The sequence below is a fragment of the Eubalaena glacialis genome, chromosome 8 (genome assembly GCF_028564815.1).
Source record: "Eubalaena glacialis isolate mEubGla1 chromosome 8, mEubGla1.1.hap2.+ XY, whole genome shotgun sequence".
Taxonomy (NCBI): Eukaryota; Metazoa; Chordata; class Mammalia; order Artiodactyla; family Balaenidae; genus Eubalaena; species Eubalaena glacialis.
In genome coordinates this window covers 105,245,000-105,378,450 of record NC_083723.1, presented here as the reverse complement: position 1 = coordinate 105,378,450, position 133,451 = coordinate 105,245,000, and the positions used below count along the sequence as shown (strand labels likewise).

Sequence of the window (133,451 nt, the reverse complement as noted above, 5' to 3'; positions counted from 1 at the left end):
GGTCGCTGGCACCCAGACTCAGACACCCCCTCCACGACGTGCCTGCAGACAGGGATCCTCAGGCTACTCTGTTCCTTTCTAATTCTCAGCCTTCGCACCTGCCTGCCCCAGGTCCCCTCCCTGATCACCTTCCGGGCCTCTCAGGGTCAGCTCCTTGGTCGCTTGTCCCACCTCTTCACTCACCGCTATCTTGACTACCCGTCTGCCGTTCTGAACGCTTTTCGGTTCCACAAGTGGGCCTCCTCGCTGGCCTCAACCTTCACACATCCTGTTCCCTCTTCAGGAGCATTCTTCGCTTGGGAACTCCTGCTCGTCTTCAAATGTTGTTTCAGCATCACCTCCTTTGGAAAGCTTACCTTGACTTCCCTTCCTAGGTCGGGTTCCCGGCCTCTGAGGCTCGTCCTCGCTGGTTTTCACTTAGGATTTTAATGTCTGATTCCCACTGGAATCAGCTTACTCAGGGACCACTCCTGTCTTTTCGTCTTCTATTTTCTATAGTAATTTTTAATTAAAATATTTTTAAACGAAGGAAATTTACGTCAGTTGATTAAATTTTTGGTAGAAACTAAAATACATAAGTTCTAAAAAACACTATTTGCCCTTTAAAGTTTAGAGCCTGTATTTTTAAACAAATACAGCCGTATTAGTTAGTTGATGAATCAGAACTTTGACCTTCCCCTCCCCTCTCCATCTCTGCAGGAATACCTAGGTTGGTCTTTACCCCTGATCTTTATCATGACTCTTTATGTGTTGTCTGTTTTTCTTCTCTCCTGCATCTCTCCCTCTCCCCCACTCTTGTATAGCCCTAATATAAAAGGGAATATAATTATATGTATTTTATTATTTGTATCTGCTGAATCTTTCACTATTTTATATTTTTAAAATTTAAAGTGTGGATGCAGAAAATGAGGATAGGGAGATTGTTTTGTATTTCTTTCTTTAAATGTGAAACTGCTATTTACTTGAAAATGGTTGCCCCCAAAATACGAACCTTTTTCATTGGAGGTCAGTTGTGCTTAATAGAAAGTATTCTATGTTGGACTAGAAAATATATCTGGAGCAATAGTCAAGAGGATGCTTCTTTTATTGCTAGATGCACCACACACAGCCTAAGGGAGCGTGAGACTAGGATTCTGCACTCTGCCTCCCCACGATCCCGTGTCCTCCGGTGAGGCCTCCCACCCTTAGGGTCTCTGAACTTTGTCAAGAACCATTCGGGGGCTGTGTGTAGAAGAAGGGGCACTGCCCTTGAGCTTGCATCCAACTCTGCTGCATTCAAGCTCAGCGACCTTAGGCAGGTCCTGTGACTGTCATTCCCTGTGGTAAAAGGGAGGTGATGTTATCGAGATCGCAACATTGGCGTGATGCTCCAAGGATAGGGGCTCTGCAGGGGCTCCACTCGGCTTGGGTCCTGCCTTCCCCAGACCAGGGGAACCTGAACCAAGAACCACTCTGGGCCATAGACATGGCATAAGGAGAAAGGGGTGAGGACAGAGAGCATCACTCAGGCTCTTCCAAAATTGAAGGGTCCCCTCGCTTCTGGATGCTGTCTTATGGTGAAGTGCAAGCAAAGGGGAAGTGAGACTACACTGGTGACCCCCATGTGATCACTCCCAGTCCCCCGCAGTGGGACCGGGGTACACGGGGAACGAGGAGACTTGGCCTCCACAGCCCCAGGAGCCTCAGCAGAGATGTGTATCCAGGCCTCTTATTCCCAGTGGTGAGACAGCCCCTGCCCCGACTTCCCCTGGCCGGGGCATCAGACTGAGGGTGTGGTGAGAGGCCTGATTCCTGTAGAAGCCACCGTGAGTGTGTATCTGTGTATGGGGATGGGAGAGCCACATCACCAAAGGGAACCGAAAGAAGCTCAGGGTGAGTGGTGGGGAGAGAAGGTGGAGATCCAGCAGGCAGCTGGACAAGACCCCCTCCCAACTCTGGACCTGCCCCCCTCAACACAGGCCTGGGCAGATGACAGCTGGCTTTGCCCCCAGTACCTCCCATCCAGGAGACCCATCCCCTCAGTCTGGGCTGTCGGGCTTCCCCAGGCTGGCCTGGTCCTCAGATGTCCTCCCGTTTCTGGGAACTTGCTGGCTAGACACTGGGCTCTGGACTCCAACAGGGCTGAGTCACACCCTGGCTCTACCACTCGGGAACTGTGTGACTTTGAGCAAACCTCGGACTCTCTTGGAAGCCCCATTTCCTGCCTGTAAGGTGAGAATGATAACATCACGGTCACAGATGGACCGTGAGGCCTAAATTTAACAAATGCTCGGTGAGCACCTCCTACGTACCAGGAGAAAGCGGCGAACCAAAGTCTACTTTGTCTAAACACCCTGCCTTCCTGGAGCTCCCATTCTATGGAGTGAGCTAGACAATAAATGCTTCAGTAACAAAATTGGGGGGGGCGGGGCGCTTCGTGGGTTGTTGCACAGTCAGAGCAGAGGCGCCACATGATCTGACTTAGGGTTTTACACGGCCACTCTGGCTCCTGCCTGTAAAGCACATAATACCACGTCTGACACGCGAAAGTGGTAGCTTCACTGCTACCGATGCCCAGGACGCCACAGCTGGGGCTTCCTTCCCCTTTCTTACTAAATGCTGCCTCCTCAGAGCATTCTGAGGTGTGAGCTGGAAGTCCCCCACTTGGCCAGCACTGTCACGCAGACGCCTCTAGACCTCTTATCCCACCCCACCCCCTTCCAAATCTGCACTCTATCTCTTCAAATGGCCTGAGTCCCAGGAAGCTACACAGCCACCCTTGTCCATCCCAGGTCCTGGCTCTGTGTTCCTTTAACCTTGTTGAGAACAAATGCTACTTCCCTTTTCCTTCGTGGTCAGCCCCTCTCTTCTCCCTAATCCTCTGCAATCTGGCTCCCACCGCCTTTCCCACGGATTCTGCTCTGGACCTTGGACCCAGAGCTCCAGCCATCCCTGAGACCCTCAGGTACGCCTCAGAAACTCCAGTCTCTGCATGTCTTCTTTACTTAAACTCTCAGATCCTGAGGTTTCACTATTGCCTGGGTTTCTCACCATCCACTGTAAATAAATGCCCTGGGATTTCGCTCCTAGCTCAGCTCCGTGTCTTAGCATCCTCCCGCACCCCGCGCTGCCTCGCCCCTGCCCTGCCTCTCAGTGCAGTCGTCATTGGTCCTTCTGCTGATTCTTCCCCCACTTGTATCTTCCACCCCGACACCAGGATGCCTCTTGCCCAGATCCTCATCTCCCCACTCTGCCCCCGCAACTACCCTTGGTCTGATTCAGACACTCCTAAAATCTGCTTAGCTCAGTGTTTTGCTCAAACCACTTCCCTCCCCAGTACTGGGCTTTATCAAGGAAGGGGCTGGGCCCAGAGCCTCCACCCTTCCCGCCTGTCTGGAGGACTCACTTGAGAGCATGCAGCACTTGGACAAGGAGGAAAAGGAAGAGGAGGAAGTCCAACCTGGAAATTGCAGTCTTCCAAGGCTCCTGCAGTGGGAATGGCTGAGCCCCTGCTTTGTGGGGACAGAGGCCACCCCAGTCCCGCAAGAACCAGCTGTGGACTTCAGTGTCCTCTCTTGTCCCAAACAGACTTGGTTGAAGCCCAGAGTCCATAGGTGTCCCCACCGGGGAGAGGGATCCCATCCAGATGCACGAGGACCACCCGTCATTGATGTGGGATGCAGGGGGCCCCGTGGCTTATCAGCCAGATTCATCTCAAGCCCCTGCAACTTAGAACGAGGGCTCGGGATCCCCCCTGGGGCAGGACTGTTGTGCCTCTAAGGTGGGAAAGGAGGAGGGACTCACTTGTGTCCAGGATGGCAGGGTCAGCCCAAGGGCATGGGGCGGGGGGGCTCTTCTCAGCTCACATCTGGACCTCAGGATGGTGGAAAGATGACAGAACCACCCTGGATGGGAGGGGACTCTGGGGATGGCTCTGGGAGTCCAGAGGAGGCACTCTCTGGCCTGGAGTGAGGTGTGAGGTTATGGGAGGGGGCAGGGGGCATGATATTCGTCCCACGTGGCCTCTCAACACTTCACCATGGGAGGGGGATGTCCCAGCTGCCCCTCTCTGGCCTCCTAAGGGGTGGGCTGGCTGGGGGTTGTGGCCTGAGGACGTCATGCATGTGGTAGAGGCAGGGGAAGGAGCTCTTGGGGGCCAGGAGCCAACAGGGCTGTGGGAACAGGTGTTTGCTTCTTGCCAGCCAGGTACCCCTGGGCCAGGGCTACCACCCTGTAGGAGTCAGGCCTGGGGGCCCCAGATGGGGCCCCCCCCAGGCTGCTCTGCTGCTTCTGTGGCCTCTGATGCTGGGGGCAGAAAGTCAAGAAAGCAGAGAGCCCTGAGGGCTGAAGGACCCTGGGGGGCTCCTAGAGCAGGACCCACTCTGCTCTCTTGGGTCCTCCTAGAGAAGGAAGGTGTCAGGACTTGCTAGAGGGGAGTCTGGAGGGAGTTCTGACCAGGCCAGTGTCCTGGAATCTCAGTGTTTCACAGTTTTCCAAGCCAGGAGCCAGCTGGAGCTCTGATGCCCACCGAGGCCCCCTGTGCCGGGCCGACTGGGGCCATAAGGGTGCTGGTGGGCATGCAGGACCCAGGAGTCTCCACCGATCTGTGCCAGTCTGAGGACCAGTCTCCCAGATTTCTTTCAGCCTATTCTCCTCCCTTTCTCCTGGAGCAGCACTTCCAAAGCTGCAGGGAGGCTGACATGACCTGACAGCTTGTCCAGGGGCCATCACCGGGGGTGGAGGTTGGGGTGAGATGGGAAGAAGAAAGGGACACCTGCTCAGGTAGGAAAGAACTCATGGGGGCTTCCTCGTCACCCCCTGACTCACTTCAAAAGCTTTGCTTTGCAGTAGCACATCACGGGAGTGCCTGAGAGGACTGGGCAAGAGGGCAGTGAGCCCAGGGATCCTGGGTCCACCTGGAACTCGGCCGTCTAGAGAGCAAGTGTGCTCAATCCTGCGTCCTCCTGCGGTTTGGGGGCCACGGGGATCAGGAAAGAGAGTAGGCCATGGGCCTCTTGCAGAGGGACAGCCCATCCCAAGCTACGGAGAAGAACCAGGAGAAGCACCGCCAGGCTGGTGAAGGCCCTGTTGGAACGGGGCGTGGTGTTCTGGAGAGGCAGGCCACCTGCTGGGCTGGCTGGAGGAGCAAATACAGCCAGGTAATACTGATGAGCCCCTGAGACATGCAGGATACCGCTGAGCACTTTTCATACATTATTGCATTTAACTGTCACAACCAGCCACTGTGACGTGGGCATCATTCGCACATATCCCCATTTACAAAGAAGCGAGTTGAGTTACTTCCTAACCTTGCAAACTTGAGTGAGTTACTCATCTTACTTCTTTGTATTCTTAGCATTATCTCTGGTGCTCCTTGGCTTGAAGAAGCATCACCCTGATCTCTGCCTTCATCTTCACACGTTGCTCTCCTTGTGTGCACATTTCTGTGTCCAAATTCTCTTTTTTCATAAGGACGTCAGTCATACTGGATTAGGGCCCACCCTGATGACCTCATCTTAACTAATTACATCTGCAAAGACCCTATTTCTAAATAAGGTCACATTCAGAGGTACTGGGGGTTAGTACTTTAACACATGAATCTGGGGGGGGGGGACACAATTCAACCCATGACAGAATTTAACATGTAACCTACTCTCCACCAAACACTGGAGTCACATTTAATTCTCCCATCAACTGTACAAGGTAGGGATATGTATTATCTTCATTTTATAGATGAAGACACTGAAGTTCAGAAAGGTTGGGCAATTTACTCAAAGGCACACAGCAATTAGTAAAATGAGGCACTGGGGTTTGAACTTGACCACGAGTGATATTTGATCACTTTAGAGTCAGACAGACCTGGGTTCAGGTCCCAGCTGTGTGACCTTGGGTAAGGCATTCGGCCTCTCTGAGTCGCAGTGTCCTTGTTTACACAAGGGGTTAATACTATACTGTCAGCAGCGAAGAACTGCTGTTCAGCAGTGGGGGTGTGAGGTCTAGCCCAGTGCCTGGCACACAGTAGAAGAAGTGATGTTAATTTAAACATAGCAGTAGCCACTCCCCAGAGCACATCCTGTGTTCTGGTGGTTCTGGGTGGCAGCCTCACTATGGCCAGCTGTCCTCACTGAGTCCCTGGGGCAGGCAGAGCCAGGGAAGCATGCAGATCCCACACTCTGCCAGCCCAGAGCTCCCTGGGGCTATCCCCCCGCCTCTAGCTGCCCACCTGACATGCTCTCCACTGGGAGAGGAGAGGGAGCTGGCTGCTAGGGGCCTTCCTCATGCTCAGGCCCCGGGATGTTGTCTGTATAGAAAATGCGGCCCGTGTACGAGCCAGGGAATGATCGTGGCCCCTGAGAGAAGCTGCCCGCTCCCCAGCTGTCTCTCCCTCAGGAACAGGCCCAGGAGAAAGCATAGGGTCAGAGAACAGAGCTGGGTGGGTGGATGTGGGACTGCGGGGAGGGGTTGACCACAAAGGGGCAGCATGAAGCGATGGCAGGTGTTCTGCATCTTGATTTAATTGTGGTGATAGTCACACAACTCTCTGCATTTGCCAAAAGTCAGAGCTGTACACTAAAAAGAGTGAATTTCATTGTATGTGAATTAAAAATAAATAAAATTTTTAAACAATAAATGCTGGAGAGGGTGTGGAGAAAAGGGAACCCTCTTGCACTGTTGGTGGGAACGTAAATTGATACAACCACTATGGAGAACAGTATGGAGGTTCCTTAAAAAACTAAAAATAGAACTACCATATGACCCAGCAATCCCAATACTGGGCATACACCCTGAGAAAACCATAATTCAAAAAGAGTCATGTACCACAATGTTCATGGCAGCTCTATTTACAATAGCCAGGACATGGAAGCAACCTAAGTGTCCATCGACAGATGAATGGATAAAGAAGATGTGGCACATATATACAATGGAATATTACTCAGCCATAAAAACAAACGAAATTGAGTTATTTGTAGCAAGGTGGATGGACCTAGAGTAGAGACTGTCATACAGAGTGAAGTAAGTCAGAAAGAGAAAAACAAATACCATATGCTAGCACATATGTATGGAACCTAAAAAAAAAAAAGGTTCTGAAGAACCTAGGGGCAGGACAGGAATAAAGACGCAGACGTAGAGAATGGACTTGTGGACACGGGGAGGGGGAAGGGTAAGCTGGGACAAAGTGAGATAGTCACGTGGACATATATACATTACCAAATGTAAAATAGATAGCTAGTGGGAAGCAGCTGCATAGCACAAGGAGATCAGCTCGGTGCTTTGTGACCACCTAGAGGGGTGGGATGGGGAGGGTGGGAGGGAGACGCTAGAGGGAGAAGATATGGGGATATATGTATATGTATAGCTGATTCACTTTGTTATAAAGCAGAAACTAACACACCCTTGTAAAGCAATTATACTCCAATAAAGATGTTTAAAAAAATAAATTAGATAAATAAATAAATAAATAAAAATTTTAAAAGCCTTTCAGAAGATCCAAATTCTAAATGTCAAGACGTTTTAAGAATAACTTAACAAATTTATTTAAGTTGTGGTTTCCTTTTTTTTTTTTTTAAATTTTTTTTCAATTTATTAATTAATTAATTTATTTTTGGCTGTGTTGGGTCTTCGTTTCTGTGCGAGGGCTTTCTCTAGTTGCGGCAAGCGGGGGCCACTCTTCATCACGGTGCGCGGGCCTCTCACTATCGCGGCCTCTCTTGTTGCGGAGCACAGGCTCCAGACGCGCAGGCTCAGTAGTTGTGGCTCACGGGCCCAGTTGCTCCGTGGCATGTGGGATCCTCCCAGACCAGGGCTCGAACCCGCGTCCCCCGCATTGGCAGGCAGACCCTCAACCACTGCGCCACCAGGGAAGCCCTGTGGTTTCCTTTTAATGCAAGCAAAAGACCGATATAATATAAATATGCCTTAAAGAACACTTTAAGTAAGTTTTAAATTAAAATTCTAAATAATTTAAAAAAGAAAAGCAAAAGAACAGGTCATCACAGAGAGGCAGGGGTGGCACCTGACCCCTACCCTCTCCGTTTCTCCCGCCCTCCAGCCTGGATCTTCTGGGCTCTTCCCCTGGTTGTCCTGCTATACCTCTGCTGACTTCCTCCCGCTCGCAGGAGGCTGAGTATTGTCTCTGGGGTTTGATGACTTCTATCAGGCTCCCTGACTGCCCCAGGGACACAGAAAAAGGAGTTACCCTCAGTGTGGGTGGCTCCAGGTAAGAGGCGTGTGAGGCAAGGTTGTGGCAGGACGCAGGTGGAGCTGAACGGAGGCAAGTTTAGAACATTTGCAGAGATGTGAACAGGATTACGAAAGCCACTGTGAAACTTCCAGGCAGCCAAGGCCTAGCATCAGCAGGGAACTGTCACCACCCACAGAGTGGCTGTCCTCCAGGACCTGCGACTGTGCGAGATTGGGGGCTCTATCTCTTCCACTCTCCCACCCTCCTATTTCTTGCCAGTGCCTCCCCTTAGCCAAATCCACCCAGAATCCAGAGGCCAAGGGAGCCTGTGTCATGCAGGTCCAGGTCAGCCGCTTTGGGGCATGAAGTAGGGCAGAAAAAAACAGAGGGTGGTGGGGACAGGGGGCAAGAGGAGAGAAACCAGAGCCACTTGGAAGGGAGGACTCTCATAGGGAAATTGGGAGCATACCCTGGGCCCATGGTTACCTCAGGCTTCTACCCAGGGACAGCCAGGCATCCCAGCTATTCCAGGGTGGGAGTTCCTAAATGAATGAATGAATGAATGATAAATTTGAAAATGGATGAGTGACAGAAGGAATGGGAATGGGCCTGTTCCTATTGGCACTAAGAAGAAGGTGGATCATTTTTCCCAGGATCCCCACCCTTGCAGGCCTTTGAGGACTATTTCCAGAGTACCCACTTTGGGGCCCTACACAGGACCCTGAGCAAGAGAAGCAGAGGCCATGGGCTGGGCAGGACGGGGGCAAGGTGGGCCATCAGGTACTGGGGAGCCTGCAGGTCCTGCAGGATGAAAGGCTTTGCTCCTCCTCCCTCACACTGGAAACCTACGCTGGGGCTGCCTCCCATCCTGCCCCACCCTGCTCCCCAGGCCCCGCCTTCTCCAGCTGGGCCACTCAGGGACACAGGCTGGGTTCACAGGACTCAGTCAGGCGTTGGTGCTGCAGGGGAGGGGAGGCACAGCAGGGTGGAAACCAAGGGACCTGTCACCCTGATTAGTACAGTGTGCACATCTGCAGAGCAGCAGTCAGGATCCCCAGAGCGGGCCTCTTGGCGGGAGGAGCAGAGCCTGGCCTCGGACCCGTGCATGCTCTCAGCGTACCCTGGGAGGTAAGGCAGGTGGTAGCTGATGGGGAAAAGGAGGGTAGCCACCATTCCCACTGAGACCTGCCCCGACAACTTGTTGGTCCCTGGGGACCGAGGGGAATTGTGGACCAGCCCCGAGGTCTACACCGAGAGGTATTCCAGGTGCAGGATGCAGAAGCAGGGGCAATTACCAGGGGAGCCTGACCACAGGGCCACCAATAAGCCACGCCCAGACCTTAGGACACACGTTTTCCTGGATCTGGACATCCGTCCTGACTCATAAAATCTGAGGTGACCCTGAGGACTGTGCAGCCCCACAAAGCTCCATCAAAGCTGCAGCCTCTCCATCACTGGGGCTGCCACCCTGTGGCCATCTCAGTGCCTCAGTCCTCCCTCCTGTGCGCCATCGTCCAAGGCCATCCTTCTTCAGGCAACTTTCCTGCCCACACGCTCTGCCCAGGACCTTTCCTGGGGACAACTTACCCGGATGGGACAGGAAGACAGTATAGTAAACTGTCCAGAGGTAAGCCCTAGAGTAACCACTAAGAAAATAGAAAAAAAATACAGTAAAAAAAAAAAACTCATTAAAGGAATAATAAAAATGTTATACTAGAAAATATTCACTTAATGCAAAATAAAGCAGTCTAGGCAAAATAGAGGAACAAAAAGGAAATGATAAATTTAGAAAGCAAGTAAAATGGCAAATGCAAATACAACTATATTAGTAATGTGAATGGATTAAAACAAGATCCAACAAAATACTGTCTATAAGAGACATACTTTAGATTTTTTTAAAAATATTTATTTATTTATTTTTATTCAGTGGCTGCATCATGTCTTAGTTGCAGTGCGTGGGCTTCTCTCTAGTTGTGCAGTGCGGGCTTAGTTGCCCCGCGGCATGTGGGATCTCAGTTCCCTGACCAGGGATCAAACTGGCGTCCCCTGCATTGCAAGACGGATGCTTAACCACTGGACCACCAGGGAAGTCCCAGAGACATACTTTAGATTTACAGATACAAAAAGATTTAAACTAAAAGAGTAGAAAAAAGTTTTATCATGCAAACAGCAACCATAAGAAAACTGGAGGCTATACTGTCATCAGACAAAATAGATTTTAAAACAAAAAAAGTAACTCAAGATAAAGAGGGACATTTTATAATGATAAAAGTGTAATGCATCAGAAAGGTGACAATTGTAAACATAAGTGCACCTAACAACAGATCCATACCTCACTCGGTATACAAATGTTAACTCAAAATGGATCAAAGATCTTATATGTAAGAGCTAACACTGTAAAACTCTTATAAGAAAACACAGGGATAAATTTTTCTAACCATAGACTAGGCAATGATTCCTTAAATATGTTACCGAAAGTACAAGCAACAACAACAACGAAAAAAAACCAGATAAATTGGACTTTATCAAAACTAAAAACTTTTGTGCTGCAAAAAAAACACCACAAAAAATGAAAAGAACCCACAGTATGGGAAAAAATATTGACTAGCCATATACCTGATAAGTGACTTGAATCTAGAATATATAAAGAACTCTTACAACAAAATAATAAAAAGACAAATAACTCAATTTTTTAAATGGGCAAAGGACTTGAATAGACATTTCTCCAGAGAAGACACATAAATGACTAATAAGCTTGTGTAAAGATTTTCAACATCATGAGTCATTAGGGAAATGCAAATCAAACCACAATGAAATACCACTAGGATGGCTGTAATAAAAAAAATCAGATAATAATAAGTGTTATCAAGGAAGTAGAGAAATTGGAACCCTCATATGTTGCTGGTGGGAATGTGAAATGGTACAGCCACTTTGGAAAACAATTTGGCAGTTCTTCAAAAGGTTAAAGGTAGAATTACCATATGATGCAGCAATTCCACTCCCAGTAATATATCCAAGAGAAATTACAGCATATGTCCTCACAAAAACTTGCACATGAATCTTCACAGCAGCATTATTCATAATAGCCAAAAAGTGGAAGCAACCCAAATTCTATCAACTGATGAATGGATAAAGTATGGTACATACATACAGTGGAATATTACTTGGCAATAACAAGGAATGAAGTATGGATACATGGTAAAACATGGATAAACGTTGAAAACATTATGCCAAGTGAAAAGCCAGACACAAAGGATTACTTATATGAAATGTCCAGAATAGGCAAATCCATAGAGAAAAAATGTGGATTAGTGGTTGCCTAGGGCTGGGGTATGGATGGTGGTGGGAAATAGGGGGTGAATGCTGAAGGGTACGGGGTTTATTTTTGGATGATAAAATGTTTTAAAATTGATTGCAGTGATGATTGCACAACTCTATGAATATACTAAACTATTAAATTGTACTCTTTAAACAGGTGAATTTATGGTATGTGAATTGTATCTCAATAAAGCTGTTACCCAAAAAAAAAGCCAAACATATAGGAATTTGAGGTCACTACTCTGTGCCAGGACATCTGGTGCCTCATTATGGCCCCAGCTGTGGTTTTGACCCACTGGCCTCTACTCCCTTGCTATCTGACCCCCTCTCTTCATATTACCTGGAAGGAACAGCTGCCACTTCCCTTCCCTCAGCCCCTGTCTAAGATCTTGCTTGTCTCTAAACTGTGGAGTGGGGCTATGGTGCTGAGTGAGATCAGGTCCTTGACCAGAGGCCCCGTGGCAAGTCTTGGCCCAAACTCCTGCAAGACTGTCTCTTCTGTCTCAGAAGGGCCTCATTCACAACATAGCCAATGTGGATCTCTTACGAAACTTTCCCAGCCAATGGAAGGGAGTATTCTGTCTTGAGAAGCTGCACTTTTCACTAATTTGCACAAAGTTGCCTTACAGTCTGAATATGCGCTGTTCTGTACAGTAGCTACTAGTTACATAGGGCTATTTCTATTAAAGTGAATTAGAATTAAATAAAAAGTAAAAATTCAGGGGAGTTCCCTGGCAGTCCAGTGGTTAAGACTCCACGCTTTCACTGCCGAGGGCGCGGGCTCAATCCCTGGTCGGGGAGCTAAGATCCTGCAAGCCGCGTGGCACGGCCAAAAAATAAAAATAAATAAAAATTCAGATCCTCAAGTGCACTAGCCATATTACAGGGGCTCAGTAGCCTCATGGGGCCGTCGTATTGGACAGTGCAGATATAGACATTTCCATCATCCCAGACAGTTCTATTGGACTGTGCTGCTCAGAACCGCTGGAAGAGGCTTTGTGGGATCTTGAGAGCAGGACCATGAGGGATGGGAAGAAGCGAAATGGGTGGGAAGAGGAAACTGCAGGCAGGAAGCCACACGTCTCCTCCCCTCTTTGCCCCACCCTCTTAGCTTCTCCAAGCCCTAATGGGATCCCCAGGGAGCGGTCTTTGAGAAAAAAGACAGTCAGAAAAGAGATTGGGGAAGCCCCAGGTTCTCCAGTGCGCCCAAGGCTGATTGGCAAGCTTCCCTCCAGGCTGGAGAGCCTTGTGGCTTGGAGGTCCCTGTGTGGCGCCTGGAAATATTTTGCCAATACCCCCCTCCAGGTCCTGGCTCTGCTATGAGGTTCAGATACGCACTCTGATTGCCCTGGTCTTTCTTTGCCAAAAACAAAAACAGAAAAATGCACACACACTCCTAAGATCCCAGCAGGTTCCATCTGACGAGGAAGTACTGAGTTCCGACTGTGATATTAACCTGTGAGTGGTGATGGTCTAGTGTGTGAGCTGACACTGGTACTTGAGTAGGCATGCTGCAGCTTGGCACAGTCCCTGGAACACAGTGAGGTGGACCCCTGAAGGCATTTTAAGAGGCAAAGGAAGTCCTTCCTGGAAGGGGGCTGGCGGCCTAGTTATTCTGAATTGCGGGGAGAGGTGGCCGGCTGTGGGATACAGCTGTGGAATTAGAATTTCAGATCTGTGATAAACAGCACATCCCCCACCCCCACCCCCACCCCCCGTCGCAGCTGCTCAGCCGGTCAGCCAGGGTAACCTTCTCCTGGGGTGAACATGATGTTGTGAGCAGGGAGAGAGGGTCCTAGGGGAGTAGGGAGGTGGAGACAGGAGCCACTGAGGGAGGTGACTTGGGGGCAAGTTGGTGACTCACAGGGGCAGATGGGGATGGGGGTTGGGATGCTGCACATCCTGTTCCCAAATACCACGTCCAAACGACATCATGTGGTGCACACATGCTTGCACGCGGTTGTGTGGGCCACGTGAAGGGTGTGGAAGAACAGACCTTGTTACCATTGGTTACACCGGATGGGAGTGATGGGCAAGGAAGGGCTGGAGCAGGTGTAGTGATGGGCTTTGCCTTTATTCCTTTGTGGTAGCTTATTTCATTTGTTACAACTGGTGTGACTTGAAAGGTCAAAATTTAAGTACAAAATTTAATCATTTACTAATCCCTTCTCTCCCTCCCTCTTTACAGCAAACTTTTGCTTCCAGCCACCAAAGCCAGAGGGAAAACCATGCTGCTGCTATTGACAGTACAACCTGAAGGAGGTAAGGAACAGAAAGTAACTTATGTTGGGATCTTCTGTGTACCAGGTGCTGCACATGCGTCAAGCACACATCACATGTTTGTTGCCTCATTAGACTCTCCCAGCCTACGGTAGCGGTTATTACTTCCTTTTCCAGATGAACAATTTTGGCTTAGGGAGGTAGAGTATCTTAGTAGAATATGTGGTAAGGTTAGCATATCAGCTAAGGCCCAGGAGAAAAGAGAATTCCCCTCAAAAGGGTTTAGCTAAAGAGAACTTAAAGGAGGGACCATTTACAGATCTGCAGGCACGGTATAAGAGAATCACCAGGGAATTAACAATAGCAGGGAGCCATTGCCACTCCCTGGGCTGAGCGGATAAGGGGAAGGAATAGTGGTACCATGGGAGCTGTGGTGAGCAGGAGGAGACCAAGAAGAAATACCCCAACCGCTCTCCTCTCCTGCCCTTCAGGCCCTGCCTGTGCCTCTCATTGGCTGACCCAACAGGAAGCCAGAGGGCACGAAAGCCAGAGTGATGCAGTCTGTAGGGGGTGGAGAGGGAGAATGAATGCAAGAGGTAGAAAGGGAGATCAACCAGCACAGACAGTCAGTGGTGGAGCAGGATTTGAACTCAGGACTCACTGACTCTAAACCCTGGAGCCCTTCTGCTGCCCTACATAGCCACACACGCTACTGTGCCCACACACCCGGCTGGGTCCCAAACACCACTCCATACATGGGGACATCCTGTCAAATAAGGACTCAAGCCTGGGCCTGAGATATTCCTTCTTTCTCTAGCCAGAATGTTCCTGTTCTAAAGAAAGTACTGGATTTTGGTGAGGATGGTGGCATCTGGTTCCACTAGCCCAGCAGAGAAATGTGAGCCCTTTATTCCAAGCCTGACGTTTGAGTGCACCTGCGGTCATGTGCTCATGCCCCTCCCTCTGCCAGGATCCACATTCCCCTTCCCTTGGCCTGGCCCGGGCGTTCTGGCCATCGCTATTCCTGATTCATTCATCCCTATATTCGTGTATCTGGCTCAATACCTGGCACCAAAGAGGCTCACACTGATCAGTCACGGTGGAAACTCAACTGCTCTCCAAATAACACCCTTTCCTCAGGGCTCTGGGATTTTATTTCACAGAGTGAGTTTTCCAGACGCTTCTGTACCTTCTGCTGCAGATAAAGAATGTTAATATTGCCTTTTCAGGTTGGGTCTCAGCAGGAGATGATGATGATGTCAATAAAAATAATAATATGTTTTGGGTGTTTAAAATGTGCCAGGCACTGTAAAAAGATTTTTATATTCATCGTCTCATTCGTCAGACATCGCTTATGCAAATTCTCTCAGCTGCACCTTATTCCAGTTCTCCACAGGCTGCAAGTGGCTCTGCACAGGTGCATCCCAGTGGCGTCTTGCCTCAGGCCCTGGCTATAAATCTCTCCTGTTTGGCTTTGGAATTTCCCTGTTGCACCCTCGGTAGCCCACTTGAGCACTCATTCACACCTAACTGAGAGCAGCTAATGCCCTCCGGTGCTACCCTAGACCAGTGGGGCACTGATGTCAATGGATAAGTGCTTGCACTTTCTGGCTGAGCTGCTTTCATACAGATGGTCCTGTGGGACTGGACACACAGATGCCCATAGCAGCGACCAGCTCCTCCGTAAGGCAGTCTTGTATCGGCTTTTCATCCTTCCCTGTTTTGCTCTCCCTACCCCTCATTCCTGCTGCCTGGGATCATATTCCAAAATAAACTTGCATGTAAGCCTTTGTCTCAGGCTCTGCTTTCAGGGAACCCAGGCTAAGACAATCCTTATAACAATCAGGACGGAGGTACTATTATTATCCCCACTTCACAGGGGAGGAACCTGAGGCTTAGAAAAGTTTAGTAACCTGCCAAAATCATACAGGGGGTAAGGGTAGGGCCACTGAAATGTTTAGGAAGGAAGGAGAGGGTGTGAAACGCTCCTCTCAGGAGAGGGAGATTGGATTTACCAGGGAATTGTAATAGAATTTCTGGCAGTCTTGTGTGTCTGTTGAGGTTTGTGGCCATGAATTTGAAGCAAATCCAGTCACCCAAGGGCCGGGATGTTCTCCAGCAATACTCAGGTGCTCCGACGGAGGCACTGTGGGAGGGCAAGGGTGAGGGGTTGGGCAGAGCAGTAAGCAGCTGGGAGCCAGGGTGACCAGGGGTGTCGGGGGCTTGGGCTCCTGGTGATGATAAGGAGTGTGGGCCGGGGGACCCCAAGGACCTGGCATTGAATCCAGGCTCTGTGGTTTACTCCCAGCATGACTCTGAGCAGCTCATCTGACTTCTCAGATTCCTCATCTCTAAAATGGGAATAAAGGCATCCTCACCCGCATGGTTGGGGGGACAGTTAGAGATCCCATAAGAGAAGTAATAAGAGCTAATGCCTACGTGCCCAGCCCCGTGCTGAGTGCTCTTTCCAGCCGTTAATTTACTAACCCTCACAAACACTCTGAGAAGTGGGTGCTGTTAGAGCCACAGGTCACAGAGAAGAAAAATTAGCCACTGTAAGTTAAATGACTTGCCTGAGGTCACACAGCAGAAAGCATCAGACTCAGGATTTGACCTGGTAGCCCTCACCAGAGTCTGCTCTTAGCCTCTCCTCCACCCAGCCTCCCAGGAGACCTGCCTTCTAACAGGCACCATTTTCCTTAACCCTGGTGGGAACAGAGCTGCCACTTCCTAGTTCCTTTTCCAGCCGGCTGGCCCTGGCTTTCCTCTGCTCCTGTGAGCCTAGCTCCAGGCCAGCTGAGGCCAGTTCTCAGCATTGGCTCACGTTCTCCTTGTCCTCTGCCGCCAACTGCTCAGGGCCTATTAGGGGCCCACACTCCTGAGGAGAGACACTGCTCTCCCTTAAGGTACTTGGAGAGTGGGCTCGAGGGACCTTTAGCCCTGACGTGGGCTGAGGGGTGGGAGCGGGGAGCAGGTTGGCTCTGATTTGCTGGCCTTTATGGGGAGGGAGACTGCTTTGGCGGGCTTACACGGCTCCACCCTCCATGTCCCTTTGCCTGTGAGCTTGGGGCCCATCCCCACCTCCCCTGCTTCCAGCTGCACTGAGGAGTTTCCCAGCCTTGTGGCCCACGTGACCAGCTTCTCTCACTTCCCCCCTTTGGCCCCCTCCGCCTGCTGCGCCCAAGGCCCAGCCCTGCCCCTGGCCCGGACCCACCCCCCTACACACACACACAGGCCAAGCCTGAGCCCAAGAGCTGGAAAATGGGCTGGAGAAGAAAGGCCTTGGCATTTGGGGCCAAGCCTGGGGCTGCTGGGGTGGATAGGAATGGTGAGTAGAGTCCAGGAAAGAAATGTAGAGGTGGAGAGAGGAGACCGAGAGCCCTTGACTTTGGAGACCTGGAGCAGCACCTCTTGTTTTTATTTATTTACTGAGCACTTAGTCTGTGCCGACCACTACCCAACCCTAAATTCTTTATCTATCTAGTCTCTCTTAATCCTCACTGTAAGTTTATAAAGTAGATATTATGATCCCCAGTTTACAAACAGGGAAACTGAGGCAACTAGAAGTTAGAGGCCTAAGGGCAAGTGGAATTGGCCGAGCAGGGATTTGAACCCAGCTCAGTTTGCTTCTCCTGTACACAGGTGAGGAAGGGAACCACAGGGTGACGAAGTTACCCAAGGGGCTGGGAGACCAGCTGTCCCAGAGCCCAAGAGTGATGAGTCTGTGGGGTTTTAGAGCCTGCTCCTGGATCACATGCAGGAGAAGTCGCCCCCATCCCCTCCCAGCTTCCTGCTCTCCCAGGGGCTCCCCTGCACCTCTGAGCCAGGTCTGGGGTCAGGATGGGGCCGGGCCCCGGGGTCGGGTCGAGGTGCCCGTCAGGAAGGCAGGCGCCAGGGGGCGGGCTGACAGACACCAGAAGCCCTCCCTGAACAAAGGCTGGGTGGGAGGCGGCCTGGCGTTTCCACACCCCGCCTCTCCCAGCGCCTGCTGAGCCGCGACCGCAGTCAGCAAGGCGGGGCGAGCATGGCTAGGGCCGCGGCCGCTCTGCTGCCCCTCGTCCTGCAGCTCACGGGCCTGGCACTGGCCCCGGGGACCGGCAGAGGTGGGTCGGGGCGCCGAGGGCTTGGGGGCAGACAGGCAGGACCTCACCTCTTGCTCAGCCCAGTCTGAGGGAACGGCTGGGGCCGGGGGCCGCCTCCCTGGGCCCTGCCTCGGGGTGCGTGCGCCTCCCAGGCCAGCCTGAGTCCTCCCCGTCGGTGGAGGAGCCAGCATGGTCGGGGCAGCACGGAGACTGTGGCATGGGGTCCCGGAGCAGGACGGGGCTTCCTGCTCTGGCCTCGGGAGGAATTCCTGCAGGCAGCGGTGGGGGAGAGTCTGCCCTGGAATCTGGGAGTCTGAAGTTAATTATTTGTCTTGAGAAAGGGGAAAAAAAAGAAGGCCCGCCATGGGAGCTGACTTTGAGTCTCTGTGTCTGGCTTTCATCCAGAAGGACAGGCAGGAACAGGGAGGTCAGGGTCGGGACTGTGCAGGGGAGGAAGGGAGGGGAGCCGAGGACAGGTCCACGGGGAGCAATCAGGCTTTGTGCAACAATCAGGAGCTCTTTCTGCAGGTCTCTCCAGGCAAAGGACCGGCCCGATCTTCCCTGAGGGTCCCAGAGGACCCTCAGCTTCTCCCCAACCCCTTTCTTGTGCCTGATTAAGCAGGCCTGGAGGGAGTGGCCTGAAAGGAGGAATCATGGGGGTGGGGTGGGGTGTCGAGCTGGGGTGGAGGGTTTAAGATACTGGGACCCCATACTTGGCCGCCCTTCATGGGGCTGGGAAGGAAGCGAGGTACAGGGGCCTTACCAAGACAGAGAGCCATTCCAAGTGACGACACCCTGCCCAAGGTAGGGGTGTGGGCGGGGGGCGGGCGGGTAGCAGGGTGGGCTGAAAAGATGAATGGCACTTGGGAAAGCTCACATTTGGACTTGCTGCTGGGAACCTTCAGATGTGTGATTTAGAAAGGTTGTGAAAGGAGAAGAGGAGCACGTGGAGGCAGGGAGTCTTCAGCCTCCTGAGTGGCGACAGAGGGTAGAGGAGAGGGGCTGGGGGGGATGGGTTGGGGGATGACTGGCTGAGACCAGAGACTGATGGACTTTGGGAGGGGTACAAAAGAGAGAAGCTGAGCCCCAGATTTCTGGGTAGGTGGGGATGGCATTAACCAAGCCGAGGAACTCAGGACAAAACAGGTTTGGACGAAAGAAGACAATTTAGGTCTTGGACGAGAATCTTCAACCCCCTTTGGTGGAGGCAGTGGCGGGCGGGGGAGTGAGCAATATTGTTCCCCCGCTTCACGGGACTAGTGTCCACGAGAAACCCTTTTAGCCACCCCCAGGCCCAGCCTCACTAATGAGCTGCCTCGGTGGAAAGACCCTTCCCTCTCCCTGCACCTCTTCCTCTGCTCACTCACTTCCTGCTCCAGACCCTCTGCTGCCCCGCCCACCTCTGCTGGGAGGAGGGATGATGTTGGTGGGAAGGACACCTGGAGTCAGACAATGACCCCACCGCCTTTGTTTCCCTGATGGCAGGAGAGGGATCAGAGTCAGGTGAAAGTGGCCATCCCCAACCCCAGGCCTGAACTCAGAGGTGGCCCCTCCTAGGACCCAGTGTCCTCTAGAACCTGGGACAACCTGTCTTCATTCTCATGGTGCCTTGAAATCTAATTGGGGGCCCTACCAGCACCCTCCCCAAACCCTTCAAGAAATGCAGCCAAGTCCCGCTCTCTGGAGCCCACTCCGCCCTGTGTGGAGTTCCCAGGCCCCTCTGCCACAGGTCTGGAAAACAGTGGCAAGGCTTGGGAGTGGCGGCAGAGGGAAGAGTTGCCCCTCCCTGTGCACGCAAGTGGTGCCCTTTCTGAAGGTGAAGACAAGCAGAAGGAGGCTGGGGTTTGCCCGCAGACCCCAGGTACCTGAAAGCAGCCCCGCCTTTCACTCCTCTGTCTCCCTCTCCTGCACTTCAGCCTGTGCTGGCTTGTGGGCCCTCCCAGCATGACGTATCAGCTCCCCAGGGTGCCCCTGGCCAAGTCCGTGGCCTGAGTGAGGCTGGATGACCCTGGCACGGCCCTCATGGCTGGGGACCCCTGCAGAGTCAGGGCAGGCTACAGGGAGGCCCTGATCTAGATCCTGCCCCCAGGATCCCAGTGAGGCGGGGTCCCTGGGGCTTATACCTGCCTGAGGCTCTTACTACTTGGGAAAGCTGGTCTAGGTCACTTTCGTGCACCCAGGGCTCTCTCCTCCTCCTCCCATGCTTTCACTCCAGCCCCCTCACAGACCATCTCTCCTTCCCTCGATGGCGGGTGGCAGGTGGACAAGGGTGGGGCACAGGATAGACATCATTGGGAAGACAAACCCAGGAAGCCTTGCTAGCCCCTCACCGACAGGCCCTCCCTGGATTCTTGTGCTTTCAGGTGGGGCCGTCCCCAGGGAGCCTCTGGGGCTTGCTGACATCCACGACTACCAGCTGCAGGCGCAGGCCCACTCCTCAGCCCCTGCTGGGGCCCCCCAGGAGCGGTGGCGCCCCCTGGAGGAGCGACTGGGAAGGCTGGAGGCTGAGGTCACGGAGCTCAGAGAACAGGTACCACTGGAGGCAGTGGGTGTGCGTGGTGCAGGGCAGGCCTCATGTAGTGGGAGGGAAGGAGAGAAGGGGGGCCCGTGGGACCCTGAAATAGAGTTTTGTTTTAAATGCACATAGAAAGATTCTTATCTGAACGGTTCTATTTCTTTTTTTAATAAATTTATTTTATTTATTTATTTATTTTGGGCTGCGTTGGGTCTTCGTTGCTGCGCGCGGGCTTTCTCTAGTTGCGGCCAGTGGGAGCTACTCTTCGTTGCGGTGCGAGGGCTTCTCATTGCGGTGGCTTCTCTTGTTGTGGAGCACGGGCTCTAGGCGCGCGGGCTTCAGTAGTTGTGGCACACGGCCTCAGTAGTTGTGGCTCACGGGCTCTAGAGCACAGGCTCAGTAGTTGTGGCGCACGGGCTTAGTTGCTCCGCGGCATGTGGGATCTTCCCAGACCAGGGCTCGAACCCGTGTGCCCTGCATTGGCAGGCGGATTCTTAACCACTGTGCCACCAGGGAAGCCCTGAACAGTTCTTAACATCGGTTCTTTCATACCAGGGAAGAACCTCCGGGTATTTGTTTTGTCAGATTTTCATATTCTTTCATGTACTCGGCAAACATTATGGAGCATGATCAGGAAAGATTTCGGATAGATAAAGGTCTTTAACTGTTGGGCCACAGGGACTGAGTCCCCTTTTGTCTAAAGGAGAGGACTGGGGGCCCGTGTTCCCCTGGGAGCCTATCCAGACCCCAGGCTCTGAGAACTGGGACTGTTTGAGCTGGATGCTGCCTGGAGGGGGACCCACTTTTCTCTGGAACTGTCACGTTTCCTTCTCATCCTGCCTTGGCTTTCACACCCCACAAATCTGTGGGAGTTGGTGGGGGAAGCTGAGCCAGTGCCTCTTACCCCCACCTCTCTCCCCAGAACAAAGACCTGCAGGGGAGGGTGAGGCAGCTGGAGTCCTGTGAATGCCACCCGGCTTCGCCCCAGTGCTGGGGGCTGGGTCGGGCCTGGCCCGAGGGGGCTCGCTGGGAGCCTGATACCTGCACAGCCTGTGTCTGCCAGGACGGGGCTGCACACTGTGTCCCCCAGCCTGGGCTGCCCCATTGCCATGGTGAGTGCCATCCGCCTGCCCGCTGGCACCACCTCAGGGCCCGGAAATGGCCCTGAGCGCCTGAGCGACAGCACCATCTCCTCCTCAGGCTGCAGCCACAACGGTCAGGCCTATGGCAATGGGGAGACCTTCGCCACAGACGCCTGTACCACCTGCCGCTGCCTGGTGAGCTCCTGTGACCCACCCTGGATACCCCATACCTGTTCCCCTCACCTGTCTGCCTCACCTCAGCTACCTGTCGCTGCAGCCTGGTGTGCTGAATGTTTAGAAGTGGGGTCTCCCTGCCCATCCCCCCAAACCTTGCCACTGGCCGCCTTCAGCTGATTCCTAAGAGTTCTGCTTTCTGGAGCTCAATCCCCACACACACAGTGGGGTTCTTGTCTTCCTATACCTGCCCCCTCGCCTGTGGACCCTCAGTGTCCCCAGTCATCCATCTGTCCCTGGCATCTACCTGCCTCTGCTCCCTCACCTGGCTCCACACCCACCTATTTCTTTCCTCACCCTTCCACTGAGGAAGCCCTTGGTTCCCTTCCTAGGATCTCTCCACGCTGGGGAATTTGCTGGCACCTGGAAGAGATGGTTTCCAAGGGTCGAGAGTGGCAGGAGATGATGGGGGAGGGGGAAGGATGTCTCTTTTCTGCCCTTGGGCCAAGGGTAGCCCACGTAGTCTGAGCCAACTCAGCCTCTTGCACCTCTGGTGGGTCCCAGCCTGGGTAGAGGTTTCGGTTCTGGAGGCCCTATCCTCCAGGGTTCTGATGCCTGCTTTCCACAGGAAGGTGCCATAACCTGCACCCAGAAGCCATGCCCAAGAGGACCCTGCCCGGAGCCGGGAGCGTGCTGCCCGCACTGCGAGCCCGGTCAGCCTTCTGCTAGCCCCAGCCCCACCTCCTGCACTCGTTCTGGGGCCCCAGAGCCTGGCCTGCCACCTGCCACGTGTCCAGAGGGCGTCTGCCCACTCGCTCTGGCAGTGGCTAGGGGTGTTCAGAAGCGAAGCCCAAGTCAGCAAATGCTGCCTCTGAGCTGGGACTGAACCAAAGGCTCTACATCAGCAGTCCCCAAACTTTTTGACACCAGGGACCAGTTTCATGGAAGACGATTTTTCCATGGACCGGGGTGGTGGTGGGGGAAGGTTTCAGGATGATTCAAGCACATTACATTTATTGTACATTTTATTTCTATTATTATTACATCGTAATATATAATGAAATAATTATACAACTCACTGTAATGCAGAATCACTGGGAGCCCTGAGCTTGTTTTCCTGCAACTAGATGGTCCCATCTGGGGGTGATGGGAGACAGTGACACCAAAAGTGCGTTGCTTATGTCCAGTCTATTCCATAAGATGCAGCTTAATTGTCACTTGCCACCCACCAATAGGGTTTTGATATGAGTCTGCAAGCAATTGATTTATTATGGTCTCTGTGCAGTCAAACCTCTCTGCTAATGATAACCTGTATTTGCAGCCGCTCCCCAGTGCTAGCATCACCACTTCAGCTCCACCTCAGATCATCAGGCGTTAGATTCTCATAAGCAGCACGCAACCTAGATCCCTCGCACATGCAGTTCACCGTAGGGTTCGCACTCCTATGAGAATCTAATACCACCGCTGATCTGACAGGAGGCGGAGCTCAGGAGGTAATGCGAGCCATGGGGGGCAGCTGTAAATACAGAGGAAGCTTTGCTCGCTCGATTGCTGCTCACCTCCTGCTGTGCGGCCCGGTTCCTAATAGGCCACGAACAGTTACCTGTCCGTGGCCCGGGGGTTAGGGGGACCCCTGCTCTACCTGATCTTTTTCCTTTCCTCGGGCAGCTTCTAATCTAGTGAGAAGATAAATGTATATAGCTAGTATAATACAAGATTTCAGAGCCAATGAACTGATTAAGAGGAGGTGGAGAAAGGTCATAAGTGGTCAGTCGCCAGAAGAGAGGGCAGGAGGGCAGGGGAAGCCCACCCAGACTAGGTGATCAGGGAGGGCTCTCCATACAACAGGTCATCTGGGATGGATCTTTGAGGGAAAGTGGGGTTTCACCAGAAGGAAAGGGTGTACTTGAAGGCCCTCTAGGCACACGGAGTGGGGAAAGGTGTGTTGCAGGAAATCAGACTGGGAAGGCCAGTGGGAACAAACTGCTGTAAGCCTTACAGTTTGGACTTTCTTCTGTGGACAATGGGGAGCCACTGAAGGCTGAGAAGCCAGAGTGTGGCATGTTCAAAGAGGCGTTTTTGGAATTTTCATGTGGTATGGGCTAGATGCATAGAGACCAGTTAGGGGGCTATTACAGTAGTTGCCTAGGCATGGAGCCAGGGATGGCAGTGGGCTGCAGAAGGAGGGGTGTTTCCAAAGAATGTAGTTGGATCCCATGGAATAGTGGACTCTGAGCTTGGGAAACTAGTGGTGCCAGTGACCTGAAGACAGCTGGAAAGGAGTGGAGGCAGTGGCTGTTACTGGTTCATAGTCAGGAAGGTAAGGTTGCCGGGTTTAGCAAATAAACATATAGGATACCTGGGGCTTCCCTGGTGGTCCGGTGCTTAGGACTCCATGCTTTCACTGCTGAGGGCCCGGGTTCAATCCCTGGTCGGGGAACTGAGATCCTGCGGCACTGCCAAAAAAAAAAAAAAAAAAATAGGATGCCCTGTTAAATTTGAATTTTGTATAAATAACATATTTTTAAATACAAGTATGTCCTGTGCAATATTTGGGACATACTTATACTAAAATATTATGTGTTGTTCATCTGAAATTCACATTTAACTGGGCATCCTATATTTTCTCTGGCAACCTTACCCCAGGAAGAATGGCAGCTGCTAGTTTGAAAGGTGGGACAGAGGCTTAGGGACTGGTGAGGTCTGGAAATGTAGCCTGAGAGTTTTGGCCAGAGATGAGGAGTAAAGTCTTGGGAGTTGTTGGATCTCCCAACAAAGAAAAGGGACACACACACACATCGCTTGTAGGACACGTGGTGCCTCAGGGCCACTGCTAGCACATATAATGTCTTTGGTGAAATTTTTAAAAAGGCACACTTTCCTCAATGCTTCCATGTGTTGTAAAATAATGGAAATCTAGTGATTATTCGAGGCAGACACTATACTGCCATCTGCTGGAAAGTTGCAGTAAGTATACAAATCTCTGAGAATCGCCTGAATGGTGCCCCTTTGATGTGGCGCCCTTGGCCGTGCTTTCGCCCCAGTTCTCTGGGTCTCTTACTTGGGGACCTGGCCCTGGTTTTGCAGGCTGTACTGGAGGCCACAGGAGTGGGGAAACGTGGCAACTGGAGCCCTGTGTCATCTGTACCTGTCAGGTAAGGGAATCAGAGCCTTGTCCCATCCACCACCCACATCCCCACCGCCCGGCTTAACCCCAGGCCTGGCAGCGCCAAGCCCAATCTGGGGTCCTGGCAGGGCTGCTGCTGCCACCCCGGCATTGAGGCCTGGAGCCTGCTAGGCCTGCTAGGCCAGCAGAGTGAATCGGCTTGGGCAGTAGAGGAGGAAGGAGGGCTCAGTGTCTACCCTGCAGGCAGGGACGGTGCAGTGCCAGGGGCCCTCATGCTCAGAGCTCAACTGCCTGGAGAGCTACACCCCACCTGGGGAGTGCTGCCCCATCTGCCGGCCAGGTGACCTCCCCCCCACCCTGCCCCGCCGTCCCCTCGGCCCCAGAGGGTTCCGTACCTACTTGGGGTCATGCCTTCCCTCGGGTAATGTCCACCCACCCTGCTCTCTGCTGACCAGTCCGTCATCCTGGCAACACTCCCCAGGCTGTGAGTATGAGGGGCAGCTTTATGAGGAGGGGGCCAACTTCCTGTCCAGCTCCAACCCTCGTCTCCAATGCTCCTGCCTGGTGAGTCCCCCGCACCTTTGCCCAGACCCTGATCTTGCTGGGACACCCCCACCTACCCTGGGTCACACCTGCCACTCTTTCAGCCCCTCACATACTTTCCGAGGCCTGGTGCCAGAGAGATTCTCCCTCCATCCCCACTCTGTGGCCCATCCTGCTGTCTCTGGGAGCCAGACCCAGGGGCAGTACAGCTATGGGTGCATTACAGAGGAGCCTGGTTCGCTGTGTGCCCTTGAAGTGCCCGCCCATCCCCTGCCCTGAACCAGCCCTGAGGCCCGGGCACTGCTGCCCAACCTGCCAAGGTGAGAGCCCTGCCCCTTCCCTGGTAGAGCTCTAGGGAGGGCTGTTATGCCACTTCTTCAACCCAAAGCCCACTCTGCTGGCCTCTGACCTGCGGGTTCCATCAGTGGGGGGAGCCATGCCTGGCCATCCCTGCTCTGGGGCTGGAAGGCCTGGGCTCAGATTCTGCCCTTGTCAGTGGTTATGTACCTCTGAGGGAGTTACTCTGTGCTTCAGTTCCCCATTTGTAAGATGTGTGTAATGATATGTACGTCAATAAACGTTGACTATTACCTGCTTTGTGCAGAGAAGACACAGGGTGGGCCCTCGAGGCAGACCACTAGAGGGTGACACTAAGTCCATGCCAGTACTCTTGCAAAGGCAGGATTAGATTACGCACAGATACTATGGAAACTCAGAGGAAGGAGACCTAACCCAGCCTGGGCACAGAAAGGAAAGCATCCTGGAGGTGGCGAGTCTGCAGCGAACCTCCAGGTTAAAGAGCAGTTAGCAAGGTGAAGGGCGGAACATGGTGGAGGGCATTCCAGGAAAAGAGGGCAGCTTGGGACTGACACTCAGTGTGAGGTGGGTGTGTGTTAGTCGGGAAGGTGCAGGCAGGCAGGAATGGCCAAAGCTTGCACTGAGACATGGGGAGGGGCCAGAGACAGGCGGGTGTGGCCATGCTGGCCCTGGAAGGCCTGGAAGGGCAGGCTAAGGAACTTGGGCCTTACCCTGCCTGGGGCGCTGGAAGGCTGAGGCGAGGGGTCCAGGCAGAGGCAGGATCTGGTCTGGTTTAGGCTCAGAGGAGAGCCCTCAGAGGGCATGTGAAGGAGGGGGTTCTGGCTGAAGCTCCCACCAGGCCTCCTCTCTGCCCATCGCCCCCCAGCCCAAGGCTGCACAGAAGGTGGTTCTCACTGGGAGCATGGCCAAGAGTGGACCACACCTGGGGACCCCTGCCGGATCTGCCAGTGCCTGGTGAGTCTCAGTGCTGCTCCTGGGCTGCCCCCACCCCTCCCCGACCCCAGGCCCACCAGATTCGTTCCTTCATTCCACTGAACACATCCCAAAAGGCACTGTGAGGGGACAGAGATGGAGGAGACCTAACCCTGAACACCATGAGGGTGGGGAAGGGGTCGCGCCCTCAGTATGTCCAGTTCTGAGCACAGTAGGTGAGCAGGATGTCTGTGAACCAAACTCGAGGAGCTTCAGGTTACAGGAGTGAGGCTGGGCGGGATATGACAGGCAGCCCAAGGTCCAGGGAGAGAGAAACACAACTGGCCTGAGGCATCTAGAACTCTGCTGTCTGATCAGGAGCCACTACATGTGGACACTGAGCCCTTGAAATGTGGTTGTCCGGTTTGAGATGGGCTCTAAATGTAGAATATACATTGGATTTCAAAGACTTAGTACGAAAGAAAGGAATATAAAATATCTCATTAACACTTCATGTTGATTACATGTTGAAATAACTTTTTGGATATTTTGGTTTGAGTGGAACATAATATTAAAATTTAGGTCCATCTGTTTCTTTTTACTTTTTGAAATTTGACAACTAGAGAATTTAAAATGACATATGTGGTTTGTGTTATATTTCTATTGGGCAGAACAGATCTAGAATATCTTCATGGGGGGGGTGTTTACTTAGGTCTTAACCGGTGAGTAGGATTTGAGCAGGGAGAAATGGTGCTATAGACTGAATGTTTGTGTACCGCCCCAAATTCATATGTTGAAATTCTAACCCCCAAAGTGATGGTATTAGGAGGTGGGGCCTTTGGGAGGTGATTAGGTCATGAGGGTGGAGCCCTCATGGATGGGATTAGTGCCTGTATAAAAAAGACCCCAGAGAGCTCTCTCGTCCCTTCCACCATGTGGAGACACAAGCAATTAGACAGCCATCTATGAACCAGGAAGGAGACTCTCACCAGACACTGAAACTCCTAGCACCTTGATTTTGGACTCCCCAGCCTCCAAAACTGTGAGAACTAAATTTTTGTTGTTTATAAGCCACCCAGACTATGGGATTTTTTATTACAGTGGCCTGAATGGGCTAAGACACCAGGCATAAGGGAAGAGTCAGGGCAAAGCCTGGGGGAGGAAGGGGGTCACACGGAGGCCTAATGTCCAGGCAGGGTACACGCCAAGGAGGGCTGTGGTTCATGGGGGCTGAAGCCAGAGTCACAAAGCTTCCCGACAGCTTGCCAAGGACTAAGGACTCCATTGTGAAGGCCGTGGAGCACCCAACCCCTTGGCAACCATGTGCTTCCCCTCCCTGTTCACACTGACAACCCACCACCCCACCCCGACCTGTGAGGAGAGTCACTGGCAGCCCAGACACATATGGGGCTAAGGTAGTGAGCCCAGGTATAGGTGTGAACTCCAGGGATGGGGTCTGTCTGGGAAAGACCATGGGGAGTAGCAGCAGCTACTATCTGTTAACTGTCAGCTTCCAGAGGTGGATGCCATACCACACACTTATCTTATCCCCATAACAAGGCTATGAGGGCAGGTCTATTATTGTCTCTCTTTTTTTTTTTAGATGAGTAAACTGAGGCACAGAGAACTTAAGTGGCATGCTAGGTTATACATCTATATTAGTTTCTTGGGATGCTGTAACAAAGTACCACAAAAGGAGTGGCTTAAACAACAGAAATCGATTATCTCATGGTTCTGGAGGCAGAAGTCCAAGACTGAGGTGTCGGCAGGGTCGGTTCCCTCTGAGGGCTGTCAGGGAGAATCTGTTCCAGGCCCCTCTCCAGCTCTGGCAGTTGGCTGGCGATCCTTGGCATCCCATGGCTTCAGTCTTCATCTTCACATGCTTCTCTCCCTGTGTGAGTGTGTGTCTGTGTCCAAATTTCCCCTTCATATAAGGATGCCAGTCAATGGATCAAGGAGCCACCCCACTCCAGTCTGACCTCATCTCAACTTAAGTGATTACATCTGCTACGACTCTATTTCCAAATAAGGTCACAATCTGAGGGGGTTAGGACTGCAACATAAGAGTCTGAAGGGGGACACAATTTACTCATAGCAATATCTAATAAGTGGATAGCTGGGATTCGAATGCTGCTTCTGTCACTTGGATGAGCTCTGACGGCCCATCCCTCTGCCTACTCTGCCCCCTACCAGGAGGGCCACATCCGGTGCCACCAGCGAGAATGTGCCAGCCTGTGCCCATACCCTGCCCGGCCCCTCCCGGGCACCTGCTGCCCTGTGTGCGATGGTGAGTCAGCGGGTGGATCCTGGAGGGGCTCGGAAAGCTGATGGACGGCCCAGCTCGAGCCTCCCATGAAAGCCAGGACACTGAATGGCATGGGGCCCTGAGGAGGGTCTAAGGCACCCTCTTCCCAACAGGCTGTTTCCTAAATGGGCGAGAGTACCGCAGCGGGGAGCCCGTGGGCTCTGGGGACCCCTGCTCCCACTGCCGTTGTGCCGTGAGTGTGTCTGCCCCGCAGGGAGGGCCTGGCTTCTGGGCCTGCCTCTCACATGCTGAGCAGGTCCTTTTGGCAGAACGGGAGTGTCCACTGTGAGCCTCTGCCCTGCCCACCGACGCCCTGCAGACACCCAGGCACGATCCCTGGGAAGTGCTGCCCAGTCTGTGACAGTGAGTGGGGGGGCTCGAGTCACCAGGGGGAGGGGTGGGCACTGCCCCGAGAGAGGCTCTGGGTCTCGGAGTGGGGTGGTTGCTTCCAGTGGACTAACAGGAAGCCCCCTTGAGCTGAAGTACAGGGGAAGTCCTTTCTAAAGCTGAGATCTGTCACCACGGGTGAGGGATGAGTTCTCACCTCGCCTCATGGCACCCTGGGCACATGGGGGCTGGGGGAGGCTGGCAGGGCCTCCTGGAGGACAGGGGTGGCTGTCCTTGTCAGGGTGGGGGGTGGATGCCTCGGGTGCTCTGAGGCTTCCCCATCAGCCTCCAGCCCTGTGCCCCAGTCCCTCTGTCATCCTAGCCAGGCTGTGAGTACCAGGGACACCAGTATCAGAGCCGGGAGACCTTCAGACTCCAAGAGAGTGGCCGCTGTGTCCGCTGTTCCTGCCAGGTAGGCGGTGCCGCTGTCTCACGCCCCGGATCTGTCTTGTCCCTTGAGGGCCACTCACCCAGCCTCCCTCCTAGGCCGGCGAGGTGTCCTGTGAGGAGCAGGAGTGCCCGGGTGCCCCCTGCACCCTGTCTGACTCTGGCCCCCAGCTCTGCCCAGGTGTGTGTGTTGGGGGGCAACCACGAAAGGGTGCTGCTTCCAGCAGCTAGAGATGGAGGAGTGTTCCTTCACCGTAAGGGGGGCATTCCTAAGTCCACCAGCCATTCCAGAGTGTGTTCAGAGGCTGCTGTGGGGACGGCAAAGCCAGCGTCTTGGGAAGGGTCCTATGGTCTGGGAAGGACAGGGATGGGTGGAGGTGTCCAGGTTGCCATGGTGACAGCCCTCCCGCCCCTCATTGTAGCCTGCGTGCTTGGTGGAGAGGAGTTTGCTGAGGGGGTCCAGTGGGAGCCTGATGGTCAGCCCTGCACAACCTGTTCCTGTCAAGCTGGGGTGCCCGTGTGCAGGGCTTTGCTCTGCTCCCCAGCCCCCTGCCAGCACCCCACCCAGCCCTCTGGTGAGTGCCCCGCCCCGATCTAGCTTTCTTCCCCTGCCTTGCCCAGCCCACCCTGATCGGCTGGGCTGTGATCACCCTGCTCTACCCAGGTGCCTGCTGCCCCAGCTGTGAGAGCTGCACCTACCACGGCCAAGTGTACGCCAACGGGCAGAACTTCACAGATGCAGACAGCCCTTGCCACACCTGCCACTGCGAGGTACCTCCCCAGGCTTGCTGCTGCCCTGCTGAGCCCCTCCTGGGGCCCACCCCCATTGCCCTCTCACCTGCTCCCAGGATGGGACCGTGACATGCTCCTTGGTCAACTGCCCTCCCACAACCTGTGCCAGGCCCCAGAGTGGACCCAGCCAGTGCTGCCCCAGGTGCCCAGGTATGTGCTTACTGTACCTGTCTGGCTTGGTGAACCCTTGACCCTGCCACTCCATGGCCCTATGGGCCCAACGGATACCTTAGAAAGCAATGGCCTTCCGAATTGTTTTCAGTCTGACACAGCTTGGGACTCTCTGGAACCCACAGGGTACGGGTGGGAGAGATGAGTAGACATTCGTTTGTCCCTTCATGTTACGACACCACCCTTCCCTCCTTTCCTACACTTCCTCTTCCAATACCCCCACCACGCACATCTATTCGTATACCTGTATAAGCCTGGTTCATGCAACAAATGTTCAGGTTTCCTACGCAAGAGACTGGGAGCTGGGATGCTGTGTGCCCTGATCCCCGCCCACACGGAGAGTGTGCAGGGCGCGTATCACAAACACAGGCATGCACACGCATGAGCCCTTCGGCTCTTCACCCTCAGAGGCACACACAGCTGCCTGCAGGTAAAGGAACTAAACACACACACACGCACACACACGCACAAGTGTGTGCTCAGAGAGATATCCTTGTCCGCATACACAGCCCCTCCTCCTCCTCCTCTCCCTCCATGGGGACAGCTTCCAAGTGGCACTTGTGCAGTGGCTCTGGACTCAAGGGTAGAGGGACTGTCAGCCTGCTCCTTGCACTGTCAGTCTTTGTCCCCACTCCTGCCCACCCGCCCCACTGCCCAGACTGCATCCTGGAGAAACAAGTGTTTATGGATGGCGAGAGCTTCTCCCACCCCCGAGACCCCTGCCAGGAATGCCAGTGCCGGGAAGGCCATGCCCACTGCCAACCTCGGGCCTGCCCCAGGGCCTCCTGTGCCCACCCGCTGCCTGGTCCCTGTTGCCAGAACAACTGCAATGGTGAGGCGGACGGGATGGGGGGTGGTCCCTCGGGATGGCTTGGCCCCATCTATAGGCCTTTAGGGCTGGGAGGGCAGCATGCCCTGGGGGAAGGAGGGCCTCTCCCAGGCCCATAGCTGCCCCCTCCCCCAGGCTGTGCCTTTGGTGGGAAAGAGTACCCCAATGGAGCAGACTTCCCCCACCCCTCCGACCCCTGCCGCCTGTGTCGCTGTCTGGTGAGTCTGCCACCCGGATGGGAAGGAAGAGTGGGTGGGGCGGGGTCTCCTCCACCTTCTACCACTGACTTGGCCGGGCCTCGTGCATCTGCAGAGCGGCCACGTGCAGTGCCCGGCCCGCCGCTGCCCGCCCTTGCCCTGTCCAGAGCCGCTCCTGTTGCCAGGAGAGTGCTGCCCGCAGTGCCCGGGTAGGAGCCGCACCCCTCGCCGCTTCTCCGGAGGGACACCCTCGGCAGCCTCCCCCCCCACCCCCCCCCCCCCCCCCCCCCCCGCCTCGCTGACGCTGGCTCTCTGGCTGCAGCCACCCACTCTGGCTGCCCTCGGCCCGGGGGCGGGGTCCCCGTCCGCCACCAGGAGCACTTCTCCCAGCCCGACGACCCCTGCCGCCGCTGCCTCTGCCTCAACGGCTCCGTGTCCTGCCAGCGGCTGCCCTGCCCACCGGCGCCCTGCGCCCACCCGCGCCAGGGGTCCTGCTGCCCCTCCTGTGACGGTAACGCCCCGGCTGCACCCGCCCGCACTCCTTCCAACTCCACCCCGGAGCCTCACCTTCTCGATCCCTCTCTTACTCTGCGTCCCTCTTTATCTCCAGGCGGGGCGCCACCCCTTCTCCCCCTTCCTCCTGGCCCGCCCCTCCGGGGGCGGGGTTCTCACTAAGAAAGTGGGGGAACGGTGCGCACCCAGCCCGCAGGGCCCGGGAGGTAGTGCGCCTGGTGCGCCGCCTCCATGGCCCCCCAGCCCCTCGCCTGCCCCCCAGGCTGCCTGTACCAGGGGAAGGAGTTCGCCAGCGGCGAGCGCTTCCCTTCGCCCACTGCCCGGTGCCACGTCTGCCTCTGCTGGGAGGGCAGCGTCAGCTGCGAGCCCAGGGCCTGTGCCCCGGCACAGTGCCCCTTCCCTGCCAGGGGTGACTGCTGCCCTACCTGTGATGGTGAGGGGACGGGAACTGTACGGGTGGGGGGACAGGAGGGCGGGGTCAAAGTCATCTTTACTGCCCTAGAGTGGGTCAAAAATATTTATTACCGTAAGACAAAAGCCCTGGACCAAATTCTGTGTGGGTTTTCCCTATAGATTGGACAGGGAGCTTTTATCTTTTTTCTTTTTTGTAATATTTATTTATTTATTTATTTATTTATTTATTGGCTGCGTTGGGTCTTAGTTGCAGCACATGGGATCTTTCGTTGCGGTGCATTGTGGCGCACCGGCTCAGTAGTTGCAGGCGCGAGGGCTTAGTTGCCCCGCGGCATGTGGGATCTTAGTTCCCCGACCAGGGATCCAACTGGCGTCCCCTGCATTGCAAGATGGATTCTTAACCACTGGACCACAGGGAAGGCCCTTGACAGGGAGCTTCCTTACAGGCTGAAGGGGAGAAAGTTTGCCCTTTGGCCAATCCAACTGCCACCCCCCAGACCGCTTTACCCACCGGCCAACACTGAGCCCTTCCCTCCCCACCAGGTCTCTGAGGCCTTGGGCTCAGGCCAGGCCCAAGCTCAGAGCTGGATGACTGGTCTCCTCTCCCTGATTTCTGCCCCTCCCCCCGCCCTCCCTGTCCTCTCTCCAAGGCTGTGAGTACCTACGGGAGTCCTACCTGAGCAGCCAGGAGTTTCCGGATCCCCGGGAGCCCTGCAATCTGTGTACCTGTCTCGGAGGCTTCGTGACCTGCAGCCGCCGGCCCTGTGAGCCTCTGGGCTGCAGCCACCCGCTCACCCCGTCTGGGCACTGCTGCCCGACCTGCCAGGGTAGACCTGCCCTCCCACTGCCCCTCTCGACTCCCCGGCCTCCCTTCGGCTCCGAGTCCCCTGGTCTGGTCACTGTCACCCCTCCCCCGAGACAGCCACGCAGCAAGCCCACAGCCTGGGTTTTCCGGGGTTCCTCACCCCATACTCGCGCCCTCCTCTCTGTCCCTGCTGTCACCTCACGCTGACTGTGAGGGGCACCACATAACCACCCCTGTGCTGCCAGACCTTCCTGCTATTCAGCTGTCTCCCTGCCTTCCTAAAATATCACGTCACCAGACTCAAAGCCATTCAGTGGCTCCACTGCCCTTGAGTCACCCAACCACATTTGGGCAACTTCCTTCCCCCGTGGCTTCTAAAGAAGCCACCCTCCCAAGCCCAGCCCACCTCTCACCTTCATTTCCAGTGTGCCCATCCCTCTCATCTTCCTCCCACAAGGGCCCGTGGTCTGTGGTCCCACCCTCAGTCCTCCCCCGCGCTTCATGCATGCAAGTCTCACCACCGTGGTCTGGCTGACGTCTTTCCTCCCGCCCCTCACCTTCCCAGCCACTCACCTCTCTTTCTGACTCTTAGCTAAGCTTTGGTAGAGGACCCCAGGCCCGGCTGTGTGTGTGTGTGTGTGTGTGTGTGTGTGTGTGTGTGTGTGTGTGTGTGTGTCTGTGTTGGTGTCTGTGCGTGTGGCAGCAGAGGGATCCACTGATTGCGGCTCTGCCTTGTATTCCCCCGTCTGCCAGGATGCCTCTATCATGGGGTCACCGCTGCCCCCGGAGAGACCCTTCCCGACCCGCTCGACCCCACCTGCTCCACCTGCACCTGCCAGGTGAGGCGGCCCTTTGGGGGCTTGGAGCCCTTCATCCCTTGATCCTCCTCTCTGGCCAGAAAGAGGTCGTCTCCTCCTCCCAGGGTACACGCTGCCTGTGACATCCATCAGGACAGGATTGGGCTCAGGCCTCCTGGGCTGAGGGAGGGGGTCTGGGCCTGGCAGGTCAGTAGGGGCACACCCCCATGAGGCCACGTGTGGCCTGGTTTGAGGGTATGATGAAATGGGAAGTGGCAGCGTGACCTCTCTCCCCCAGGAAGGCTCCATGCGCTGCCAGAAGAAGCCGTGTGCTCCAGCTCTGTGCCCCCATCCCTCCCCAGGGCCTTGCTTCTGCCCTGTTTGCCACAGTGAGCACACATGCCCCGGCCCCTCGCCCCGCTCCTCCCCCTCCCGCTCTGCCAGACCTGACGTTGGACTTGTAGCACAGCCCCCGCCCAGGAAACATGTCACCCACAGGCTGCCTCTCTCAGGGCCGGGAGCACCAGGACGGGGAGGAGTTTGAGGGGCCCACAGGCAGCTGTGAGCGATGTCGCTGTCAGGTGTGGTAGGGAGGTGGCAGAGGGGGCAGGGGCGGGGTCAGCTGGCCTGGGGAGCAAGTCACTGACCGTGCATCTCCTGCAGGCTGGCCAGGTCAGCTGTGAGCGGCTGCAGTGCCCACCTCTGCCCTGCCCACTCCAGGTCACAAAGCCGGGGAGCTGCTGCCCTCGCTGCAGAGGTATGCCTGGCCAGTGGGGCTGCTCCCTTGTTTCTGTCCCTGGGTCCCGTGTCCCTCCATCGGCCCCACCTCCCTCCCCTCAGCTCTCCTCCAGCCTTCCCACCTCCCTGTCCACCCATCTGTCCCTCCCACACCTCAGCCCTTGAGCTCTCACCACATTCACCTTCAGCTTTTCCTACCTATCCCTGCCCCTGGCCTATCCAGACCGTCTCCCCTTCTAGGTGCTTATTAGAATCTCCTCGAAGCTGCCCCATTCCTAACCACACCCCATTCATAGTGATAATAATGATAATTAACATTTATTGAGCATATACCATGTGCCGGACCCTGAGCTAAGCGCTTTACACATACCTCATTTGATGCACACAACGATCTCATCAAGTAGGTATTATTATTAACTTTTCCCATTTTACAGATGAGAAAACTGAGGTAACATAACTTACCTGTGGTCACTTAGCCAGTAGATGGCAGAGTCAAGATTTGCATCTAGGCTGTCTGGTTCTAGAGTAGGGGCCTTTTTTAGCCTGTGTGGGCCCTTGCCCCATACACTGCCCAGCATGGTATAGGAACTGTCAGCGTCTCCTTGCCCTGAGATGAAATCCCCATTTAACAGATGGGGAGACTGAGACTTGTAGCGATTGAGTTACCTTGGGCACATGGTTACTGATGGAGCCTCTTATTCATCCCACGTGCATTTATTACACACTTGCTGCAGGCCAGGTACTGTTGCTGGCGCTGGGCTATAACAGACAGTGCCTGCTGCCTGGCACTGAGTCTAGCAAGCAAGCAGACAAGGAATGGGATTAGAATCCAGGTGTTCTGACCCCGACCCAGTGTCTTTCCCCTCCATCACAGGCAGGAGTTCTGTCCCAGGCCACCTGTCCACTATATCCCTGCAGAAACCCCTCCTGGCACCCACATACCCTACTGAGCACCCAGGGTGAGGGGGGTGGTTCAGGGGCAGACATGCAGAACCCAGACTCAGAGCTCATCCCTGCCCACCTCGGACACAGGCTGCCTGGTTCATGGGGAGGAGCACCCTGAAGGCAGTAGCTGGGAGCCCCCCGACAGCCCCTGTTCCTCCTGCATGTGTCATGAGGGTGTCATCACCTGTGCCAGCATCCAGTGTGTCACCTCCTGTGCCCAGCCTCACCTGGGGCCCCGTGACTGCTGCCCTCGATGCTCTGGTACTGGGAGCCTGGGGTGGGGGGGCGTGGGCAGGGAGGCAGTGCCCGGTCAGCATCTCCCTGCCATTGCCCTGGGCTGGGCGGCAGAGATGCGTCGTTCCAGGAGAAGTGGCCCCCATTCTTATGCACACCCCACTCTCTGAGGCTGGGGGGCCTGGCATTGCTGCCAGCCTGAAAGCTCCCTGATTCTGTTCTGCTCTTAACCCCCCACCCCACCCCTGCCAAGACTGTGAGCATGAGGGTCAGAAGTATGAGCCCGGGGAGAGCTTCCAGCCTGGCGCAGACCCCTGTGAAGTGTGCACCTGTGAGGTAGGGGAGGGCAACGCTGAGGGGCAGCCTGGACCCTGCGGGGAGCAGGCATTGTGGGGTCTGAGTCAGGATTGTGTCCCTGTGGCCAGGGAGTGAGGCAGGGGCTTGGGGTGAAGAGCCAGCAGGGCCAGCAAGTCTGGGGGGGCAGGCAGTGGGCAGGCCCTCCTGGCTGGAGAGTAGGGTGGTGTGGATAGAAGGTTGCGAGGAGATGCCTGGGAATTTGTTGGGGGCCATATTGGGGAAATTCTATTTGAAAGGTAAAGGTGAGCCAGTGAAAGGGTTTTGAGCAGGCAAATGACATCATAGATCAGGAGATTAGGCAGTGGGATTGGGGAGGGGGATGGCATGGGAGGGGGATGGCATGGGAGTGCAGAAGGGTCAAAAGCCACATGAAGGTTCAGGCCCAAGTGGCTACAGGGAGCGGGCACTGTCATCTCTGGGGGTTGGGGCATGGGGTGAGGAGCAAGTCTGAGGAGATGCTGAGTCTCTGCACACTGTAGTCTGACCTGCCCAAGGCAGATGGAGGAGCCTGGAGTCCAGAGGAGAGAGGGTGGCTCTCGGCTTCCATGGCCTGGGACCCACCCCCTACTCGCTCGCTCGTTCAGCTGCAGCCTGAGGGAACTCTCAGCCTTCGCTGTTACCGGTGGCAGTGTCCCAGCCTGGTGGGCTGTCCCGCCAGCCAGCTCCTGCCCCCTGGGCCCCAGCACTGCTGCCCCACCTGTGCCCGTGAGTCCCCGGACTGGGGGGTAAAGAGGGCAGGGCTGCCACCCCCCGAGTGACACTGGAAGGGCCAGCCAGCTCTCCTCCACAATCCCAGCCCTAGCCCTTTCCTGAGTCCAGTGGGTTGTTCTGGAAACCTGTACCCTGGAGGGTGAGACCTGTAATACCCTAAGGGGAAACGGGAAGCTAGCAGGACCCCTTGACTCTGAAGCCTGGTGCATCTTGTCCAGCAGGTGATGCTGCAGGGTTGCAGTTGTGCTGGCTGCTGGCTCCTTGAGGGCAGGGATATTAGGACCAGAGGGGCAGTGAGTCGCCCAGCTACAGAGGTGGGGAGAAGTGTTCTTGTCAACACTCGCTCGGATGTGCTGCTGCAGGGAAAGAGGAAAGGCACGATATTTACTAAGCACCTACTGCATGCCACGCACTGTACTTGGTGCTTTTAATAAACAGCATCACATTAAATTCTCAGTTACCCAGTGAGGAGGTGTTATTACTCCTTTTTTTAACAGATGAAGAAGTTGAGGTTCAGAGAAGTTGATTAATTTGCCCAAAATGGCACAGGCACTGAGTGCTGGAGCCAGGATTGGAACCTGGGGTACCTGGCTCATTGTGCTTCCTTTCAGATGATAAGTGGGAGGGGGAGAAGGGCGGGCAGCCCAGTGGTCCTTAGTTACCTCAGGCTGAGGAAGCCACGCTTTGTCCGTTTTCAGGCCCTCCATGCTAGCAGCCTAGCAAAGTTCCTTTTGAAAAGTCCAAACTTTTCTTTGCTGGAACAAAAGGAAAAGGGATCTGTCATTCCTGGAATCAAGGTGTTAGGGCCATAAGTATGCCCTGGCCCCAAAAAGCCCGGGGATGCAGTAAGGGGATAAGGGGTCAGTTAGGCTTTGTCCCCCACCCCCATCCCGGCAGCATCTCCCATACTGCGTTCTTGTCTTCACAGAGCCGCTGAGTCCCTGCACGGAGCACCTGCGGGGGTCTAAGCTGGCCCCACCAGACCCCTGCTACACCTGCCAGTGCCAGGTGAGCCCTCCTGCCTTGGGGACTCCTCAAGCCCCCTCTTCCTCCTCCTCTGTGGGCTGTGGCTGTGACTCCTCTCCTGCAGCAGCTCTGGGCTTCCTACTCACCCCTGACATTTGCCCACTTGTCCTGAATGTCACATTCTGCCTAGGCCCTGCTCCCTCCCTCCTGTTCTCTACCTGTAGTGTTCCTGTGCCCTTCCACAGGACCTGACTTGGCTCTGCATTCACCGGGCCTGTCCTGAGCCCAGCTGTCCCCTGTTGGAGCGCCATACCCCCCCTGGGAGCTGCTGCCCCGTGTGCCAGGGTTCATGCCCAATTTTGTTCTGCATCCTCAGAGCCGGAGCCAGGAAGGAGACAGGAGGGGTGGCATCCATGGGCCAAGTGGGCAACCTGGGGTGTGCACTCAGAATGCAGGCTTTGTTCTTTTGTAGAAAGGGAGGGCTGTTCGTTGGGGTGGAGGAGGGACCCATGAGGTAGAGGGAGGCAGGGAATGAAGCCTGGATTCTCAAGGCCTGGCCTGAGGCTTGGCTCAAGGACCCGAGGCCCACTAGCAGGGCATCGCACGGCTGAGCTGGCAGTCGGCCCAGAGGAAAGTTCCAGCTTCTGGCTCTTGCGGCTTCCGGGACACTCTGGACATCCCGAGCACTGGTGCCGGGTCTGCCATCTAGTAGGCCCCATGGTGCTGGTTGAAGAAATCAACACCATCAGGGTGCTAATTGGATGGGGTGGGCACCACCCTGCCCTGGCCTTCAGGGTGAGCTCATGCAGGCGGAATGACAGTGCTCTCCCATCCCCATTTCTTCCTCCTCAGAATGTGTGGTGGAAGCTGAGGGCCGGAGAGTGGCAGATGGAGAGAGCTGGCGGGATCCCAGCGACGCCTGTGTCACTTGCACCTGCCGTGTGAGCTGGGGGTGGGAGGGTGAGGGTGGAGGACCTGAGAGATGGATAAAGGGAGGAGCCTCCGGTCACTGGACCAGAGAATATGGGGTCTTCGAGGTAATCAGAAAAAGGCGCCCCCTCTGGGCATCCCTGTGTGAGGGCAAGTAGCTGAAGGTGCATTTCATCCCCTACTTGAACATGAAGTGGCTGTTCTTGTGGGGCAGGGGCAGAGAGAGAGGGGGCTCCCGCCCCAGTCCCTGATCCAGAAGGTCTCCAAGAGTGTGAGGCCAGGGACTCCAGACCCTGCCGGAAGTCCCTAGAGCAATGGCATCTGTCCTCAGCGGGGCCGCGTGGAGTGCCGCCTGGAAGAGTGCCAGGCCCTCTCCTGCCCCCACGGCTGGGCGAAGGTGCGGGAGGCTGGCAGGTGCTGTGAGAGATGCCAAGGTGCGGGCCAGGGAGATGGGGGGGTCGGGGAGGCGGGAGCGAGACCCAGTGTGAGGGATGGGCAGCGGACCCTCGCCCCTTACTGTCCCCTCAGCCCCCGCCCAGTCGTGCGCGCACCAGGGCCGGCAGGTGGCCTCCGGGGAGCGCTGGGCCGTGGACGCCTGCACCAGCTGCTCCTGCGTAGCCGGCGCCGTGAGCTGCCAGAGCCAGCGCTGCCCGCCGCTCTCCTGCGGGCCCGTGAGTGCTGCTGTCTGAGGCGGTGGGATGGGTGGCCACTTGGCACCGTCCCCCTGGGTGCACCGGGGAAGGAGGAGGCTGGGCTTGCCCGGGTCATGCAGTTCCCGAAGCAGCCACGAGGTGGCGCTCTGACCCCGCCAGCAGTAAGCCCAGGAGCCCTGGAGCGTCCCGGGCGATCCTCCGTCTCCCGGGAGGCTCTGCGTGGGGCATGGCAGGGAGCGCAGCGTGTCTGACCGTGTCTGGGGCGGAGGCCAGGACGAGGCCCTCGCCCTGAGTCCCGGCAGCTGCTGCCCCCGCTGCCTGACCCGGCCCGCTTCCTGCATGGCCTTCGGAGACCCTCATTACCGCACCTTCGACGGCCGCCTGCTGCACTTCCAGGGCAGCTGCAGCTACGTGCTGGCCAAGGACTGCCGTGGAGGGGACTTTAGGTGCGCAACTCCCTCTGCCTTCTCCCTGCCCCCTTACACCCGTCCCTGCTGACCACTGCATCTGGGCCTCCCACGCCGCAGCGTGCACGTGACCAACGATGACCGGGGCCGGAGCGGCGTGTCCTGGACTCACGAGGTGGCCGTGCTGCTGGGAGACGTGGCCGTGCGGCTGCTGCAGGGCGGGGCGGTCACGGTGAGTAGAGCCAAGGACCCGGGGAAGGTCGGTCCCGCGCTTTCCTCTCCGCTGTCCCGACGTCGCTCCTCCTCCCGCCTCCCTTCTCCTCCAGGTGGACGGGCGCCCCGTCGCCTTGCCCTTCTTGCAGGAGCCTCTGCTGTATGTGGAGCTGCGGGGACGCACGGTGATGCTACACGCCCAGCCGGGGCTCCAGGTGCGGCCGGGGCGAGTGGGGTGCAGGGGAGCCTCGGGCCTGTTCAGGTGTCTGTACCTGTAGAGGGAGTGGGGATACCAGCTACCTCCCAGGCCAAATGAGGCCACAGAGGTGAGAGAGTTCTGCTGGATTCTGAAGGGAGAAGAGGAATCAGGGTTAGAGACCTCCACGTGTGATGAAAGGAGCTCTGAGCCTGGTTTGCCATCTTGACTCACCCACCCACACACTGGGGCTCTTAGGCCATTACCTTAAGCCAATCCTCTCTGGGCCTCAGCTTTCCCATCAGTCAATTGGGGGAAGGGTTGGGAGGGTGGGCAATGTCAACTGCCGTCTCCTGGGTGGTTTCAGAGATTTCTTCCAATTCCCATGTCAAAGAGTAGTTCACTCCCTGGCCTCCAGCAACAAGCACATTTGTAAATTCATAAAATGAGGCTTGTCTACTCTTATGATACAGACTCTAATTATGCTTTGTCCTCGGTAAGGCCTGAATGCCCATGAGAGAGTGACTCTCTGGAAGTGGGTTGCATTTCCTGGGGGCGCCGAGTTCATGGAGGATGAGGGGAGAAGGTGCCCTTTTGAGGGAGCTGTGGGTGGCTCTTCATGTCTTCTGTGTTTGCCCAGGGCTGACAGGGCAGGTGCCTACTTGGCCTTGGCCAGGGCAGCCTCCCTTCCAGGAGGCACCTCCACCCGTCCATTCTCCTCCCCTACAGCAGGGGGCGTGCTGACGCCGCCAGGATGGGCACTGGGCTTCCTGGGCCCCCTGCCTTTCCCCACTCTCCAGTCCCAGCCTCTCTGCACAGGTGCTGTGGGATGGGCAGTCCCAGGTGGAGGTGAGAGTGCCTGGCTCCTACCGGGACCAGATTTGTGGGCTCTGTGGCAACTTCAATGGCTTTGCCCAGGATGATCTGCAGGGCCCTGAGGGGCTGCTCCTGTCCACTGAGGCTGCGTTTGGGAATAGCTGGCAGGTAAGTGGCACAGGAGCTGGGGGGCAGGGGGGAGGCACAGTTGAGCATGAATCTCAGAGCAGCGCTCTGGTATGGAAAGGGAAGTTTGCACACAAGGTCGACTTTGGGGCTTTCAAGGAGGTTTGGGGCCTTCTTGCCTGCTATGGTGCTGGGAGAGGCAGGATGGCCTGTTGAAAGCGGTCTCATCATCTGAATCCCCAAGCCCTGCTTTGCCGCTCATGGACTGTGTCACCTTGGACAAGTCACTTACCTGCTCTGGGCCTTGGTTTGTCCATCTGTAAAATGGGGACAAAGGAAAAGTACTTCCTTTGCTGTTCTTATAGGGAGGTTTATGAGGCTAAGACAAAATATTTGGTGGAAAGTGCTTTGAAGAACATAGCACACAAAGGTCGGCTGCCAGTGGACGCTGCCATATAGAGCCGCTTTCCCCACCTAGGTCCCAGAGGGGCCAGGACCTGGTCGGCCCTGTTCCAAGGGCCGTGAGGTGGATCCATGCCGGGCAGCAGGGTACCGTGCCAGGCGTGAGGCCAACGCCCAGTGCGGGGTGCTGAAGTCCTCCCCGTTCAGTCGCTGCCATGCTGTGGTGCCACCGGAGCCCTTCTTTGCCGCCTGCGTGTATGACCTCTGTGCTTGTGGTCCTGGCTCCTTGGCTGACACCTGCCTCTGTGACGCCCTGGAAGCCTATGCCAGCCACTGTCGCCAAGCAGGGGTGACTCCTGCATGGCGGGGCCCCACGCTCTGCGGTGAGGGGGCAATGCCCAGTGCGAGTTGGGGGAGGGGTGACACGGAGGGCTCAGGTCTGGACAGCGTAGGTACAGGGAGGGTCACAGGGGGTGGGCCTGGTGACTGGGAAGTGACTCTACCTTCCACTCCACCTGCAGTGGTGGGCTGCCTCCTGGACCGTGGCTTCGTGTTTGATGAGTGTGGCCCACCCTGTCCCCGCACCTGCTTCAACCAGCATGTCCCCCTGGGGGAGCTGGCGGCCCACTGCGTAAGGCCCTGTGTTCCCGGCTGCCGGTGCCCCGCAGGCCTGGTGGAGCACGAGGCCCACTGTATCTCACCCGAGGCCTGCCCCCCCGTCCTACTCACTGGGGACCAGCCACCCAGCACTCTGCCCAACCCCAGCCGGGAGCCCCAGGGGCCACCCTGAGCCAGGACGACACCGACCAGGATTCATCAGGGTAGAAGTCTCCCCTCGGAGAGAAGCTCCCACACTGCCCGGGCATCGGAAGCCCGGGTCTGGGCCCTGCAAAGACCCCAGCCGTGTGGAGTCAGAAGCAGTAAACTCGGGGACTGCCCTAAGGTTTCTCTGTGTGTATGTGTGCTGCCTCTGGGTGCTGCGATGGTGGTGTGGGCTCTTTGGAACATGGGGTCCAGAGGTCAGTGTCCCCAGAGTCAGGGTGCTAGCAGCTGTGGGGTGGACCTTGCCCACTCTCTGCGCCTGCATCTTTGGGCTGCCCCTACCTGCCACACCCTGGTGCTGCCTGGGAAACCCTGCGATGGGCAGGAGGACCCAGGTGTCCTGGTTCCAGCCCTGTGTTTACATGTAGCAGGCACGGCCTGTGGCCCCCGTGTGTGGCCCTCTTTGGGGCCCTCTGTGGATCCATGTGGAATCCTGCAGGGGCTGAGGAGCACTGGGAAGGGGCTCAGTGCCCACATGGCATCCCCCTTTCCTTGGGGATATTGAGTGCTCAGGCACCTCCTGGGCCACCCTAAGAGCTGGTGACACAGGGACCCCGTGCCTGGGTGGGGAACAAGAGAGACAATGTGTCTGTGATGACATACAGACAAACGTGATGAAATACACACACACAGCCCCCTCAGAAACCCAGATAAACACGTGCATGTATCCTGCGTGTGTTCGCAGCTACACCCACCCCTGATGGACATGTGGGCAGGGGACACACATGTGACTTTCGAAGACATCCTTATAGGGGAAAGAACATGGGTTTTGAAATAGGAAAAAAAAAAATCTCTTTCTTTGACAAGAAAAGTCTCTTTTCAAAGAGAACTGTATTTTGAGTTCTCTCTGCCACCTACCGGCTATGTGACCTTGGTTTTTTTAGGGACCTTAGCTAAAGATTGGGGTTGGGGGGACCCTAGTATTCCAACAGGGAGTGAAGGGAGGGCGTTGGGCTGAACCAAGACCCCCCCCCCTGCCTGCTTGCTCAGCCTGCTCCTGCTGGGGCCCCTTTCATGGAGCGGTTCCAAAGCGGCAGGCAGGCCAGGCTGCTCATGACGGCAGGGGATGCGAAGATTACAGCCCGTCACATATGCCTCTTCCCTCCCCTTGTCATTACTTCTACAAACTGTGTCCTCATCTGCTGTATCTCGTGTGTTGTGGAGAATAAACAGAGTGACCCATGGACAGCTTGGAGCAAGCACTAGGGAAGCGCGTTACCGCTCACACTCGGGACCACATTTTCCCAGAGCCTGTTTCTCGTGCTGTCTGTCCCCAGATGAGGGAGACAGTGCCATGTGTTAGGTAGGACAACTTACTCTCTGGGGCCCGGTTTTCTTTTCTGTGAAATGGGGATGAAAACGATACCACCTACTTCATAGAGTTGCTTCAAGGAAGGACTACATGTACATAGCATTTTGTGTCCTGCCATACAGTTACTTGTTGGGAGCTGCTGCCTGTATTGGGCATATATCACATACCATATAATGCAGTTGCAAGCTTCATACATACAGTTGACATTTGAACAACACAGGTTTGAACTGCACGGGCCCACTTATACTCAGATTTTTTTCAATGGTAAATACTACAGCACCATACCATCCCAGGTAGGTTGAATCCTCAGATATGGAGGGCAGACTATAAGTTGTATGTGGATTTTTGACTGCAAGGAGGGTTGGGCCCCTAACCCCCGTGTTGTTTAAGGGCTAACTGTATGTATAAAATAGATGCTCATTTGGGACTGCAAACACACGCACACACGTCGTTCTCTGTCAGGGCCACAGTCCTCACCCCACACTGCCACCCACGTGGCCGAGAAACCTGCATGAGGGTCAGGTTTCTATGAGACTTGGCTAAGGCCCAGGCCCTGGCTTAGATGTCAGGGCCCTGCGTTACTGCGCTCAGCAGCCTTTGTCTCCTCCTTGCTCCGTCCCCAGCTCCTGATCCTCCTCCTCTCTCCAGGAGCAGCTGGGGGAGAGGAGGGGGGTGGACATCCTCCCTGGCCCCCTGCCCCATGGAGCAGGCAGCCACACCTGGGGGCCTAGGGCTCCCTTGTAGCCCCAGGCAGGCCTTGGTCCTGTACCAGCACCTCTTCCGGTGCCCTGCAGGCCTGGGCCAGCTCTGGGCTGCCCTGCAGCAGGTGAGGGTGACAGGGCAGCGTCTACGAGGGGGCAGGCTCTCCGTGGGGTCTGACTCCACCTTGCCTCCCCAGGTGGGAGATGGCCGGACCTGTCCCTCAGGCCTCGAACTGCCCACCGTGCTGCTGCAGATGGAGCGGAGCCGGCGGGCCCAGGAGCAGGTAGGCGGCCGTCGGCCAGGGAGGGTGGCAGAGGGCAGGGTGCGTGCCTGCTCACATCCTGGCACCCCACCTTCCTGCAGCTCCTGTGGGATTTGGAGCTGCTGACCGGGGCGGGGCTGGGCCTCTCCTGGCCCCCCTGGGCCCAGTTCTGCGGTCTGAGGGACCAGGCCCGGTGTGCGTGGAGCCAGTGCAGCAAGCCCCGTGGTAGGACGGATGGGGGCTCTGAGCGGCTGACGAGTGGGGTGAGCTGGGGTGTGGCTGAGGGTGGGGGGGTGTCAGTGAAACACTGGGGCACTTGTAGTGGTTGAGAAGTGGAAGGAATGTGGGCTCTGGAGACAGATGGATCTGGGTTCAAATCTCTGCTCTGACGCTCCCTGTGGACCGTAAGCCTGGTTCCTCAGCTACAAAATGGGGAAGATAATAGCTCTTTTTCAGAGGGCTGCTGGGAGGATTGTGAACTCATCTGTGTAAAGGGTTTAGCACCATGCCTGGCATACAGGACCATTCTGGCTTGCTACCGTTCCACAGTGAACTGTCTTGGTCAAATCAACAGCGTGGTGACACCTAGAAGCCTTCAGACATGGCTGCAGCAAGGGAGGAAAGCAGGCCTGGCGGGGCCCAGAGGGCAGAGGCACTGATGCCCAGGGTGCCCCAGAGATGAGACCCTGAGCAGCCCCAGCCCCAGGCCCCTCCCTCCGGGGCTGGTGGCTGGTCCCACCCTTCTAGGAAGGAGGGTGCTGTGGTGACTGGGAACTGGGATGTGCTTCCCAGTCCCGGCTCAGCCACCAACTGCCTGAGGCCCTTTGGGCAGGTTAGTAGCTTGTAGCAGGAGGGGGTGTTAGTCATGACCACTAAGGAAGTGTCCAGCCAACACTTTTAGCCAAGACTGCAGTCTCATCTGAAGGCTTGAGTGGGCAGGAGGGATCCATTTCCAAGCTCCTTCACTTGGAGGGGAAGGGGGGGGTGGTCACAAGGGCACAAATGCCAGGAGGAGGGATCACTGGGGGCTGTTTTAGAGGCTGCCTGCCACATAGGGAGATGATGCCCTGTAGACTAGGGTACCCCCCCCATCCTTCCAGAATTCCGGGCTGTGCCCATCGCCCCAGGCTGAGGACTCCCAGAGCGAGGACCGTCAGCTCCTGGAGGGGTGAGTCTCCCAGGGAATTCTGTCCACTCCATGTTGCCACACAAAGTGACCAAACACTGGACCCTTTGCTCCGTCTCCCTCCACAGCCCTGCCCAGCGACCCCTCCTCGTGCCCCCAGATCCTCCTGGGGTTCTTACTCAGTTGTACCCATATGGTTGCCCCACAGCCTCTGGACAGGGTAACCTTGAGTTCCAGCTCCTGGAATCCAGTGGTGGGTGCAGGCGTGGGGAAGGCCTCCGTGGACTGAGTTTCGGTCTTGGGGTGGGAAGGCTCCGCAGCCTGCTGTGGGTGAGGAGTCTGGCAGACAGGCTGCCCCCAGCCAATCGGAGCCCAGATGCAAGAGGTGCACCTGAGGCAGCCTTTGCATTCCTGCAGGGGGCTGGCAGAGGACCCATCGTCAGCCCTGGATCTGAGTGAAGCCAGGTTTGATGCAGACCCAAGGTGGGAGAGCCCTGGCATGCCTGCAGAAGGGCCCACATCTGGTACGTTGACAGCAGGGGTTTGCAGCCAGGAGAACAGGAGCCCCTGGGCTGGAGTGGCCAGCCTAGGTTGGGAGGAGCGGTGAAGCCCTCACCCCAAGTCCCAGGATTCCAGTCCATCCTCACCTGTTCTTTGCCTCATACCTTTTTGTGGGCTGCCAGGGGTACCCAGGGACAGCAAGTAGTTTTTCTTTTATATCCCAATTCCACCTGATTGGTGCCAGCTGTCTCAGGCACTGTGTCCAGGAGGATTCTGAAGCTAAGCTGGGGCTCAGAGGAGAAAGTGCTGGGAATGACTGTCTGTCCTCCCTGTCCTCCAGCGAGGAGGGAATGGAATGGCAGCTCCAAGCTGCCTAGCTGCCACCCTCATGCCAGGCCCTGGGGAGATACAGGGCACAAAAGAGACTTGGCCAGTCAGTTGTCCTCATCTCTGAGGAGATCACAGCCTAGTGAGAGGGTGTGACAATAAACAGGCAATTAGAATTCAGTGGGATGGATGCTGTGAGCCCTGGGCCTGTTAATTTAAATGAAACAGGCTGTCAAATGATTTGTTAAATAATAAGCCTAGCAAAGTCATAAGCTTTTAATTGTGACATCATGCATGGGAGAGAGGAGGAAAGTGCCGATGATTATTTTCTGATTGACAGAAAAATTTTTACAAGTATATTATCTCTTGGGAATACATTGATGGGAGACATCTATTACAACATTATAACCAGTGAAATAAATGATCTAGTAAGTCAACAGATCAGAATTACAGAGGGACAGGGTTGGAGATTATTTTCACAATTCATGGCAATAATTTCTGAAGGCTTGGGAGTCTTATCAGACCTCTTTGTTCAGAATTCTTCAAAAGACAGATTTGTTTTCACAGAGAACATTCCCATTTGGTTACTGTTATGAATATTCACACATCCATATTGCATAAAGATGGCACTTCTTGTGAGAGTTCTCAATTTAAGACCTTACGAGATCAGGTTCTTCTAAGTAGTTTTATGGATGCAAAACGATGCTTCTTCCTCCACAGCTGCAAAGGAGCAGCGACATTTCATCTCTTTTTTTAGATTCCTTTCGTTAATTATGAAGACTTGCAGTTTTTAGGCTAGCCTCTGGCCTAAAATTCCACTTCTTGAATTTCATTTGGTTTTGCTGTCAGAAACCAAGAAAGAGCTAAAGAGGATTATCCTTAATAATAGGAAAGTCAGGTGCATATCGTGGGGCTGGACAGGCACACAAGGACAAAGTGCGGGTGTCCTTATGAGGGACTGAGGAGCCTGGAAAACAGTCCCTTCCTGCTCCTGGGCCTCCCCTGGCGGTTTTGAGGAAGAGGGTGTGCAGGTTCCTCGGAGGTGGTCCTTGGCTGGGAGGATGAGAAAGATGGGGTCGGCTGCTGGCAGGCAAGCCTGAGAAGCAGGCACATAGCAGGCTGTGTAAATAAAGGTGGAATGATGAACTGCGACGGCCTTGAAGTTCCAACACCAGCCCTCAGGGTACCCCACCACCACATCCCCTCACGTGCTGGGGACTCCCTAGGCTTCTTGGTTCCAGTTCTGTGGGATGCGTGTGAGGGCCTGGGACATGAGCAGAGGGCTCTCAACATCTGTCTCTCTCCCTCAGGTTGCTCACAAGAGCTGAACCTCACCACCAGCAGTAGCTTTGGAGAACCAGGAAGCTCAGAGTTCAAGGTGAAAGGGTCGAAGCGTCCTGGGCAAGACCCCTCTCAGATTGGGGATAGCAGAGGTGGGGTCTGCCTGGGAGGAGACTGCAGGGGTGAGAAGCCTGCAGCCAGGTGGAAGAAGGGGCCATCACTGAAGCACCTTTTACACTACATAACATGGGTTTTACGAATTTAGGAATCGGGCAAGGGCCCTAATGGAAGTGAGGCCCACTGGGGTAGCCACTGGGGTCTCCAGGCTCCCCTGGGGGAAGTGGCCCTGGCACGAGGATTCCCTCACAAACCTGGGAAAGCTGCTCTTCCTTCCTAGGAGCTGGCCCAGAGGGAAGACGGGGAGCTAGCAGGGCCCATGCCCCAGAGGCCCCATCAACCACCATCCAGAAGCCTCCAGGAGAAGAAGCTGGCTCAGGGAGCCCCAGGGCCCTCAGGCCTCCCCTCCCAGGGCCTGCCAGAACCCCAGGATCCCCTGGAGGGGCTGGGCTGGAGCCTGGGCCAGGAGAGAGCAGAACTAAAGAAACTGCTAAGAACTGAGATTCCTCAGAGTCAGAGAGAGGAGGCCCCTCAGGATCAGAGAGGGCAGGCCCTCCAGGGGGAGGACAAGGAAGTTCCTCAGAGTAAGAGAGAGAAGACAAACGAGGGTCAGAGTGGGGAGCCCCCTCAGGCTCTGAGGGAAGAGGTCTCGGAAGGTCAAAGGTGGGAGACCTTTGAAGGTCAAAGACCTTTGAAGGTCTCGGAAGGTCAAAGGTGTGAGAATAAAGAGGCTCCTCGAGGTCAAAGCGGAAGTCGCCTTAAGTGCCGGAGAAAGGAGGCCCTCCTGGAGCAGAGTGAGGATTCTCCTCAGGGCTCGGAAGTGAAGATGCTTCAGTCTTCGGAGCGCAGAGGCCGTGTCTCACAAGCCTGGGAGGTGGCTCGGGGAGAGGCACCTATGCCGTCCCGGGAGGAAGGCGGCTCCCTGGGAATTCCGGGGGGCTTCTGCAGGTCCCTGGGAGAACAGACGCCGCAGCCTGGGGGAAGGGAGAGCCCGGACCCGCGGGGAAGGACCACCCAGCTGAGGCAGGTTAAGACCGGTGGCCCGAGAGGAGAGAGCGCAGCGGCCGTGAGAGAGCAGGGGCCCGCCCGGGAAGGGGCGCCGGCTCCCCTTACGCCCCCGGGGCCTCCGGCCCGGCCGCCGCTCCCACGCCCAGGAGCGGTGTTGCTAGCGGCCCTACGCACTGGTGGTTCCGGGCAGCGGGAGTGCCCCGGAGCTCTCCCAGGGCACCCGGGCCTGCTGAGCGATCCGCACTCGCTTCAGGGCCCGGGAGGAAGCCCTGGCCCCGCGGAGCAGCAGCTGGGCGGCTCCATGGGGCTCCCGGGAGCCCTCGGGGGGCGGAGGGGAGGTGCCGAGGCCCCCAGAGCCTCGAAGACCGCGTGGCCCCGGTCCCCGAGCAGGGACAGGCGGTCGGCGGGCGTGAGCGCGGCGCAGCAGGAGACGGCTCTGCAACGGCTGCTGGAGCTGCACAGTGAGGCCAGACGTCGGCGGCAGCAGGACCGCGAGCAGCAGCGGCTCCGGGTGCGCGGCCGGGCCGGGAGGGCGGGGCACCGGGGGGCGGCCGATCGGCTGCTGACAGACGCCTCCTGCAGGTCTTGGAACGCCTCCGCATCGCCAGGAACCGTCACTGCCGCGTGCACCCCTTGGGACCCCCACCGAGCCCGGCTCAGCTCCCACCACAGGCAAGACCCCTAGGAGAAGGCGGTGGGGCCGCCAAAACCCTGCCTGGGCGGGGGGCGGGGCGCGACCTGGATCCCTTTGACTTGCGCGCACCGCGCACTTGCGATGACCCCTGCGGAGCGGGAGGGGCCGGCCTGCCCGGGTGCTGCCCTCTGCTGGCCGCATCGAGCCCCGGGGCTGGGAGGCGCGGCGCTCAGCACTCGGCCCCGCCCCAGGAGGACGCGGCCGGGCAGCGGCGCGCCCTGCGGGAGCAGCTGAAGCAGATGCAAAGGGAGAGAACCGGGCGGCTGCGAGCCCTCGGGGCCAGGTGAGGGGGCGGGCGGGGAGGCTTGTGGGGTGGTGGCGGTCCCTTTTCCCTGGCATCTGGGATGAAAGGCCACTCTTCCCACAGGAACACCCAGAACTTCCAGCAGCTACTGTGGCCCCCCTGGCTCTGAGGAGCCTGCGCCTGGAGAGCATCGCTCACTCTTCCCAGCCCCCTCTGGTCACTGCTGAATCCTCAAAGGGACGATTAAAGAGACGGGGATTTAAGGAAAAAGCAAGAGGGCAACCTGTAGGTCAGAGGTAGTTTCAGAAAGGCCCAGAACGCAGCCTCAGGGCCTGGGAGAGCCAGATACAGACACGCATGGCACTTTCGGCCCACCAGGTGTGTTATTTCTTCTTCCCTCCCCTAAGCCCACTGCCTGGCCGACGGTCAGAGGGCCAGGTCCTGGGGGTCAAGCAGTGCGAAGGCCCCATTCTTGCGGAAGAAAGATTCAATGCGGCACATCTTGCAGGAGACCAGTTCTTGCTTCACTGGGGGGCCTGGGAAAAGATGTCAGAGGCCAGGAATGGATTCCTGGGAAAGGAACTCGCAGAGCCCGGGAGCCCTGCCTGCATAACCCTAGGAATCTGCCTGTGTTGTATCCACTTTGTAAGCGTGAAAAAATAAAAAGAAGTGCTTCTGAGGAGTGGGGGCTATGGGGAAACAGGGAGCTGGCTGGCTGCCCGGATCAGCAGTGATGGCCAAATGCCAGTCAGCTGGGTGCCAGCATTTCCCCCAGCCTCAGAATCCTCCATGGAGGCGGGTGGTGGGACTCCCAGCCGTGCTTGTTACAGACAGAGCTAGACTTCTCTGGGGCAGACAGGGCTTCTTTCTATCTCCTGCTCCCCTTTTGGGGTTCACCTCCTGCTTTCATTTGGAAATTGCTCCCTTTCCTCCCCACTTAGGGCCCTGGGGAAAGTAGGGGGATTTTTTTTAGGCAAAATTTCAACTGTGTTTATCACCAACCATCCACCTTTTCTGTGCAGGAGCTGGAGAAAACATATGACTGAGTAGTCTCACTTGAAATTCATGACCACAGACAGCAAAGGGACATGTCTCATCACCCAGCAAACCCACAACACTCCCTGGCATATTCTTTTCCCCACACCTTGACTCTTCATCTCAAACTGCACCATTGCCTTCACTCCTCTCCTGCCCAGCTGATGACCATGACTCAATCCAGATGGACAGCCTTCTGGCCAATACCATCTCCCTACCTCTCGCTGTGTCCTCTGCCTTCTCCAGTTTGATCCAGCCTCTGGAGCTCCCTGGGTAAGCCCACCCAGTCTCGGGGCTTTAAAGAGCACCTATATTCTGATGACCCCCAAAACTGCATCTTCAGCTCTGACTTCCCTCCATAGGGCGACTCCCATACACAGCCGACTCGCCGACACCTCCAGCGCAAAACACCCAACACTGACCTGTCTTCACACCCCCCCAGGCCTGCCCCCCCCCCCGCAGTCTCCCCTGCTGTAGCTGCTTCAGCCGAACACCTGGGGATCGCCATTGCATTCTCTTTCCTTGTCTCATTCAAACCATCAATAAGTTCTCTTTATTCTTCCTCCAAAACATATCCGGAATCTATTTCAGCTCTACCACTAATCACCCTAGCCCAAGCCATCATCATCTCTTGCCAGGATAGCTCAGCCATCTGCCAGAGTCTACTCTTGTCCCTAAAAAGGCCATTACCTACAGAATAGGGTGATTTTTTTTAAAAAAAGTATATCAGCATCATTTACCTGCTTAAAACTCTCCATGGCTTCCCCTTGAATTCAGAGTAAAACCCAAACTCCTCCTCCTTGTCATTTAGCTCACTCAGCCTTTAGGTCCCCAGAGAGGCCTTTCCTGACCAGTCTAAAGCCGCACACGCCCCCGTCCCCCTCCCCCACCATGCCTAGTTTCATCATGGAACCTGGCCCTCTCTTGCTCTTATGTTTATGGCCTGGATCCTCCACTAGAATGGACGTCCCCAAAAGGAGTGTCCATGTGCCTTGTGTGTCTAGCGCCGAGAGCGCTGCCTGGCTTGTGGCAGGTGCTCTGTGTTTGTGAGGTGAATAATTTCCGGGAGGTTAGGGCTCACCCAGCTGCCAGCCATATGTGAAGTTGGTGGTGATGGGGAAGAGGTAGCGCCTCTCTGGCATGTCCAGTTTTCGGGTGTTGAGGTAGCGGTAGCGGCCCTGAAAGTCGTGGGAGATGCCTTCATACAGCAGGGCCCGGGTGGCAGGCAGGACTGGGTACATTTCTGACTGAATAGGAGCCTCCAGGGCAGGGCTGGGGGCCTTGGAAGGAACTGCTTTGGGGGCGGGCGGAGGTGAGAGGGGGGCTTTGGGGGGCAGGGCGGGCAGCTTGAGGGGTTCGTGGGCTGCAGTCTTAGCTTTCTGCTTGGCCTTCACCATCGACCCATACTTGTGGTGCCATTCACAGCGCAACATCTTCTCCCTCAGATACTCCTCCTTCCAGAAGTTCTGCTGCACTGTGTCCATGTTAAGTTGCCGAGACATGGTGGCAAAGGAAGGAGCAGGACCAGGGTGACTGCAGCTGAGGGGTGAGCACAGCAAGCAGAGCCCTTCTGACAACAGGTGGCTGCCCAGGGACAGTCGCTCGGCAACCGAGCCTCCCCTCACACAGGGCCACGCCCTCAGCACGCCTCACATGCCTTGCTTGCTGAGGCAGCCTCAGGCCGGGGCCCGCCGGCTAAGAGCCTTGATCCCCAAACCTCTTGCTTGACCCAGGCTAGTATCACAGGCTTCCAGGTTTCCTGTGATTTCTGCTTCCTTCCCTTGAGGTCTGGTCCCCTCCCAGCCAATACAGACTCAAGCTGGGGTGCCAGGGGACTGGACGCAAGCCTCCTTCCCTTCCTCCCTGCCAGAGCTGGCTACCTTTAATTCAGAGGACCAATCTGGCACAATCTTCCTGGTCCAACTCCTCTATGCCTGGATCTTTGGCAGAACCTTTTCCAGCCCTGCCAATCGAATCCACTCCCCCACCCCCTCCCCGCAACAGCTTCATCCCACACGTGTCCTTTCTAGCACCCAGCCTCAGATCGGAGAGAAGCAAGAACATTACTTTAATTTAACATCAACAAGGACACTGTGTAACAGCACAGGGAAGAGGTAATGGAGAGAAGACGCTCAGGCTTCCTGTACCCTAACCAGCCTTGATTTTAATGGCAGAGCCCCAGCAAACTGGAAGCACCTCACCTAGCCTCTCAGTGGAGTGGGAAGGGGCAGGGAATTGGAACTCAGAGGCTCGAATCTTAGAGGAGGGCTGATGGCAAGCCTGGGGAGAGGCCACATGGCTGAGGGGAGGCCCCTAGCGCAGGTCTTCGGCCGTGAACATGCCCCTGGCCCTGCGCAGGATGGAGTCCTTGGCAGCATCATAGGGGTGCTCCTTGGATGGGATCTCCAGCACGGCCGGAATGGAGCGCTGGTGAGCATCGAGCGCGTGCCGCACCATCTCTGCGATGTACTGGTTGATGAGGATGATGCCAATGTCGTCCCGGTTTAGAAACTGCCTGTAGGGAGAGATGAGAAGGGAGTCCAAGGCAGCCCACTCTGAGTTGGTGGGCTGGGCTGCAGAGGGGAACGAGCTCGATCCAGAGAGTGCAATGGACAAGGATGCTACACTAAACTCTCTTCATTCTATTTAGAATCAATTTCAGTCCAAAGCTAAGGGCCATGGCTTCTACCTCCCCTGCTTGGAAGGCTCCCAACTGAACTGATAATGAAGATGAGGGTGCATGCTGGTGTATTCCTTACGCTGCCTTCGGGTAAGAAAGGGAGAGGATAAGAATATATACGTCTGTCCCTTTGTATCTGCATAAAGAAAAAGCAGAAAGATAAGGAAAAAACTAAGTGGTTATGGGGTGGAGGAAGGAGGTAATGAAGTAGAAGAGGTCGGGGTGCGAGTGTGACTTCTCAATGTATATACCTTTTAAATATTAATTTGTAAACCACATGAACCTTTCAAAAGAAAACAGATTAAATTTTTTAAGGTTGAGGGGGCGCTGTTCAGACCACTCAAGGTCTATGCTGATGAGGGCAGGGGGTGGGTCAGAAGGGAAGTTTGGCCTGAGCCAAGAACACAACACAGGAAGAGGAAAATCAGTAACGAAGGAATCACACTTTCCACACAGAGAGAACCCGGCACCGGGCTCTTACTTTCTTGTGATCAACCACCCATTCATTAATTTATTTACTCGTTAAAAACTGTTTACTGAGCAGCTATTCTGTGCCAGACACTAGGGCAGGTTAGACTTGATGACTTCTGAGATCCCTTTTGGTTGGAAACTTGGGAAATTCTTGAAGTAAAATTTGTCCTTCTCTCATGACAACTTGGGTCACTTTACCAGACTGCTTAGAGATCAGCAGAAATCAGCCTCCCGGGTCAGAGCCTATCACACCCCAGGCAGCAGGAACCAGTCTCAGCCGGTAGCTCAAGGCTGGGCTGTTTAGGGGGAAACAAGCGAGAGTGGTTTGTTCCTGGGACTTGGCACAGGGGCCCTAGAGAAGGGGTGTGGGAAAGAAAAGGGGGCTGGCACCCTCAACTCTAGTCACCAGGACACCTCCTGGATTAAGGGACATGCCTGCACCCACATTTTGAAGCTATTGCTCTTAACCCAGAACAGGAAGTGAAGATTTGAAGTGCCTGGTCTCAGCAGAAGGTAGGACAGTCCTGATATTGTCCGCTGTGCTCAGGACAACGGGAAATTCCAAGCCGACTGAGGAGAGCTACACAGGCAGAGTGTAGCCCTGGCTTAAGAAAGGCAGAAAGGGTGGGACTGGGTTCAAATCCCTGCTCGCTCTCGTCTGAATCACAGAGTGTGCCTTAACCGCTCTGAACTTTACTTTTCTCACCAGTAAGTGGGAATAACCCCTACCTCACAAGACGATTGTGAGCCTCTGAGGGAGATGAAAATACAGGAAAGCCCGAGCCCACTGCCCGTGTGTTCACTGAGTGTGTGGTTCCTTTAGGTGTCAACTCGCAAGAGAGTCGAGTGCTTGCAATGCCCGGAGCCTGCTCTACGGGTGAACTGGGGGAGCCCCTGCAGGGGAGCTGAGACTAGCCCCCTCCGGGCCTGGACGCTCCGGACGCTCAGCTCTGGCGGGCCAGGTTGGGCCAAGGGGCGGCGCCCGCCCGTCACGAGCTCTGTTCCCCTTCTTTCCTGACACACGGTCATGTGACAGGGGGGAGTTTGTGGACCCGACATAGCCCCGGTCCCACCGAGGCCCAAAAGGGAACTTGGGACGCGGAGACCTCCTCTCCGGAAGGGGAGGTGGACCGACTTCCCCGACCCTCGAGGACGGGGTCTGACACTTCGGCCAAGGTCTGGAAGCCCAGGGCCGCCCCCTCCTTCTCCCCGCGCTCCCACTAGGCAGCTGAGGGTCCCGTTCAGGCCTCGCGGGCTACCGTACCGGAAAGTGTCTTCGATCTCATTGATGGTAGTATCTTTCTCCACCACCAGGAAATTAGGGTGGCGGTTCTTGTTAAGCTCCCCTATGCCGCCCAGCAGGAAGCCAGTCACCGTGTCCTCGTCTCCGATCACCGCAATTAGCTTCCCCCTCCCCGCCATCCTCTCAGTCCGGCAACGATCAGCCGCAACCTCCGGGTGTCACCAAAGCCCCGCCTAGGCAGCATACATCCTTTTCGGCCGCACCCCCAGTCTTTCGACATGCGCAGTTCCACCACTTCGCCTCCCGGGACATGCGCGTTAAGAGCAAAAGCGCCTGAATCCGAATACGACTGCGCCGTAAAGGGAGGTCCGAACCGGCGGGCTACGATTCCCAGAAGTCCGCGCGGCGTCGCCGTTTCTCGGAGGCGCGTTCGATCGGTAAGTTCGACAAACGTGTTGAGTCTACTGCTGTTAGGCGCCGAGACGCCAAAGAAGAAAAGACGGTTCCTGCTCTCGAGAGTAAGGTCCGAGTCTGTATCGTGTATGTATGTAACTGTGATACAACTAGTGTTATTTATTCAGTTAATGAAAGGATGGGCAAGTTAATGATGATACTCTCTAGTGAGGTAGAGCGTTGACAAAGCAGTGTGTCAATTGCTAAAACGTGAGAAGTACGTGGAAGCACACATTAGGTGTAACTAACCCATGGGAGAGGGGGCGCGCAGAGAAGGTCGCCAGCAGGATGAAGGGCTAGAGGTGAGGACGAGAGGTTGTTCTCAGGAAGAGGAGCAGCACGTGCAAAGACTTAGCGGGGACTAGAAAGAATAAGTGCCTTTAAGAAAAGATAAAGAATCTGGAAGTTATCCTGAGGACAAAGTTGTTCTGAAGCCACTGAAGGATTTTAAGCAAGAGAATGATATGGCCAGGTTTATGTTTTAGCGATAGCATTGAGACCATGCTGTGTGTGGAGGTAAGACTAAGGTGGAGAAACCATTGTGGTGAGAGATGGTGGTGGCCAGAAAGAAGCCAGGGAGTGGGGATGGGGAATGTGAGAGTCAGGTGGAGTCAAGAGATATTTAGAGACAAAAATGGACAGAACTGGGTTTGGGATTGGTTATGTTTGGGGAGTTAGACCAGGTGACTTCCAAGTTTCTGGCCTGTGCAGCTAGGTGGACAGGAGTAACATCCCTCAGAGAGTGAACTCTATGTATGAGATGAACATGTCGAAGGAGAGAGGTCTGCTCGCTCCTCCACCCTTTTAACAAAAAGGCATCCTGCATCTGGCATGTGATTTGCAAGTTTAGAGCACTTGAGACATCCAGATGGTCTGGGCTAGTGGTTATCTGTGTGATGGGCCTGGGATTTGGACATACCTGGTTTGAATCTCGACCCTGCTACTTAGAGGTATGATTTGGGACTCATCACCAAAGTTCTCAGGACCTTGATCTCTTCAGATAATACTATGCCCACCTCATAGGCTGTTAGGATTAAGTGAGGTAGAGGCACTAAATGCTCAGCACCCGTGGCCATACTGCAGTTGGGGGAGAGCAGCTGAGCTGGATATCCATAAACACATCCATTCACAGGTGGAGGGCAGCTGAAGCTGAGGAGGCCAGCAAACCTTGCAGGAAAACGCTCCCATCTGGGGGCGAGGTGGGAGGGAAGGCAGAGAGTGAGGAAGGGTGTGTGTAGAAGCACCTGGCTCAGTGCCTGGCACAGAGCTGACTCTTAACGGCCACGAATGGTCGGGTACTTGAGAAGGGATCCTGCCTTTAAAGGGTCTGTCAGGTAAAGTAGGGAGCTGAGACAGTGCCGCATTTATCACACACGGCTTCATTCAACCAGCATTTATCAAATGTGGTCATGGAGAGGCAGAGGACACAAGATTGATAAAATACAATTCTGTCCTCAAAGAACTCCCTCGGGACTGAGGGGAGAGTAAAAAATGTCACAGGGAGTGGGGTAGACCTACAGAAGAAAGTGAGGTCCTAGAGGGGTCTTGCAGGGGAAAGGAAAGAAGAAACTTAAAGAGGAGCCGGGAGGCAGACAGCCTATTGAGTGAAGAGGCGGGGGGCGGGGGTGTTTGGAGCCAGGCCACGTGTGTTGGGTTTTCTTTGGCCTACCCACCACCATGTGCCGAAATGTCTGGGATGAGTTTAGAGTTGGGGGATCAGTTGAGTGAAATGCTGCTTTGCCCTGCTCTGGCTACTCAGTTGCTCCTTTACTCATTGGTCACACTTGTCTGTATCGGACCTCCCAGGATCAGGGAGCGAGGTCTGAGGCCGACCCTCAGATACAAGGTCACAGATGAGGGTAGTAAATGCAGCCAGAGATGTGCCCCAGGGCAGTATGAGAGCTGGGGGTCAGGTCTGGGAGGACAGGAAGGGGTTCGGGAAAGCTTCCTGTTGGCCAGGAAGATGAGGAGGGTGGAGAGGCAAGGGTGTTCCTGGGCAGAGTCCCAAACTGCAGCACGGCTGCCTGGGAAACTAGAGGTTGTGGAGAGGGTCAGAGGTTGTGAAGAGGGTTAGAGGTGGAGGGTGCAGTGAGGAATGGGCACAGTGCCCGACTGGGGGCTGGGGGGCTTTTTTGAATGAATGGGTAGGGAGGCTGGTGTCTGAACATATAGGCCTTGGAGGCCTTGTTAGGACACTTAGACTAGCCTGGAGAGACGGGAGCCACAGAAGGGCCCTGGACCAGAGAGGGCCATAGTCCCTGTGATGTGACCCCACCCTTTGGCTGCAGTGTGGAGGGCTAGTTGGAGGGAGCTGGCTGGTGGGCCAGGAAGGCTAGTGGAGGGGCCAGTTCAGGAGGGAGGCCCTAAGCAAGGTCAGGGCTGGAGGTGGGGAGGGAGCAGGCCCAGCTTTGACCCAGGACCTGGCTGGAGTGAAAGGTTCCTGGGTTTGTGCCTGCCTGCTGGGTGAGCAGCATTCCTGCTTGAGCCAGTGCTGTTTTAAGGTCCTAAAAATATTGAGAACATCCTTGAGATCAGGCTGAGTGGAAACTGGCCTCCTGGTGGTCCTAGGGCAGTCTTGTAGAACATAGTGTCCACCTCCCTCTCCCACCCACCAGCTCTCCAGGAATCTGAGGACCAAGCCCACATCCCTGGCATGCCCCCCCCAGCCCCTTCTTTAAGCATTCTGTCAACATTTCAGACCTTCCCAAATAGATGGCCCAGAGGGGGCGGCTCTCTGCCCCAGGCCCTCCCCCTTGACCTGACTCAGTCCTCCAGGGGAGAGGCAGCCAGCCTCTGCCTCCCAGGGCCTGGTTCAGTGTCGGCAGCCAGAGGTGGCCAGCCGTGGGGAGCACACACACACAAGGAACAGCCAGGCCTCTGCGACAGGCCGCACTTTATTTGTTTTCCACCTAAACGGCTCCCAGCTGAGCCGCATGACATGTGCAAAAGCCCCCCAGAAAGCTGGGCCTCGCAGTGTGTAAAAAAAAGGCCCCCCATGGGGCAGAGCTGTGCAATCTTAAAAAAAAAAAGAGAGAAATCAGTCCCCCAGGAAGCCTGGCTGGGATCTAAATTGCCCAGGGCCAGGGCACGCGCCAAGCCTGCTGCTGCTGGGTCCATTTTCTCCTCCGATTGTGCTTTCTCTTCCAAGTCCTTAACGCTCTGGGGTTGTGGCCACCAGAGGGGCCGGACGCAGTCCTCAGCGGCAAGGAGGCCCAGCTGGCAGTGCGGTTTGAGGGCGACCTCTCTCACACATGCAGACACCCCCAGACACGTGCTCCCCCAGTGGCCTCAGCCCCGCCAGAAAACTCAGGGCTTCCCTGGCCCCCCAAGCTCCAGTTCGCCCTCATGTCACATCTGAGGCAGGGACACTGCCCTGAGACGGACGAGGCCTTCCAACCCGGGGGCCTGGCAGGGAGGGGGCAGTGTCACTCCTTCCACCCCCCCGGGCAGGTGTTTGTGGTGTCTGATTCTGCGTGCGTGCATCTGGGTGTGGCCTGTTTGTGTGTGTGTGTATGTGAGTGTGTTTGGCCAGAGGTGGGGGCCGAGGCTGGGGGAGGCACTTCTGGGATTCAGGGCACATTGACTTTGAAGGGGCTTCCAGGGACACTTTCGTCGCCCCACTTGACGATGAGGATGTAGTCCCCTTTCTCCTTGACGGTGTAGGTGACGTTGTACACCCGGTTCCCCATGTGCTTCACGTACACCTCCTCACAGGGGGTCTTGGGCCCGTGCACGCCCACCATCATCATGTTGGTGCCTGGAGAGAGAGGGAGCGAGGGACAGGCTCACCCCAGGCCCTTGGGCCCACGTTCCCGCGCACCTGCCCGCCCTGGGGTCTGCCCCTTTCCCCCCGCTGCCTGCCTGCTTTGCTGCAGTCCACGGTGAATGAGTTCTTCTGGCCCACAAAGGCCTGGGACAGCCCAGGGCCCCGTGTCACCACCTTGCTGGCATCTGAGGAGAACTTGGGGATGGAGCTATAGCTGGAACCCCGACTTGAGGACGACTTGGTCACAGTCTCCACCAGGACCGTGGATGTTTCGTGAAGGCTGTGGCCTCCAGACAGCCGGGGACCTGAGAGGCAGAGTGGGGTGGCCACGAGCCTAGTCAGAGGGCTGCTGTTCCCCGGGGGTAGGCCGTGTGCCAGCACCGGCAGCCCCGCGTTCCCTTCCTCAGCTGCGGCATGCTAGGAGCGGCAGCCCGTTCCAAACAGGGCTCCAGGGCAGGCTTATCTCGAGGTCTGGAGCCTCGATGGCTCCCCCCCTCCACTTCTAGGCTTTGCCTGGGACCCCAAGTCACAGGGTAGAGTCCTGCTTTAAAAAGGAACATGTGTCCAACTAATCCTTCACGCAGCTTCCAAAAGGAAAGCTGGCTGAATCTTTACTGAGCTCTGTCTTCTTGGAAGCCAGAAATGTGGGAAGAGGAGGGCAGAAAGTTAAGTGAAAGCTTGGGGAGCCACCGCAGGGAAAAGATGAGTTAAGTGATGGACAATAAAGAGGAAGGATTTGATTTTTTTTAAATGATGTACATGAGTCCACGTGGAGAATGGGGTGACGTGTAAAGCCAGGCCCACTTTATTCCTGGTAACCTGACCCCGATGTTTGGGGCATATGACCCGGATGTGAATGGCCACTGGAGCCAGCCAGTATGGAATGGGCTGGAGGGACCTTCCCCCACCCAGGACACTCACCTGTGACTTTGGCCTTGAAGGGGCTGCCCACGATGTGCTGGGGGCCACCATACTTGATGGCAATGAGGTAGTTGCCAGGGGCCATGGGAGTGTAAGTGACCACGTGGCCCTCAGGACATTCCCGACAGTCCAGCTGCACCTTGGAGGGGCCGTCGATGGTGACAGACAAGGCCCCCGAGCCCGCATTCAAGGTGTTGACAATGAACTCCGATGACACTCCTGGGGACCAGAGGTAGCAAGGGTGTAAACAGGAAGGGCTTGGGGCCCAGAACTGGGATGGGCCCAGGCTCCCCGGAGCAGGTCTGTGCTGGGACTCGGGCTCAGCAGCGCTGCCCCGCCTCTGGGGCAGACCAATGTCCACCCCTCCTCCCCAACCCTAGGCACTCACCTGTAGTGCCTCCCTCGAGCCCAGGACCATAGGCTGACACCAAGCCCGGGTCCCCAGCCTGGCTCTGCTCCCCAACTCGGATCTTGAAGGGACTGCCAGGGATGTGGGCACCGTTGAACTTGACGTCAATGGAGTGGACGCCATTCTCATGGGGGATGAAACGGATGGTGTGCTTGTCTGTGGGTCAGAGGTTGGTGGGTGAGCCTTTGTCCTTCCCTCACCTTCCCAGAAGGTCCTAGCCTGGCAGGGACAGGGCCAGCTCACCACTGTCCAGCTCGGAGACGTAGCACTCCTCCACCGCACCCGAGGGCGTGTGCACCCTAGCATCAATCACGCCCCGTGCACCGTTCAGCTGCACCGCAAAGGACGCTGGCTGGTTCACCTTGAGCCCCGTCTCCTGCAGAGGCCACAGAGGGTGCTCAGACTCCTGGGAGGGTCTGGAGGGCTCGTCTCTGCAGCCCTGCACTGATCTCACTGCACGCCCAGCCCGGACGCTTCCTCCTCCCGCCCCCAGCCTGGACCTGCCGCCCGGCCCAGCTCAGGGAAGCTCTGAACAGGGCTGTGATGGGAGGTGGAGGCTGGGTCTGTGGCCTTGGCATCCACCTGCTATGAGGTGGGGCCACCTGGCTGTGGCTGGGCATGGTGGGGATGACACATGATGTGCCCTGTCCTGGTTGAGGAGGTAAGACCCAGAAACCATAAAGCAGGCCTGTCGGCAGAGAAGCCAGTGCTAGGACGGTGCTGTGTGTGGACTGCAAATACTCAGTAGCTGGGATGAGGAAGGAGGGGTGTGGCCTAGACTGCCCTGGGGGCACTTGATGGGGGAGGTGAGCCAATGGGGAGGCTCCCAGGGGAGGTGAAGATTGGGGCACAGAGCCCAGTTCTAGAGTAGGGGTAGGGGACGGGGGAGGAGAGGCACAAGGGCTCCTGAGTGGCAGCTAGAAGGGGGAATGGAGCCCCCTGCTGTACAGACACTGGGAGAGAGGGGACATCTGTCTGTCTGGACCTTCCAAGGTCACTGCTAAGTCCCTGGCCACATGGGCCTGCCATCCTCTACTTCTGCCCATCTCTCAGGGTGGCAGAGGGGCCGCACCCCCAGGCACACACCTGGAGGCTAGTGACGGTGAGACGGCGAGCGTCATCTGAGAGGGAGGCCACGGGTACCACAAAAGGGCTGTCTGGGATGTGCTCATCGTTGAACTTGATGGAGACCTCATAGTCACCTGGGGAGGGAAGGCCAGTCAGCACAGGCCTCAGGACTGGGGACAGCAGGGTGGAACCCCCTCCACCCTGGCCTCGTCCCAGAACAAGCTCCAGGGTTGGGGCTCAGCTCTGGAGACAGACGTGCATTCCCAGGAGTGTGGGGTGGAGGGAGACAGGGCAGAGAAAGAGCGGCATCCCAGGTGAAGAGTTGGTTCAGTAGTCCCGTCTCCTGCCTGGGCGAGCAGAAACCCAGTCTGGAAGGTCAGGCAGGCCCAGCCCCGTGGTGGACACCCACCTGGTTCCTGGACGACATAGGAGACCCCACAGGAGCCATCTTTGCGGTCCTCAAATGCAATCTCCGCCTTGCTGGGACCCTCCACAGCAATAGACAGGCCCCCGGCACCCGCTTCTCGGGTCCAGATGCTGAACTCGGCTGGAGATGGAAACGGGATAGGGGCGGCTCCTCAGCGCCATCATCCACCCTGGTGGCTGCCCTGCCCCCGCCCCCCCGTCCTGGCCCCCTGCCCCTTACCTGGCACGCCGGCCACCCCTCGCTCCAGCCCTGTGCCTCCAGCTCGCACCTTGTGGGCACCGCCTTCACCCAGTGGCCCCACGGTGAACTGAAAGGGGCTGCCTGGCACATGCTGGCCGCGGTACTTGACCGTGACCGTGTGGGGCCCCATCTCCTGGGGCACAAAGCGCACACTGTACGCGCTGTCCTCCCCCTCCACGATCTCTGCGGCTTCCGTCTTGCCTGACGGGCTGGTCACCTGTGCGGTCATGTCCTGAGAGCTGGCCTCACCTGCAGCAGGTGGGGAGTGTCAGGGCGACACGGGGGCTGCTCTTGGCCCTGGCCCTTCCCCCCCTTCCTTAGTAAAACCCCCTCCTCCACTCAGACCAACAGCCTCCCCCTCCTGTCCCACGGGACGGAGAGCCCAGCCTCCCCGTGAAGACCCCAGCCCGGCCCCGCTCACCCTCCTGCTGCCGGGTGATGCTGCCGAAAGAGCCCAGGCGTTCCCGGCCCAGGAAGTCCCCGAAGACGGCAGGGAAGGGGTCTCCGCCAACCTGGGTGGACTCCTCCACCCGCACCTCGCGCTTGGTCTCCCCGCCCCGAGTCTTGCTGATCTCCGTGCGCTCTGTGCGGGTGTACGTGTGGCTGCTGCGCGTGAAGGTGCGCGTCAGGCGCTCCTGGGCCGACACCATCTGGAACCAGTTCCCTGTGCGACGCGTGGAGCCCAAGGCGGGGAGGGAGGTGAAAAACGACCCAGCAGGATAGAGGCCGTGGGGGCAGGCCTTGGGCCTTCCCCATCGCCCTGCCACCACCCTCCACCGGCTCCTTCTGCCTCCCACCTGGGATCTTGAGGTTGAGGTCACAGGTGCTGCCGATGGTGGCAATGGACGGCGCCTGCCTGCGCCGGGTGATGCTTTCCTTCATGCGGCCCTCACCGGTAACCTTCACCGTGAAGGGGCTTCCTGTAGGGGAGAAAGGGAGGGTCGGGTGTCTCAGAGCACTCGTCGCTGGCCTCCTGGCCCGTCCCAGCGGCAGCCCAGCCAGCGCCTTACCAGGCACGTGCTTGTCGGCAAACTTGATGTTGATGATGTAGGTGCCGGGTTCAGTGGGGCAGTAGGTAACTTTGCACGTGCCGTCCTCCATATCCTCACAGTTGATGTCCACCTTGCTAGGGCCTTCAATACTCAGCCCCAGGCCCCCATAACCTAGCGGGGAACAAGGGGCACGTCTCCCTCAGTCCCCACTGCCGTTCTGCTCTCCCCTCCCCAAACTACAGGCTCCGTCCAGGACAGGCACCCAAGGTGTATCACAACCACTAACAAAAGATGGCTCAGCAGGAGGAGAAGGGGTGAGCCAGGCACTGACCCAGAGGGTCGGGGATAGGTGGTCTGGAAAATTCCTTAAGGCAGGCCTCTTGGGTTCTAGTGAGCAAGGAAGAGACAAACTCAGTAAAGCTGAGCTTTCTCTGAAACATGGGAGAAGTGACATGGGGACATTCACTCTCCCCAAAGGGGCCCCAGAATGTGAATCTCAGCAGAGACGGCCAGGAAGTTCAGGGAGGAGTGTATGGCCAAGGGGCACTGGGCAGGAAAGGACTAGTCGTCACTGGAGGCACCAGCTGAAATGAGGGGTCTCTGGGGCAAGAAGCACCTGCATTACGAGTGTCCACGATGAACTCTGCCACCTGGAACGTGTGTCCCTCGGACAGGCCCTTGCCCCAGACCCGCACCTTGCTGGCATCCCCGATCTCAGACGGTCCCACCAGGATCTTGAAGGGGCTGTTAGTGACGTGCTTGCCGCTCTTGCGCACACTCACCACGTGCTCCCCAACCTCCTTGGGGGTGAAGGAGATGCCTGTTGGGAGGGAGGTCAGGCATGAATGGAGCCCTGGGCCTGGCAGTGTTCCTTCACGGGTGCCCCCGCCTTCCTCCCCCCGCCCCGGGCCCCTCCCGTGGCCCCTTGCTCACCAATGTGCCGGTTGGGCAGGCGCTTCAGCAGGCAGGGCTCCTCGTTGCCCGAGGGGGCGCGGATGCTGGCGGTCAGCAGGCTCAGGTCACTCTCGGTGATCTTCAGTGACACATCCGTGGAGGTGCCCACGTTCAGCTGTGATGTCCTCATCGAGTCATCGCCTGGGGGAGAGTTGGCATGTCAGGCAGTGTGACTCCAGGCAGGCCCTGCCCTCATGGAGATCAGGAGACTTCCTGGCAGCCCCTGCTGGACTCAGCAGAGACTGGGGACCACCCAGAGGCACAGAGAGACCAGGGAGAGTGCAGTCTCCATTCACACCCAGCTCCCCTGGGATGCCCCAGTCCTGAAAGGGTTAAATCCCTAATTTACACGAATGTAAATCCTGAGTCACATGATTGTGTGGAACCAAAAAACTAGACTGGCCAGACAGCCCAGACCCCTTTCCCGCTGTGTGGCTCTGATCAAGTTGCTCAGCCCCTCTGGACCTACTGCCTTCCTCATCTATCAAAAGGGATTATCAGTACCCTGACTTAAAAGACTCAACAAGATATGTTTTCAGAGGGTGGCTGGATGTTTCTCTAGAGGGTGGCTGGATGTTTCTCTAGAGGATAGAGTGTTCCTTACATTTATCCAAAAATGACCTCTTCCTCCTCGAGGGGGCCCTACCCTAATGCCCCGGTGACTTGAACATGCTGGGCTTGCACATCCGTTGTGTGCTGGGGTGTGTGTGGCAGGCTGTGTGCCCACACGTCCACCCACCTGTGATCTTGGCTGTGAAGGGGCTCCCCGGAATGTGCTTGTCGTCAAAGCGCACGATGATGCTGTAGTCTCCAGGTGCCGTGGGGAGGTAGGACACGGTGCAGGTGCCATCCTTGTTGTCCTTGCAGGTGATCTCTGCCTTGGACGGGCCCTCCACGGCCAGGGACAGACCCCCTGTGGGCGGAGGGAGGGCTGAGATCAGAGGTCCTGCCCTCACCCCTGCACTGGCTGCCCTCACCCAGCTCCCCTCACCTTCCCCAGCATCCTTGGTGACAATGGTGAAGGTGGCCGGCTTGTTGACCATGCCATGGCTCAGGCCTGGCCCATAGGCACTGACGTGGCGGCTGTTGATGGCATCCACATAGAACTGCAGGGGGCTCCCTGGGGGTGGTCGGAGAAAGAGGGCTGGGTCAATAGTGAGGACAGGAGCTGCCTGAGCCCACCTCGGCCCCCGCACCTCCCCACAGGCTCCCTGCTGAGCCCTGCATCTCTGCCACAGGGGCCTCCCACCAGGGCACCAGACTTCCCAGGCCTCACATGGTGTCTGCACACAGCAGGTGCTCAATAAAGATTTGTTGAAAGAAGACAGATGAGGATGAAGTCACTATGGGCTCCTCCCAGCCCAGCCAAGCCCAGCCTGGCCCCCGACTCACCAGGGATGTGGTTGCCGTCATACTTGATCCCCATCTGGTGCAGGCCTTTCTCGGTGGGTGCGTACCTCACCGTGATGGTGCCATCCTTGTTGTCAGTGATGCTGGGCCGGGCGGTCTTCCCAGAGGGCATCCGTACCTCCCCTGCCAGGCAGAGAGTTAAGTGGGGGACCCCAGTTTCTCCTACCTCAACCCCCTTTGCTGTCCCAGGCTAGTATTGAACCACTCCTGTGTGGTTCTGCTTCTACCCCAGAGGTCAGGCACCAGGAGACAGCCTGGAGCATCAGGATGAGCCCTGACCTGGGAGACAGAAGGCTGGAGTCAGTTCCAGCTCTGCTCAACCTGCTGTGTGACCCTGGGTAGCTTACTTCTCTGCTCTGGGCCCCAGCTTTCATCTCTAAAGAAGGAGCTGGGCCTGGACGCAGGTGTCCTCCCTTTGAGCCCTCGTGCCTCAAGGCCCCGGGGCAGTACCTGTGAGCTCCCCTTTCTGCACAGTGAAGGGGATGACCAGGTTGAAGGGTCTCAGCATGGACTCCATGGGCTCCACGGGCACCACTGGCTCCTCTGTGGCCTGTGGCAGGTGAGAGGGAACAGTCATTGGCTGGGGAAGGCCTGGGGAGCTTGGCCTGAGCCATGACTGAAGTCAGAGAAAATGAGCAAAGAAAAAGATGGTTAATGGTGAAACCAGAGGGCGGGAGAGGCGCGTCAGCTGCAAGAGAAGAGGTGCCGTGCCCAGCTTGGGGATCCGTCTGCCCAGCCTGACTCCCGCCTGCTCCCCAAGATGACCCCAAAACCATGCCCCAGTCCTGGCCACTGAAGAAGAGAAAGAAGAAATGAAGGAAGAGAAGGAGGGGAGTGAGGTGTGGCCTGGGTGGGAGGTGGCAGTACCCAGTGTGCAGGGTAGGTAATGGGCCGGTGCAGCTGCAGCAAGTCAGAGGGCTCCTCCACGCGGGGCATGGAGTCACACGCCTGGGAAGCCAGGCGCGGGAGGGCACAGGACGTAGCAAGCCGGTACACGCCAGCTCGAGTGACCACGAGCTGACGCAGAGAATGGCCCAGGGACCTGAAATCCCGGGCTGCCCACGGGGCAGGATGGATATCTTGGGTGCTTTACCCTCTGGAGGGCTTCATCGTCCTGCAGGGCCACCCTGGGGAGATGTACAGGGACAGTGGGCCCGAGGGTCAGAAGGAACACGGCAAGTTCCACCAGAGAGAGCTGACCAACCACCAGAGGGGCCAGAAGCAGGGCTGTGCTCACCTCCTGGGTTGGGAGGCTGCAGGGAAAGCAAAGACTTGACTCTGGGGCATTCTGGGTCCCGGATCCATCAGACGTGGGGAGAGGTTCTGGGATCCCCTGCTACCACTAAGAGGGCCCGGCCCACCTCCACAGCCGCCCTAGTCCCACTGTGGCCGCGGAGCTTACCAGCACATGGAAGGGACTGTTGGGGACGTGCTCGCCTCCAAAGCGGATGGTGATGACGTACTTGCCCGGCTTGGGCGCTGTGTAGTAGATGTCGAAGGTGCCGTCGTGGTTCTCAACCACATCCACGTCGAGCTCCGCCCCATCCGGCGTGGACACTGTGCACGTCACCTTCCCCTTGCCTGCTGCCTTGGCGTCCACCGTGATCACCGTCTCCTCCCCAATCTGGATGCGGGGGCCCAGGCAGGCACCTGCCACACAGGAGTGCCCGGTCAGGGGTCTGCGGGACCTGTGCCCAGCCCCCCGCAGTTCCCAGCTCCCCCACCACCTCAGCCCACAGCAGAAAGAGAGGAGAAGGGGCACTCACCCAGGCCGTGGCCTCCAATGGACACTGGAAATGGAGAAGAGTGTAAGCCACGCAGTGCTCAGGATGGGGGGGGGCGGTGGGTGGGGAGGGGGAGGGGCAGGGGAGGCGGGGTGAGTGCCCACCTGTGACCAGGCACTTGCTGGCGTCCCCAGTGGGCAGGGCATGGATGCGGAAGGGCGAGTAGGGGATCTCATCGCCGCCATACTTGATGGTGATGGTGTACCGGCCACTCATGTCCGGGAGGTAGGACACGGTGTACGTGCCATCCCCATTGTCTCGGATGTTGGCCTTCTTGGGCTTACCCTCAGGGTCCTGGGGGAGGAGCAGAGGTCAAGGCCGGCCTGTGCCCAGAGCCTGACCTGAGAGAGGGGCGGCACATGGACTCACCAGGATCTGGACAGTGAGCAAGCCCTCCCCAGCATCCCGGGCATCGATGGTGAACTCCACAGGCAGGCTGGCAGGGATGCCAGAGGCATTGAGCCCGGGGCCGCTAGCCCGCACCTTGCTGGCATCGTGGGCTGGAAGCACCTTGATCTTGAAGGGGCTTGAGGGGCAGAAGGGACGGACAGTTGGCTCAAGCTCGGGGGCAGAGGAAATCCCGTCTCGTTTGGGGCCTGGAGTCCTCCCCACATTCATGAGCAGGGGAGATGACAACTGGCAGGGAGGAGGGACCAGGTCACAGCCTGAGTCTAGGGGAGGGTCACACAGGTGTGCCCCTGACAAAGCCTGAGCATTTCTTCTCCATTCTCCAGGAAGATGCCGTGAACTGTTTAAAGAGGAGGATGCAGGAGGCTGCCCTCTCCCACCTTTTTGTAGCTACATGGTGCCTTTTCCCAAGGCACTAATTTTGTAAATTTTGTATCTACGTGGGGGGACAGCCCAGCCAGAGGAGAGCCCCTGGGGCTGTGCCGCCTCCAGGGTGGAGAAGACAGGCAGGGGGCCCTGAGGAAGAGCGGGATGGGGCAGCAGAGACGGGATGAGGCGAAGACAAGTAGGAGGGGTGTTTCCAGGGCCCTGCAGTGGCCCTGCAGGTGCGGCCCTGGTGGGAGCTCCCCAGAGCTCAGCACAGCACAGGAGCCCAAAGCTGGGCCTCACCTGCGTGGCACCTCCTGGTCGGCATACTTGACAGCTACTGTGTAGGGCCCATCAGTGGCTGGGGTGTAGTGGACGGTGTGAGTGCCATCTCCATTGTCACGCACCTCCACAGGCTCAGCCACACCTGGGCAAGGGGAGCAGGGTCAGCAAAGCCTCTTGGCACCCTTTCTGCCTCCCTCCACCCTGCCCCAGACATTCCATACCTGTGGGGCTCAGCACGGCCACCTGCAGGGCGGCCCGGCCAGCTTGGCTGCAGTCCACCTTGAAGGTCTGGGGTACCCGGGCCCTGACACCGGCTCCCAGCCCTGGGCCTGAGCACTTCACCTTCCCAGGGTCCACCACATCCTTCACTGGCACCCGGAATGGACTCCCTGCAAGGAGAGGGACATCAGCCCCTACCCACCTGCCCAGGAGGGTATCCCTGACACCGAGGAACGAGGAGGAGGACGCCTTCCCTGCCTTTGAAATGCCCCAGGGAGACCAGACCAAATGTGCAAAGGCTTAGGGACTTGCTAAGAAAATGTAAACAAGGAAAAATAAACTTGGCTACAGACTGCGGCTGGGCAAATCCACTTATTTAGACCACAAGCCTGGAAGAAGGCCTTCCTAAATTAGTAAAATGTTAAAAGTGGAGTATTTGTAAAAGAAAATGCATTTTTGCCAGCGTGAAATTAGATAAGGAGGAGAAATGTCCAATTTCAGCAGGCCCGAGTTATGCGATAATTGAAGACATAAACCCGCCCTCCCCACCCCTACCCCTGCCCCTGCCCTGAGCAACTCGGCCACACAGGAGGGCAGGGGGGTTCCTTGCTTTGCAGACAGAGGGAGAGGGTGTGAGAGGCTGTCCTTGCTGAGCCAGCGACAGAGGCTTGGGCTGTGTCTGAGTGACCGAACCCACGAGGTCTGGTGCTCCAGACAAAGGGCCAAGACACCAGTGCTGGACCTCTGGGAATGAACTGCGCCCACCGCCCTGCCTCTTGGCCATGACCGCATCACCTGCCTGCTCCACATCCTCCCTGCTGGCTGGGCTCGGGGCTTTCCTGCTCTAGGGATGAGTCCCCACACCCGACTTCCTTCCAGTTTCTCTCTCGCTGAGCAGGCCTCCTGCTGCCCTCCCCGAGTCCCACCGATCCCGTGCACACCTGGGATGGGCCGGCCCCCGAAGGTGATGTTGACGTCGTAGTCTCCAGGGGTGAAAGGGATGTACTCCACGGTGCAGCTACCATCCTTGTTGTCCTTGCAGGACATCTTGGCTTCCGACGGGCCCTCAATGGCTAGGCCTAGGCCCCCAGTGCCAGCTCCCCTACAAGATGACACCCCTATATCAGCTCCGCTAGGACCAGTGAGTGGGGATGGAGGAGAAGCTGAGTGGGGGCTGGGGGCCCAGCTGAGAAGGGACCAGCTACAGGGGCTGGGACACTGGGGGAGGTTTGCACCCTTGACAGGGGATAGGCTGGGGATGAGGCACACACAGAAGGATGAAGGGGGAGGGCAGGTGCCTGGGATCAGCGTGGCCACAGCATTAGGGTCAAGGTTAGGAAAGGTGGGGGGAGGAATACCTCGTTTCCACAGTGAAGCGGTTAGCCTTGTTGACCAAGCCACCCTCCAGGCCTGGCCCAAAGGCCCGGACGCGAGTGGGGTCACAGCCCTCAGTCACGCCCACTCGGAAGGGGCTCTTGGGCACAGCTACGTCATCATACAGCACCTCCACCAAATGCACTCCTGGAAGCCAGCCACATGGTGCAAGTCAGGGTGTGCGAGGCCCCTACCTCCCCAACCCCCTGAAAATGCTGGCATCAGATCCCCACCGTCCCCGCTCAGCCCAGCCCCTCACCCTCTTCATAGGCCGTGTACTGCACTCGGTAGGTGCCATCCCCGTTGTCTGTCACGTAGGTGTCCGTCTTAGCGCCCGAGGGGTTGAGCACGCGAGCCGTCACGTGGTTCCCACCCGTGGCTGTTAGGGATCTTGCGTCCACAGTGAATTCAGTGGTCACCTCACGCAGGACACCTGGCTCCCAGGAGACACGAGCTCAGCATAGGTTGGGGGCAGCCTTCACACTGCTGCTCACCCCTGCCCGCCCTCCCTCCCCAACTCCGAGGCCGCCCCTCCTCCCCACCTGCTGCTCCCCAGCCTGAGCCCTGCCACCCCTCGGCCCTGTGAGCTCTGGGCCCCGCCTCCCACTGCCCCTGCCTCCGCTCCCCTCACCACACAGTGACACTCTGTTCACCTGAGTCTCCCCACCAGGCTGTGCGCCCCTTGAGGGCGGGTCTGGGTCTTACGTTCCTCTGCACACCCCCCATGCCTAGCCCAGGGTCTGGCCCCCAGCAGATGGTAACACAGTCACCGAACTGAGCTGAACTGTCTCCTGACTCGTCACCCTCAACCCCAAAGCTTTCCCTCTGTACCATGGAGAGCAAGGTTCTTAGCTTTCTCAGATCAGCTGATGAAAGTTGCGAATCTCCCCAGGAAAATGCAATTTTGCCACAAGACCAGAGGTGAAGCTCCACGTCCTGCCTTTGGCTTAGGCACCTTCTTCTGGGGTATCTGAGCCCTAAAGACGCAGCACTGCCCCAAAGCCCTCACTTCACCCCGCCCAAGCCCTCAGCCCTGCTTCCCTCCCTCCCTGACTGGCGATGTGACCAGCTCCAGGCTCCTCTCTCACTCACCGTGGGGCTCCACACCGGGTCCCGAGACCTTGACTCCACTGGTGTCGACAGCGGGCTGCACGTGGACGCGGGTGGGGAATTTGGGTACGGGGTGCCCGCCGTACTTGATGGTAATGGTGTAGGTGCCGGGGAAGGCGGGGCTGTAGGTGATGTGGTAGGTGCCGTCGGCATTGTTGTGGATCAGCACCTCGGCCTTGACGCCGGCGTCCGACAGGATCTCGATGGTCAGCTCAGCCTCGCCCGCTTCCGAGCAGTCCACAGTGAAGGTGGCTGCCTCGCCAGCCTTGCCACGCTCCAGGCCTGGACCACTGGCCCGCACCTTGCTCGGGTCGAACACGGGCCGGATGGTAGCCTTGAAGGGCGAGCCGGGGATGTGGGCTTCGGCGAACAGGATGTTGATGGTGTACTCGCCCGGCTCCGTGGGCAGGTAGCTGACAGCACACGAGCCATCGCCATTGTCCTGGCACTCGATCTTGGCCTCGCAGGGGCCCTCCACAGTCAGCCCCAGGCCCCCTGTGCCCGCCCCCTTGGTGTCGATGGAGAAGGGCGCTGGTGTGCCTACCAGCCCGCCCTTGAGACCAGGGCCGTAAGCACAGACCTAAAAGAAGGAACAGGGGTGTGGGTTACCTACACCTGACCTCACCCACGAGGCCTTCATGGCTCTCAAATCAGCTAAGCACTTTCAACTGTAGCAGCTACCACAGGCTGAGTCCTTATAACAATTCCAGGTGAGGAAATGCAGGTAGAGAGATTAAATAATTTGTCCCAGCTGGTGGACCTGGGATTGAAGCCCAGGTTGGATCCAAGGCCAGGCTTTTAATAGCTGAGCTGTCTCGATATAAGCTTTTATATGTAGGATGGATAAACAACAAGGTCCTACTGTGTAGCACAGAGCACTATATTCAATAACCTATGACAGGGACTTCCCTGTCTGTCCAGTGGTTAGGACACTGTGCTTCCACTGCAGGGGGCATGGGTTTGATCCCTGCTCGGGGACCTAAGATCCCACATGCTGCTCAGTGCGGCCAAAAAAAAAAAAAAAAAATCCTACGACCAACCATAATGGAAAAGAATATTAAAAAAAGAATGTACATATATGTATAACTGAATCACTTTGCTGTACAGCAGTAATTAACACAACATTATAAATCAACTATACTTCAATAAAAATACAAAAAACAAAACCAAAAAAAAACTAAGCAGTCTCAAAGGCAGGTCCTGAGGTGGGGGACTGCCTCGGCCCTGGGTCCTTGGCTATGCTCACTCCAGGACATAAGGCCCTCTGGCCTCTACCCCTGTGACTTACCCATCTTCGCTAGAAGCCCCCAACTCCCAGCTCCCACCAGCCCCTATTTCCTCACCTTGGAGGGGTCAGGGGGCAGGACACCCTCCACGGCGAAGGGGCTGCCAGGCACTGGGTGACCATCGTAGGTGATGTCCACCTTGTAGGGCCCCTCCTCAGGGGGCATGTAGCGCACAGCCTGGGCTTCAGCTCCACCCCCGGGCTCCAGCTTGCAGGGGATGGGTCGTCGGGAGGGTGAGGTCATCCGCACGTCCAGCTGGCCCTGACCACCAGCCCCTCGTGTGTTCACAGAAAATGCCTGTTCTTGTCCCACAGCCACCTCTGTGTAGACGGCAAGGGACACCGTGAGCAGAGACTGCAACCCACTGCCCCCCCAGCTCTCCTCACTCCCAGGGCAGCTCTTGCCCCACTTACTGCTGTTGAGGCCTTGAACTTTGACTTTGCTGAGGTCCAGCGGGGGTGCCACGTTCACCACAAAGGGGCTCTTGGGGACAGGGTCTCCACCATAGGTCACTGTCACTGCCATGTTGCCCTATTGGGTACAACAGGAGGTCAGAACTGGGTGGCTTAGGCACAGCCTGGCAACATGCCTTTGGCCGATGTGGACCAGAGGCTCAGAGATCCACAGCAAGAGAGGATGGGAGGCAGGAAAGGGCAAGATCTGGGAGGCTAGATGCAGAAGGGGCCCTGTGAGACTGAAGGAAGGAGACCCACGACCCCATAGCCGGGACGGCTGGAGCATGGAGGAGGCGGACACACCTGCTGCACGGCCGTGTACTTGACAGTGTAGGAGTAGTCGTGGTTGTCGATGATTTCAAAGTCTCGCACAGCTTCTCCCTTGGCAGCCCCGGCAAAGTGCACGTCCAGCTTGGCCTTGCCGGCTCCCTTGGTCAGCACCGTGAAATGAGTGGGCTTCCCAACTTCCACACCTGGGGAGTTACCCCGAGATGGTGGTGAGGGGCTGGCGGCCACCTAGCCCCACCCCCAGCCCAGCCCAGCCCAGCCCCGACTCAGACACCTACCTGTGCGGTTCAGCCCAGGGCCCTCAGCCTTGACCTTGCTGGCATCATGGGATGGGTCCACCTTGATATGGAAGGGGCTGGCAGGGATCTCCTGGAGGGAGAAAAAGCTTGGTCAGGGTGGACACGAGCAGTCTCTGAAAAAGTGCCCTTTGTTTCCTCTGAGGCATGCTGCCTACACATAGGAAGTGCGCCATCAATGGCTGTAGAAGTGTCCCCAAATGACTGCCTCTTAAGCTGCTGACTGAGATGCGGGCCGGGGCAGGGTGGGGCGTGCAGCCACCCGTGACAACCAAAACCCAAGCATAGGGTACCTGGTTGGCAAACAACACCATGATGGTGTAGCGGCCGGCCCCTGGGGGTGTGTACTTGACTGTGAAGGTGTCATTGTCATTCTTGATGATGTCAAAGTCGATGTCAGCCTCTGCAGGGCCCACCACGCCGGGGGCGCACTTGATGCCAATGCTCACATCGCCTGAGGGGAGGCAGGCACGAGGCCATGAGTGGGGGGGCTCAACAACCTCCTGCACTTGCCCAGTCCCACTACAGCTGGGACCAGGTGGAGGGTACCAGCACCTCCCACCCAGACCCCGCCCGGCCCCGCCCCACTCCCTGGTCCTCGTGCACCTTGCCCCGCCTCGCTGCAGTCCACCGTGAAGTAGGTGGGCTCATTAGCCTTGAGGCCTGTCTTCTCCACGCCAGGGCCGTACACCTTCACCCGCTCGGGGTGACTGCCCTCTCCCACGTTCACCTGTGGGGAAGAGTCGATGGTCAGCATGGTGCCCCTCCCTCAAGGTCTATCCCCTTCCCCAGCACTTCCGAGCCCAGCCTTAGCAGGTCCAGTCTTAGCATCTTCGCAGGGGCCTTGAGGTGGGGAGCGATGACAGGGCCCAGGGACAGCCAACATCTGTGTGAGGCTCTGCCCTCCCTCTGGGGCCCCTGGCAGTGGGCACGGGGCAGGGAGCAAAGGACATACCCGGAAGGGGCTCTTGGGGACGTTGACGCCTCCCCAGGAGATGATGATGGTGTGCTTAATGGGCTTGGTGGGCACGTAGGAGCAGCGGAAGGTACCATCGCCGTTGGGGATGACCTTGATGTCAATGGGGTAGCCGTCTGCGTCCTGTGGGCATCACCCAAAGCAAGGTTCTTGGAGTGCCCCAGCCTCCTAGAGCACCAGCGCCCTCTGCTGGCCGTGGGCCATCCTCCTTACCCACCGCCAACCCACTCACAGGCCCCACCCAGCCACAGACCTCAGACCAGGAGAGTCTAGTGCCACGAGCTCTGGTGGCCAGGGCGCGCCCTGGGAACAGGGAGGCCAGGCTCTAGGCCATCTATGTGGCCTGGTCTCACAGCCTAGGTCTCTGACATGTGTTGTCAGGGGAAAGGCTCAGCTAAATCAATGTTCCTAAAATTGAATAAATAACCTTTTAAAGAAGAATCATCCTCTTGGACCCAAGAACATATTCATTAACCTCTAGGGGTCAGTGGACACCATCGTGAGAAACTCAGCTGGGAAACCAATGTCTTAGTCAAATCATCTTTCAATTGCAAATTATTAGTACAAAAATATAATTTGGTAAAATATGTTTTTAAGATTATCATCAATAAGAAAACACAAAACTTTAAATTTTCCATAGTTCTAATGGATCCATGAGAGTCAGTCCTGTGATGCCTGGAGGCCCCTTTCTCTAACTTGCCCCACCCTCCCAGGGTCCCTGCTACGGCGGCGAGGGGCACAGAGATGGGGCAACACCCCACCTGGGCATGGAGCTTCAGGTCTCCCTTGCCAGCAGCACGGGCATCAATGGTGAACTCTGCTGGCTTGTCCACGATGCAGCCAGTGGGCTCCAGGCCGGGCCCAAAGGCCTTCACCTGCGCAGGGGCAAGAGCGGAGGGCTGGGTTGGGGACTGGAGGAGGGCCAGTTCACCTTGCCCCAGGCCTGCGGGAGCTGGGACCCCCACCTTGTCCGGGAAGCAGTCGGGTGGAGCTGGCTGGATGTGGGCAATGAAGGGTGAGTCTCGAATGTCCTCATCGTCGCAGATGACGTGCACGGCGTACTCCCCTGGTTCTGTGGGCCAGTACCGCACGTCACAGGAGCCATCTCCCTTGTCATCACACTCGATCTTGGCCTGTGAAGGCCCCTCAATGGAGAAGCCTAGGTGAAAGATGGGGAGGGTCAGGGGGCACAAGAAGCAACTTGGACACTCAGGCAGGTCCCCGGAGCATCGCTCTCCCAGCGTCACCACCCTGATCACCCCAAGTCCCATCTCCCAGTCTCATCTCAACACTCGCTAGCACTCCCACCTCCTGACCCCAGTCACTCCCCAGTGTCCTTCCATCACACCACTCCCCCGCATTCCCACCTGTCACCACCCCAGCCACTTACCCAGCGTCCCCACCTCCGTGCCAATGGCCTCCACCACAAAGTCGGCTGACTTGCCCACCTGGCCAGTTTCCAAGCCGGGACCCCAGGCCCGCACCTTCTGCACTCCTGCCTCTGGGCTCACCTGCACCTCAAAGGGGCTGGGCAAAGAGGGAGCTGGTGTCCAAGCCGGGAGCTGCCGCCACCAGAGGTACTCCTCCCCCTCCCTTCCCTCAGAGTCCCAGGCAGCCCACCTCCCTCTCCCACCCTTTGAGGGCCCAGACCTGGAGGCACGGGGGCCGCATGGTGCTTACCTGCGGGGAATGGCATAGCCGCCCCATGTGATGGTCACCGTGTACTTGCCAGGCACCACGGGGTAGTACTCGCACTCGAACACACCGTCCCCAGCCTCCCGCACCTTCACCGGCTCCTCTGTGCCTTCTGAGGAGGTGTGGGAAGTGGGGGGGTCAATGCTCTGCGAGTCCCAGCTGCTCAGTCCCCTCAAGGACCCTTGGGACCCAGGCCCAGCCTGAGGATAGTGCAGCTAGTAGGCACTGTGTAGTAGGCACTGTGTAGTAGGCACTGCGTAGTAGGCACTGTGCAACAGCCCAGGGCAGCACACCGGCGAGAGCAGCATTCCCAGCTTGCACACTGGGAGGCGGAGACAGAGGTCAGACAATGTGCCTAAGGTCCCAGGGAGCCTCTGGTCAGTGTCTCTTTGGAGCCTCCCAGGGGGGCATGGTGCTGACCGTCACTGCCCTCAGGGGCTCAGAACCACTGGCTGTATTTCCTCCCTGTGTCCCGATTCCCACCATGGCCCTGGGCCCTGGCACTCACTTGGTCCCTTGACTGTGACCTTGAGCTCCCCGCTGCCAGCACCCTTGGTGAACACCTTGAAGTCAGCCACCTCTTTGACACGCACGCCCTTGGGCTGCAGGCCCCGCCCAGAGGCGCGGCAGGCGTTGGGGTTACAGGCTGGGAGGGAGAAGAGAGGCGATGCTGGGGGCGCCGAGAGGCCCTAGACAGAGCCTCAGCCCTCACCTCTCATCCCCCACCTCGCTGTGCACAGTCCTCCTGACGCCCCCCAGGCACAGGCCATGGCCTCATGCAACCCTCCCCTGTGCTCCCTGGTGCCCCCGACACAACTAGGGCTGCCGAGAGCCATGCTGGGCAGGGAGCTGGCCACGGTGCCCCCAGCCCCCCTCATCAGGCTGCTCACAAGAAACCCTTCCCACCGGGCTCCTCGGAGTCAGTGTCGCTTGGGACAAAGGCAGGGCAGAGCCTGAGCAGAGACTGGAGCAAAGAGAGGCAGGGAAGGGCCTTTCACCTACCCCAAGCCACCCACCTAGAGCCATCTGGGCCTTCTCAGAGCCACCACAGCAGCTTTAGGAACTACGTCATGCCACAAAACACTCAGCAACACGATGGAACAAGAGATACGCATACAAACGGAAGCCTGCCACAGATCACAGGCGATGCACGGAAGTCAGCCTGCCACAGGACGCTGCTAGTGGCAATGAACCCAGACTTTGCCACCGAACACAGGCCAAAGAACGGTGATCTCAGCCTGCCACGGAACCCATAAAATGGCATGGAACCCACGGGCTGCCACCAAACAGGCAATGACATATAACCCAGGCCTGCCACAGAACACAGACAATGGCAGAGACTCCGGGTACTGCCACAGAACAGGCAACGGCACGGAACCCGGAGCCTGCCGTGGAACACAGGCAACGGCACGGAACGGAGGTCTTATATCACGGAAATCATCAGGCAAGTGGCAAAGAAACTAGATCTGCCACAGAACATAGGCAAAGGCGCAGAACTCGAGGCCTGTCACAGAATGCCACGGAAGGGGGGGGCGATTCCACACTGCTTGGGCCATGCCACACAGCACAGGTGAGGCCAGTCAGCTATGGCCATGCCCGGCCCCGCCTCCACTGGAGTGTACTAACGTGGCGCCACTCTCTTGGCCTGGTGGACGATGGGCACGGAGGGGGCGAGCGGCGGCAGGGCCTCTGAATGGCAGAGAGAGGACCAAGTGGGGGGGTCACTGCTTGAGGGCCTGGCGTACAGGTGCTCATGTAAATGCCCCCCACCCACGTGGCCCTGTCGCTTCCCCCTCACCCCTTCCACAGCAGCCCCTGTCTGGTATCCTTCACCGTGGCCTCCTGAGCCTCCTGGGGGCAGGGGATGGACAGACGAGCTCTCGAGAGCCCCACCCCTTGGCTCGCTCTTCTGCCCATTTTAAGCCTTCAGATGGCTCCCCACCCGCCCCTGGATGTAGTGCATCGTTTCCCGTAAATCCTCAGACTCGGAATTCGGAATTCGGTGGCAACGCTCTCTGTGTCCTGGCGTCGGGGAGGGGGACCATGCGGATGGGTGGAGGGCCTTTACCTTCTGCCACGTGGACAGGGAAAGGGCTGCGGGTGATGGGGGCACCGGCGAAGGCCACGTGCACCATGTGGGGCCCCTCCATCACAGGCCTGTATGTGCAGCGGAACGTGCTGTCGCCCTTGTCCTCCAGGGCCACCTCCACTGTGTCCCGCCGGCCCTGCGGGTCCACGATCACCACGGCAACATCACCAGTGCCGGCCCCTGTCGTGACAACGGCCATCAGCCCTCATTCTGCTTGAGGCTCCCTCACCCTGAGACCACTGCCCTCTGGCTGGGACTCTGACCCAGGCCCCTGCATATGCCCCACGCCCAGTCAGGGGGTGTCAGGTGTAAGGGGGCCGTCCTCACCCGCAGTGTAGATGTCAAAGTAGGTGGGTTTGTTGGCTACATTGCCCACGGGCTCCAGACCAGGACCACGGGCTGATACCTTGTTGGCATCCCCCAGGGCCATGCCCACGTTCACCTCAAAGGGGCTGCGTTCGATGTTCTGGCCAGCAAAGAGCACGGTCACCTGGGGGTCACAGGCCAAAGGTAAGCTTTTAGAGGAGAGCAGCTCTGAGAGGGGGTGGGGGAGCAGAGCAGAGCCAAGGAGGGTGGGAGGCGGGTGGCCGGTGCACGGGGGTGGGGTGGGGTGCGAGCCGAGACAGGGGTCCATTCAGCCAGAGCCAAGGATGTGAATGGAATGGGGAAGACGGGGGGGCCTATAGGGAGATACCTTGTGCAAGCCGGCGACCTTGGGCACGTAGGAGACAGCGTAGGTGCGGTCCTTGTCGTTGTTGGGAACCACCTTTGCCTATTGGGAAGGGAAAAGATTGGCAGTCAGGGCCCCTCCGGAGCCTACAGCTCCTGCAGCCCCCATGGTGAGGCGTCCCCCATCTCCAGCATAGAGGGTAGCTCTGGCAGCCATCTCCAGGCCATTCTGGTTGTTGGCCTGTGGTCTCTGTCCAATTCCCAGTGGCCTCTCCATACCTCCTCGGTGTGGCCCTCGGGGTCCTCAATGTAGACCAGCACCTCGCCCACGCCAGCATCCACTGTCTGCACGGTGAAGTGCGCGGGCTGCAGCACGGTGTTGCCCTGGGGCTCGATGCCTGAGGGGCAGAAGGCAGAGCCAGAGAGTTTAGGGAGATCCATCCTAGCCTGTGCCCAGCTGCCCAGGGAGGGCTGTTAGGGCTCAATACATACCAGGTCCGTAGGCAATGGCCTTCTTGGGGTTCAGCTGCTTGGAGCGAACAGGGGCACCAGGTTTGAGTTTGGCCTTGGGGAACTGGGACAGGTAGGTCATGACAGAATGCTCATCCACGTTGGGGTCCACAATCTCCTCGGGAGCAATCACCTGCCATGAGGAGGAAGGGAGTTAGAGGATGCCCTCCTTAGCCAGGAACCCCAGTTCTCACCCACATCCTGACCAGGTATCCTTATAGACCCAACTCCACCCTTGGCTCTCTGGCCCCTTTACTCTCCCACCGCCCCGTCCACCAGTGTACCTGGGGCACCCCGAGCCAGTCGTCCGCCTGCTGCATGGCCTCCCGGGCGTTCTCCACAGGCTGGTTGGGGTCCCAGGCCTCCCAGTCAGGGCAGAGGCCTGGAGAGATGGCGGAGGGAGGTGATGATTAGGGGAAGCAGTCAGCCAGCATGCAGAGCATTTGCTCATCCAATACCCTCACAGGCTGTGGGTTCACACTCCCTCCCATGCAGCCCTAGGCCCCTGACCAGCCAGGTTCCTGCTGACCCCCGGGGTTATGGCCCATCAGCTGGGATGCCCATCGCTGTTTAGAGGCACGGCAGCCCTCCCTAGCACCAACAATGAGGGCTTTCTGCCCCGGCTGACGCAGCCTGGCACCAGCCCTGCCAGCCGGCCTCCTGCCTACCAGGCCCCAGCACCGACCCTGAACACCAAACCCCTGTGAGGGCATCCCTCGCAGACCTCTCCTGCCTCATCCCAGCTGCCTCCGGGTGGGCAGTCCTTGTCCCACACATGCTTCTGACCCATCGCCTCGAAGGTCTCCTCACAGCTGCCCTGAAGCCCTAGGTCTCCAGGCACTTCCCACAACAGCCTCAGAGCATAAGACTCTCTCTCCTTCCTGACTTCCCCCTTGGGGAAATGGAGGCACTGAAGGGCCTGTTTGGAGAGGATGAGTTCTTCTCTCTGGCCACCCAGAACCCAGCCCTTCTAATGGGAGGAATGCTGAGGCGGCCGCAGGTCACTCCTGGGAAGGGGTGCAGGGGTTAGGGTGTGCTTGGTCCAAGCCAGAGCCGGAGAAGGAGGGCGCTGCTCACTGGCGGGGAGAGGGCCGGCTCAAAGGCTGGAATCCATGACTGGCCAGAACAGCTGAGCTCATTGCTGGCAGCCGCACCAGCCGTGGGCAATGGCTCAGCAGCTGGGAATGCTTCCCAAGTGGCCAGTGCCCCCGCCTCCCACCCCCTGCTCCCTGGCTGACCCCAGGCTGGGGGAGGATTCACCCAAGGGGACATGGCTCCCCAGAGGCAGAGCTGACCGATAGGGGTGGAGAAGACCTATCTTCTCAGGAGATGAGGGTCAGAAAGGGAGCCGTACGTTGGGTACGGCTCTCACCTGTGATGCCTCAGTCTTCTCATGGGCCCTCAGCTGCCCCCACCTGAGCAGGCCAGGGCCTACATCGAGAGAGGGCAGGGCTGGGTCACCTGCCACTGGGCAGTGTCACACCAGCCTCAGCCCACATCATCCTGGGCTTCAACCCCTTCTCAAAGCTGTCCCAGGGGCTCACAAAGAACAGCCTTCTCTGGGTCTAAGTCCTGGCCTTCTTTGGCAAGCCAAAGTCCCACCACATTTGCTTTCTGCTGGCTGAGCAGAAATGACACCCATGTGGCAAAGTAGGAAACAGGGAGTTGAGGCCCTGGGCTCTGGTTCAGTTCTGCCACAGATAAGCTGTGTGATCTCGGACAAGTCACTGGCCTTCTCTGAACTCCAGTGTCCTTGCCTGTAAAACCTTTTCCTGCCACTGCAGGATCTGGCAACTCATCAGGAAGGGTCTAACTCCAGCAGTGATTCTCAGCTGGGGCAGGGGGTCCTGATCCCCCAACCCTGAGACATGTGTTCTGACAAACACAAGCCTCGGCATCACCAGCTCATCCCAGCTCCCCTTCTGGGCTCAAGGATCCATGGTGTGCTGCCGGCCCACTTACCAGGGGCACAGTTGTCCACCAGGGCGCCCAGAGCTTTGCCATCCTGCCAGTCACGGTTGAAGTTGGTGATGGGCAGCTGGGGCACCTTGTTCTGGATCCAGCCGAGTAGACGCTGCTTGGGTGTCTGCTTTCGGGCATCTTCATCATCCTCATCCTCCCACATGGGCATGGAGATGGAGTAGTGCAGGATCAGTGTCCAGATCAGGCCCAGGATCAGCTTCAGGTTCCCATCTACGATAGCCTTGCTGTCTGCAGAGGGGAGAGGCAATCTGGGCTCAGGGGGGCGCCACTTCTAGCACAGTGCCCTCCCCTCCCCCGCCCAGCACCTGAGGCTGCTGCTTGAGCGCTGGGTCAGGCCTCCTTCTTCTGGAACCTACTCCTTCTCTGACTACCAAATTCTCCATCCTGTGAGGCCCGGCCCTTGATGGAGCCCTCCTCTCCCTTCAGAATGAGGCCGCCTCCCAATGTGTTCCTTCAGCGTGTAGTTTCACCTCTTTCACGGCACTTGTGCGAGCCTCCTAGCAGGCTACAGGCATCCGTGCAGTTATGCAAGATTGTAAGCCTCTCAGGGGCAGACACTGTTTTGTTTCGTTTCCTTTCTTTTTTTTTTTAAAACAGTTTTAATGAGGTATGTTGATGTACAATAAACTACGTATTAGAAAGTACAACTGGATAAGTTTTGACAACATGTATATACCCACAAAGCCATCACCACAAATCAAGATAATAAACATATCCACCCCTCCTTAAAGTTTCCTTTCCTTTGTGATCCATCACTCCTGCCCCTCCTGGTCTATCCTTCCCAGGTAACAACTGATCTGCTCTTGGTCGCTATAGATTGGTCTGCATTTTCTGGAGTTTTCTATGAATAGAATCATACAGTATATACTTCTTTTGTCTGCCTTCTTTCCCTCTAGATACTGTATTTTATGTCTGCTCAGAGCCTAGAACTTAGTAGAATCTCAATAAATACTGGTTGAATGAATGAATATTTAAAAAACTGAAGTTGGAGAGGAGTGGGACCAACCTGGTTCCAGCCAAATTCTACTCTGAACGCTGTAAAAGGTTTTTGGAACAAAGTTCTTGGAGGAGGGGGTGGGTACAGTGCACATTCTGTTAAGGCTTGAAAATCATGTTCTCAAATGATAGGGACCAGTAAGATTTCACAAGAGCCGGGGGGGAGTGTTACCCATGTGGACTCAAGTCTCAGGAGCTGAGGCTCTCGACCCATCCCCTCCTTTGAGGAATACTATGGACCAGAACTGGTACCCCGAGATTTTGGGGGCCTAGTTCCCTTTTAACAGCCAGAGAGAAATATCCAGGAGCCGGGAGTGGCCTGGAGTATAGATCATTGGAAACCAGCTTACTTGTAAAGGACAATGCAGGCCTGAAATCCATCAGCTTCCCTGAGCACTGCTTTTAGGAGGTTGGGAGGGGGTGGAAGACTCAGCCTTGTTTACTGGTGTTGCCCAAGAGATGGGAAAGGGTGGGGCTGGAGGTGCCCCCTTACGTATCTTTTCCTGCCCCCCACCAGGTCTTGGGGGATGGCCTTTGGAGGGTAAGGCCTGGGGAACCCCAGAATCGCCCCCTCAACCTGATCCCAGGAGGGGAATCTCAGTCTCTCTGTCCCTCTGGCCTCAGGCTCTGGTCCCCTTGGCTCCGCCACCCTTTCACTGATTCATCCTTCCTTCCCCAGCAGCTCCCCAGGCCCGCCCCCTCTACCCCTGGCTCCACTGCAGCACAATGGTTTGGCAGCTTGCAGATTCCATGACACACTCACTCCCAGCCTCCTGGTGCTTTGGTGCGGTCTCTCTCAAACACACACAGGCCCACAACACTTTCACACAGTCTTGACACCCAGGGCCTCACAGCCTCTCACAACCCTGACAGCCTCCAAAGTTGGTGCTCGCATGCCCAGAGTGCTACTTGCAAACTGCAGCCAGATCCCTGGGAGGGAGGCCTTGAGGCTGCTGGGGCGGGGGGCGGGGGGTACGGGGAGCGGGGGCGTCAATCCCATCTGCCGCAGGGAGAGGTTTCTCCCCAGCAACTGGCCCTGGGCCAGACAGCAAGTGGTCCTGGTCGGCAGGAGAGGGGTGGGCCCGGAGTCCCACTCTGGGAGCAGTGACCTTCTTCTCCCTCCTCCCCGTCAGAGGCCAGGCAGAGGAGGGGAGCTCTGCTCAGGCCAGGTTCCCTCCTTCCCACCCCAATGGGGATGCCACCAAAGGGCTGGGAGGAGCCCCAGAGCCAGTCCCTGAGGCCACCCCAGGACTCGAGTGGAGGGGGAGAAGAGAGGGCCCAGGGAGGGAGGTGCCGGGACAGCTGCTGCCCCCTCCAGCCCCTCCCTCGGTGGTTGGCTCCAGGAGAAGGAATAGCAACTGGGGAACAGCTGCGGGACAGAGCTGCCTCATAGGCCTCTTTGTTCGGAGGGGCTGAGGGGCTGGTGGGGTAAGGAGGCCACACAGCTTCTTCCACTCCGGCTGAGTACCCCTACCTCCTTCAGGGGGACCGCTCAACCCCCAGCTCCCGCCCCACTCCTAGAAAAGGATGTGGGGAGCCGTTCTGACCTCCTCCCAGGTGCCCAGATGCTCAGCTTCAGTCCTGAGACGATGCCCAGAGACGGCCCCCGCCCCAGTCCCTTCCTACCACTTAGCGGGACAGAGGAAACTAGAGGAAGCACGATGCCCGGCTGGCGGGGAACCACCCCTTACACCTTCTCCGGGTTGGGCAGCCCCTGCCGCCTGTGCCCCCTCCCATCCAGCCTCAGCCTCAGCCTCAGGCCCAGCAGCTGAATTGCTGACAGCTTATCTCATCGGGCGGCGGGAGCGAGCCACTTGGCCCAAATGGGGAACAATTCCCTGCAGGAATGGGAAAGGAGGGCTCCCTCCCGCCCCCTAACCAGCTTTTGCTTCTTCCCCCTCTGTTCTGAGCCGGCCTCTCCACACACAGTTGAGCCAAAGGGGCCGGAGCCAGGCACCACCATGGGGGAGGGGAGAGGTGTGCTCTCAGGAAGGACGAGGCCTGGAGAGGGGCCGAGCGCCCCGCAGCGGGGAGGGGAGGGGAAGGCTGAGCCATTTCCTACGAAGTCTTGGTGAGGCCCCAGGCTCTCTCTCCCCTCGAGACCCCACCTGGGACCGTCAGTCCAGTCGGTGAAATCCCAGCTGCTGGGGGCTGACAGGCCCAGGGCTGACTCCTCTCTGACCCCGGCCCCCCGCAACCCCACGCGCTCTCAAGCAGCCCTCACTCCCACTACACACACCAGGGCCCCTCCCCACGCCCTGTCCTCAGGCTTGTCCTTCTGGAAAGCTCAGAGACATCTGCTGTGTCACAGCGGCAGGGCTATTTCCAGGCCAGAGCGGGTGGGGTGGGGGGCAGTATTGGGACAGGAGGGGGTAAGGCCTAGAGAGGGGACTGGCCGGGGCAAAGGGCCCCGGACTGAGCTCAGCTGCTAATTCCGGAGGCCTAGAGATGCCCCGAGGGAGAGTGGAGGTGCACAGACCTTCCATCATCTGAGGAAGTCTCTGGGGCAGCCTGGGGGGCACCGGACGCCCTGTGAAACTCCCCTCCTGTGGCCCTGGGGTGCACCCCGCCAAGGGGCCCTTTCCTGCAAATCCCATCAGGGCTCTTAGGAGCTCGCCACAGGGGTAGGGCTCTGCCCCAGGCCCCCGGCCTGCAGGGATGACGGCAGGGTTGTGAGGGGAGGGCCAGCTCCTACCCTCTCAGAGCCCATCCCGGGTTCCCCAGCTCCCAAGCCTGGGGTGCCTCCCCACCCCCACCCAGCGCTGACACACCTTCCAAATCTGGTTACACTCAATGACTTCCTCCCTTTTTCAGGCCTTCCCTCCCTCCCCTCAGCCCAGACCATTTGAGCTGCAGCCAATCGGGGCTTAGGGGGTGGGCGGGGGCCGGGCGTGGACCGAGGGAGCCCCCTCCCCGGCCGGCTGAAGCTGGTGGAGGACAGGCAGGGGTTAAGGCTCTCGGAGCTCGCTCAGAGCCTTTTTAGGTTTCCGAGGCTGGGCCCTGCCGGCCTTGGCCCCTGGGCCTGAACCCAGCTGCCGAGAACATATGCCCGCGGGGGACCCGGGCCCCGCGCCCGCCCGACCACCAGCTCTCCCCCTGCTCCCTGGGATCGGGCAGCGATTGGGACCCGCCTTCAGCCGCTCCTCCCCGGTGGAGGTGCTGGGAGGCTGGGAAGCCATTTGCTTTGTTTGGGGGGAGGTGCCCCCGGGAATCAGTAATGGGCATTGACCCTGTCCTCTCAAGCCTGGGCTGGGGGTGCGGGTGGCAGGAAAGGGGACGAAGGGGAGAGGCGGGTTGGTGAGAGTGTGCGAGGGAGGCTGAAGCTGGAGGGCTCAGAAACTGTCGGGTCTGGACTCCCCCGGGGCCCCCTCGGGATGCCAGCCGACCAGAGAGGGGTGCGAAGGCAGGACCCGAGGGGGCCTGCGTCGGCGGGCGGGAGAGCGGGGACAGGGTCCTCTCCCGGCGCCGGGGCTCTCTCTGCCCTCTCTCGGCTCCCCGCGCGCCCACCCAGCATCTGAGTCCTCTGTCCCCGTGGGCCAGCCCCTCCTCGGGGCACTTCCCCCTCCCCGCCCGCACTGACCGATGGACACGAGCTTGATGTGCTCGCGCTCGAGGAACTCGAGGGCCACGGACACGTTCTCCAGCTTCATCTGGCGGAAGTTGGGGCGCGGGTGGAACTTGCGGTACATGCGTTTCTGGCTGAGCACCTCGAGCAGCGCGATGAGGCGCAGCCCGTCGCTGAGGTCGCGCTGCAGGTCGGTCAGGCGCTTGCCCACGCACTTGAGGTGCTCGTTGCACCAGCGCGTGAAAGTGTTCTGCTGGATCTTCTTCCACGGCGCGTCCTCCGCCAGGTCCTTCTCCGTGGACGGCATGTCGTCCGCCTCGTCGCCCAGGCCGAGGCCGGGGGCCTCGGAGTAGCCGCTGTTGTTCATCATGCTGGCGCGGGCTGGGGCGGGGGCTGCGCTGCCGGCTGGGCTCCGGCTCGGGGCTGGCTGGGCTCGGGCTCGAGGCGCTGTCGGGGCGCGATCGCGGGACTCGCGGCTCTGCGCTGCGCGGCTCTCAACTTCTCTCGCGCCCCTGGCTGGCGGGACTCGGCGGGCCTCCTCGGCTCCTCGGCCGCGCTCTCTCTCTCTCTCCCTCCGGGGGCGGAGCGGTGCCCTGGAAGTGCGGGCCGGGCTGGGGCGGGGGGTTTAAGAAGCCCCCGGGCCGCGTTCCCCCCGCCGCGCCTGCGGCCCCCGGCTCCACGTCAGAGCGCCGGCCTCCCAGGAATGCCGCCCGGCCCGCGGGTGGGGGCCGAGCCGAGCCCGCCGGCCCCGCCTCCCTCCCTCCCCTCCCCCACGCGGCCCGCAGGCGGGAGGGGGGCCCTCGCCCCCGGCCCGGGTCTGCTGCCCCGGGGAGGCCAGGGCCCCGGAGCCGCCGCGCTAGAGAGATGACTAGCGGAGCTGGAAAATGGGGGGAGTGAGGTCTCCCAACACCCCAAAACTAAGCTTCGCCGGTCAGAGATGAAATATACCCCCGCCCCGCAGGACTAAAGAGACACAAGGGGAAACTGAGGCTAGTGGTTAGGGCAAAACACACTGATCTGGTGTTGACAGAATCTTCTAGGTTGTTTGGTGGCAGGGCTGTTCACAGGGCCTGGGAGTCCTGGCTCCTAGCCCAGGGTATTGTCCACCTGCGGACAGGGAAGGGAAGGGTGTGTGCTCGTGTGCAAACGGACTGAGAGGAAGTAACGACATTGCCCACGCCAATTAAGGAGAAGGCTTGGGGTGAGGGTGCCCCACTTTACAGGTAGAAAAGTCTCATTTGAAGCCCAAACCCAGGGTCCCAGGGGAAGGACTGCGTCTACCCCTGACTCAGTGTCCCTGTCACCAGCCCTTTTGTCCTCATCCTCTCAGAATGAAGCTGAGCTCAGGAAAAGATCGCCCAGTGAGTCACACTGTGCTCCCCCCCCCCCCCACCAAAGTCTGACTCAACCAAGGTGATGAGAGGGGAGGGAGAGCCTCTGCCCTGTAGTACCAGGGAGCCCCCTGGGCGATGTGCCCATTTGGGTCACAGGGCAGAGCCTTCCAGTCAAAGGCAGGTTAGCCAGACAGAGACAGAGAGAGCCCTGCCCAGAGTAGTCAAGGGGATACGTGACGGGGGCTGGTGGGCAGGGAGAGCCCCAAGGAGCCAGCCAGGATGCCTGGGCAGGGCTGGGCTCAGGGTAAGCCAAGGGCAGCTGACAGCAGGGAAACTGAGGCACTCAAACAGAGGAGCTGGCCTGGGATGAGGTGAAAGAGCTGTAGAACATACTTTATATAAAAAGAATATATATTCTGCAATTCTGTAGGATACATGGATTCCACACCTCCTGGCACCCCCTTTAGGCCAAACTTCCTCAGCTTTCCCATCCTTCTGGACCCATACGTTTGGGCCCCAACTCAAGTTGTGTGATGACTGAAATTTGGCAAGTTTCTGGTGAATCATTTGACCTTATTCCTCTTCCCCCACCAGGCCCGGTGAAAAGGACAGGGAGAGTGGGCATCTTTGGGGGCAGAATGAGGGCAGTCCTTGTTATAGAGATTGGGAAGAAGTTCAGGAGCTTTGTGGGGGGCAGTGCTTATGGTGAAAGGGGTCCATGAATGATTTCTTTCCCTTCTCATTAGTGAGGGAGGGGGAGGAGTAGAGAAGGGACCAGAAACAGAAAAGGGACCTGCTGTGCATGACTTAGGAGGGGGGAGCTCTGGGGGCCCTGATAGTGACAGGCGAGATATAAATAGCTTGGGCCCTGCGGCTCATGTTCTGTCGGCTGCCTGTGATGAGGTGCTTAGGAATTCCACCCTCCTGTTGGCACCCCCTTCCCTATCTCCAGAACTCTCATTCCCCCATGCCACCTTTATACCATGGCCAAAACCAACTATCAGGCATCAGTGCTGTCTGTCTACTTGAGAGGCTGAGCTCTCCTGTGGAGAGATGTCCACCTCCTGGGGACACATGACATGTAGCTGGGTTGCATAAGGGAAGTGTGTGTGTGTGTGTGTGTGTGTGTGTGTGTGTGTATAAAAAGGCAGACTTCTGACACCCAACCTGAGGTGCCAGCTCAGGGTTCAGTGATGAAGAAACTGAGGTATAGATCCAAGAAAGGATGGATTCCTCTCCCTGAGCCTCTGGGGAGAAGAGAAAGGGGTAAAGCGGGTTTGCCTGGAGCTGACAGCCCTTCACAAACCCTAATGGCTCACAGTCCTGTTTTGTGGGCATTACCTGAGGTCCCCCAGTAACTTGAGGGCCTCGCTTAAGGTGGGGGGAGTTCAGAGGGAAGCCAGCGAGTGGACAAACAACTCCCTTCTCCCCCTTCTCATTCCCTCTCTCCGAGAGGTGTGTGTGTGTGTGTGTGTGTGTGTGTGTGTGTATGTGTGTGTGGCCCCAGGGGAGTGAGTGAATGGTCGGCAGAGGGTGCCCAGTGCCAAGGATGGTTCCTGGTACCCTTCTACCCTGCCTGCCCCAGAAACCAGAGCCCGTTACTCTCCAGGATAAATCAGGGCCTGACTCAGGCCCCAGCCAGCCAGTCAGTCAGCCTGCCCAGGCACAGGCTGGTGACTCAGCCCTCAATATAGCCCATGAGCCTAGGCCCCAGGCCTCGCCATGAGAGCTGGAACAGACCGTGCACAATGCTGGTCCAGGGACCTGCCAAGTGAGGGCCCCTCCCTGAGGAGGGCTGATGTGCTCCTCTCAGAGCCCGGCAGGGGCTCAGAGAGGGGCTTACAGGGGGTTTCATCAGCTGAGTTTTTGTGGCACTGCTGGCGGTGGCCACAGGCTGTATATAGCCCCCTGACTCACCACCCGCTGACCTGTCTCAGGAGACTAGGTTGCCTGGCCTTTCACCTGGCCCTGCCTCTCCCATCAAGGGGCACTGCTGGTCAGCCAACATTGGCCATATTTAACTTGAGCGGAGAATCTGAGTGAGCGTGTCCAATGGGCCATGTTTGAAAATCCTGTTCTTCTGGAACCAGGGACATTTCCATAGCCCCCTGTGATGGCACCAGGCTGGCCAGGCTCACAGCAGGCACTTTGTTCAATCCGTGATACTGACTGTGGCCCTGGCCCAGGTGTGGCAGGGACAGTGTAGTAGGGTGGAAAGATCCATAGGCTGAATTCCAGCCTCTTCACCTCTGGTTCTGTAGCCTTGGTCAGGTAATGGAACTCTTTGGGGCCTCAGTTTTTTCGTCTGCAAAATGGAGTTAATAGTATTCTCATAGGGATTTTTTTATGCGTGAAGATGAAAGGAGATAACATGTAAAGTGATTAGCATGGTGCTGGGCAGCTAATAGGTGATCAGAAAAAACCAGTTTGCTTCCTCTGCTGGTATCCTGGGGACCACATGGGTTCTGGTGAGCTAGGCCTTCTTCACAGCTGCCTCTGTCCCCTGTAGAATCCACTGCCGGCATCTCCCACTGCTCCCCTCTTCCCTTCCTTGCATCCTAACACTCCACCTGCCAGAATCAGAACCAGAGTACTTCTGATCTTTAGAGCTACCCACCATGCCCTCCAAGAGCAGCTGGTCCTTGACAGGGGTGGCAGGTGGTGTGCTCTACCACGTAGCCTGGAAAGGGAAAGCAGAGGGGTCCGTGGTGCAGGGAGAGAGCAGAAAGGAAGCAGTTATGCAGAGGGCAGGAGAGGGGGGAGATGAAGGCCACTGGAGGTGTTTTGAGTCCTTGGTTCTATCTGTACCTAGGCCTGGGTGCATGCCTGCCTGTGGCTTCTAAGAGACACCCCTGTGGACTCAAAGCTAACTCCAGGGACTGTTTCACATTCAACACAGGCAGACCTGTTAACTCTGAACAGTATATCTACAAGACCAGAAAGCACAGAGCCCAGATCAGTGAAGAGGATGGCCTTCCAAGATGAGCTGACACGGGCAAGTGACCTAAAGGGAAGAGCTCTGTATTCTCAACAAAAAGGCTGACGAAAAGGACCACTTCCCTGTCATTGCCAGCTCTGGGTTTGGGCCTGAGAAGGACCAGATGAAGTCCTGACTGGGGGCCGACTGCCTACCAGACCATGACCTCCACCTTGGCTTCAAATACGAAGTTAAAGCAGTGATGCTCAGTGGTGGGTAATCTTCCAGTCCTCTCCACCACACGTTCTCCAGCCAACTGGTGGCCGGAGTAAAGCTGGTAAAAAGCAGGGTTTCACTACACTCAACAGCAAGGGGACAGTGCTAGCAGGTGGATTGTGAAGGAATTTCAATTAGGTTACAACTGAGAATACACAATCTAATATAGTGAAGGGCAGTGCTTCTCAAATTTTATCGTGAGTACTAATCAACTGGGGATCTTGTTAAAATGTAGATTCTGTGTCAGTGGGCCTGAGCTGGGGCCCGAGATTCTGCCTTCCTAACAAGCTAACAATGCTCATGCTGCAGGTCCGTGGGCCACAACTTGAGCAGCAAGGAGCTAGGCCACCCTAAATGAGCCTTATCTTTAAAGAGGAGTCATTTAGAGGGAGCAAAAGGGACCCACGGCACTGCCCTCAATCTGCCTAGGTACAGCCCTGTGATAAGGGCAGGTCACGATTTCAGCCCTGGCCCCAGGTCTGCTAGGAGGACTCCCAGTCAGCCTGGTCACTCCTCTGGGCTGCACACAATTTAAAAACCTCCTAATTCTAAATGTCCTTGCTCCCCCTAGGAAAACACTGTGGAAGAAATGAATTCATTTAGTGCTCAGCAATGCCCACCTCAGTACACACTCTATAGGTATGTGTTGCTTTGTATATTTGGGTGAATGAAACAAACTCCTTTGGTATCAGGTAGAAAGGAGGCAGAGAGAGGGTCCCAGGAAACCAGCAGTCACGAGGGCCATTCTGCCCACTATGGCTTATGAATATACTTGGGGGCTTTCATATGGAAACATTCATGATGAGAACAACCAATCACAAAAGGTTCCACAGGAATGAAGGTCAAAAGGAACACTCATAAATTATCCTCATCATTCTGCTTATTCCCACTTAGATCCATTCTCAATCCTCTGCCCGGCTCTGAACTCCAGGAGGCTGACCCTGAAAGACTGTCACCTGGGCATCTCTGCTCTCTGGCTCCCAGCTGGGATCAGCCAATGAGACACACCAACAGGGAACTGGAGAGTGGGAAGAGAGGGTGGGGGGAGCACATAAACTTCCCACTTCCTCATGGCTCTGATAAGTGCCACACCCCCCTATGGCCACCATGTGTGTCTGGGGCCCCATGCCAGGCCTCCAGCTCTTGCTTGCTCCCTCTTCCCCTTCAGGCCTGCGACAGTAGCCAGTTCCCCCTGCTGCTGGTGCCTGGGGACTTCACTATTCCTCGTTGGTTCTCCTAACTCTGCCTTCTGTACATAGTCTGTTCATTAACAACTCTTAGGTTAAAGCCTTTTTTTTTGGTTGCACTGTGCAGCTTGTGGGATCTCAGCTCCCCAACCAGGGACTGAACCCGGGCCATGGCAGTGAAAGCCCGGAATGCCAACCACCTGGCCACCAGGGAACTCCCTTCAGTTTACTGCTGGGACCCTGAGTGATTATTAAGTCATCTCCGAGAGCAAATCCCTCGAGAAGTCATAAGAACGAAGCCACGAAGGCCCACACGCAGATCTTCTCAGGGCACCCTTCTCACAGTAGACAGACATGGGCACGAGACCCAAGGGCAGGTCATTTGGCCCCCCGTCACACAAGTACCCAGATCATTCCATTTCTCTGTGCTTAGATAAGTTCCTTGAGATTAGGGTTAGTAGGTACAGACCAATCCAGCTGCGATTCGGCTGGCAGCACAAGGAGCCAGCATCATTTCTTTCTTTCTTTTTTTTTTTTCCTCAGCCTCATTTCTGAGGTCATTTGTAGGGTGAGAAATCGTACGTAGGAGCCAGAGCCTTAAGTGAGCACCTGGTTAAAGGGGAACTGCTCTGTTCTGGTTGTGCTGTGAGGTAGCTAACAAATAAAAAGCCACAAAGTCTCACGTGATTCAGTTGATATTTAATTACAAGGAACCCAGGTTCTTACACGAGGCAGGAGATGGGAGCCAGCAGCTCCCCACAACAAGCCTTTCCGGCCTGAGTGGCTGAGGCTAAGGAGATGGGGACACATGGAACATACGGGTGGGGTGGGGGCTCTGGCACAGTGTGTCCTGCCCAAAGCTGAGGGTAGTGGCCACTGCGGATCTGCCCCCTCGGCTGGCCCAGGCCTGCCATCACTCCATGAGGCAGAACTCTGTCTCCTGCGGTCGCATGTTGGGTAACACATACAGAGCCACAGCTGCAAGAGCCAAGAACACCATAGGCTTCCACATCCCAAACATGTTCTGTGGGGACCAAAGACAAATGGTGAGTGCCCCGCCTTCTGAACTCCTCCCTAAGCTAGAGATCCCCTGCCTACTGGTGCTGGAGAGATACCTCAGGAACATCATCATGGTCCAGTCTCTCTTATCTCCTGGGTAACCGCTGCAGACAATGTGGGCTTAGTCCTGGCACCGCTAGGTATCTGGAACAACGCTACGTGGATGACCTGAGCTGGCTGCCTGTATTCATGCCCCGTGGGGTGAGAAGAACCAGCTCCTGAGTGTAGGAGCAAGCTCAGAAGCAGATTTCAGAGAATCCAAATGGTCGCAGCAAAGGATCAGATGCCATGGTAAGAAAAAGAGGGTAAATTTGGGCCCTTGGGAAATGCAGCAGCATCATTAAATGCTTGACGGAGGAAAAGTGAACTCAAGAGGATAAGGCTGGTGGGTAAGCGAAGAAAGTGCACCAGAGTACAGCAAACATGAGGTTGTTAGGCAGCCCAGACCGTTTGTGGAGAATGATGTCCTTGAAGGAGACTGAAGGAAGTTGGTCACTGGCCCAGGGAGGCAAACACCAGGGTCATTAAAACACCTCCTTGGAGAAAACAGGAGAAGTAAAGAGCAGGCTGATGGCAGCCTGCTGTGCAACCACTTGTCCGTGACTGATGAGCTGGATGAGGGCCTGGAGAGGGACCCACTAGAGGCTCGCCCTCACCTGTAACTTGGGTGAAGATAAGAAGGTGGCTGGTCACCCCTGAGGATGAGGTGAAGCTGGTTGCAAAAGTGAGTGCTTTGAAACCACAGGGTCAAGATTAAAAATAAACACAAAGCTTCATAGGTGAGAACAGTGGACAATGGACTAGATCTAATAGAGATGAATGGAAAATTCTGCCTTGGATCCAAAAAATCAACTGCAGGCAGAGAACGGGGAGAGAACGCTTAGCATATGCAATGTGCAAAGGGCTTTTATAAACAATACATGAAATAAGTTAGCAATGTGATATTAGTTATCAGAGAGCTAACGTGATCTGAGGCTGCACGAAGAGGCTGCTGTATGGTGTCTTCCTACTTACTTCGGAGCAACCAATGAAGAGAGATGATAAAGGGAAACGGGATTGGAATTTTATCTGATGCTAATATTAAGTCCTTAGAATCTGATTCACAATTTACTGGCTGTATTACATAACCCCACTATGCCTTAGTTTTATGACACGTAAAATGATAGCTACCTCAATGGGTTATTGTGAGAATTAAATGAGTTAATACTTATAAGATGATTAAACAGTGCCTGGCATATAGTATGCATTATGTAACAGTATGTTCTTTTTATTATTTATGTGGTGTTTTATCATTTATAAAGTACCTTCATATAAATGAACTCATCTGTTCCTCGCATGAGGAAGCCAGAGGATTTATCGTCCTTTCCTTACATCTGAAGAAACTAATGTTCAGGTTATGCATTTTGCCCACTGGCACTAAGCTCTAAGAAAGAGAGACAGACTCGTCCAAGCTGTCTGCCCACTTGTCAGCCACATTTTCTACTCTACTCTGCTGCCTCAGTTTCTGGATGGGAGCCGCATGCTGGGCCGTAGCCAGGCTCTCGGTATAAAAGGCTCCTCCAAGAGGACGCTTACCCAGGAGTTCCTTCCTCTCACTCTGGTCAGGCCTGGCTGGGTTTGAGTTGGTGAAAGGTTATGGCTGAATGCTTTGGGTCTCATCCCATACGGACCCAGAAATCTGGGAGTGTACCGGGAGGAACAGGTACAGGGAGAGACCCCTCTCACCAAAGGAGTTAAAGACTGACCGTGGTGAGTAACTGGAATGTCTAAAAGAAGAAAGGAGAAGGGTTGAAGAGAAAAAAAAAAAAAAAAAAAAGTGAGGAGGAAAAAAGGCAGGACAGAAAAGGAAATAGTGATAAATGCTACCCACAAATGCTCCAGCGGTCACCCTGAACCTATGCAGTGAGCCAACTACACTCCATTTACAGGGATGTTAGAAGAGAGGGTGGGGGAGTGGGAGTGGCAGGGGGAGCGTGGGAAAGGAGCCAAAACAGGCCAAGAGAGAAAAGTTTATGGGTTCTGGAAGGGTTCTACTTGGGCCATAAGACTACATTCTACCTCCTGAATTTGGTGTCCTGTTGACAGATCAGATTACATGGACTGGTGCCCAGAATATATCCGTTTGGTTCCCTGAAAACATTGCACTTCTGGTTAGTGGAAACTTTTCACCAATACCACATTCTCTCCAGAAAGCCTAGCTTGGGAAGCCAATTACAATAGAATCTGACCCCCAAAAGGGATGTGGCATTCTTGTTCTGATATTTTGGAGACTAGAATCCCCAAACCAGAGAACTTCTCAGTAGAAAGTATATAATATGATAAGAGTTTGATGCCAAGGCTGAAGGACGAATCGAGGTTGTCCTCATACAAATGACCTTTGGGGATCACAACTCTCCAGACCTCCTCTCTCACCCAAGTGGGGAGGCAGTGATTCCTTATTTTGCCATCCTGGGTAGCGACCGTAGTGAGAGCTTGGCTCTGGGGCTAAACAAAGACAAAGGGCAGCCAGGCCAGCCTTGCAGTCAGACATCAGCTCATCAGAAGCAGTCGAGGGAGCTTTGAAAGTAGCCACAGTGCTGGGATCATTCAAATTTTTCCCAGCCAGAGTACAGAAACTCAAACTCTCTCAATGGCGAGCATTCCAATTCCGTACAAGTTAGGAAGACATTCTCCGAGATGTTATGGGCTTTGCAGTAGCCCAAGGAAAAGCCAGGGCTAAAACTCAGACCTGACTATCACCTGTTGTAAAATGGCAAAAGCAAGAAGCAAGCGGCTCAGAGAAAAGGGAAAGAGGAGAGGCCAGGGCAACCTGCACCCTCCCTCTATCCCTCAGAAGGAGGGGACACAATACCAGTACCTGCGTTAAGACGACGTCTCGGCCCACCAGCACCAGAGCAAAGCCGATATGACCACCAGGCCTACGAGAGGCAAGGAGAAGATGGGGGGATCGGGGGCAGGGGATGGCTGCAACATATCGAATGAGAAAGAGGCACGAGGAGAGACCAGAGATGAGAGATGGTATAAAAAGACATAAACACATGAATCCAACAGATAATGAAGATGATAAAACAAAGGGAAAAGAGAAAGAGATCAAGAGGTTAAACAACAGGTAAGCGAGAGCAGCGGTATTTCTTCTCCGCTCCTCGGGCCTGGTTCTTCCCGTGGGTCGCCTACAGGAGATGCAAAACTGCATGGGTTAAGCAGCGGCGTAGGTCCAATTCGGGGCCACATTTTTGGCTTGTCATATCCCTCTTATATCCTGTCAAGCAAGGGTTATCTGCACCTAGACCTTTCTTGTAGGTCAGTAACTGTGGAAAAGTGAAGCTCCAGAGAGTAAAGCTGGGCTTTCCAGATGAGCAGGAGGTCTACTTTGCTTGGGTCACTCTAGGAAGGGTAGCCTCCTGCCAGGCCACCTGGCCCTTTGTTAGCCGCATGTTCTGGCTGTTTGCCACCAAGTCTCAGAGTTCTGGGACATCCCCTAGGATGTCAGACGATGCTGTCGTTGTGAGACAAAACGCACTAAAACAAGCTAACAATGGAGAAGGGCTAGTTCTTGACTGCAAACATCTTCCAGAGAGAAAATGAATTTGCAGGCGGTAACACATACGCCAGCAGAGCTGCCTGTAAAAGATGCAGGACCCACTGAGGCAAAGGGACACCTCCATATGCAGACACAAGGAATGTCCTTGATTGTGATGTAGAAAAATCCAGTTTCGTGTTTAGAAAGCTGGCACATGAGGCAAGGAAATCTATGAGGCTCTGAACCGGCATGTGGCAGGGTACGAAGAATTCAAAGAAATAGAACACTGGGGAAGGGGCTGTGGTTACTCCTACGTTTCACGTCCTAAACAATGGGCCTCTGCCATGAGGTTGACAGAGAACCGTAACTGGGTCCTTAGCCAGTGCTGCAGACTGAACGGACTGAACTGCTGAAAATTCCAGATAACCTTCGAGCTGACTGGGACATCCCACCACAAGAGATTTATTTTCTTCCCCTGTGTTTAAAAGGACAGAAAGAACCTGTACTGCAAACTGAGGACTTATTCAGGTACTACTCAAACCCTTCGGAAGTCCGAGCCCCCAGTTAACTTCAACCAGGGCAGAGATTCAGCTAGTATGTTCCTGTATAGATGTACCAGTTGTTAAAATACAGAAATATTTTTGTACAGTTGGTACATTACCCCGGATACTCTCACCCGACCTCTCCAGATCCGGTAACTAAGGGGTCAGGGCTCCGGCTGGTCTCCCAAGACTGGCCAACGGCCCTGCTGTATAGACGGAAACATTCTATCACTTCCGATCGGCCCTGGCCCCCACTCTCATGCCCTGTAATACTACATAGAGCCCGGCAGGCGACAGCAGCCTCTCCACACCCCTCACGGCAACAGAGGTCAGCCCTAATAGGGCACCTCAGGAAAGCAGGACTGGGTGACTTGCCCAGGCTGACAGAAATGCGTGGTGCGGTGCTAGGGGAGGGTGAAGAACCCTCCTGAAGTGAGTAACGAGGGTTATGACCACATAAATGAAAGGAGGCAGGACTCCAGCCAGCACGCCCCGGTTCCCAGAGAAGGTGATCTCTGTGAGACAGTTCCACAGCCTTTCCCGCAGAGACTGCTCTCTCCAATCCCACCTCCACCTCCACCTTCCCCAGTGCGATGTCTCAGAGCTTGCTGGCCTCTACTCCTGTAGAAGTCCATCCAAGGGCTGGGTCACACCCGAACGCTGGGCACCTGCGCCCAAGAGCCCATTTCCCACATGATCCTGCCTTTGGCTGTGGTTACCTTTTTGCTCTCAGAAAGCTTGAGGGGGTTGCTTCCCTCTGAAGCTTCATTCTCCTCCTCCTCTTGGTTGTCTTCTTCTTCCTTACCCTCCTGGCTGTGGAACTCTTCATATCTCTCCTCCTGATCTTCTTTGAATTTAACCTCTCTAGGACCTGATGGCTCAGAAACTAGTTCATCCCAGGACTCCTTTGTTTCGTCCTCAATTGCCTCCTTCGTTTCCTCTTCTATTTCCTCTTTCGTTTGATCGTCCAAGGCCATGTGGCTGGCCTTGTAGTACAGCACCACCTCCAGACTCTGTGGGGCGGAGGCAGTGCAGGATGGGGGATGCTGCTACCTGGGAAGATGCCCACCCTCATGACGATGCTTAACTAACTCAAGAACACGCTGCTTCCCACAGTGCACAGACAGCACTGTGTCCTGGGACTGAACTGATGTCCCGCGCACAGTGTGGAGGGTAGCCACACCCAGCCTCTCCGGACCCGTACCACATCTATCTGCCCATTAGCCATTTCCAACCGTTCCCAGAGCTAAAGATTCTGCACCTCAACTGCTGCTTCCTACCCCTGCCTGGTGACCCCCATTTTATCCAGTCCTCTTCCACCTATATGTACACAACTGCTTTGAGTAAATCCCTCTCTTTCCATCTATTTGGTCCTTCTCTTGGGCATGTGACCCAAGAAGAACAACAGGGGCCCCAGAAAATTGCACTGGTCTAACTGAAACATTCATCCAGCCTAGGGGCTCCAGGTCTGAGTGGTCTGTATTCCACTATCCCCTTGACCTCACAGGAAAAGGGAGTACCAAATTGCTATTAAGATAGAACTACTCTAGACACATTAGAGATCCCAGAAGCTTCTCTACAAATACCTCATCTGGTCGGAATGGTGGTGAAGGTGATTTTCCTTCCTAGGATCCCCTTTAACTTTCTGTTTATCTGGCTACCAAGGTTACTACTCACCTTTCTGGTCTCAAAGCTGACCTCAGAACTCTCCAGGCTTGGCTTGGCCACGTTTTTACTTTTAACCCCATTGGCATTCTCGTTCATGTTCTGATTGCCATTCGTTCCCTTGGTTTCTTTGGTAACAGAGGACCTCTCCTCTTTGAGCTGGTGAAGCTCTTCCTGGCAGCACTGCAGCTGCCCCTCCAACTGCTCCTGCACGGCCAGGAGCCGCCCCTGCTCATCCACGCTAGCCTGGTACTGTAGCTGCAGCTCCCGCAGCTTGGCCTGCAGTTCTTTGATCTGTTGGTAGTGGAGGCCCAGTTATCCACAGCTGGGCCTACGTGATCAGCCTGGCCCCTGCTTCAGAAATCTCCCTGCTAAAGCCCAGGGGGACGTAGATAATACAGAAAACATTAAACTGTTGAAAATGAGCCTCTAAAGCAGTTTTAGAGGTTCTCCCTCACTTGAGGCACTTGATGATTTACATCTAACATGATCAAAAAAGGATGACTAAAATTATGTTTTTACTGTGAACTGTCATGGGGAATGACAAAAGGGCTAACCCCTTCTGAACCGTGGGGCTTTATTACGTAGTTGTTTTTGATGGGAACTCCTACTTTGCCCAAGCTATTTCTCTAATAGGTACAATCATTACTATAGGAACTGTGTTGTATACTCCCGAGACTGGACCTGGGCTCCTGCACCTCACTCTGGAAACAGAGGCAAGTGCCAACCCTGCTCCCTACTCCCTGGTTTTGTCTTTCCTGGCTTCTGGCAGCACATCATGGCCTCCTTGGGTAGGTACCAATACTAAGCAACCTAGGCCCACGTGTTTCTTGCTCTCTGAGCCTCTCCCATGCGTACAGTGACCCCCACTGGACAGAGGACTACTCTTCATCAGAGACAATGCCCTCTGTCCCATTCCTAGTGGATGCAGAACACTCTGCTTGGCATTATGAGAGATCCAAAAGAAGACACAGCCCTGTCCTTGAGGTGCTTACAATCTAGTTGAAGAGACAAGGTGGAATACACACAAACTAAAGAAAATTGGAGGTAAAAAAAATACAACTCTCCAGGGGTGCTCTAGGACAAAAGAGAGAACAGAAGTGGCAAAGGGGAAAAAAAAAATCATTCAAGGAATCTTGATGATCAGTAAATCCCAGCACAGTGGGCGCCTGGGAAATGTCCATCAGTGGGACAACAGACTGCCCAGCCTCTAGGGGTTCAGCCCCTGCTCTGTCCCTCTGACCAGGAGGAGGGCAACCGTACAGAGCTGGCAATGAGCTCCTGTCTCTCTCCTCAGCCTCTCTGAAAGGGCTCCGACCTCCTCTGGCTCTAGGGACTCCTACCTGAAACCCTGCCTCCCTGAAAGCAGTTACCTCGTGCTCCTCATTTTGGGAGGCAGCGGTCTTCTCGAGGCATTCCACGCACTCCTTGAATTCCTTCTCGCAGGCATCCAGCTCTTCCTTCAGCCCTTTCTGCTTGTCTAGCAGGTTTCTCATCCGCTGCTGCAGCAGGTCGTGCTCCTCCTGGCTGAGCTGGTACATGGCCTGCACTCCCTGCAGCTTGATCAACACCTTGGCAACCGTGTCCTCAAAGCGCTGTGGAGGGCAGGGGAGTGATGACGGCACCCTGAGGAGCCCCTGCCCTCCGCCCACTCTCTTCGCTAGGCCCTTTCTTGGGTACAAAACAATGGCCACAAGGATCTGAAGCTGCCCAGGGGGAGTCCTGTATTTCTTCCCATAAAGAGCACCACGACTGTGTCGATGAAAAGTCCTGAATCTTAGACTTCCATCCAGATGGAGCATCTCCGTATGAGGCGGGCAGAGTACCTCATTTATTTCCTGTAAGTTACCCTGCTCAGCTCTGAGCCCACTGCCCACTTCACCTCTTGTGCCCTTCCCCGTGACTTCTCTCTTAATAAGACAGGAACCTTCTTCCCCTATCTGACCTGACATCTGGTTACTTTTACCTCCATATCTTCGGGCTCGGCAAGTTCGTCGTCCATGCTGCTGCTGATGTAACTCTTGTGACAGGTGTCAGAGCTACTGCTGGTGCCGTAACTCCTCTTACAGGCAATGCTGCTGCTGCTGCTGCTGCTGCGGTAACTCCTCCCATAGGACTCCCTGGTACTGGTGCTACTGTCATAGCTCTTGAGGAGGCTCCCTTCGCTGGCCTGGCTGCTGTTGTAACTCTTGTGATAGCTCTCGTTGTCATCAATGTTGCAACCTCTGCGACAGTCCTCGTTGCTGGTGGACGTGCTCCCATAACTCTTCTTGTAGGACTCAAGGCTCACTTTCACAGAAGGGGACTGGACTTGGAGCATCTGCATTTCTTCCAGGCAGAGCTGCAAGTCGGCCTGCAGCCTCTTCCGCTCCTCTAGAAGCCGCCCCTGCTCCTGCTGCAGCAGCTCCTGCTCGGTCTGACTGGCCTCGTACAGCTCCTGCAGAGCCTGCATCTGGGCGATGATCATCTTGGACTGCCAGGAGTGGGTGGGGAAACATCATCGTTACTCTAGACACTGCGGTCCTTCTAGCTGCACCCCTCCTGGTGCGGATGTCTGAGAGCACAGGTCAGAGCACTGCACACCTACCCTCCCGTCTCACCACAGCCTAGATCTTTGACTTCGCCTACAGGTAACTGGCACGTGTCAATTTCTTGCTCACTGGAGCAAATCTCCCTGGGACAGACAGTCCATGATTTCTGGACCCCATTTCTGCTGGTTTCCATGCTCTGCTAACTTCCTCTCTCCCTGGAGCAGCACTGAGTGGATCGCAAGGTCACTCGGGCTCCCTCCCCTCCCCTCTTCTCAGTCAGGTGTATCCATTACCCTGACCTCTGGGGCTCAGTCCCCTCCTCTACCCCCAATTCTAAAATCAGCCCTGGCCTTGAATATGAGCATATGAAGAACTTCTTCCTCAGAAGATGCAGACTTGGAATCAAGGTCTCACTACAAGTCCCTGTCGTAGTGAGGGACTCCTCCTGCCTCAATTCCAAATCTGGCCCCTGGGCATGTTTTCCAGGCCGTCGGGGCCTGGCTTCTTGGCAGCTGATGCCCAGGATGAGATCTGATTGGTTAAGGGAATATTTTATACCTGGTTCTTGGTGTCTGCTAGCCAGGCTGAAATCTGACACCCCTGAAATCTGACCAAATCTCAGTTTGGGCTTCCGCTATTCCCTACATCTATCTGCCTGTCTAGGCTAATATCTGAACAAATAGATTGAAATTGAATAAATTTCAATTTCAACAAATTGAAACTGTCTACCTGCTCTACCTTGCCCCCACTGAGGCCTCAGACCAAATGCATCTCCCAACCCTGAACAGACTTGTCTAGAAACCTCCTTCAGGGTGACCTCAGAGGCATGACCACTTGCTGGTGCTTGAGACCCATGGATTCTCTAGTCTAACGCCTCTGACCTGGCTGTTATTGCCACAAAGTTCCAATGAAGACAGTGAGGTCAGTACCAAGAACCCCACATGCTGGGAATTCTTCCCTTGGAAATAAATGGCCTCAGATGTGCCTCATGTAGAACGCCAAAAGGTTACAGATTTTGGTCACTGGAAAGCTTACTTCTCAATTACCAACCAGCTCATGAGGAAAGGATGGCATGTTTAGAGTCAGTCCTAAGGAATCCAAACAAACACTAAGTTGATCTACTTCCAAATACGTCTGGAAAATGAGATGTCGAAGAGATTGAGTCAAATTATCAGGAGATCACAAACTTCCAGGTCATCTGGATTCTAAGTGCTCACAGTGCTTCAACTGGGCAACCATCTGAGGGAGCAGCTAAGGCCGTACCTAAAGCCACATCTTAATGAGCCCCTGAGTGGCTGAGAGGGTAGAGCTTTAGCTTCATCCTTGCTCCTGGCAAAACAGGCCTTCGGAACTCTGACCCCTCTGTGGAGCCCCCTTTCCCTACAATGCTGCTGCCCCCAGAACTATCTCCCTGCCTCTTGCTATAGTTACCTTGTTATGACCACATTTTGAGGACTTAGGCCGTTTGGAATCCTTCGGATTCTCCAACACTTCCCGGAAATCAGACTCCTTGAAACTTTGCAGCGCTCCGTGCAGTTCTAATTGTTCTTTTAACATACTTTCTTGATTCTGTATCAGTTTTTTCTGCTCCTCCTGCATGCCTTGGTAGAGCATCTGTAGTTCACACAGGTCTTGTAACTTTGTAAGGAGCTCCTGACTCTGTGAGGCAGAGTGGAAGGAAGGGGGCTAGAACTGTGGTGGTTACACAGCAAGACCTCTGCCTCCTTCCTGCTCGGGACCCTTCCCTTAGGGGGGCTGGTTCTGCACAGCCCATCTGGGACAGGAGGGGAGTCTCTCTTTGGAGACCTGCTAGTTGAGTAGTAATGACCTCATATGTTTGGATGCATTTTGCAGTTTGCAAAGTGCTTTCAAGTACATTTTCTCCAGACGGACTAAATATCTAAATATAAAATGCTGGACAGATTCCAGAGTATACGATGTATTTTCAGATTTAGAGCCCTAATCAGCTATATTGAACAGTTTTGTTTGAGGAGGTTGGTGAGAAAGTAAGGAGTGGCTGGTTAGGAAGAGAAAAAGTTCCATCCCCACCCTTTTACTTCTCCCAAGCACAGTCACACCTGGGCAGCTCCTCACAGCTAGCAGCCGCCCTGGCTGTGATTACCTTGTGGAAGAGACCAGATCTGGGGAGCGGGAACGTGAGCCTGTGCAGCTCTTCGTGCAGCTGGCCCTGCTCCTCCTGCATCCTCCTCTGCCTCTCCAGGAGCTCGCACTGCTCCATTTGCAGCTGCGCCATCTCCTTCTGGCTGGCCTTGTACCTCTCCTGCAATTCTGTCAGTCTGAAGAGCAGTGCGTCACACTGTGGACGGGGCAGGGCGCGCAGGGGTGCTTACTCTGGGAGGCAGGCTCCCTGGCGTTTCTCTGCCCCGTGCGGTCAGCAGAGCACTCCGTGTTCTCTTACCTCTTGTGATTCACCAGGGTCTCCCACCCTGTCGTCACCTTAGACTGATCACCCCAATCTGCACTGCGCCCATACAGGCCTAGATGCTGAATGGGAACCCCAGCAGGCTGCTCAGAACTGAAGTTTGGCTGTGCTCTAAATTTTGCCTACTAGTTCTTTCTGAGGGCAGTTTTTGAGGGAGGTTATCAGCGCCCCTCCCTTCTCATTTCCCCACCTCCATTTCCTCTGGTAGATACCATTTTCCCACCCTGCAGGGAATTCTAGTTCCTGTTACTCTCCAGTTGTTTCTATAACTAATTATGCTCCTTACCAATAAGGACTTACTTTCACCCTACTTCTCCCCATTTTTGTTTTCATAATCAGCTTTAAGAATCTTTAGAGAAGTATGAGCTATTGCTGAATTTGGGTTGAGAGGACTAAATCATCCCATGATTCCAAAAACCCAAATCTTCTAATATCAAACTAATCTCAATGTTCTTTTAGGAGGAGAGAAGAGGCTGGCTCTGTATGCCAGCATGCTTCTCCCTTCCCATAGTTTCTTCAACTAGGAGAGAAAGTGATGAGCAAGTTATGGAACCCCTGGACCTCTAAATGGAGTGGGAGTGGCGGGGGGGAGGGAAAGTGAGCCTGGGTGTAGAAAGGCAGGTGGACTATTGGGGCAGCCCAAATAACGTCCCCAGTTCTGTGTCTTCTGAAGGCCCTTCCCTGGGGACACAGCCTGATGTCGGCTGTGGCAGGAGCTACTGAGTATTCTGGCAGAAGGCGACTAGCTCCACCATCTTTTGGAATCTTGCACCTTTTTTGCATCATGCTTCAAAATTTTTCCATTTCCTGTCAGTGGCCAGGAGCTGAAAGTACTCAACAGGGCTGACTAATAATGACTTGCATTTTACACACTATGGAAAAAAGGGTAAGTGAAGAAGGAAGGCCTTATTTATCACTACCAGGATTTTTTACTAAAAGAAAGTGAGATAAGAGTAGTATTCTGTTCAATTTAAAGAGGGTAAAATTCAAGTTTAGAATTTAACTACTCTGAAGTCACAGAATAAATCCTGAAAAAGCCTAGGTCCTTCTCATACCCAATCAGCACTCTGGGCACAGACCATGCCTTTTGACAAGAGCACCTACAATCTGCCTCAGAAAACTGGACCTTCTCTTTCTAGTTCTAACAATCGTAGTTGTGTATATGGGCCTATGTATATGTTCTTTTCCACGAATGACAAGATATCACTACACTTCTAACAATAAGGTATAAATGTCTACACACATGAAATCATGTGTGAAATCTTCAGGTGTTCAGACTGGATCCAGAGGTATTGATTCTAAGCTGTGGCTTGGGCTCAAAGTCAAGGTCAAGGCCAAGTTTTAAAGTTAACAGCATGGGGCTCTGCCTCTGTTTTCTGCCTTTCCACATTCATCTGTGATTGGACAGGAAGTCCATCAAGCCTGTTGGTTGGATGACTTCATCTTTTGCCTCTATACCCCCACTCTCCAAGGCTCAGGAGATCTCACCTCTCTTAATTACAATTACCTCATCAGCACACTTTCCCCTGTCCTCTGGGATGGACTGGGTGGTCTGGAGCTGCTGCAGCTCCTGCCGGCAGAGCACGAAGTCCTGCTCGAGCTGATCATACACGTGCTTTTGCCGCTCCAGCGCATCCTTGCTGGTCTGGTACAGCCGCTTCATCTCCTGCAGCTGGGCGTGCATCTCTGCATTCTGGGGCAGGGCAGGCAGACCCCGCCATCATCCCAGAATCCCCCGTGGCTGCACTCTCTCCTCTCAGGCAGGGACTAAAGGGTCCTGTCCTTTCCAGTTCCAATTTCATCCCAGAGGGGACTACCTGAGATGGACCAATCCCTAACAGGCTCTATACAGAGACCTGGGACTTCCTCTTTTACAAGGTGGGGAAGGGAGACGGCTTCCTTTTTACAGCCCTTTCTGATTTAAAATCGAAGGAAGCTGAGCGCATTGTGACCCTTTGAGATCACGTTTCCATGAAGCACTTTTTTATCTCCCTCATCGACAGCTCCTCCACAGAACTCCACCACCCCACTCCTCCTGTGGACCTGTCCCCTCATGGGAGGCTCTGCCGTGCTACATTCTCCCTCACCTGAAGCTTCTTTTACCTTCTCTCTGCTCTCTTGGAAGGAGGCCACGATGCCCTTGAGGTGCTGCACCTCTGCCTCGTGACAGCGCAGGCTGTCCCGCAGCTGCTGCTGCACGGCCAGCAGCTTGTCCTTCTCACACGTGATGTTCTGGTGCCGCAGCTGCAGCTTCTGTAGCCGGCACTGTAACTCCTGCGGTGCAGGGGGCCCTGGGCAGTACCTCCGGGATCCTCAACCCACTCACGCTTCTGCTTGAGTCACTCTCAGACACAGACAGTCTGAGAATCCACTTCTCCCTGCCCTGCACTTACGGGTGTCCTCTCATCTAACAGAGGACTCGAGGGCGGCTGGAGTTCCGTACCTGTGGTGCCGCACAGGTGGCAGCTGGAGCTATTTCAACACTCAACTCTTTTCCCCCTCCCCCCAAACCTCTGGCACCTAAGCGGCCCCTCACCTCGGGGTCGTTGTTACCTTCTCACTCTGGCTTTCTACGACTGCGGGTTTCATAACTTTGAGCTGCCGGAGCTCAGCCTGAAGCTGTAGCTGCACCTTCAAGAGCTCGTTCCGCTCACCCTGGCTAGCATCGTACTTTTCCTGCAGGGCACAGAGTCTGGTCCTCAGCTCCTCGCTCTGCGGTGGGGAGGGTGTGGGAAGAACGGTTACTCTCACGAATCAGCAGACCCCTCTCCAGACCAGAGTGGTTCTTTTCCAGACGCAGACATCTTGAGGCACTCCCTCAGGCCTATGGTTTAGTTTCTTTTCTGCGGCAGACACTCGATAACGACTACCATTTCTAGAATGCAATACTGTGTGACTTCTCCAATTGCTCTCTGGTAGACGATACCCCTGGTTGCAGGGCAAGAGTCAGCAGAGCACAGCCTTCCTCTGCGTTCATCCTCCCCTGAAGTGGCGACCCCACGTAGGCCCTTCTGCCCTCCCCGATGCCCTTCCCCTGTCAGTGTTTACCTGGGTGACACTGTGGGAAGTCTGAAACCGAAGCACCTCATTCTGTGCACACTTGAGCTCCCTCTGCAGCCGCCTCTGCTCCTCCTCACTGGTCCGGCGATGATGCTGTAGCTCTTGCAACTCACAACTCAATTTCTCACACTGTGTGGGAAACGGAACGGGAAGGCGGATTTACGACAGGTACCATAGGCACTCTGGGAACAGGCTTGGACAGAGTATGGCATTCCCTCTGCCGGAATATTCAGGAAAAGGCAAGCAAGTGAGACCCTGGAGTCCTATCTCTTGCCACAGCACCTGCCTCCTTTGTCAGCCTCGTGCCTAAGGAGATGCTGCTGCCACAGGCCAGGAGAAGGTGGGAGCGAGGCCGTAAAGGGGCCTGCCTTTCCCTACCTTGTTCTGCATGTCACGCATCTGCTCCTCAGCTCCCAGCAGCTGCTGTCGCAACAAATGCATTTCAGGATCAGGCTCCAGGAAATCCTCTTCTGAAGTCTGAGACTCTGCTGACTTCATACTCTGTAGTGCTTGGAACTCCAGCCACCTTTCTGTTGCTCTTCGTGTCCTGTAATCCAGAACCCCAGAGTCACGTTTGGGAGAGAGCTCTGCCCGGCACCACCTGCCAAGTGTGCTTGGTCCTGATGCCTTCATTTTAGGCAAAAGGAGCCTTCTATAGTGACTCACCTCTCAAACACACCTAGGAGATTATAGAAAAAGTCCCCAGCACCTCAACCTGCAAAGGCATGTCTGGCTCTGGGAGACCCTAAGAGCACTAATCCAGGCGGGCTCGAGGCTGGGCCTGGAGTCACGCCAGCTCCAATCTGGAGGTGATATACCATTACGCTGAATCAAGCCTGGGAGGACAACAAAGGAATTGCTTCTTATCTACGCTAGGGCAGAGCAAACCAGACCTAATGCCTAGAATGGAAGAAAACTAAATTTTAGAACTCACTCAATTCTAGTCCTGAGACATCAGGGTTGGACCCCAAGACCTACTTCTTGGCAGTATCCATATCCTTTGGATACCATGGAAAGGACCGGCTCACCAGGACCGCAGGGAGGCTCATTAGCCTGGCATCTGCCTTCACCAGTTCTACTCAGGGAAAACCCCAGTCCTGAGGAGCCCCGCCAGCCTCCGGCTGTACCTCTCACTCTCCAGATCCGCAAGCTGGCCCGTGAGGCTGCTGTTGCTCTCCTGAAGGGCCTGGTACTCCTCATTCAGGAAGCGGCAGCGGTCCCGCAGTTGCTGCAACTCTTCTGCAGAGGACAGGCAGAGAGGTGAGATCCCAGGGAGGAAGCACTGATGACCAGCCCCCAGTTTTCCTGCCTAGAAATCTGGCTGCAGAAAGCTGAAGAGTTTCTTTTTCTAAAGACAGATGAGATACCACATGCAGAGGCTTAGAAGACAGGGCCCGGAAAGTTCCACACTTCAGTGAGTCTTTGTCCTCTTTCAGTTAGCTGCCCTTCTTTTCAACTTCCCAGAAGATTGCCCTGTGTGCCCATCTTCAAAACCCCAACCAAGGGGGTGGGGTAGGGGCGGCAGGGGGAAAAAAACCAACCAAGACAGAGTCCTGAGAGTTTTAGGAGCTTGCGAGGGTTTAAGTAAGTTTTTGGTTTACTGTATTTAAAGTTTCCATTCAACTGTTTACAGTTAGTTTCCTCTTACACTTTTAGTACAGAAAGCTGAGAGTGTTAACTGCCAGATGTCATACTGCCAGTGCCGGGCTTTTACTTCCTTTATTACCACACCAAATCCAGCGGCCTGCACATGGCCAAGAATTCTTTCTAATGATCTTTTATCTGCTGACAAAAAAGCCCACCCCAACCAAACCCACAAATCATCCGCAGGCATCAGCAGAGATCTGGTTGAAATGTCCCAGCACATGTCCCTAAGTTCCAGATACCAATACTTTTTAATGCTGTGATAATATAAACACTCATATCTGTTTTGTTTCTTCATGATTAAGAATTATTTCTCTCAGAATACTAACTCTGCTGATATTTAGAGAACACTAACTTGCTCAAATTAGAGCACAAGGCCTATCTTACCTGCTTTGAGATTCAACACCCTGAAATTCACTTCTAATGTTCCCTCTTTAGTCCAATCAAAAGTCCTCGGCATACTCCAGATTATCATCGAAGGAAGGAAGGAAACTAATCTTTAATGAAAACCAACCACGTGCTAAGCATTAGACTTGATGAGTTCAGCCTCGGATTCAGTTGTGTGTGAGTGCTTTCAATACACTAGGCATTTCATTTAATCCCCAAAATAGTCCTTTAAGGTTTTCTTTCTTTCTTTCTTTTTAAATAGACTTTTAGTTTTAGAATAGTTTTAGATTTACAGAAAAGTTGCAAAGATACTGCAGAATTCCCCGGGAGTGTTCTCACCTAGTTTCCTCGATTGTTAACATCTTCCCACGGGTACATTTGTCATGACTCAGGAATGAACACTGGTACTTTACTGTTAACTAAACTCTATACTTCATTCAGATTTTTCTACATTTTCCCTAAGGTTCTTTTCCTGTTCCAGAATCCCATCCAGCTATAAAGTTTTATTAATCAATTTTTATAGCTATGGAAACTGAGGTCCAGGGAGATGATAACCAGGCAATTTATCCTGCTAATTAGCAGAGCTGAGATTCTGAACTCGGGTCTGTTTAACTCCAGCCCAAGCGTTCCCACTGTGCTGGCCTCCCTTTCCTAGTACACCAGTCCAAAAGCGCTTCTGAGAGGCCTGCTACAGCTGGGAAAACTTGCAGTTCTTTGATTCCTCATTGATTGCCTCTGCTTGACCCGGCCTAGTACAGGGCCTCGCATTATACCCAGATCATAAATCTAGCCTCAGAATAAAGGCAAACGCTCTGATGTCATGAAGCCTAGCAACTAGCTGGGAGACTCTGAGCAGAGCTCTAAGCTTTTGAGTACTCACGTTATTACTGGAAATAACCTCTGTTCCTCTCCAGCTGTCTTGTGCTCTGGTTTGCTACCCCCTAAAGCTTCTACTTGGGGAGGGCTAAAGGAGGCTAAAAATTTGCATTGTGGGCATTCTGGGACTTGGGAGCAGTACTGGGAACCCCTCACCCCAACCCACACAGAAAGTGACCCAAGTAAAGCACCATGATGCCAGAGCAGTGGGAAGTATTCCAAGGTGACCGGCCCCTATACGCCCACCCCAGAACTGGAAACTTTCCCAGGAAGGGCTTTAGCATAGGCAAATCAACAAATGCCCAATGGCTCTCTGAGGAAGAATTCTCAGGGTACAGCTCCATGGTGCTATTTCTTACACCATTATGGACTGGTTATATGACATCAAGTTTTTCTCTCTTACAGTCTTGAATCCAACATGGAAGCTTTTTCTAGAGGCTCCCAATTCATGATCTAAGCCCACCTTCCACCATCTTCTTGTGTACTATTTCCCTCTGCTTGATTTGACTGACAGACCAGGAGGAGGGCTGGCTTTCTCATACCTTGCATCTCAGAGAAATCTGAGAGACTTAAACTATTGGAGGGGTCAGAGCTCTTCATTTCTATTTCTGCACGGAGGGAGGTGATCTCCATCTCATACTCTCCTCGGATGCGCTCCATGTCCTCGAGTTCATTCTGCATCCGGCAGAGATCCTCCTGCAGGGAGGCTATGTCACTCTCATGTTCAGTCGCAGAGTCCTCTGCTGCTTGCCGCAGATTCTGGATCTCAGCCTGGGCCAAATGCAACTCTTGTTCTATTTCCTTAAGTTCACATTCTTTTTCACGCTCCAACAGGGAAATCTCCTCCCGTAGAGACCGCAGCTCACCTGCAAAGCCCAAAGACAATCTTGAGATGATCAAGAGGACAAGTGAACTAATCTACCATATTCTAGAAGCACAAAGTTAAAGGCAGACTTATTTCTTATCTGGAAACTCCTGACAACCTGCTCTCTACCCCATCAGAGAAGTATAGCTTCACCTGATATGGAATAAAGGGAATACCTAAGAAGAGAACAGAGTGAGTCTACGTAGCAAGGTGCAGTAGAAAAGTAGATCTTGAGGTTTGGCAACAAAAACAAATTAGGCGGGGCTTCCCTGGTGGCGCAGTGGTTGGGAATCTGCCTGCCAATGCAGGTGACACGGGTTCGAGCCCTGGTCTGGGAAGATCCCACATGCCGCAGAGCGACTAGGCCCGTGAGCCACAATTACTGAGCCTGCGCCTCTGGAGCCTGTGCTCCGCAACAAGAGAGGCCACGATAATGAGAGGCCCGCGCACTGCGATGAAGAGTGGCCCCCACTTGCCGCAACTAGAGAAAGCCCTAGCACAGAAACGAAGACCCAAAACAGCCATAAAATAAAAATAAATAATTAAAAAAAAAAACAAATTAGGCTACTCCAAACAAAAAGTATTAAGAGCTTCTATGAAATTGCCTGACAGTTAAAGACCAAACCCAATTTACAGCATTTTACTGATGCCCTGAGTCTTTCCAAAAAGCCCCTTACTAAAAAAATTTACACAGACTATTCTCATCTATTCAGTCTGGGAACTTAGAAATCACAAAGCCTCAGATCTCCCATGAACTGCCTGTGTAAGTACTGGTCCCAAAACAATGTGTATTTAGAGCTCACAGCTGAAATTCAAATATAGGTTCATCTCATGAGAACCAAACATGGGAAAATAACCTAGATGCCAATCAATAAGGGATAGCTTAAATTGAAGAAGGTAAAATAGAATATTGGCAGCCATTTAAAAGAAAGTGGCAGATCTATAGAGAAGACATGAGAAAGTTTCCATAATATACTAACTAGGAAGAAAAATGAGCTGTAAAATACATGGTATTATCTTATTTTTGCAAAAAATATTCATATGTATAATATATAACACAAATATACAAAGACATAGAAAAAGGTCTGGAAAGATATATGTCCTAAACCATACAGCATAGTTGCTTCCGAGGAATGAGACAGCATGTGAGAGGGACTTTTACTTTCCACATCATATATATCAGTGCTGTCTGACATTTCACAACAAGCCTATATTTTATAATGGGTTTTAATTTACAAAAGAAACGTGTCAGAGCTCTCAGTATCCGTGGAGCATCTCAAGGTTTCTGGACAGAGGTACCCATCCAGGATCAGGAGAACCTAAAAGTGGAGCGAGAGTAAAAGGCACTGCCACCAACAGAGAATTCAAAATTTGGGAGTCAGGATTCGGGAATTAGTGAGGATTGGGTTGGGAGGGTCAGGACTTTCCCACAAACTCTTTGCAAGGCACACTGTCCCCATCCCTTGCCCCCGACTCCTGTTCATTCTACTCACCCTTCAGATTTCAACTTTCCCTAGCCTCTCCCCCAACCTCCTCAAAAAATTAAGCAAAGCCCTCCATTAAATGCTCTCATAGCCCCTTGTACTTTGCAGTGTGTGTGTGTATATAAAACGTTGGTCTCCCCTTCACTTGTAAGCTTCATGGAGACAGGAAACATGTCTGGTTTTCTCACCATTACAGGTTCAGGATCTGCCAGAGACCCTAGCATAATGCACTCAATAAATATTTGCTGTACTCATGCATAAATGAGGCAGGGATACATCTAGTCCACAAACTTTTACTGAGGACCACGGGTACAGAATTACATGTTCGGGGTGGGAGGGAGACGCAAGAGGGAGGAGATATGGGGATATATGTATATGTATAGCTGATTCACTTTGTTATACAGCATAAAGTAACACACCACTGTAAAGCAATTATACTCCAATAAAGATGTTAAAAAAAAAAAAAGAATTACATGTTTGGGTATTTTTTTAAAAACTACAACAGAACATGGAGGTTTGAGAAGAAAATTTTGGACACACTGCAGACATAAATGCTGAGCGGACCAGGTGTCTCCGGAGGCGGGGGTGCGGGGTGGGAGTGGCACGGGGGTAGGTCTCCTGCCAACCTCACTCACATGGGCGGCTCCGGCCACATCTTTTGCCAGTCTCTCCTTCTCTACAACCATCCTAGCTGTCTCTTCAGTCTATTCGACAAGTATTAATTGATCACCTCTGTGCCAAGTCCAAACATCTCCACTTAGATTCTCTGACTTCCTTCCTGTTTGAAGGAAACAAAGTCCTTGCTCTTTCCACTACTGAACGGACACACAAGTCAACCGGCCATTAGGATAAAGGCCTGGGTGGGTTTTCTGTTGGAGGGCTGACCAACCTCTACTTCCCCACTTTGCCCTCAATGTTCGGGTTCAAATCTCCCTTAGGTTCTCCTCTGGGGTCTAGCCCTAAAAAATGACATTCTCAGATGCACTCGGGAACGGAGGAAGGTCGCGCTCAGCCTCAGAAAGCTCTTAATTAGAAACACAGAGGGGCGGAGGGGTGGGGCTTGCAAGCAGGCCCCAGGGAGGGGCTTATCGGCAAGATGGGCGGGGCGGGCCTGGCTGGGAAGTGGAAGGGCCTGATCAGGGCTCCGAAGAGCTGGCGCCGGTTGACAGTGAAGCTGGGGCCGTCGGGGCAAGGCCGAAGACCCGGGGAGGGGGACACAGTGAAGTCAGTTCTTACTCACTGGTTATGGCCTCCATCTCGCCAGAATTCCCCCGCCCCCCCGGAAGCGGTCTCTCTGTGGGGCCTCCTGCCACCAGCCGGTCCCAGCCCCCGAGGGGCCGCAGCGGCCCGAACGGCCTCTCAACACCAGCTACCTCTGAGGCCGCGCGCGCCCCCTCTTGGCGGAAACGGGCAACGCGCGTGCGCAAGGACTCGGTTTCCTCCCGAGAGGTGGGGTTTGGGCGCCTTCACCAGACCCGCAGCCCCACCCCCACCCCACCCCACCCCCGCGCTCAGATGAGATCTAAGGCTCTACTGGATCCTTTCCTCCATCAGACCAACATTATCTACTGTGACCCATCCCCCCAAAACCAAAACACCAAAAGCTCTCCCTTGACTTCCTTTCCCTTATTTCTCTGCTTCTCTTCAAGACATGACTACGGGAATTATGGGTACTCACCTTCTCCATTTCACCTCCCCTTTCCTCTTCGATCCCGATACAATCAGGCTTCTATCTTCATTGAAATGTCTCAGAGCCCTCCATCTCGCCAAATCCAATGGCCATCTTACCTGACTTAGCAACTTCTGCCACCGCTGATCACTGTCTCCTTGAAGCACTTTCTGCTCTTGGCTTCCAGGTCACCAGATGCCTCAGTAGTCCCTCCTACCTCAGTCTCTTGTTCATTTCTCCTCCCCTATTGGACTTCTAAATTCTAGAGTATCCCTGGGACTAGACCCTTTTCTCTCCTCTTTCTATATCTCTCCATGTGATTTCATGGTGATCTCCCTTGGATTCAAATGTCATCTATATGCTAATGACTCCCAGATTTATATCTCCAGTCCTGATTTCTTCCCTGGTTCTAGATTCATATATCCAGCTGCTTCCTTAATATATTTACTGAGATGTCAATAGCTATTCCAAACTCAACATGTAGAAAACGTGTCTTAAATGGTTACCCTGGCCCCAAAATTTGTTCCTTGTCAAGTTGTCCTCATTCCAATAAATGACACCACCGTCTATTCAGTTTCTCAAGGCAAAGTCATCTTTCATGTCTCTCTTATCCCCCAATCCAATTCAGCAAGTCCTGAGAACTCCAACTTCAAATTACATTCTCAATCATCTCCATTTCTACTGCTCTAATCCCTCTAATCCAACCAACCATTATCTCTTGACTGGACTATTGCAGTTATTTGCTGACCAGATTCACTGTTTTGACCCCTTTCTCTTCATCCAATTTCCACACAGTAGCTGAAGTGCTCTTTTAAACATGTAAAGTGGGGACTGCCCTGGTGGCACAGTGGTTAAGAATCTGCCTGCCAATGCAGGGGACACAGGTCCGAGCCCTGGTCCGGGAAGATCCCACATGCCGGGGAGCAACTAAGCCAGTGTGCCACAACTACTGAAGCCCACGCACCTAGAGCCTGTGCTCTGCAACAAGAGAAGCCACTGCAATGAGAAGCCCACACACTGCAACGAAGAGTAGCCCCTGCTCGCCACCAGCCCACGCGCAGCAATGAAGACCCAATGCAGCCAAAATAAATAAATAAATAAATAAATTTATTTTTAAAATAAAAATGTAGAGTGGATCATATCCCTCCAGCCCTGGCTAATACCCTCCCATATTTTTCCACTATACTTAGAATAAAAGTCAAACCTCTCAGCTGACCTATAAGGCCCTCTGTAATCTGAACTCTGCCTGCTTCTCAGAACTCTCTCTTACCCAAGTCCTCCACATGCAATTTGCTCCAGCCACAATGGCCTTTGTTCTGTCCCTCAAACACATGAAGCTCATTCTTGCCTCTGACCTTTTGCAGTTGCTGGTTCATCTGCCCGGTGTGCACGTCCCTCAGATCTTCCTCATTATTCAGGTCTTAGCTCAAATGTCCTCTTCTCAGAGGACTTTTATAACTACCCTATCAAAAATAAACTTCCATCTTACCCTGTCTCTCCATATCATATCGTTATATTTTCTTCATAGCATTTATTGCCACCTGAACTGGTGGTGTTTGTCTATTTTCTGCCTCTCCCCATTAGAATGTACTCTTCATTAGGGGAGGGATCTGGTCTATCTCGTTCATAGCTGGTCCTCCAAGTATATAGGCACTCAATAAATGGTTGACAAAACATTTAAATTAGCCCTATTTTACAGTTAAGGAACTGAGTCTCAGAGAGATAAAAGTGACTTGCCCAAGATCACAAAGCTTGTTATGTGGCAGAGCTGGGCTCAAGAATCTAGGTGACCTGAGACCAATGCTCACACTCTTTTCCCTGAGCAACATAGCTTCTGCAGTTTCTCTCCTTCCCCTCCCCTCCCACCTCAGCCTGTTTATTGTCTACTTTTCCTGCATCTACCTTTGCTTACATCTTCTTTCCCTTCTCTTTCCCTTCTCCTCTCCCACCTTGGCTTGCTCCTCTCCAGGCCTGCTTGCCGGCCTTCCTTTTTTTTCCATTTATACTTCTCTTTTGGCTTGATCTCAGTTCTCCCTGGAGAGTCCCTGCAGTTTTCTAGGACAGCTCCCAGGAACCTTCCAAAAGCCCACAGATGTAACAAAACCTGCCTCTTTATTTGGCGGCGCAGTGGAATGTGGGACGACTGCCTTGCTGCTTCCCAGACAAAGGCACGTGGGTGTTAGAAGAAAGGGCTTTTGGGGCCACCAGCTCGGTCCTAGGGAGCAAAAGAAGTGTTCTCATCTGCCTCCCTTAAAAGATGCAGAGAGTCCCCTCCAGTCACTTCTCATTGGCTCACTGCTCTTCCCATGATGCCCTTGGAGGGACAGGCAAAAGCAATCTGGTTTGGAATTCAACCTTGACTACCTACCCGTGGCACTGACCAGGAGAACAAAGAAAAAGGGATGCAGGTGTGAGGGGGAGAGACTAAGGAGAGAAAAAGGAGAGAGCCTCGGAAAGGGGGTGAAATGGGAGGGCAAGAAAGGGAAGGAGGGGGAACAGAAGAGCCAGTTAGAGGTGCAAAAAGAAAGGAAATTAGGTAAAGAGGAGGATGGAGAGACAAGGAAAAAAGGGCAAGAATAGTAGAAGAAAATGAGGAGAAAGTACCGAATTCGGTTCCAATGGTCTGCTATGTCTGCTATGCCTCAGCCAAACCCTCAAGAAAAAAGTACTTGGATGACCACCTACTCTCCAGTCCGAGCGCTAGGATTTACCTTGGAGCTGCTGAATCTGCTTGGTGAACACCTCTGCCTGCTGGGCGCTGGCCAGCCGCTCATCCTCCAGGAGCCCTGCAGTGACGGGGAAGCTGGCATCAGGCCTGGGATCCAGGGCCTTTGGGCCCAGGCCCTCCGGCCCCATCACAGGCGCTCACCCTGCAGCTCCAGCGAGTCGTCCTCATGCTGCCCTGCCAGTTCCCGGGTCTCCTCCAGCTCTGCCACCAGCTGCAGCACCTGAGCCCTCAGCTCCTCCAGCTCCGTCTCCGTGAGGCTCAGGCCCCGGTGCTTGCCAACCGACAGGGAGCCCACGCTGCCACCTTTCTGCACTTGATCATCCTCTTCTTCCACCTCTTCTTCCTCTTCTTCCTCCTCCTCTTCCTCCTCGTAGAGAGCTGGGAGTAACACTTCCCCTAGGAGAGACCCATCCCCCGCCACCAGCGAGTAAGAGCCAACTTCCTTTCCACAGTCCTTAGAGGGCCCTCCAACTCACTGTCCCAGGGCAGAGATGGTATAATAGTGCCACCTGGTGCCCCCCAAGGAGCCCCTGGGCAGGATGTGCATGCATGAGGAGCCCTCAGGTGTGAGAGTCAAGTTTGGAGGTAGCCCATCCCCCTCCCAGGCCCTTTCTGGACCAGTGTTGCCCCTGGTGGCCTCCAAGTACTGCCTTCGGGCAGACTGGGCAGCCAGGTGCTGGCTCAGCCATGTGAAGCTGGCACAAGGATACCTGCTTCTTCCATCCTCGTCTCTGGGTAGCAGGATAAGTAGTCAAGAAAGGATTCAGACACTGGGTGTATCTTTAAGCCAAATAGGGCAAGAATTATAGTTTGCGGGTTTGTACAAAGTTTACAAATGATCCGGGTGGCTTGTGAGAAATTAGCCTTTCCATAATAAGAAAGGGTTGCCTGTCAGTAGATAGAGAAAGAGAACATCTGAATGAAATGATTCTAAATGTTTTATTGGACAAACACTGGGGCCCTTTCAAATATATTCTATCAAATAGCTTTTTTGGAATTTTCTACCAGGTCCACTTTCCTTTTCCCTGCTGAGTGTCACATCTCCCTGTTGACCACAAGGCAGTTTTAAGGGGGAAGTCATAGGTTGTACTTGTGTGTAAAAGATAGCCTGACATTTTAATGCGTTCAGAAACTGGGGTGTGCTAGTCCTCAGCCTCTGGCTGGGGAGCACCCCCTCCTTTGCTGCAATGCAGTTCCTCTAAATAGAAAATCTTATTGGATGGTAATAGTTTGCTTTGTTTTAAAATTTGGAATCTCTGATCTTTGTCCAATAACCACAGCCTAAGATTCATCTGGGACTCCTTGCATCATCTGTCCCCCTTGGGGGAGCAGGGTTGTCCATATTGAGTGTGCATAGGGACCCTTCACAGGAAGTCCTGGAAACAGGACCAGCATCCTTCCAGGCTCCTGGTGTTGGTGGGGATACATGTGTGTTGGGAGGTTGGCCTTCTCACCGGCCCCGCTCCCAGGCTCCCTCTTTCAGGCGGTAAGATAGCCTAGAGAACCAAAGCCACAAGGCTTCCATTTGAAGTTAGTGGTGGTGGCACCAGAAAGACAATTCACGTGCTCGTTTCCCTGCTTTTCAAAATAAGAGACAGCTTGGGATCTGGGTCTGGAGGCAGTGAGAACAAACCCCCTGCTGACAGCCTGCTTCAAAGCTCTGTCCAACGAGGCCTCTTTCTGTCTGGCAGCTCCCCCGGGACACACAACCTGGTTAGCTGGTGATAAGGACTCCAAAGGGATGTACCCTGAACTTCCCTCAAGGCCTGAGCCCTGAGGAGGGGTGGAGGGGGCTGAGCTGAACTGGGGGGAAGGGCTGTGTCCTGGCTCAGAGTTTTGGGGGTCAGAGGGAGGAAGGAGAAGTGAAGGGAAATTGGGTGAGGGGGATGGAAAGAAAGTTGTTTGGGAAAACTCACCCTCCATAGCTTGCATCCCCCGCCGTTCCAGGGACCCCCAGCGTTGGCCTTTCTTCCTCTCACAACCCTCTGACACCTCGTAGGAGCCTGAAGTGGTCACTGTGGGTCCTGTGAGCAGGGAGAGAGGAGGGATTGTGGGATGGTAGGGGCGGCTGGGGCGCAGCTGGGGGCGGGGGGAAGGGACACACCTTCTAGCCCTTTGGAGCCCTGGGTTTTTCATCCCGGTGGAAGTACTTGGCTCACTCTGCCAAGAGCTGCGACTCTCCTCCCCAGGCCGCCCCTCAAGCTGGGCCTACGGGGACACCGCCCTGACTGCCCAACCTCTCCTGCACCCCCGTTCCAGGCTCCTCTCCCTTGCACAGGCAGAAAGGGTGTGTGTCTCTTTAGCCCAGAGGGGACAGGGGGCAGATGGGCAGGGATGGCAGAGGGCAGGATCCAGTACAGAAGAGGCTGAAAGGGTGAGGTGGAAGGGGAAGGGGTTGATGGCGGGCAGGGGTCGTGTGGGAAGGGGCTCTGGACCGGAGCCGCTCCCCTCCCCTACGTTCTCTCCCTGAACTTCGTCCACCCCACCCCCGCCCCGCGCTCAGAATAGTTGGGGGTCCGAGCGGGTGCAGGGTCTGGAGCCCCCAGGGCTGGAAGCACCGTTGGTCTGGAGAGACGAGATTGAGAGGGCTCAGGGGAGGGACTGCCAGGGAGGATGCGGCCGGTGTGGGGAAGACCCAGCCCGGAAAGATGGAGACCGGGCCTGGGTGGGAGGCGGGATGGAGGGAGGAAGACTTAGGACGTAAAGGTGGGGAGCAGCGGAGGGGAGAGAGGACGTGGGGGCCTGGAGGGAGGAGAGATGGAGAAGAGGAAGGGGCGGCGATGGAGTGGTGAGGGAGGGGCGCTCTGACCTGGGCCCGGGCAGCTCCAGCCCGCGGCGCCCGCGCCGGCCCCGGCGCCCGCCTCCATGGCCGCTCGCGCCGCCGCCGCCGCCGCCGCTGCCCGGAGCAGACGCCGCCGCCGCCGCCGCCGCCGCCGCCGCCGCCGCCGCCGCCGCCGCCGCCACCTCCGCGAGGCCGGGGACCAGAGCCGGATGCTCAGGGGAAGGGAGGGCGGGCCGGCCGAGGGGGCGGGGCCTGGCCGGGCCACCTGACACCTTCCCCGCCGCCGCCCGGAAGCCGGCCCACCACCAGAACTCCCGGACCCCGTGCCGGCGGGAGAGTGTCGGGAGGCCGAGCGAGCGTGTCCCGCGACACGCCCCAAGGCCCGCGCCGAGGGAGCGACCAGATCCCCTGGTCTGACAGTGGGTCCTGCTGGCAGTTGGCTGAGCGGGGAGACCGCTCTGCGCCATGTGTCAGGGCCCCGTCCCGCTCGGTGATGGGGGCGGAAAACCACAAGGATGGACAAATCCTCCCGGCCTGTTTTCTCCAAAAGCACGGATGCTTACACTCCCCTCGCTTCCTACGGAGCAGGTCGGCGCTGCCGCCCAGCTCGGCAGTAAGCGCGGACCCCCGGCCGCCGGCCCCAGCCTCAGAGCTGCGTGAGGGCAGGAGGAGGGAAACCAAAGCCAGGATACTCGAACCTCGGGGCCCTGATCCCTCTGCTGTCCCCGCGCCTCCATCAAGCCAGAAGCAGGGACCCTCTTAAGAGGGGCCGCTCCGTGCCCCTACGCAGTCCTTAGTGTCCGAAGAGCGCTTTTCTCCACCGCCTGCCTTCCCACCTGGCCCCATGCGCGCTGGGCTGCGAGCCATGACCCTCACTCAACCTGCCCCTGTAGCCTGCTCAGAGTGGGCGCTGCTGATTTTCACTCTCATGGAAGGGAGATGTGAAAGCTCAGAGGGCTTATTTCACTTACTTCATCATTCATTCGAGGAACGTCTACCTTATGCCAGATCTTGACCAAGCAATTGTTCTCACATCTCTGCAGGTCTCAGCCAGGAAAAAAAAAAAAAGGGTACACTTGGGAACCAGGGCGCCCCAGCACATCCAGAAAAGCACTGGGAGATTCCTAAGCCAGGGGCACACACCAATCCCTTCTCTTGTGCATCCACTCACAAGGTCATTGGGCATATATTGTCAGTGTCACCCCTCTCCCCCCCCACCAAGGCTCCCAGGTTCACAAGCCCTCTATATTCCTCAGAAGGGAACCTTTCTTTGCCTGGACATCCCCTACTTATCCTTCAGCACTCAGTGGGGAGTCATCTCTAAGCAGCTGTTCCTGACGCCCCACTCCAACCCCATTATATGCCCCTGCTGTGCTCTGCCCTGTCCTTCTTCCCTCTAGGGCAGCGCCAGTCACTCTGGGTTGTCAAGGTCAGGTTTTTAATTTTCTGTCTGCCCAGTTTCTTGAAGACTGGGAAGTTATCTTAGTCATTTTTTGTATCTCCAGCATCTGACAAAGTCCTTCACACGTAGAATAAATGAGTAAAGGTAAATCTCCCAATAACACAGTCAATGCTCTGCTTATTTTAACATATGAACTCACAATTAAGGAGTTCAGTGTTGCCTATTAACCATAACGTTGCCTCTAAGCCTCTCTCTGTCTCTTTCTCTCTCTCTCCTCACCTTTCTTCTTCCCTCTCATACCCCCAGCCTCGTATGTGCTCTGAGAGATGGTGAGCACAGATCAAGATGTTTCGTTTGCTCCCCAGAAGACAGGGCTCCACTCCAGACCCTGTGGTTAAGGTGATCGAGTTGTGGGGAAAGACTGTTGAGCAAGCCCACCCAGACCCTTTCCAGAGGGTCCGCTGCCGATTTCAGGCCTGTCCAGACTTGGGGAGCAGGGCAATTGTCAGGGATGATGGAAAGGGGTTGGCGTTAGGAGGGTGGAGGGCATAGGGCTCCTGGGAATGACAGAGTCTAATGCTGGAAGCAGAGTGGCTGTTTGTTCTGCCCCAGCACAGCTCCTTCTGGTCCTGACTGAACCAGCAGAGTCAGATAGCAGACCTTGACTGCTGACCTCTTGGCTAATGGAGGGAGGGACAGGGGAGGAAGTTGTCAACTGTAACATCCAGGGGTCCAAGCTCTCCTCAGGGAGCTCTCATCCAGAGTATTAGGACAAATCTCTCCCTGGCTCCAGGGGTGCAGGTCACGACTCACCCTTGATTTGAGGAGCATTCAGAGGAGATCTGAACCAGTCTATTCTCAGGACCCAAATATGAGTAAAACCCAGACCAGTACTGGGTTGAGGGTGAGAATGAAGATAAGAGGCTGGAGGAAAGGGCTTAGCAGGTATGGGGGGGAAGTGGACTGTGGTCCAGGGATGCATCTCTGAAGGGCTAGGAGTGGTGGGGATGCCAGCCAGGTGATCAGCTTAGGGGGATAATCTGAATTAATCCTTGTAATCCATGGACACAGGATTCAGCCTCCCTCCTAATCCCATCCCAGCAGATCATCCTCTCTGAGGACTGATGCAGCCATTTATCCCCCTTTACCCTTATTTCTAAATGCCTAGATTCTTTCATTAAAAAGAAAAAAAAAGTGAATCTTTTACAGATGCAAAAAGTACAGTATATTATACACATTCTTCTGCAAACTTTCTTTTTTCCTTAACTTTTTTTTCTTTTTACATTTATTCATGCTGTTTCATATAGCTCTAGGTCATGAATTTTAACTGCTGAATTCTGTTCCATTGTTTGAATATACCACAATTGATTTATCCATTCTTCTGCTAATGAGCATTTGGGATATTTCCAATATTCCATATTGTAAACAATGCTGTGATGGACAGTGCTGTGCATGCCTCCTTGGCATATATGTAAGCACATCTCTAAGGTAGATACCTAGAAGTAGAATTTCTGGGTCATAGAATATGTGCACCTTACAATTTACTAGGTATTGCCAAATTGCTCTATAAAGCAGCTGAACTGATTTTTACTCCACTAACAGTGGCTGTCAATGCTTTTTATTTTTATTTTATTTTATTTTTAATTAAAAAAAATTTTTTTGAAGATTTTTTTTTAACGTGGACCATTTTTAAAGTCTTTATTGAATTTGTTACAATATTGCTTCTGTTTTGGTTTTTTGGCCGCGAGGCATGTGGGATCTTAGCTCCCTGACCAGGGACTGAACCCGCACCCCCTGTATTGGAAGGCGATGTCTTAACCATTGGTCCGCCAGGGAAGTCCCTCAATGCTTTTTTAGATTCACTATCATATTTATAAATTTCTTTGCTCACCATTCCTTCTTGCATTTCATTCCTTCCTTCTTATTTCAGTTTCCTTCTTAGAAGTATATCCTTTGGTGGCATTTCAGTGAAAGTCTTTGAGTGGTAAACATTCTCAGTCTTTGTCTTAAAAGGTCTTTATTTCACAACACTTAAATGGAAATTTAGTGGGTATAAAATTTTAGGTTGACAGTTCTTTTAGACTTTTGAAGATATTCTAATTTTTTCTATAATCTTTTGCTGCTAATAAGAAGTCAGCTGCCAATATAATTGTCTCTCTAGGCAAACAAGTTTTTAAAATTTTTTTATTTTTTGTTGCTTTAAAAATTTTTCTTTTTCTCTTCAGTATTCTCCAGTTTCACCACAATGTGTTTATAAGCTCAGTTCTCAATCTGAGGACTGTGTCTTTCTTTTATTTTGGAAAATTATCAATCATTATCTCTTGGAATATTATTGGGTTGGCCAAAAAGTTCAAACAAACTTTTTGGCCAACCCATACATTTCCCTCATTCTCTCTCTTTCAGGAAACTATATATATATTCAGTGTGATGGTGTAATAGGCATATTCTTTTCCTCATGTCTTTTAACTATTCTTTCATATTTTCTATCTCATTACTTTCCCCTTTCCCCCCATATTCTGAACAATTTCATCAGCTCTATCTTGCACTTCACTACTTCTCTTTCCAGCTGGGTCTAGTCTACTGTTTAATGTCTTGAGTCTTCAATGGTATGTCTTCCATTTCCTAATTTTTTTTTCCCTCAATGAGCTTTTTTCTTTTCAGAGTGCAATATTTTCATTATGGTTTACTTTCTTGTCTTTAATCTTTTAACACTTTTAAGAATACTTATTACACAGTGCTTGTCATGTTGTTCTATTATGCACAGTTCTTGGAGTGTTAATTGTCCTGTTTGTTGTGGCTGCTGAGTCTTCCTTAGGTGGATTGCTTTCTTGTCTAGTTTATAAGATTTTTATTGTGAGTTCTTCTTCAGTAGGTGTTTTTGATTTTTCACTTTTTAGTGAGACTCCCATATACCTTGGGGTATGAAAACAGTCTTGGAGAGCTCTTTCTTGCTTCTGTGAGGCTGTGTGGTATTCCTAGGGATTTCAAGTTGTCCTAAACCAGGTTTATATTTAATATCTCTGCTTGAGGATTCAGCATCATGCAAATAACATAAATCCAGATGCAACACAAGCATTTTCTCAGGCTCAGACTTCAATTTCTCAGGGTTGACTTGGATTTCTAACCCTTTTCTCTGCTTCGTTGAACTGGCGTGTGCCATTTTAGTCTTCTTTCCATGGATAAGGTAGACCTTTGATGTTCTGAGCTTTATGCAGGGGGTTCAGTCCCAGTTCTTTGCCTCTGGTGGGCTGAGGGCACATAGCCTATAACTGAAAGCATTAGAACACATCTCCATGTCCCTGGTATATGTCTGTGATCTGTGTCTGAAATGAACCATGGGCTACTGTGGGCTTACTTCATCATTCATTCGAGGAACGTCTACCTTATGCCAGATCTTGACGAAGCAATTGTTCTCACATCTCTGCAGGTCTCAGCCAGGAAAAAAAAAAAAAAGGGTACACCTCCTCCTTCTCCTCCTCCTCCTTCTTTGTTTAGTTTTATATTCTTTCTTTAATTCTGATATCTAGGAATTTCCCTTTTAAAACCAATTTTGCAATTGTTCATACATTAGTTTTTAAATTCTGTTTTATGTAGTATTTCTGTGTGTGTTTTAGGGGACACTGGGTGAAGAGAAACTACATTAGTTCAGTCTGTCATGTTGTCAGAATTTCCTTTCCAGATTCTCTTTATCTTTAGTAGTATTCCTAACAATCCCTATGTCTGTAAGGTGCGTTATAGTTTGCAAAGTGTTTTCACATACAGTTTCTGATTTAATCCTCTCAACTTTAAGAAATGAATATTATTGTTCCCATTTTACCAGGAGGAAAGCTGAGACTCAGAATTGTAACTTTATTCCTAGCTTTTGGACTTTGAAGCCAATGCATTTCATAGCTTGGGTTTTACATGGAGAGTTTGCCTTTTCTTGACCTCCAGCTCAGGCCCCGATTGTTCTGACCACCTGCTCTTTATCTGAGGCTCTCTGAGAGGCTTTCTGCCTAACACGAGGCAACGCTTTGGCTCTACCTTCTCAGGTTCAGCTCCTGGAGCTATGCCAATCCCCTTCTGCTCGGCTTGGCCTCAGCGGAAATAATGGGGTATATACAAGCCATGGCTAATGGGGAGACTGACTGGAAGCTTGTCTTCAGGGTCCTTTATTCACTCACCACTGGCTCATCTCTGCTTCAACTTGAGAAAGGGCAGGCAATGTATACTTGTGTGGCGGGGAAAGGGGAACAGAAAAAAAGAAAAATCCAGGAAAAGTAGGGCTCGTCTGGGATTTGAACCCGGGACCTCTTGCACCCTAAGTGAGAATCATAGCCCTAGACCAAAGAGCCACTGAGGGTTACTCTTTGCCAGCTGTGTCTTCTTTGCCACATCAGCAGTAGCCGAAGTTTGTGGTTCCTAGAAGGGCCTCTCTTCTCCGTCCAGGCTGGCTCCCAGCCCAGGTCGGCTGCACTCCAGCAGGCCTTGCCCCTCGGCTCTCTCCGCTACTCCCTGGCCCACTGTGGAGCCACACCGTGATTAGGCAAGGTCCCGTCTTCCCCGTGACCATCCAGTTCTCCTTCAGGGCTGCCAAGTGGAGTTTGTGGGGTGCTGCTGGGGAAGGGCAGGGAGGGAGCCAGTCTCCAGCCAGCCCCTCTTCCGGGAACCCCAGGGCTGAGGGGGCCTGCCTGGCATCTCCTGCACCCGTGAAGAACCACTCTTCTTTCTTACCTCATGATCAGACCACCAGAAAAAATCCTCCAAACTCATCTGCCTCCTAGGTGAGGACTAAGAAGTCTGTCCCAGATCACCCTTGACTAGGTGATATTTGCTAAATTACTCAGTTTCTTCATCTGTCAGGTGGGGAAGTAACACCTGCCCTGTCTGCCTTACAGGGTAATTTGAGGATCAGGTGAGAAAACGTATGTGAAAGCACTCTGCAAACTGTAAAGTGCTGTACAAAGGAAAGGGGTTATTATGATGGCAACATGAGGGCAAGGAGAAAATACATGAGAGGAAAGCTGCCACTTAATGCTTACTGTGGGCTGAGCAGTGTGATCTGTGCTTTACAGATCTTACTTAACCTCATAACAGCCTTGTGACATAGCTGTCACCCCATTGTAAGAAAAAGAAACGTGCCCAAATTCAGCTTATACGAAGCACATTTATCTGAATCCAAAGCCTGTTTTAAATGCGATACACACTGCTACCCAGACTTTCTAGAAAACCAGAGATGGGAATACATCCTGTAAATACCCACACTTCCTCCCTCACCCCAGCCTGCCCTGTTCTTCCCACCCAGGGAAGCTTCAGGGAAGAGCCTGCCGATCGGCTAAGGGTGGCCTGGGTGGGGTTCTTCAGGCTGGGATTCCCCAAATGAGAGTGAGGGGGGAGGTCACACCTCAGAAACTGGGGCCTTGTAGGAGACCCAGTAGGCTCTGTCTGGCTCTCTCTTTTGTGCTGCCACTGTACCACATCCACCACACCCCCAGGACCCGTGTTTGCCTCCGGGGGGGGGGCTCCCCTCTAGGAGGCTGGGAGCTTCTGGGGGGACAGAGATCTGTCTTATTGATCTTTGGATCCAGCCTTGTGTCTGGCACTTGGCAATCCTGCTGACAAAACAAACAACTCCCAAGCATTTCTGGGTACCCAGCCTTAGGTAAGCACTCTACCAGATTAATCTCATTTCATCCTCACAGCACAACTGCTGTTGTAGGCATCTCTTAGCAAATGTCTGTGGAATAAATGAATGCGTGAATGAGGGAAAGAAAGAAAGCCAGGAGTGTGCACCGAAAAACCACCAGGGGCAACAGATATTCAGGTGGATCTTCATTACTTGGCTCGAGGTAAAAGCCATAAGCCTAAAGAAACCCTCCCACCATCCATGCAAAAGCAGGCTTCCTAATAAACCAACGCGTCTGTTGGATATGGGGAAGAATGGCCCTCGCTTTAGAGAACATATTGGCTAACATTCCTTTGTACCCAGGGGATGAAGTTTTATTATCCCCATCCAGGAGTGTCTGGACCAGATGACTGGCTCCACTAACTAATCATGGCCAGAGAGAAAAGCAACAGGGTTTTCATCTATTCTCAAACCAAAGGGACTTTTTTGGGTAGCTGTTCCCCAGCTTTAAACTGGCTTATAAATAAAAGCCACTCAACAAGTCATTCCATTACCTCAGTACACATTTCCTAATTGTTTCTCTCGCTGGGTGTGCCAAGGAGTGAGGTGGCTCCAATCAAGGGCGCCAGGGGGACTTTGCTGAGAATGTTTCAGGGCTGAGAGCAGGATTGGGTCCCAGCCAGTGCTTCTCTCTGGGGGTACTATTGGAATTTAAGGCAGGATCATTCTCAGTGTGGCCTGTTTAGAGCAGTGTCCTGCCCACTCAATACCAGTAATCCCTTCTTTGCCAACAGCCATAGAACACCCCCCTCCCATTCTCACACACCTCCAAATGTCTCCAGGGTAACAGGGTGGGGGAGAGGAGGGCAGCCCTGGTGGAAATCCATTGGCATCTACCATGCATTGTTTTCCAGGCTAAAATTACTGTGGCCTTGATCTAGTCTGTAGGAGTTTAGGCCCTCAGTGGTTCATTTGTCTCTGTACTTCAAAGCCAGCAGATGAAATTCTCTAGGAAGAGTCATGGCTCTACCTCGCGGGGTGGGGGTGGGGGGGTGGGGTTTCTGCTCTTTCCTCCCAGGCGTGAGGATGGCATTCATTCAGGCAAATCCTTGGACGATTCCTCATTTTCATAAGAGCATGTAGAAATTTCCCTTATCTCACCACTTGTCTGGAGAGTCTGACCGGTCAGTCAGTATTTAACAAACAACATTGTCGCAACACATTTCAAGCTCAACACATCATTTCATCCTACGCATCAAAAACACAGCAAAAAGTGAACACTGGTTGCTTCTGGAGAGGGGAACTAGGAGCCTGGGTCGGAAAGAAATGTATTTTTCACTGTATATTCTTTTGTACTTTTTGAATTTTGAGCCCCAGGCATATACAATCCACTTGAAACAGAAATTAAATGATAAAAAACTAAGCAGGGAGAAGCAATGATTAGAGAGGCTAGGGAATAATCCCTTTCAAGCCTCTAGAGAGTTGAAATGTCCTCTGGATTAGAGTAGCCTGGCAGAGCTGGTATTTGGCTCCCAGCCGAATGGTTCTGGTTTATGTCCAGTTCTGAGTCCTGCTTTGTGTGGAGCCCATATTGAGGGTAACAGTCAGCAGGAGACCCAATCCTGTGAAACTGGCTGTTGAGCTACTCAGGAATGCTGTGGAGGACATTGTTTATTATATCACACCGATGTCTCCTTTGTGAAACCCCATTCTTGTCTGTCATAATCTGAAGAACAGTTGGTTTGTGTTGACTTTCTGGACAGTGAATTATGTAATTCACTGGGCAGGTCTTGGATGAGCAGACAGGATGACTGGCAGCTTGGGCACTGCCGAGCTAAGGGCAGGGGCAGGTGTGAACATGGCGTGAGAGGGGCAGTGAGCAAACTAACCTCGACCTGGCTGGGGGAGGTCTGAGTAGGAAAGGTACCCTCCCTGGGTAGACTCACCATGAAGAAACTGGCAGCCTGGGATGCCTTAGACCTCTAGGCATTGTCGAGTTGCCCCTGAACTCTTCCATGAAGGCTGTTACTAAGGTGCTCCAGGGAACTCTCCATTCCCTGCCCCTTCCTGCAGCCTGAGGCTGCTTCCCAGGCTGTCTGTGAGCCCAAGATCCCTGGAGAGGGACACTTAGGGGGCACCTTCCACAAAGGGGCAGATGGGGTGTAAACACCTACAGGGATATAGTAGTGCCTGAAGTCAAAGAAGAAGCGTGCCGTCCATAGGTCCACTCAAAGGGAAAAAAAAGTGATGGAGGGTCTTCATTAAATATGGGTCAGTATCTCCCAGGCCCTAATGAGCCCACTCCTATTCATTCCAGTACCTGAGCATTGCATGTCCGGATTCTTTGAGCCCAATCTTTTATCCTCTGAAGAACATACAATCGGCTTTGGGGCCACAAAAGGTTTAGGTGGGGGCTTAGGGTCTTTAATCCCAAACTTTGTCCTTAGGAGGCTTAGGATCAGTACTGATCTTTTCAGGGAGCTCCAAAGTGGCTTTGGAGGAGAGGTTCTTTGGCAGGGTCGGGGAGAAGTGGTGGCGGGAGGATGATCTAAGAGGAATCAGAGGGGGTGGCAGACATCCCATGAGCAAGATGTCAGAGGAGGAGGAGTTTTTTCTGTTCAAGAACATCTCCTTGGTGGGGCCGTGGGATGGGCCTCAGTACCACCTCACCCCTGTCTGGGTCTTCCACCTCCAGGCAGCCTTCACGGGCTTTGTCTTCTTTGTAGGGACGCCACTCAGTGCCACAGTGCTGGTGGCCAGACTGCGCTACAGAAAGTTGCAGCAGCCACTCAACTATATTCTGGTCAATGTATCCCTGGGGGGCTTCATCTACTGCATCTTCTCTTTGTCGTCTTCATCACCAGCTGGCATGAATACTTTGTCTTCGGCCGCCATGTTTGTGCTCTGGAGGTCTTCCTGGGCTGTACAGCAGGTACTGCAGGAGAAGGGGGCTGGGGGGAGGCAAAGGACACCGCTCCATGATTGGAACCAGGGGCCAGGCTGTTGGGTGAGAGTGGGCCCCAAAGAGGAGTCTGGGGGATAGAAGTTTGGTGCTCTTTTGAATACTGAGATATAAAGCCACCCAGACTAGAAGTTTGACCGAGTCCCAAACTCTACTTCACTCACCACTCCAACCTTCCCTCCCTGTGCTTTCTCCACCCCATCTGTATTCCACTCTGCCTGCCAGGATGAGTGGGGCTGTTTACCCTCTTACCCTCACATTTCATCACAGGTCTGGTGACAGGCTGGTCACTGGCCTTCTTGGCCTTTGAGCGCTGCATCATCATCTGTAAGCCCTTTGGCAACTTCCACTTCAGCTCCAAGCATGCACTGACGGTGGTCCTGGCCACCTGGACCATTGGTATTGGTGTCTCCATCCCACCCTTCTTTGGCTGGAGCTGGTGAGAGTGCGGGGCCGTTGTGCTGACTTAGCTAGAAGCTCAGGTTGCGAGGACGGGAAGAGAGTTGGGTATAGTCTTTGACCTCTAATTTTTAAAGAGCTGGTGGAATAAATAAGGGAAAGGGCTGTGGGAGACAAGTGCTAAAGTTTACTCTGCAGTTGCAATTGCTAAAGGCTCGCTAGTGAGGACAGAAAATACTCACTGCCTGAAGTCACTCTGGGTTCTAAGTGGAGAACACAATCCAAGAATCTCAGCTCCCTCTCTACTAATTGAGCCTCACAGTGAGCAAGTGCTTGGTCCCTTGCAGGTTCGTCCCCGAGGGTCTTCAGTGTTCCTGCGGTCCCGACTGGTACACCATGGGCACCAAATATTACAGCGAGTACTATACCTGGTTCCTCTTCATTTTCTGCTACATTGTGCCTCTCTCCCTCATCTGCTTCTCCTACTCTCAGCTGCTGGGGGTCTTCAGAGCTGTGAGTGCCTTTCATGAGGGTCAGGGAGGAAGGGATCACACGGCTCTAGGTGAGAGGGAAGAGCGGGTAAGTGCTCTAGAACATAAAACATTTGGAAATGTCCATAGTCAGGTAGAGGGGTATCAAAAAGCAGTGAAGGAAGTGGGGACAGGGAGATGATGAAATGGAATGAAGAATAAGGTGGAGTCATCCCTGCTCAGGTATATCAAGCGATGCATGTGATCTTTTCCATTGTCACAGACCAGAGAGCTGCCTCCATCTTGCCTCCCTCAAGGAAGGGGAAACAGAGGGACTAGGCCAAAAGCTGGGACAGCAGAGAGACAATTAGAGTAGATGGCCCCCTCGTTGAAGAGTCCAGAGATCTGGGAGTTCAGGGCCAGGGATAAGAGGGTGTGATGTTTTCTGTGCTCTTTCCAGGTTGCAGCTCAGCAGCAGGAGTCAGCTACAACCCAGAAAGCTGAGCGGGAGGTGAGCCACACAGTGGTGATGATGGTGGGATCCTTCTGTCTCTGTTGCACGCCCTATGCTGCCCTGGCCATGTATACAGTCAACAACCGTAACCATGGGGTGGACTTACGGTTTGTCACCATTCCTGCCTTCTTCTCCAAGAGTGCTTGCGTCTACAATCCCATCATCTACTGCTTCATGAATAAGCAGGTAAAGCTCTCTATTTATATTCCTAAGACCTGGTTCTTCTCAACAACGACTTTTAACTCCAAGCACCTTGGACTCCACTCAAAGCATTTCTAGGGGTGAACAGGGAAGCCATGGAAACCCTTGGCAGGCTAGAAAGCACTTGGTAAGTAAGTACAGGGATGAAGGCGTGGTCATCAACACAAGATCACAGAACCCAGGGAAGACAACTTGAGCCATAAAATTCGAGTTGCTCCAAAGGGCAGGATGAGAAGTGAAAAGGTTTTCCGTTTCACTGAAAAACTGATAGATCAACAGTGCCCCTAAATTTCCATTTCACGAGTTCTTAATCCTTTCCAACTTCTAGTCTGCACGACCATTTATGTGAAACACAGAAATCACAACACATGCATGTTTCTAAAACAGCTTATCATCTGAAGGTACCAGGTAGCTTCCTATCCCAAATCCTGAATCTAAGCTAAAAACCCAAACTCAGACAAATCAAGGAGGGTTCCTGTCTTGTAGAGCTAACACTCTGCTTTGAGAATTGTTATTTTGTTTCCTCAGTTCCAGAGATGGATTCAAAACTAATGTGAAACCTCCTGGATAGAAACAGAATTGGCAGTCCTTCCCCAGTTGGGAGCACTTTCAAGTAATGGTGGGGTGGGTGGGTGGGGCTATTCTGGGGTCACTTTTGACAGTACTCTTATGGGGCAGGGTGGTTTGTGAGGTTTCCCAACAGTGAAATTCTACACATTCTCAGAGTTAGCCAGAATGTGTAGGGATTATCATTGTAGACCCAGGAGTAGTGAGTAGTCTTAGCCTGGAATATAGCTAGCTCTCAGTATTGGGAAGATATAATCAAAACCACCTGAGGAGATCCTGTGTATAAGGCATTGTGCAAGGCTTTGAGGATACAAAGAATGAGATCTATTTTCCCCCTATGCTTCCTGATGTTATCTCCTTGGTACTGGTCTACCAAGGGGACTATCTCCAATTCCGCTCTTTCCTCCAGTTCCGAGCTTGCACCATGGAGATGGTGTGTGGAAAGCCCATGACAGATGAGTCCGACATGTCTAGCTCCCAGAAAATAGAAGTTTCTACCGTCTCTTCTAGCCAAGTTGGCCCCAACTAAGGAGCCATATTGGCCTGTTTGCAGCAACAAGGATTTTACATTTAAGGAAATGTCTACTTTCTACCTTCCCTGTCAAAAACCAAACTACTACAACACAGTAAATGGGAAGGGGAGTGATAGCAATTTGAGGTCAATTTTCCATTTTCCTACTATTTCCTTCCTACCTACACAAAGCTACTGTTCCAGCTGGGTCTACTTCAGACCACCCCAAAGGCCATTTCAACAATCATCAGTTTCTACTCTTAAGTGGCAGAATTTATAGCACTTGGAGAACAGATTTCTACATACAAGGCAACTGTAAAGGAGTCTGGCTGATGATTTTTCAGTGTATACACAACAATTATTTTCCTTTTTAGTAACATTTTTTCCCTACTGGGGATCTATTCAAAGATGATACATTTTGAATTAAAACAAACTTATGAAAACATTTTAGAAATGGGAGAGACATTAAAAAAAAAACCTTTAGGGTTTCCCTGGTGGCGCAGTGGTTAAGAATCCGCCTGCCGGGACTTCCCTGGTGGCGCAGTGGTTCAGAATCCGCCTGCCAATGCAGGGGACATGGGTTCGAGTCCTGGTCCGGGAAGATCCCACATGCCGCGGAGCAACTAAGTTCGTGCGCCACAACTACTGAGCCTGCGCTCTAGAGCCCACAAGCCACAACTACTGAGCCCGCGAGCCTAGAGCCCGTGCTCCGCAACAAGAGAAGCCACCGCAATGAGAAGCCCACGCACCACAACAAAGAGTAGCCCCTGATCACCACAACTAGAGAAAGCCCAAGCAGAGCAACGATGACCTAATGCAGCCAAAAACAAATAAATTAAATAAATTAAAAAAAAAAAAAACCCTTAAAAAAACCCTTTAGTAGGTCCCAAATGAGTTTGAAAGAACTTTCTTATGCTGTCACTGCCAGTAATTGCTATCGCTTTGGCTGGGACAGCCATGCCCACAAACCCCTGTACCAGCATGAATATTCCAGGTGCTTCCTTTCCCCCCACACCTATCTGGCTAAACCTATATATCTGTCTTAAGCTGTGTATTTACTAAAGTTAATAGTTTAATTCCCTTCATGTTCTCAAAATGAATTTGCACATCTCAATACCATTTATAAACTATACAAAATGTTCAAAAAACTGTTTTACCTTATACTCCCTCTCCCCACCCCCTTAAGAAGAGACTTTTTGAAATAAAAATCAAGATAAATGTGTGTACATTCAGAAATGGCTTGTGTTTGGTATCAGGCAATTATGTAATGAGCAGCTGGGCTCCTCTCC

The 133,451-nt window shown here is 54.7% G+C and overlaps 6 protein-coding genes across 9 annotated transcripts; 2 read left to right on the top strand and 4 right to left on the bottom strand.

The window, feature by feature from the left end:
• The first annotated feature begins 17,717 nt into the window (after positions 1 to 17,717).
• KCP (kielin cysteine rich BMP regulator) lies at positions 17,718 to 50,813 on the top strand. Its single transcript, XM_061198704.1, is given in 50 exon segments — positions 17,718 to 17,802; positions 20,145 to 20,311; positions 21,219 to 21,408; positions 21,497 to 21,573; positions 22,181 to 22,265; positions 24,640 to 24,707; positions 24,923 to 25,019; positions 25,161 to 25,243; positions 25,449 to 25,542; positions 26,406 to 26,494; positions 28,646 to 28,739; positions 28,871 to 28,950; positions 29,027 to 29,120; positions 29,471 to 29,556; positions 29,631 to 29,712; positions 29,954 to 30,106; positions 30,196 to 30,302; positions 30,380 to 30,473; positions 31,153 to 31,326; positions 31,459 to 31,541; positions 31,636 to 31,729; positions 31,843 to 32,031; positions 32,296 to 32,466; positions 33,098 to 33,274; positions 34,006 to 34,091; positions 34,348 to 34,438; positions 34,548 to 34,630; positions 34,713 to 34,806; positions 35,820 to 35,993; positions 36,220 to 36,302; positions 36,908 to 37,028; positions 37,963 to 38,042; positions 38,246 to 38,345; positions 38,853 to 38,941; positions 39,262 to 39,364; positions 39,459 to 39,601; positions 39,857 to 40,029; positions 40,111 to 40,222; positions 40,317 to 40,418; positions 41,219 to 41,383; positions 44,776 to 44,862; positions 44,943 to 45,104; positions 45,942 to 46,009; positions 46,385 to 46,491; positions 48,106 to 48,173; positions 48,474 to 49,712; positions 49,784 to 49,873; positions 50,087 to 50,178; positions 50,263 to 50,293; positions 50,295 to 50,813. Coding segments are annotated over 50 exon segments (6,522 nt in total). The 5' UTR covers positions 17,718 to 17,723; the 3' UTR covers positions 50,367 to 50,813.
• On the bottom strand, positions 50,566 to 52,676 carry SPMIP1 (sperm microtubule inner protein 1). Its single transcript, XM_061198705.1, has 2 exons — positions 52,256 to 52,676; positions 50,566 to 50,675 (listed from the first exon to the last, which is right to left on the bottom strand). The coding sequence occupies exons 1-2, from the start codon at positions 52,674 to 52,676 to the stop codon at positions 50,566 to 50,568; spliced, it is 531 nt and encodes a 176-aa protein (XP_061054688.1).
• A 542-nt stretch (positions 52,677 to 53,218) lies between these two features.
• ATP6V1F (ATPase H+ transporting V1 subunit F) lies at positions 53,219 to 55,842 on the bottom strand. The gene is made up of 2 exons (XM_061198702.1): positions 55,590 to 55,842; positions 53,219 to 53,689 (listed from the first exon to the last, which is right to left on the bottom strand). Exons 1-2 carry the CDS (start codon positions 55,745 to 55,747, stop codon positions 53,488 to 53,490), a joined length of 360 nt encoding a protein of 119 aa, XP_061054685.1. The 5' UTR covers positions 55,748 to 55,842; the 3' UTR covers positions 53,219 to 53,487.
• A 3,071-nt stretch (positions 55,843 to 58,913) lies between these two features.
• FLNC (filamin C) lies at positions 58,914 to 87,220 on the bottom strand. The gene is made up of 47 exons (XM_061198703.1): positions 86,578 to 87,220; positions 81,981 to 82,229; positions 80,303 to 80,400; positions 80,001 to 80,151; positions 79,788 to 79,906; positions 79,534 to 79,611; positions 79,167 to 79,329; positions 78,819 to 79,019; positions 77,259 to 77,396; positions 76,736 to 76,862; positions 76,446 to 76,582; positions 76,021 to 76,214; positions 75,817 to 75,930; positions 75,035 to 75,178; positions 74,686 to 74,809; positions 74,373 to 74,533; positions 74,062 to 74,152; positions 73,799 to 73,968; positions 73,454 to 73,571; positions 73,098 to 73,360; positions 71,737 to 72,334; positions 70,904 to 71,077; positions 70,629 to 70,791; positions 70,212 to 70,372; positions 69,273 to 69,440; positions 69,070 to 69,193; positions 68,362 to 68,518; positions 68,097 to 68,286; positions 67,975 to 67,998; positions 67,611 to 67,858; positions 66,659 to 66,758; positions 66,191 to 66,331; positions 65,790 to 65,918; positions 65,538 to 65,711; positions 64,778 to 64,939; positions 64,461 to 64,664; positions 63,863 to 64,015; positions 63,650 to 63,772; positions 63,274 to 63,516; positions 62,832 to 63,101; positions 62,595 to 62,732; positions 62,204 to 62,319; positions 61,361 to 61,493; positions 61,097 to 61,273; positions 60,709 to 60,927; positions 59,883 to 60,092; positions 58,914 to 59,778 (listed from the first exon to the last, which is right to left on the bottom strand). Exons 1-47 carry the CDS (start codon positions 86,930 to 86,932, stop codon positions 59,591 to 59,593), a joined length of 8,082 nt encoding a protein of 2,693 aa, XP_061054686.1. The 5' UTR covers positions 86,933 to 87,220; the 3' UTR covers positions 58,914 to 59,590.
• Positions 87,221 to 92,955: 5,735 nt separating this feature from the next.
• CCDC136 (coiled-coil domain containing 136) lies at positions 92,956 to 119,616 on the bottom strand. 4 transcript variants are annotated; one of them, XM_061198032.1, is made up of 18 exons: positions 119,559 to 119,616; positions 118,666 to 118,773; positions 116,891 to 117,145; positions 116,733 to 116,807; positions 110,546 to 110,869; positions 108,224 to 108,335; positions 107,475 to 107,643; positions 107,085 to 107,225; positions 106,590 to 106,748; positions 106,140 to 106,310; positions 105,544 to 105,729; positions 103,716 to 103,910; positions 103,025 to 103,252; positions 101,029 to 101,535; positions 100,436 to 100,657; positions 99,075 to 99,356; positions 98,117 to 98,410; positions 92,956 to 93,300 (listed from the first exon to the last, which is right to left on the bottom strand). In XM_061198032.1, exons 1-18 carry the CDS (start codon positions 119,614 to 119,616, stop codon positions 93,190 to 93,192), a joined length of 3,597 nt encoding a protein of 1,198 aa, XP_061054015.1. In that variant the 3' UTR covers positions 92,956 to 93,189. The 4 variants fall into 4 exon arrangements, with proteins under 4 accessions (XP_061054015.1, XP_061054012.1, XP_061054013.1 ...); XM_061198029.1 differs by lacking the exons at positions 105,544 to 105,729; positions 106,140 to 106,310; positions 106,590 to 106,748; XM_061198030.1 differs by lacking the exons at positions 103,025 to 103,252; positions 103,716 to 103,910; positions 105,544 to 105,729; positions 106,140 to 106,310; positions 106,590 to 106,748.
• Positions 119,617 to 129,119: 9,503 nt separating this feature from the next.
• On the top strand, positions 129,120 to 132,180 carry OPN1SW (opsin 1, short wave sensitive). Its single transcript, XM_061198028.1, is given in 6 exon segments — positions 129,120 to 129,384; positions 129,387 to 129,470; positions 129,771 to 129,939; positions 130,247 to 130,412; positions 130,830 to 131,069; positions 132,061 to 132,180. Coding segments are annotated over 6 exon segments (1,044 nt in total).
• Positions 132,181 to 133,451: the final 1,271 nt, after the last annotated feature.

What these genes read in the sequence shown, in the direction of transcription:
- SPMIP1 (XM_061198705.1), bottom strand. Translation starts at nt 52,676, where the DNA reads ATGTCTCGGCAACTTAACATGGACACAGTGCAGCAGAACTTCTGGAAG. An exon ending in CACATATGGCTGGCAGCTGG is followed by an intron (nt 50,676 to 52,255) that starts GTGAGCCCTAAC and finishes ATCTTTTCCCAG; the next exon opens with GCCCCCCAGTGAAGCAAGAA.
- ATP6V1F (XM_061198702.1), bottom strand. Translation starts at nt 55,747, where the DNA reads ATGGCGGGGAGGGGGAAGCTAATTGCGGTGATCGGAGACGAGGACACG. An exon ending in GAGATCGAAGACACTTTCCG is followed by an intron (nt 53,690 to 55,589) that starts GTACGGTAGCCC and finishes CTCTCCCTACAG; the next exon opens with GCAGTTTCTAAACCGGGACG.
- FLNC (XM_061198703.1), bottom strand. Translation starts at nt 86,932, where the DNA reads ATGATGAACAACAGCGGCTACTCCGAGGCCCCCGGCCTCGGCCTGGGC. An exon ending in ACCCGGTGTGGAGCCCCACG is followed by an intron (nt 71,078 to 71,736) that starts GTGAGTGAGAGA and finishes CCTGGGAGCCAG; the next exon opens with GTGTCCTGCGTGAGGTGACC. An exon ending in GCTCGAGGGAGGCACTACAG is followed by an intron (nt 60,928 to 61,096) that starts GTGAGTGCCTAG and finishes TCTGGTCCCCAG; the next exon opens with GAGTGTCATCGGAGTTCATT.
- CCDC136 (XM_061198032.1), bottom strand. Translation starts at nt 119,616, where the DNA reads ATGGAGGCGGGCGCCGGGGCCGGCGCGGGCGCCGCGGGCTGGAGCTGC. An exon ending in GGGGATGCAAGCTATGGAGG is followed by an intron (nt 117,146 to 118,665) that starts GTGAGTTTTCCC and finishes GGTCTCTCCTAG; the next exon opens with GGGAAGTGTTACTCCCAGCT. An exon ending in TGCGTGACATGCAGAACAAG is followed by an intron (nt 107,226 to 107,474) that starts GTAGGGAAAGGC and finishes TTTCCCACACAG; the next exon opens with TGTGAGAAATTGAGTTGTGA.